The following is a 144,179-nucleotide window of genomic DNA, read 5'->3' as shown; positions in this document are numbered from 1 at the left end:
ACTCTGCTGTTTGATTTTGAGACTGGGCTCTGTCTATTATTATAGAATAAGGGTCTTACAAGTCCTTATGAATGGACAGAGTGTTTAATTTTAATTGGATATTAAAACATAGAGTTATTTAATTTCTTTAACAAATTGGTCCTTCAAGCCGGATATAAATCATCCGTCCCTGCCATCTGGAGGTCATACACCGAATAAATCGTGCACGAACGGGTCTGGTCCCGTTAAGTTAAAGACCTGGCCTCTGAATTGAGTTTTTTTTTAAAACAGGCCGGTATTCACCCCAGAATACAGGGACGGTGACTAGATCAAACGAACAGTGCTTTTCCCAGTCGGCAGCAGGTCAGTAGCCTTTATTCTCGAATTTGGGAGGGATTATTTAGGATATTTTTTTATTAAATGTTATTAAGGAGTTTTTATTTGATCAATAATAGGTGCTTGAACATTCTGAACAAATACAATGGGTTTCTACCTTGGGTTTTAACCAAAATCGATGGGAAGGAAACAGGTCTAAATAAACTAGAGCTTAATAAATCCTGTTTTTTGCAAGCCAGAAGGTTATTAAGGAGAGATATAGTACGCATTGGAGAATTAGGACGCTTGTTCCGTACAAATAGGATAGCCATTAATTCAAAAAACATACCTAAATAAAGTTTGAACCTGAGTAGTCTATCTGTATATGGGAAGTAGTCTGACTATCAAGAAGTAGCAGATAGATATATATAAAACGGGTGAGGATAAATTAGGCTTGGTGAGAAGGCAGGGTTATTCTAGGCGAAAAGAATAATTGAACCTGTACAATGCTGAAAGAAATTAATATCTAAAGGAGAGGTTAACTTAGTCTAGAGTAGTGAGATATGAGATATTAACGTTGAAAGTCCCAAGGAGAATATCCTACGGGTGAAATGTAATGTACGATCAAAAGTCATCTATAGATGTGGTTTACAGGAAGGAAAATACATACTGATTACCTTTAAAGAAACACACACATAGTTGTCACGCCCTGGTCTTAGTATTTTGTGTTTTCTATATTTATTTGGTCAGGCCAAGGTGTGACATGGGTTTATTTTGTGTTTTGTTTATGTATGGGGGTTTTTCGTAGGTTTTGGGATTGTGGCTTAGTGGGGTGTTCTAGCAAAGTCTAGGGTTGCCTGAGGCGGTTCTCAATCAGAGGCAGGTGATTCTCGTTGTCTCTGATTGGGAACCATATTTAGGCAGCCATATTCTTTGAGTATTTCGTGGGTGATTGTTCCTGTCTCTGTGTTTTATTGTCACCAGAAATGCTGTATAGGTTTTCACGTTCCGTTTGTTGTTTTTGTATATTCGTGTTTATTCGTTTATTAAACATGTATCTAACTTCCCACGCTGCATTTTGGTCCGACTCTCTTTCGACGGAGGAAAACCGTAACAATAGTCAGACAGAAAAGGAACTAAAGTAACTAAGTAACGGTAAATTGCAAATTTGAAGAAATACACGCACATAGAATTTAAAATTAAATATAGAAAGGCATAGATAAGTGATTAAATACCATAGCTACTAGTAACGGTAAGGATTAAGAATGGGTGGAAATGCCTCAAAAGAAGCCCCGGAACTAACGGGAGACGAGCGTTATATGGAACAGAGAGACAAGAGAAACATTGATTTCGGTCTAAGATGGAGAAAGAAATACGATTTTGATGGCCGTCTCTAAATGTAGAAAAGCTGGAATCACTTATAAAACAGATACATAAGGAACGTGGAAATAATGTGAAAAAGCAGAATAAACAGGGGTTATACACAGCCGGAGTTTGGCTTTCAGAAGCAAAAAAGAGAGTTGGGGGCGCCACCAATGTTAAATCTAACAAGAGTCAAGAGGCGCTGTCCGCTCTCGTAGATGAAAAAGTTAACCAATTGGGTGGAGGTGAGGGTACCAAACTATATCCTTCTCAATTATACCAAGAATACAGAGGTAATCCAGTCAACGAAATAGTGGTTGTAAGAATACGGCTGCAGGAACTACCTGCGAAATTACCACCCATATATGTGGATCCTGCTGAAGCCGAGGGAGGTATAATAGAGTTAGAAAAGGGAATAAAGTTGAGAAAAGTGGATAAGGTGAGGCAAAAGAAAAATATAAAATGTTTGAATTGTAACGAAATTGGACATTTCGCCCGGGAGTGTAACACTCCCTGCAAACGTCGTCAACAATGTTGTTATTTAACTGAAGGGAAGATCAAGAGGCGACAATCGGGTAAAAAAAAAGAAGGGTCAGATACAAAGAGAGCGAGATTAAGGAGAATCCTAACTGAGGGAAAACTTTGGGCCATTAAATTAGGGCTATTTTCTGTTGTCCAGAGGCCGGAGTTACAAATTTAAACGGAGAAAATGGGTCTATTTGCAGAGAATCTCAGTCAGTTCCAGTGTTGGTGGTATAGTGGTGAGCGTAGCAGTCTTACAAACGGCAATCCACGGTTTGGTTCCTAGCCGAGGCGGTTAACTAAAATTGATTTTAGATTGTAATTCATCTATTTGTATGTTTTGCCTGAAAAAATATGGTCGCTAGTGTTTGTAAAAGATATGAATTGAACGTTTAATATGTGTTTTAGATTGAATTGAAAAAAGTATATAAAAAAGTAAATATATATTTTACAGAGGCAGGCAGATTTGCGCCGCCGTTTTACGTTGAACAACATCGTTCCTCAAATTTAAACAGAGAAAATGGGTTGTGGCATTTAGAGGGAAAATGGCTGCATTATAGCTTAGAGTTACTTTTCAAAATTGGCTAAAAGTTCCAAATACATTTTTTTTTTAAAGGAGAAATATCGTGAAGATAGTCTGAAAAGATGCTACAGCTAGCAACGGAATTGCTAGGCATTCAATGGGGCTATATAGTGCAACGCTTTGGACTATAAAATAGGTAAGAATAGTTTAATCGTAAAAAGTTGTGATTGTTTTCCAGAGTATTGATTTTTGGTTAGGTAACGCCAGTGAATTCGAACAAGATGTTAACATATTCTAAAAACACAATCTGTATTTCATTACGGGGAACCAGTAAATGTCTTATCTTAAAGGGACAGTGCACATTTATCACAGTGGTTTGAGTGTATGGCAGTGTATAAAATATTTTGGGACGACATTTTGAAGATAGACTGAATGAGTTACAAGAAACATTGAGAGATTTAAAACAAATGATGTGAAGGGATTATCATAATTATTAGGTTTCGTTGTTGTAGTAAAAGTTTGGGTTAAGGGGATTTCCCTGTTCCCAGAGACAAGGTATTTTAAAGAGGCACGCTCACATATGGAACTTTATGAGTTTTTATTTTATGAGTTTTAATTACACAAGTGATTTTTTTTATTTTAAGGATAAAGGGTTCTTTAATATGTCTAAGGTAGTATGAAACATGACTATAAAAGGGTGGTATGACCTATTGACCTTATCATAGCTATCTTTTGGGGTATGATCAGCCCCGGGGGAGAGCCATTTGTATAATGAATTGTGGTCAGTTGGGTTACTAATTCTAAGGTAAATTAATTATAATGGAGTTTTAGTTAGGGGTTTAGAATTATTGTTTGAATCACTGAAGAGAAAGTGTTTCAGGATTCTGTTTTACAATATTAGCTGTGAAGTTTTTGAATTGGCTATTATGGATTTGATATTACAACAGAAAATAATTATATTTATCATTGAGAATAAATAGGGGTGATCAATTACTGTAGATAAGGTATTCCACACTATGCAACATATATTAAATTCATGTTATTGTCAGATAGAATACTGAGGAACCCTGAAGGAAAGAGCTTGTAAGTGTAGGAAGGATTTTGATATGGTTAGCATTTGTTTAGGCTCTGTTGAACTATTAGGAGGTTTTTTAAATATTATTAAATTTAACAGGAATATACAGTGGGGCAGAAAAGTATTTAGTCAGCCACCAATTGTGCATGTTCTCCCACTTAAAAAGATGAGAGAGGCCTGTAATTTTCATCATAGGTACACTTCAACTATGACAGACAAAATGAGAGAAAAAAATCCAGAAAATCACATTGTAGGATTTTTTATGAATTTATATGCAAATTATGGTGGAAAATAAGTATTTGGTCAATAACAAAAGTTTATCTCAAAACTTTATTATATACCCTTTGTTGGCAAGGACAGAGGTCAAACGTTTTCTGTAAGTCTTCACAAGATTGAACGTTAGCTCGCAGAATGGAAGGCAAGGGCAGATTAGCCACTCATTGCCTGATCCACCCTGATCTTTTGCCTCAAAATCTCTGTTTCCTTTTCCAGCGAATCACAGGGATTGGGGCCTGGTCTGCAGTATATTCCTCGCGTCCGACTCATTGAAGAAGAACTCCTCGTCCAATTTTAGGTGAGTTATCCCAAGTTCTGATGTCCAGAAACTTGTTTCGGTCATAAGAGATAGTAGTAGCAACATTATGTACAAAACAAGTTACGAACAATGCGAAAAAACAAACAAAATAGCATAATTGGTTGAGAGCTGATAAGACGGCAGCCCTAGCCTATGGTGCCATTACTGTTCACTATTCACTACTCACAGAGAGTCTGTGAGATGGAGAATTAGAGAAAGAGAGTCAGAAAAACAGAGGACCACAGAGTCATTGACAGACATGAATCAGGTTTATTAGGTTCATGATAAATGAACAACCGCAGCAGCAATGATCACTGGTACTGACTAACAAAAGCAATACACAGCTTTATTTTAAACCAAGCATTTCCCCTGAGACACATGAACATTGCACGAAGGCACACACACGTGGTCACTCTAACAAGATGACTCTTGTTATCTTTATGTATGTTGAGTCACTCTTTCTTTCCCTCTCTCCTTCTTATTCACCACAAACTTACTAGAAAACGATTACGCGCACACACACACACACACACACACACACACACACACACACACACACAATCACCACTTAACGGATTTGACTTATTTTTGCATCATGCTTGAGGCAATCCCCACTTTCATTCAGTCGTGGAGGAAGTGATAATGACACAGTGGCTTGAATGAGTGTGAATGCACATAGACACAAACTAATTGGTCATTGGTCTCAGACTCCCCTGTGATGTCATATCCTGGTGGTTGCATACTGTAGTAAAATCCCAGCTTTCCCCTCTGATGTCACTGGCAAACTTGTCATGCAGTGAGACGTAGCCGAGACCACCACAGATTCACCTGTGATATCACATCCTGGTGGATGAATAGTCAAATCCCAGCTCTCCTCTCTGATGTCAGTGGTGTCATCGAAAAGAAATATACTTTGTCTCACTGGATGAAAATATTTGTCTCACTGAAAACTAGCTGGTATTGGCAGAGAGGTCTGGAACTCTGTTATTGGTCTATTAACCAATTCACTACATGGTGATATCACCATGGAAAGCCGAAAACTCCCTCCCATGCAAACCTGCTGATTAGAAGGTGCTGTGTAGAGTAGATTGTATTTTCGACTAGCAACTATCAGGAAATAACACAGATAGTTTCATCAGCTGTTGTAAAATATGATATAAAACACAGGAAAAACTGAATTTTGACAGCATTGGCCATTCATCTTTCACTCAAGCCACTCTCATTGTTTTCTCGGATGTCCCTTGTCAGTTCATCTGTCTCTCAGCAGACAGACAGACACACGCGCACACACACACTCTCTCTCCCTCTCCCCAACTCTATGTACCTCTATCTCTCTCTCTCTCCCTCTCCTCTGCTTTCTATTCTCCAGCTTCTCATCCTTAATCTTTTAGTTAGTCTCTTATTCCAGGGTTGATTGGAGCGCAAGTGAAGTGGATCACAGCCAACAGGTCACATTCAACACACATCCTTCTTTACCTCTCACTCTATTAATCACCTATTGCCTCTCTCCTCCACTTCTTCCAACATTTCAACCACAATTTCATTATATCAACCTGTGCCTTTTCCTCTCTCTCTGTCTGTGGCATTGGGAGGGGTTTCTACAATAAAATAATCAAAGCATGAGACTAAAAACAATGAGAACTGTCCGCAGATTTCCAGCTATTTATCCCACCATTTAAAAAAAACAATAATTTTTGTTTTGTGTATGAAGTCATTTGGCAAGCACCTTCGCCCACTTCTCCAGTTGTTCAAACTGCAGAGAAAGGAGAAGGAGAAAAGAGCCACCAGTTCCTGAAGAATGTCTCTGAGGGCATATTAAGGCATGTTTCTGGGGCTTCCTCGCAAGGAGGGCCCCTCTTTTAACCAAAGTCCTCCCACCCTGAGACGATTTGTGTGTGTGTGTGTGTGTGTGTGTGTGTGTGTGTGTGTGTGTGTGTGTGTGTGTGTGTGTGTGTGTGTGTGTGTGTGTGTGTGTTTGAGCCCCTCACGTACTCTTTCTCCCCAGTATGGCACCATGCAGAGAGTGTCACAATGGGGAACAAATCAAAACTCAATTTGATACTAATCCATCTAATTGAGGAGCAAGATCCTAAGGTAGATGTTTTCTTTGATCTAGGAGGAGAAACAGGGTGGGGGGGGTAAAGATTAGGACTGCTTAAGCTATTTACGTGCCATAGAGAGAAAAAGGGATCTTCCCTAAATTCATATGTTCTTTCTATGCTTCCTCATTCTTTTCTCTCTTTTTTTCTCCAAAACTTGAGGACAAGGAGGAGGGAGGAGGTGCAAGAGGTGATGTGGCAGGCAATGGCGAAATTTGTGACAGCGACCTCACGCAGACACACATGCACATGTACACGGACATGCGCACACACACACACACACACACACACAAACACACATACAATGCCTTCAAAGTATTCATATCCCTCAACTTATTCCCAGTGGTGGAAAAAGTACTAAATTGTTGTAATTTAATAAAAGTAAAGATACCTTAATTGAAAATGACTCAAATAAAAATACTACTTGAGTAAACGTCTAAAAGTATTTGGTTTTAAATATACTTGAGTATCAAAAGTAAATTGAATTGCTCAAATGTACTTAAGTATCAAAAGTGAAAGTATGAATAATTTCAAATTCTTATATTAATGAAGCAAACCAGACGGCACCATTTTCTTGTTTTTTAATTTACGGATAGCCAGGGGAAAACTCCAAAACTCAGACATAATTTACAAACAAAACATTTATGTTTGGTGAGTCCGCCAAGTTACAGGCAGTAGGGATGACCAGGGATGTTCTCTTGATAAGTATGTGAATTGGACCATTTTCCTGTCAAAATGTAACGATTACTATTGGATGTCAAGGAATATGTATGGAGTAAAAGTGCATTACTTTCTTTAGGAATGTAGTAAAGTAAAAGTTGGCAAAAATAGAAATAATAAAGTATAGTACAGATACCCCCCCCCCAAAAAAAATACTTAAGTAGTACTTTAAAGTATTTTTACTTAAGTACATTATTCCACATTTGTTGTGTTACAGCTGGAATTCAAAATGGATGAATAGATTTTTCCTCACCCATCTACACACAATACCTCATAACGACAAAGTGAAAACATGTTTTTAGACATTTTTGCAAATTTATTGAAAATGAAACAGCAAAAAAATATTTACTGTACATGAGTATTCACACTCAATACATGTTAAAATCCCCTTTGACTGCGATTACAGCTGTGAGTCTTTCTGGGTAGGTCTCTAAGCGCTTTGCACACCTAGATTGCACAATATTTGCAATATTTGCGTATTAATATTAAAAAAATTATTCAACCTCTGTTGAGATGGTTGTTCATCATTGCCAGAGAGCCATTTTCAATTCCTGCAATTGATTTTCAAGCAGATTTAAATCAAAACTGTAACTAGGCCACTCAGGAAACTTCAATGTCATCTTGGTAAGCAACTCCAGTGTATATTTGGCCATGTGTTTTAGTTTATTTTCCTTCTGAAATGTGAATCTGTCTCCCAGTGTCTGTTGGAATCAGACTGGAACCAGTTTTCCTCTAGGATTTTATTTATTTTTATCCTAAAAAACTCCTTAGTCCTTGCCAATGACACGCATAACCATGACATGATGCAGCCACCACCATGCTTGAACATGTGAAGAGTAGTACTCAGCAATGTGTTGTGTTTGATTTGCCCCAAACATAACGCTTAATTTCTTTGTCACATTTTTGCAGTTTTACTTCAGTCCCTTGCAAACAGGATGCATGTTATGGAATATTTTTCTCTTTACAGGCTTCCTTCTTTTCACTGTCATTTAGATGAGCATTGTGGAGTAAACTCCAATGTTGTTTATCCATCCTCAGTTTTCTCCTATCACAGCCATTAAACTCTGTAACTGTTTTAAAGTCACAATTGGCGGTGAAATCCCTGAGCCGTTTCCTTCATCTCTGGCAACTGAGTTAGGAAGGACTCCTGTATCTTTTTAATGACTGGATTTATTGATACACCATCCACAATGTATTGCATTACTTTACCATGCTCAATGGAATATCTGCTTTCTAAATGTTTTACCCATCTACCAATGGGTGCCCTTCTTTGCGAGGCATTGGAAAACCTGTCAGGTTTTCGTGGTTGAATCTGGGCTTGAAGTTCATTGCTCAACTGAGGGACCTTATAGATAATTGTATGTGTGGGGTACAATGAGGTAGACACTCAAAAATGATGTTAAAACACTATTCTTGCACACAAAAGTTAGTCCATGCAACTTATTATATGACTTGTTAATCACATTTGTACTCCTGAATTCATGTAGGCTTGCCCTAACAAAGGGGTTGAATACTTACTTTACTCAAGGCATTTCAGCTTTTCATTGTTTTATACATTTTCAAGAATTTCAACAATAAAAAAATTCCAGTTCAGTATTATGGGGTATTGTGTGTAGGTGTAAGGTACTGGGTGTCGTGAGTGTGAAGTCAGGTGCAGGAAAACAGAGAGTTCAATATAGTGCTCTTTTAATGCACACACGGTGAACCACTGCCACCCCACTAAACACTGGGTGCTCAAAACAAAATGCCCTAGACACGGGGAACGAAAACAGTCCAGCACTATACACGACCATAAACCAACACGTTCGTCTGTATCAAACACCAGGGTTACAATAATCTATCCCGCACAAAGAAACGGGCGGGCCGGCTGACTAATAAAGCCCAACTAATTACAACAAACTTAAAACAGGTGATACCAATAAACACATAAGAAGGGGGAGGAAAGAAATCAGTGGCAGCTAGTAGGCCGGAGACGACGACAGCCGAGCGCCACCCGAACGGGAAGGGGAGCCACCTTCGGTCGGACTCGTGACAGTAGGCCAGTAACACAAAATCTAAATTTAATCTATTTTAAATTTCGACTGTAACACAACAGAATGTCGAAAAAGTGAACTGGTATGAATCTTTCTGAAACTTTTAATAATACTGTCAAGCTAAATCGTTTATTCCAGAATGACCATTAAGCCAGTAAGACCACACGTCACAAGTGTGCGTCCTCTGTGTGCCGAACATAACAGAGGTTGTGATTGGTTTAAAGCTCAGTTTATTCCTGATACCCTAATAGAAAAAGTCAGTTTTCAATTTCTCACAGCGTGATACTGCCTAAAAATAGATTTGAGTAAATGGGAGTATCAGGCCGATGGGAGCATGCGAGACAGAAAGGTGAAAATGTCCAAACCGTCCTTCCCATTCTCTCTCTCAATCACTGGTCAGTTCTGAGCTTGACAGGCTGTTTAAAACTTCACTGGATAGAAAACACTCTAAAGTTTCCAAAACGGTTAAAATAATGTCTGTGAGTATAACAGAACTGAATATGGCAGGAGAAAACCTGAGGAAAATCCAACCAGGAAGTACAATTATTTTGAAAGGCTTCCTCAACATGTGACCAGTCTTTAGGCATTGTTGCAGGCTTTTACTCTGAAAAATGAGGGAGATACAGCACTTTCAATCAGTGGCCAGTGGAAATTTCCATTCATCAGCCATGCACCTGATAGAGAACGTGCCTTTCTTGTTTCTCCTTTCCTATTGACGAAGCTTTGGTCCAGTTGAAATATTATTGATTATTTATGACAAAAAACTGAGGATTTAAAACTTTTAGTCTGGAATTAGTGCACGCGCCTTCTGCATTCGGATTACTGGACAAAACAAGCAAACAAAAAGGAGGTTTTTGCTCATAAAGAGGGACATTATCGAACAAAACAAACATTTATTGTCTAACATGGAGACCTGGGAGTGCCACCAGATGAAGATCATCAAAGGTAAGTGATTCATTTTAATGCTATTTCTGACACCTCTCCTTGTTTGGAAAATGGCTGTATGGGTTTCTGTGGCTAGGAGCTGACCTAACATAATCGCAAAGTGTGCTCTCGCCGTAAAGCATTTTTGAAATCTGACTTAGCGGTTGCATTAAGGAGAACTTTATCTATAATTCCATGCTTAATTAACACTTGTATTGTTTATCAATGTTTATGATGAGAATTTCTGTTATTTGATGTGGCTCTCTGCACTTTCACCGGATTTTTGTTTGAGACAATGCATTTCTGACCATAACGCGCCATTTTTGGATATAAATATGAACTTTATCGAACAAAACATTAATGTATTGTGTTACATGAAGTCCTATGAGTGCCATCTTATGTAGATCATCAAAGGTTAGTGATTCATTTTATCTCTATCTCTACTTTTTGCGACTCCTCTCTTTGGCTGGAAAAATGGCTGTTTTTCTGTGACTAGGTACTGACCTAACAATCGTTTGGTGTGCTTTCGCAGTAAAGCCTTTTTGAAATCGGACACTGTGGTTGGATTTACAAGAAGTTTATCTTTAAAATGATGGATAATACTTGTATGTTTGAGGAATTTTAATTATGGGATTTATGTTGTTTTGAATTTGGAGCACAGCAATTTCACTGGCTGTTGTCGAGGTGGGACGCTATACTGTTGGCCAAGCAGTACTGTCCAGCCCTGGTGGTTTATGGGATGGGGAGGCTGGGATTGTGTTGGTGTCATGCAGCCAAACAGATGTACAGGTTTGTGACTCAGGGAGGTCCTAGTGAATGTGATTTACTCGGTTCAATTCTGAGTCTGTTTGATAGGTCAGCAGTCCCGTCAAGTTGGTCCCTGACCTTGCTCCAGGGATGACTGGGTACGTGTGGATGGGGCACTGCCAGCAAATATAGGCATGGGGCCACCATGATCTGCTGCTGAACTCCCCACAGCACCATGGGGCCTGAGCTGAGCACGAGTCACACTGCCCCTATGCTAAGAAGCTTATCGCTCTGAGACAATGGAGGCCTGCTCTACCGAGACAAATCAAAATCAATCAAATCAAATCAAATTTTATTTGTCACATACACATGGTTAGCAGATGTTAATGCGAGTGTAGCGAAATGCTTGTGCTTCTAGTCCCGACAATGCAGTAATAACCAACAAGTAATCTAACTAACAATTCCAAAACTACTGTCTTATACACAGTGTAAGGGGATAAAGAATATGTACATAAGGATATATGAATGAGTGATGGTACAGAGCAGCATAGGCAAGATACAGTAGATGGTATCGAGTACAGTATATACATATGAGATGAGTATGTAAACCAAGTGGCATAGTTAAAGTGGCTAGTGATACATGTATTACATGAGGATGCAGTCGATGATATAGAGTACAGTATATACGTATGCATATGAGATGAATAATGTAGGGTAAGTAACATTATATAAGGTAGCATTGTTTAAAGTGGCTAGTGATATATTTACATAATTTCCCATCAATTCCCATTATTAAAGTGGCTGGAGTTGAGTCAGTGTCAGTGTCAGTGTGTTGGCAGCAGCCACTCAATGTTAGTGGTGGCTGTTTAACAGTCTGATGGCCTTGAGATAGAAGCTGTTTTTCAGTCTCTCGGTCCCAGCTTTGATGCACCTGTACTGACCTCGCCTTCTGGATGATAGCGGGGTGAACAGGCAGTGGCTTGGGTGGTTGATGTCCTTGTTGATCTTTATGGCCTTCCTGTAACATCGGGTGGTGTAGGTGTCCTGGAGGGCAGGTAGTTTGCCCCCGGTGATGCGTTGTGCAGACCTCACTACCCTCTGGAGAGCCTTACGGTTGTGGGCGGAGCAGTTGCCGTACCAGGCGGTGATACAGCCCGCCAGGATGCTCTCGATTGTGCATCTGTAGAAGTTTGTGAGTGCTTTTGGTGACAAGCCGAATTTCTTCAGCCTCCTGAGGTTGAAGAGGCGCTGCTGCGCCTTCTTCACGATGCTGTCTGTGTGAGTGGACCAATTCAGTTTGTCTGTGATGTGTATGCCGAGGAACTTAAAACTTGCTACCCTCTCCACTACTGTTCCATCGATGTGGATAGGGGGGTGTTCCCTCTGCTGTTTCCTGAAGTCCACAATCATCTCCTTAGTTTTGTTGAGTGTTAGTGTTATTAGTGTTATTAGTCTTAGTGTTATTTTCCTGACACCACACTCCGAGGGCCCTCACCTCCTCCCTGTAGGCCGTCTCGTCGTTGTTGGTAATCAAGCCTACCACTGTTGTGTCGTCCGCAAACTTGATGATTGAGTTGGAGGCGTGCGTGGCCACGCAGTCGTGGGTGAACAGGGAGTACAGGAGAGGGCTCAGAACGCACCCTTGTGGGGCCCCAGTGTTGAGGATCAGCGGGGTGGAGATGTTGTTGCCTACCCTCACCACCTGGGGGCGGCCCGTCAGGAAGTCCAGTACCCAGTTGCACAGGGCGGGGTCGAGACCCAGGGTCTCGAGCTTGATGACGAGCTTGGAAGGTACTATGGTGTTGAATGCCGAGCTGTAGTCGATGAACAGCATTCTCACATAGGTATTCCTCTTGTCCAAATGGGTTAGGGCAGTGTGCAGTGTGGTTGAGATTGCATCGTCTGTGGACCTATTTGGGCGGTAAGCAAATTGGAGTGGGTCTAGGGTGTCAGGTAGGGTGGAGGTGATATGGTCCTTGACTAGTCTCTCAAAGCACTTCATGATGACGGAAGTGAGTGCTACGGGGCGGTAGTCGTTAAGCTCAGTTACCTTAGCTTTCTTGGGAACAGGAACAATGGTGGCCCTCTTGAAGCATGTGGGAACAGCAGACTGGTATAGGGATTGATTGAATATGTCCGTAAACACACCGGCCAGCTGGTCTGCGCATGCTCTGAGGGCGCGGCTGGGGATGCCGTCTGGGCCTGCAGCCTTGCGAGGGTTAACACGTTTAAATGTCTTACTCACCTCGGCTGCAGTGAAGGAGAGACAGTGAAACCATATATGCTAATGGTCAAACATGACCACATGGGCAGAGAATGTTTAGGTCCAGGTGTCTTCGTCAAGTCAGTGATACACACACACACACAAATGCATGCACGAACACACACATACACTTACACACACATACATATGCATTTACACACACATACACTTACACACATACACTTACACACAAACGCATGCACATACTCACACATACACGTGCACAAACAATATGTCCAACACAAAAGGCTGATAATTGGCTGAAAGAAATTGACAATAAGGAGATTATTCAAGCTGTTTTGTTAGACTTCAGTGCGGCTTTTGACATTATCGATCATAATCTGCTGCTGGAAAAACTCCTGGGTTATAGCTTTGCATCCCCTGCTGTATCATGGATCGACAGTTATATGTCTGACAGAACACAGACGGTACTTTTTAATGGAAGCCTCTCCAACATAATCCAGGTAGAGTCAGGCATTCCCTAGTGCAGCTGTCTAGGCCCCTTGCTTTTTTCAATCTTTACTAATGACCTGCCACTGGCCTGTGTGGAAATTGAGCAACTTGAAGAGACTAAACCGCTTGGTGTAACCCTGGATTGTAAACTGTCATGGTGGTCAAACATAATGATTCAACAGTGCCTAAGATGGAGAGAGGTATGTCTGTAATAAAGTGCTGCTCTGCTTTCTTGACATTTCTATCAACAAAAGTCCTACAGGCCCTAGTTTTGTCAGACCTGGACTACTGCCCAGTCATGTGGTCAAGTGCCACAAAGAGGGTCATAGGCAAATTACAATTAGAACAGATCAGCACGGCTGGCACTTAAATGTACATGGAGAGCTACATCAATAACATGTATGTCAATCTCTCCTGGCTCAAAGTAGAGGTTATTTTGACTGTATCAATACTTGTCTCTGTGAGAGGTTTTGACATGTTGAAAGTACCGAGCTGTCTGTTCAAATGACTAGCACACAGCTCACACACCCATGTATACCCTACACGACATGCCACCCGGGTCACTTCACAGTCCAGAACAGACTCAGTACTACACAAACCCCTGCACTGTACTACACAGAGCCATGACTACAGGTAACCCAATTACACATCAAGTAAATCATGCAAGCAGTAAACTCTGATTAATTGATTAAATTACACCTTATCGAACAATGCGGAATGTAAAGAGACACACACATGCAGGCACACGCATGCATACGCACACACACGCTAGCACACACACTCTACAAACATGTATGTATGGTGGTATTATAAGTGTTGTGTTGTAGATATGTAGTGATGTAATTAAGTACTGTTTTATTTTATTGTTTTTACCTTAATTGGTTTGGACCCCAGGAAGAGTAGCTGCCACCTTGGGGCGACAGGTAGCCTAGTGGTTAGAGTGTTGGTCTAATAACCAAAAGGTTGCTGGATCAAATCCCCGATGTAAAAATCTGTTGTTCTCCCACTGAACAAGGCAGTTCTCCCATTGTTCCCCAGTAGGCTGTCACTGTAAATAAGAATTTGTTCTTAACTGACTTGCCTAGTAAAATAAAAATAAAAAACTGGATCCTTCTTAAGTACAAACACATTGCAGCAAATAGGGGCTTCTGTTTCAATGTGGCAGCAGGTAACGTGATAGTATTCCTCCTGTTCAGATGGCATCCTGACAATAAGGATAATGTTTGCATCAGAAAGAGATTAGCTGTGCTGCTCACCTTAATGCCAGACACCATACATGCACTCTTTCCCTTTGTTACTGCCACTGTCAGGAGTGCGACACTGCCCTCCGTCTGTCATGGTATGGAACTACACAATATTCACCCCTTCTCTCTCTGCACACAATAATGAAAGAAACTATGTTCATTTCAACCACAATTGGACCTGAAACATACAGCACAGTATATGGATTCCAACAACTGTCTGCTGCAGGTGTCCATGTATCTGCCCCAGGTGTATCTGTGTTTGGCTGTGCAGGAGGCGGATGCCCCCAGGGATCCAGGGCTTTCCCATGGTGAGAGTCCCCCTCCTGGGTATATATTTAGCCATGGGATCACCTCTCTCATGGCTCTATTTATCTACCCCCTAATCCGTGCTGTGTGTTCTCTCTGTTGGTTTACTCTGGGGGCATCCATGATAACTGTTACGGAAGGCAGGCCTATGTGTGGCTGCTTGGTCGATCACTACTCTTCTCCCTTATCTGATGTTCTCAAATCTCCCTCTCCTCTCTACTTGGAGCCTTCCTAAAACATGATTGTCCTGAGTGTGGCGGTAGGTAGGGAGAGGAGAGGAGAGGTGAGGGAGTTTGATTACGCTGGAATGCCAAGGGAGATCCGGCTGCTCTGTTTCTGGTCAGTCCACTCTACCCTGAACGGAAAAACGAGCAAAAAGAACATACACACACTCACACACACACACTCACACACACACATGCATGCATGCACAAACACACACCACACACACACTCCACTCTCTCTCTCTCTCTCTCTCTCTCTCTCTCTCTCTCTCTCTGGGGCTGGCAAGACACTCCAGTACTTTTCCATCCACTGACAAAGCCCTGGATGGAGAGAGAGTACGAGAGGGTGGGGGAGAGAGGAAGAAAGAGGGGGGAGGGAAGTCTTAGAGAGCTTGTCACATTTTTTTTATGACTCTGCCCAGCACCAGCAGACTTCTTTATCCGAGTTTGCTTCACATAATGCTGTTAGTCTGCAGTCTGTGCGCCGGATTGTCCATTGTCTTGTCTCATTGCCCAGATTCACAACACTTAACTAGTGCACTACATCCCTATGACAGAACAGAGACTAAAACTAGACACAAACTTAGCGAGTATACAATAACCAAGCAATGTAAGTGAAGTCACCCGTCTGAGTGGATGTACAATAAGCGACAACTACACAGCAATATACTAAGTTAGCCAGTCATTCACCTCTCTTTACTCTCTGACTGAGGTTCTCCACACCCCAGTGTCCAGGTTCATGTGAGGTTGAAGAGGATAGAGTATTGGGAAATGACACAACTCTGTCTTTGTCTGGGTAATCCAACGACAACTGGAGAACATAAATCAATGGTTGTGACTTGTGCTGTGTGCTAATGGTGGGAATGTATCTCAATACGGCTAAAAGGTTTAATGGCAAATATCTGATATCAGATATCTGGAAAAACTGAAAATGCCATAATGTGATTTTTGGTGGATGATCAAGTTGTCAATCTAACCAAACAGTCCTGATCACTTAACATTAGAACAAGGGTTCTACATGGAACCTAAAAATGTTCTACCTGGGGCCAAAAGGGTTCTACCTCAAACCAAAAAAAAATTCTTCAAAGGGTTACCCTATGTTCACACCCTTTTAGATTCTAGATGTACATTCTTTTTGAAAAAAAAAAAAAGCTGTTATCACCTGAAGCCGTCACGTCCACTTCACATAGTCTCTTGACATTTTCTGGTGTTGAGTAAAGTTTTTACTATCAAATAAAACAGCCCTTGATACACAGGATTCCATCTAACGGTGTGAGGTAAACGAAAAATGAAAAATAGCCAAGCATGCCAGGTGGACTGTTTCCGGGCTCTGGTTTCACACAGAGAGGGAATGAATATGTCGGTGTTGAAAGAAACACACAATTTATATGTTGAGAGGTTGTCAAACCCTGCCTGATGCTCTTAACCTCTCCCAGATGTCAGAGAAGAGGGGGAGAGGGAGATGACTGGAGGCGGAAGGGGAGGAAGAGGAGTGGAGAGAGGGAGTGGGGAACGGAGGGAAGAGGAGTGGAGAGAAGGAGTGGGGAACGGGAGTGGAGGGGAGAGTGGGGAGAGGGAGATGGGTGAGAGATATCTGGGTAACTCCTAAGCCCCTGGGAGAGGAAAGCAGGGTAGGTGGGCTTTCCATGGAAGAGGGGTCATAGGGGGACATGCTCCAGGTGTGTATGCGTGTTTGGTTCCTAAGGGTTAACTACACCCCAGGGAGATATCAGAGGTACCCATGAGTCCAGAGCCTCCAGAGAGCCTCACAGGATCAACATTGGTAGAGAAAAAGTCCTACAGCTTCATTGGAGTCGGTCCTTGTCACCCACAACTTAAAGAGGACATGACACAACGAAAGTGATTCCAATGTGACAGGAAGAAGTCGCCAGAGGTAACAGATATGTTATTGCCATAAAATAAAATAAAACTAACTATGCACAGCTGCTCAGAGCCTAAAGATGGAGGGATGGAGAGAGAGGTTCAGTGTGGGAAAAGGAACAAGAAAGAGAGAAACACTGAGGCAAGGGGATAAGGGATACTACTGACTGTAGCAGATGTCACCAAACGAACACAGGAAGAACCAAGTGACCCATAATCATGTAGGACACACACACACACATCTGGAAGAGGAAGAGTTTGAGTACCCCTGGGGAGTGTTGAGGTCCACCAACGCTGAAGTCCCAGGAACCGCAGAGAGATAGCAATGTCGCTCTGTCACAATCTGGTCTGCTAAGTTCAATTAGCTCTTTTTTCCTTACAAGCCTCTGCTGGAATGTAATTTGGGGATTAGTAGAACGCATTGTGTCTTTCATAGAGCACATAATGAACAGATGGTATGGGACAGAGGTACAATCGTTACGGTATGAGGAGCCCTAAATCTAAGACTATGGATATTAGATATATCATCCTAAACAATATAATAATTCCATAATTCTATTGTAGTGACCCTTAGGTAAAATGGTTACAATCTCCCCCAAGTGGGTAATCCTCTTGGTGCAGTAGTTAGTGACTTTGCCTATGGGCTGCGAGACCCACATGGGGTGTTGCACTGTCACTGTTCGCTACAATCTGTATAACATATTCTAATTCATGTAGGATGTTCACTTAGATCACTCTGTTGCTTTAGACCATCTCCAGACTAGTGGATATTAAATCCATCAACAAGCCAAACCCCTGTGATGCGTGTCTATCATCATGTAACCTCCCTGCACTCTGTCCTATTTCCTTTGTGAGTCCCTGTACTAACAGTAGGTACAAAATACAGTCAGAGAAGCTAAGCATGCAGGATAAATCAGCATTACAACATTTATATAAAAAAAAAATATATATATATAAAATAATAATTTCTATGCTCTGCTGAGATTGTTGTCAATCAAAATCGTTAATTCTGGGTTCAAAATCGTTAAAAAAATCGTTAATTCTGTCCTTTTTTTGTTTGGTACAGTTTGAGAAAGCAAAAACAATATAAAGTGAAGCACCAGGAAATCAATATTTCAGTCAAGGGGGGTTTTCTGTCAATGCAGCTGCCAAACCAAACATTGTTTGACAGAACTGAACACCAAGGAAAATAACTGTTTCCTTTCCATGGTAAAACAGAGAGCATGAAAGAGAGCTGTGCCATTCATTAAACGTGTGCTATTGAAAATATGCATCATACTGAATCAAGCTGAACTAATGAAATACTGCTCTGTATCTATAACATATCATAATTGCAATGGTCCCATGACAGTAATTGTAAAAAAAAAAATGATATATTGAGTTGAATGAAGTTCAAACTCTCGTGCTGTGGTCTGAGCTTAACCAGAAAGAGATTCCCTGTCTGGGAAGATCAATTCCAGGCGGAATTTTAGGTGTAAATTTACTCACAACAAATATCTCTCTCGCTCGTCTACAAACTTAACTGTCTCCCTATTGACAGAAAAACGCATGTTCTCACATACAACCTTTCCGCAACATTTACCAAAGGGCTTTAAAACTCATCTCGAACTGATATTGTTATTTGTAGCAATAGTAATATTATTCTACCATTTTTGCTCAGAATGAGACGAGGCACCCAGAAAACTGAATTTCCAGCGGAGACAGCAGCAGCTTTGAGTTGTTAGCGCGGTTGGCCGGTTGCCATGCGTGCATGCCAGGAGGCAGATATTACAGACCGACCAACTTTTTGCTGCGGAGATGTCTGGTGGTTGGGAAGAACGGACGGGACTTATAGGCAGCTCAGCTGGGTGGGCAAGGGGCCAGCTGCAGCTGGAGCTCATACTGAATACACACAATGCATGCATACCCAGAGATGTGAATACACACACACGTGCACACACACACACAATACACATATTTTACAGAAATGCACACACACACACATACGTGCACTCACCTACACAAGCTCACACACACACACATATGAATGCACTCATTCACGTGCACACACATACAGATGCATGCACTCACTCGCTCACGGGCACACACATGCGCACAAAAACAGACAGGCACATCATTCCATATTTTGCTAAAGAAGGGCAACAGTGCGATGCAGACCATACAATACATGACATGACCTTCTGTACTTGACAAATATCAACATACCAAACGCCCCACAGCTCCTGGATGACTTTAGCCTTGGTGGAATGAATCATGGACATGCTGTCCTGTCTGAGAAGAAACTATGTGAATGTAAAATAATGTGATTAGCCAAAAGAAGAGTAGAGGAGGAAACCGATAAGGCTCCAAACAGCATGGCATCACATCACAATAGGCAGACTTGTTTTGGTAATATCACAATATTATTCCGATTTTTCTTCCAGGCTTGTGCCTAAACACACATGCATTTGGCATTCTGTTACCCATGTAAAAACATACAGAATATATTGAGCTGAATAAATGGAAGGTGAAGGGTGGAATTCACTGAGTGTTTCTTTTAATGGAGCAAGCACATGGAGAGCTGCTAGAGGTCCCATGTATCTCATGTAACGTTCTCCTAAGGAGCTCCTTCAAGTTAACCTCGATATGGAACCAAAGTATACAGAGATGGAATTTCGTACCATTTAGAGAATGGTTTAGAAGAGTCATCTGGATTTATAATGGTGAAAGGGGTACAGATACAACAAGGACCTTCTGGACTCTCTCTTGAAAATGTTCATAGAATGTTTTCAGTGAAAGTATCTTAGCAATGGTTTTATGGATACATAAATGACTAAGCAAAACAGATTGAGAGGTCATTTCCCAGCAACATTGGACAGACCGCAGCTCTTCTGTTGTTGTTACATAATGCATTGTCTCACAGTTTCAATGTGGTTTTTAGTAATTTTAAAGTATATTGAGTTTGTTTTCCCCCTCAAAGAAAATATTTATAAAATATATTGGACATATGTTTGACACTCCTGAAGTTGAGTGTCTCTCTCTGGTTTTGTGGTACATTGTCCTCATGTGTCTCTCTATCTGGCAAGCCGCTTGTTGTACAGATGTTCTCAGACTAAATATTTGGAAGTTTCTAGAGAAAACTATCCAAATGCAGCGAAACAGGGGCTAGGCTGCAGCCCTGGTCTGTGTAGGGCAGCTTTGAGAGGGGAGACTTCAACCCTCTATCCCAATGGAAAAAAACAGGCGCTAACTGCAGAATGGACCTGTGGCTCCATGACTGCAGAGCTGAGCTAAGTTGTGATCAGAACTACATTATATCTTCTTCACATTAGCATGCTGACCCGAACCATAATGTGCTGGCTCAGATATTCTCTTTTCACATTGTCCTTTCCAGCGCAGTTCCAGCAACCAGTACAGCACTGTACAGCTTGGTTCGCTTTGGCTCATCTCAGTAGTGGGAAAAAGGTACGACTCTGACCACTGTGTAAGTTCTCCTGAGGTGGGCCTCTGCAGGCCTGGGGTCTTTAAGTTCTGGGGTCTTTAAGACCTGGATGGAAGCAGACCTTTTGTTTCTGTATGTGTATCCTGCTGCTGCGCCCCTCTGTGAGATCTACTGATGAGATCCAGATGCTTGGGCGTCCCCCCACCAACCAGCCCCTCGCCCCTCACTCCACTCCTCACTGTACTCTCCTCTCCCCCCAAGGTCAGCCGGGAGGGCCACAACAGAACACACTCCCATGGAATACAAGTGTGTGTGTGTGTGTGTGTGTGTATGTGTGTGTGTGCGCACGCCCGCTCTCGTGCATATGAATCTGTGTCTGTGTCTTTGTGTTATTGTTGTTTGTCTTCTAAGGATGGTCCGTCTGGATGACTCAGTGCCATTCCATGCTTGACCAAAGGACACAGGGAAGCTTTTTAGGGTGGATTTCCAACACTTGCCTCACCCTGGTCCTGTTTTGCAGCTGGAAACCCACAGACATTAAAAGGATGGGTTGCAATGATCTCATGTAAACGTGGATTGTGGAGTGAGTGCAGAGGGTGTGTGATGGGCCCTTTGATGTTTCACTGTGTTGTTGTTCTGTTTGAGTCAGGGATGCAGGGAAGCACACATGGCAGGCTCATGATGAGGCCTGATAGAGCTCTCTTCAGGGCCAGGGCCCCTCTCTCGTCTCATCTCTTCTTGCCTCTCCCCTATTCTCATTTGCCCTCTTCTCCTCTTCTCTCCTCTCCACTCTTTTCCTCTCCTACTCTACCTCTCTGGTGCCTCCATGTGGGCTTCCCCCCAAAACAAGCATCATCGGGGGCCACCTCCCTTTCCACAATGCCCTGCTGCAAATCAAGCCCAAGCAGCTGAACATATCCTCCATGTGGAGCTGGCAAGGGGAGGGAAGGAAGGAGAGAGGGAGGAAGAGAGGGAGAAAAAGAGAGGGGAGGGAGAAAGAGGGGTAAGCCTCACTCCACATCAGCCGGAAAAGCCTTAGTGAGGAGATTCCAAGTCTTTGAAGTGCTTCACACACATGTTCACAAACACACACACACACACACACACAGACACACACACACACACACACACTGTGCAGATGTGTCATTGTGATTTACTTTCAGTTCCTATTGGCTCCCTGAGCCTCTCAGTGCAGTCATATGGCCAAACGCAAAGCAGAGTGTACTTTTGATAAGGATCCGTGTCTTGGATATCACACAAAAGTAACAAAATGCTAATTAGCGTTTTAAGGGATTTGTACTAGGTCTCCTAAAAAAACGAGCTGACAGGTATAGACATTTTGCAGCCTGGGCCCAGAACCAGACAAGCCAGATGCTTCCAGATGACAGGATATTTTAAATGTAGGGCCTCTGAAAGCCATCCAAGGTTGGTTATGATTTCCTTTTACATAGATCATGTGATGTCTCGCAGCACAGTGAGCCAGACAGCAGAGGAAATGTGCTGCTCAACATCTGATCCTGGTGCTGCTGCGTCATCGGCCGGATGGTAAAGACACCCTGACAATAAACACATAAATACAATAGCATGAAATATACACCGTCTGTCAGGCCCTTCAAAGATTAGTGTCACACACACACAGGCTGTGGTAGACTGACCTTTCAGAGGGTGTGTATGCGTTCCTAAGTGTGTGTGTGCATTTGCAAGACAGAGATAGAGAGTGGAGGTAAAGGGTGAGAGAGAGAATAAACTGTATAAAGCATCTGTGTGAACATAAACAGGTAAAAAATTAAGTTGGGTCTTTTCCAAAGTCAAGCATCTCAAACAGGGAACCTTGACAAAATTCGACAGAAAACAAACACATAGAATCAGGGGAAATATCCGGATAAATCTATGGGGGCACATGAACAGAGAGAGAATATAATGTAATCATAACATGTTTCATATTGATCTGAATTTTGCATTACCCCAGGAGGTGTAGAGAGTAAATTTGATTTCTGGTGTGAACCTCTGCAGCACGTGTCGGTCTAACATGAGTGTCACGTGTGATCCTGGAACAGTGGGTCCTTAGTAATGCAACCACCAAATTGAATTAGTAACATACACAGCCATGGGCTGCAGGCTAGAGATGGTGGGGGGGGGTTAACTCAAATATCCACTATTGTATTTTGATTCTAGGAAGCAACCTGCCCTCATTCTAAGGTTGTGTTGTATTTGAACATATTCAACAAACACAAAAAAAGAGAATGATATAGAGGCTTCATGTCAGGTCTACGCCGTTCCCCTCTACAGTGCTCAACGTCGCCAGTCTGCTAACCACCTGTCCTGGCAACCAGTCATTACGCACACCTGGCAACCCTCATTACGCACACCTGCGCCCCATCATGAGGCAAACCTGGACTCCATCACTACCCTGATTACTCCCCCTTTATCTAGCACTCTCTAGCATCACTCTTCAGGCAGTTTTGTTTCAGTTTCCATGTCCAGATGCTGCTTTTGGTTTGTACTTGCCATTGCTATTAAGCTCACTATCTGCACCTGCTTCCTGCGTCTACGTTACAGAATACTGCCTCAGAAATTCTGGAAGCAGCAGATGATTACACCATCTTCCAGACAGTCGAGGAACAGGGTCATCTACTCGACCAACACCACGACCAGCTGGCTCTACCATGTTCTCCACCACCTCAACACCACCTGCGAGGTTCTCCAATCCTCTGACAGAGGGCCTCCTACCATGGGTCGTCACAGTAAGCCAGTCCCCGAGCCTAGCCAGCCGTCCACCCAGGTCAGCGTTGCCCGCCTTTCCCTTCCGGAGAAGTATGGCAGTACTCCATTGAAATGCCGTGGCTTCTTACTCCAGTGCCCCCTCTATTTCGCCTATCAGTCTGGGAGAGAAGAGAACATGAATTGGGTTCCTATGAGAGGTTCATGGCTCTGTTCTGGGTGGTCTTCAACCATCCTCCAGAGGGCAGAGAGGGAGGTGAACGACTTTCAACTCCAGCAGGGTGTACAGACCGCTGCGGAGTATGGTACCCTCCAGTGGATGGAGTGAGCCGGTGCTCTGCACTCTATTCTGCAGTGGACTGCGCGAGGAGGTCCAGATAACCTTCTTCAGGAGTGTCGGTGTCCTCTTCACCACTCGCCTCCGTCCTTTGGCTGTCCGTTGACATCTGCCAGGCTCTGGAGAGGGAACCTGCTCCTGCCACCTGCCCTCCGGAGCACATCTACATCCACACAGGGGTCAGAGATGAGTTGCTGACCTGGACACACACATTCCTTGCTGTTGGCCACCCAGGTATCACCCTCACCACTCAATCCTTTTCTGAGAATTACTGGTGGCCCACTTTGGTGCAAGACGTTGCACACTATGTCAACTCATGTTCAGTAATGTACTCAATCTAAATCTCCCTGGCACACTCCAGCAGGTAAACCTTTCCCTTTCCCATGCCTCAGCGTCCGTGGTCTCATCTGTCCCTTGATTTCGTCACTGATCGCCCCTCTGATGTTTTCACCACCATTTTTGTTGAGGTCATTCTCAAAATAATGCTGTTTCATCCTTCTCTTTGGTCTCCCCACCGCTCTCCAGGTCGCTGAAGCAATGTTCCAGCAGGTCTTCTGGCACTATGGCCTTCCGGAGGATGTCGGCTCTGATCGTGGACCCTAATTCACATCACATGTATGGAAGGCTTTCATGGAGAAGCTCGGTGTGACGGTCAGCCTCACATCTGGGTACCGGCCTCAATCTAACGGGCAGGTGGAGAGGATGAACCAGGGGAGGGGAGGTTCCTGAGGAGTTACTGTCAGGACCAGCAGGGGGAGTGGGCTCGATTCCTTCCTTGGGCTGAATACGCCCAGAATGCATTGTGACACTCCTCCACCGGGCTGACTCCCTTTCAGTGTGTTCTGGGTTATCAGCCAACCCTGGCTCCATGGACTCCCAGCCAGACTGAAGCTCCTGTGATGGATGAGTGGTTCAGGCGTGCAGAAGAGGTATGGAACAATACCCACGTGAGACTCCAGCGTGCCTTCTGCCGTCAAAGGAGCAGGCTGATCGCCACCACAGTGAGCCTCCCGTGTTCCATCCTGGAGATCGCGTCTGGCTCTCTACAAGGAACCTCCTGCTCTGGAAGAAGCTGAGTCCCTGGTTTGTGGGGCCGTTCAAGGTCCGCCGAAGGGTCAACCTGGTAAGTTACAGATTATAACTCCCCACTAACTACCGGATCTCATCTTTTCATGTTTCCCCCCTCAGGCCGGTGGTTCCCCGGCTAATGCCGTCCACCACGACACCCCTCTGCCTCCCTTGGATATTGAGGGGAGCCCCGCCTATGCCCTCAACCTTCGCTGTCCGGACCGGCCTGCTCCTTGCCCTCAGGACGTCCTCCTGGCCAGTGTCACACTGCAGCGTTGGAGGGGGGAGGTACTGTCACATTTACGTACTCTCAACGCTTGACGTCGCTGGTCTACTAACCACTGGTCCTGGCAACCCATCCTTATTCGCACCTGGCAACACTCATTATGCACACCTGGGCCCCATCATGAGGCACACCTGGACTCCATCACTACCCTGATTACTCCCGCTTTATCTATCAGTTTCCATGTCCAGACACTTCTCTTGTTTTGTACTCACCATGTTCATTATTATTAAATTCACCATCTGCACCTGCTTCCTGATGCCCTGCATCTACATTACACTACATTTGACCCAACAAAGCCCCACTCCCAATGTAAAACACAGACTGTGCTCTTTGGCATCATGAAAATGTCACCCATCATGGCTAATACATATTGTCCAACGAATTACATTTCTTTCACCCTGAAGGCAGAGCACCCTCAGAACAAGATTTAGTGATATCAGGAACACTCTAATGAGCTGTCCATGGTGTCCACCATATCTGTCAATGTAAAACAACATCAAGCACTCATTTTCATTGCCACCATATAGAGAATGGTTGAGTAAAGATCTGGGGAGACTTTGCTGTGTGAGCGATTGCCTTCAGTCGACGGTAAGTCATCCCCAAACACTCATGACGGGGCAGCTGCTTCCTGTCTGGTTGAAAACCTTCCTCCACCCTCAGCCTTGGGTTCCCACAGACAGTAAATCTCAGTTCTTATCCCACAATCTAGCTTATACAGTTAACCCATTCTACTACCACATGCACAGGGACTCATTTCCACTGAACTTATAGGACAGGATTCTTTTCAGAGAAGCACTGGGCAGTTATACATAAAAAGTTGGGTTAGGGATTAGGGACATGGTCAGGAATGAAGTACCCTTTCAACTCCCAAAGAGTTACAGGATTTGAGACAGTTTAGTGTACATTAACTCTTCCATAGGCAATAGGTTTAGGGTTATGATTAGCGCTAGTATTCATTCAAGCCTTCATTTTCACCAAGGTTGAAGAATATTGCCCTAAGCATACAGTCAACTCCTTAGAAATGGAACGGCTTGGGACTGCCGTGACAGTGCACTAAACCAGATTTATTTTTACTGCAGTTATGCAGTATCCATAGACAGTAAGGTTACAGCAGTTGGTAGGACACCAGGATGTGCCCTGGCCAGTGAGACCGTGGCTGGACAGGACAAGTGACCTATTTCTCCACCCAAGAGACAGCTGTTGTTGCTGCAGCAAGAGTGCCCCCTACCGAGCGTGTGGCCCACTGCAAGTGCACAACCTTTTCATCACTCCTAGAGAACACCAAATTATCTGTAGGATTGCTGCATGCATGCACACACACATGCACACCAACACAAAACCTCTTGTGTCACAATAGATACACATGCATTCTATGCTCAATCCCTCACCATCCATATAGTTACACCATTCCTTTCTGCCCAAACATTGAATACATGTGAAGTTTTCCACTCAACCAATACTTCCCAACCCCGCACAGTCAGTATAGCATTGTCACAGTAGAAACACAAATTGTCTCTTCCCTGCACTATCAGAGGCACGTAGTGAGTGCCCAATCAATAGTAGCAGTTCACATCTGACAGCTTTGACATTAGGAAGGATACGTAGTCTACCAGCCCATGACGTCAACAGAGATACAGAGCATGTGTTGGGGTGGTCTGCTGGGGCACCCCAGAGAGATCCAGGCACCTGCTTTCCTTTTGGGTCAGTAGGGTTGCAATCACCCATGTCCCCATGCCAGTTCCCCGAAGCAGTGAGTCGTGAAGTGATGATGTCACACAAAGAACTTTCTCCTCTCACCCTCCAGCTGAGGGGTGTCCCCCGTTGCCCCCTGGCAATGCCCCCCGCCCCTCCAACGTCCCCCTGTAATCTTGGCATGAGCACCACACGGATGGCTCATGGCTGGCGAACTATGAAGAGCCTCTGCAGAGACTTCCACTATGAGAGAAAGAGCCTTCTCAAAACCCAAACTACTGTATAAAAGTGGCAATGTAATAATAATAAATATTAATACATGGAACTTATATAGCGCTTTCAAGGACCCAAAGTCATTTAAATGTAATAAAATCTCTGAAGTTAACGAGGTGTGTAAGAGACTGAGGTTTTCTGATCATCAACCTCTCCGTGTGTGATGACTGTGAGTAAGGACTACTAGAGAAGTGGGGCAAGATTTAATGGACAAATGGACAGAAGGAGAGATGCATGACAGAGGATGGATGCAGTGCCACAGAGGGTTATTAGCGTATATCTCTGTGGATGTCTTGTGAAATAAAAAGCTAACGTGAAGCAGCTGTTTTCACTCATGTTCATTTACACATGGGAGAACTAACGGCTGCTATAAACTCCCAGAGGAAATTCAGTTAACTCCATCCTGCTGCTCTCCTTTCTTAATCAAACAGCCCTTGCAAGCAAGGCCTGGTGAGATGCTGTGCTACCAGCTGTGTGTGTGTGTGTGTGTGTGTGTGTGTGTGTGTGTGTGTGTGTGTGTGTGTGTGTGTGTGTGTGTGTGTGTGTGTGTGTGTGTTTGTCCTTGCATTTGTGTGCATGTCTGAGTACAAGTGCATGTGTGTATCTATGTGTGGGTGTGGGTTGGTGGATAAGGTACAATCTCTGGTCATAATTCCGAGCAGACCTTGTTCACTAAAGCACACATTTCCCCAAGGTTCAGTAAGAGAAAAATTGCACTGTGTAGTCACAATCAACCCTGACTTTCAGAACCACTTCTCTTCACTCTGCTTTAAGTGTTGGTTACTGTAATCTGCTATTGGTATTTGACACTCAGTATTTAATATGGTGCTTGATAAATATTCATGATCAGGAAGGAATTGTGAGGTCATGTTTTGTTTTGTATAAGCACATTGTGTGTGTTCCTGTCCTGGTGATCCGAGGAGGTAGAAGAAGGGCCAAGAGAGGACTCTTTGGGTGCCATGGTAACACACAGGAAGTGAGCCGCAACACAACAGAGGCCAACAAGCCTGACAACACTGACAGAATGAAAACAGTGACGTCACACACTTCCTTATCGAATCCCCTGGGATTTATAAACGTATTAACCTTAATCAAAACTATTGTTTGTCTGTACAGTATGTCCCATATATTTGCATATTACAGTAAGTATGGTTCTAAGAGTAACTTCGTTACACCTAATTTGCATGAGCAAAAGGAAAACGTATTATTTAAAACAGTTGGCGACCTAAGCCTAAGATTTCTGTTAGACATTTATTTTGAAAACGGTTTATTCAGTTTAACACACATAATAAGACAACACAATAAACATTATAAATAATATTCTCAACTAGAAAAAAATTATAATAACTAAATATACTGTACTTTGGACAATTTAAACACACTGGGCAGAAGGGTAGAAAGGTTAAAAGGCAAGCTGTAGTTAATACAGGAACAGAGCGGTCATCTCACCATTGTTCCTGTAAACAGACGAGGGATAGGGGTGGAGAAATTTAACCACTCACACTCACAGACAGTCATGGCCACAGACTGACTGTCCATAGGACCAACAATATAGTTTACAATGCTTTTTTATTTTTAAAAAAATACAACGTAAGAGTAAAGAAAATAAAAAACTGGGCAAAACAAGCTCACATTTTAGGCTCTGACAGGGCAAGAGGAATAAGACATCTACACGTCACATTCACTAAGACTCGATATACACACCACCAACCTCAATGTCCTCAGAAAAAAAAGCCACGAAGCAATGCTCCTCCAACCAGTAAATCACTGGGGTGTCAAATACAGACTTATTTTTGTTTTAATAAGAATGCCATCAGAGGGCGGACTGTTCAAAGTAAGACCGGAATGGAGCCCAAGCATCATAAAACAGTTTGGAGAATAATTTCAAAGAGCACAGCACATCTCCCACCCAATATTTATAAGATGGAGGAACTGCCATCTTCCAGTTCTGGAGTATTAGCCGTTGTATAAGCAACAGTGTCCGACTGAATTCTTGACAGCGGGATACCTTTGGGCAGCGGGGTACCTAAAGATTTTCTACCAATCCATGGTACCGTCCCAAATAAAACACAAGAACGTTTGATCCAGTGAATTAAAAAAAGATTTTGGATTAAATATGGGTAAACATTGAAATAAATATAAATATTTTGGGCAACACATTCAATTTAATGATATTAACCCTTCCAAATAAGTGAAAGAGGTAGAAAAAGTGTCCTCCAGAGAAACAATGTTTTCCTTAATCAAATCTGAATATTTCCTTTAACTTTAACTCCCAAGTAGGTGAATTGATCCCGAACAATCCTAAACTGAAAGCTTGTAAAAGAGCACATTAAAGCAGCCTGATTTACAGGAAAAATCTAATTCTTGCCTAGATTCAGCTTGTACCCTGAGATTGATAAGGCATGTGGTCAGGGTCTCAGGGTTGGAGATAAACAAAATGAAGTCATCCGCATATATTGAGACATTCTGTTCTAAGTCCGTCATGAGTATACCTGGAATAGCATCATTAAATCTTATTGGTCACATACACATGGTTAGCAGATGTTATTGCGAGTGTAGCGAAATGCTTGTGCTTCTAGTTTCGACAGTGCAGCAATATCTAACAAGTAATATAACAATTCCACAACAACTACATAATACACACAAATCTAAGTAAAGGAATGGAATAAGAATATATAAATATAAATATATGGATGAGCAATGACAGAGCGGCAAAGGCAAGATGCAGTAGATGGTATAAAATACAGAATATGAGATGAGAAATGTACATATTATTAAAGTGCCATTATTAAAGTGACTAGGATTCCATTTATTAAAGTGGCCAATGATTTCAAGTCTGTATGTAGGCAGCAGCCTGTCAGTGTTAGTGATGGCTGTTTAACAGTCTGATGGCCTTGAGATAGAAGCTGTGTTGATGCACCTGTATAGACCACACCTTCTGGATGGTAAGTGGGGTGAACAGGCAGTGGCTTGCATGGTTGTTGCCCTTGATGATCTTTTTGACCTTCCTGTGACATCAGGTGCTGTAGGTGTCCTTGAGAGTAGGTAGTTTGCTCCCAGTGAAGTGTTGTGCAGACCGCACCACCCTCTGGAGAGCCCTGTGGTTGTGGGCGGTGCAGTTTCTGTACCAGGCGGTGATACAGCACGACAGGATGCACTCAATTGAGCATCTGTAAATGTTTGTGAGGGTTTTAGGTGACAAGCAACATTTATTCAGCCTCCGGAGGTTGAAGAGATGCAATTGCGCCTTCTTTACCACACTTTCTGTGTGGGTGGACCATTTCAGTTTGTCCGTGATGTGTACGCCCGAGGAACTTAAAACTTTACACCTTCTCCACTGCTGTCCCATCGATGTGGATAGGGGGTTGCTACCTCTGCTGTTTCCTGAAGTCCACGATCATCTCCTTTGTTTTGTTGACATTGAGTGAGGTTTTCCTGACACCACACTCCGAGTGCCCTTACCTCCTCCCTATAGGCTGTCTCGTCGTTGTTGGTAATCAAGCCTACTACTGTTGTGTCGTCTGCAAACTTGATGATTGAGTTAGAGGCGTGCATGGCCACACAGTTATGCACAGGAGTACAGGATGGGGTTGAGCATGCACCCTTGTGGTGCCCCAGTGTTGAGGATCAGCAAAGTGGAGATGTTGTTTCTTACCTTCACCACCTGGGGGCAGCCCATCAAGAAGTCCAGGACCCAATTGCACAGGGTGGGGTTGAGACCCATGGCCTTTAGCTTAATGATGAGCTTGGAGGATACTTTGGTGTTGAATGCTGAGCTATAGTCAATGAACAGCATTCTTATATAGGTATTCCTCTTCTCCAGATGGGATAAGGCAGTGTGCAGCGTTATGGTGATTGCATCATCTATGGACCTATTGGGGCGGTAAGCAAATTGAAGTGAGTCTAGGGTGACAGGTAAGGTGATATGATCCTTGACTAGCCTCTCAAAGCACTTCATAATGACAGAAGTGAGTGCTGCGGGGTGATAGTTATTTAGTTCAGTTACCTTTGCCTTTTAGGGTACAGGAACAATGGTGGCCATCTTGAAGCATATGGGTACAGCAGTCTGGGATAGGGAGAGATTTAATATTTCCATAAACACACCAGCCAGATGGTCTGTGCATGCTCTGAGGACGTGGCTATGGATGCTGTCTGGGCCAGCAACCTTGAGAGGGTTAACACGTTTAAATGTCTTACTCATGTCGGCCATGAAGAAGCAGAGCCCACAGTCCTTGGTAGCGGGCCGCGTCGGTGGCACTGTATTATCCTCAAAGTGGGCAAGGAAGGTGTTTAGTTTGTCTGGAACCAAGGTGTCCGTAGGTATCTTTTTGGAGTCTGTAATTTTCTGTAGACCCTGCCACATGCGTCTCATGTCTGAGCCGTTGAATTGCGACTCCACTTTGTCTCTATACTGACATTTCTCTTCTTTGATTGCCTTGCAGAGGGAATAACTACACTGTTTGCAATCCCAAACTACACTGGCCATAATCCCAGTCACCTTTCCATTGTTAAATGCAGTGGTTCAGTGGTTCAAGAATGCCGCCATCTTACGACAGTTTCTGGTTAGGGTAGGTTTTAATAGTCACAGTGAGAATAACATCTCCTATGCACTTCCTTATAAACTCACTCATCGAATCAGCGTACACATCAATATTATTGTCTGAGGCTACCCAGAACATGTCCCAGTCCGCGTGATCAAAACAATCTTGAAGCGTGGATTCTGATTGGTCAGACCAGTGTTGAATAGCTCTTAACACGGGTGCATCCTGTTTGAGTTTCTGCCTATATGAAGGGAGGAGCAAAATGTAGTCATGGTCAGATTTGCCAAAAAGGAAAGTGGGGGAGGGTCTTGTATGCATTGAGTAACAGTGTCCAGAGTTTTACCATCACGAGTACTAGAGTCAATATGCTGATAGAATTTAGGTAGGTATGTTCTCAAATTTGATTTGTTAAAATGGATAAAGATTCTATATTTCCTTCCCATGGCTTTGGTGTGGACTAACAACTTGTCCTCTGACTATTTTCCTTTGCACTGCGGATGCAGACAGGGTTGTCCACTCTCAACCTTGTTGTTTGCTTTGGCAATCGAGCCCATTAGAGCGCAGTGCGACGGCGAAGGGCTCTTTTGTCAAAGCAAACAACAAGGGTAAGAGTGGAAAACCCCGTATGGATCCCCGGTGCAAAGGAAAATAGTTGTTAGTCCATACCGAAGCATGGGAGAGAAATAAAGAATCTTTATCCACGCAATGAATTTGGGACCAAAGCCAAATTTATAAAGGGTGGCTGTTAGGTAGTCCCATTGTTAGGTAGTCCCAGCAAGACCACCAACTCTGGGTCCCCCGATGCTGGGGAGTACAGTATATTCATAAGGCATCTAATATTGAAAAACAAATGCATATTTCTCATAAAGCCGGTCTGGTCAGAGTGTATTACTTGGTGCAGCGAGCCTTCCATATGGATGTCTAAGAGCTTGGCTCGGATTTTGTAATCACAGTTTAAAAGCGAGATTTGGCAATAAGAACCACATTCCAGGGGTCCTTGTTTTTCTGTAGTCGTAGCCTGATAAAGACTAGGCGGTAGCTTTGATGTATTCAGGCACTCTACGCAAATAATAGAGACAGGAATGGGCAAAGCAGACTGTAAAATTTGTTTGGAAAAACATTCGGACCTGGTGATTTACAACTTTTCATTGCAGACACTGCAGTTGCAATCTCCTCAGGTGTAAATTTGTCTTCTAAACCGTCATGGAGTCTGTATCAATTGAAGGTATATTCAGACCATCGAAGAATTAATCAATCAACAAAGGGTCTTGAGGAGATTCGGATGTGTACAGTGCAGAGTAAAATGGTTTGAATTGATAATTGATCTCTTTATGTAAAACTATGGTAGCACCAGACAGGGACCTTATTTGTGGGATTAAACGCGAGGCCTCTGATTTACGGATCTGATGTGCAAGGAGTTTACTGGCCTTGTCGCCTTACTCATACACTCTGTATCGAGCTCGTAAGAGTAATTGTTCAGCTTGTCTGGAAGAGAGGTCGTCATATTCAGATTGGAGTAGCTGGCGTTCTTTATATAGATCAGAGGAAGGATATGTAGCATACTTCTCATCCAATGTAGCTATGGCTTTGTTCAGGTCTCGAAGATGCTGAGAGCGAGCTTTGTTTTTGTTGGCTGTATAATAAATAATTTGTACATGTAAGTTTGCTTTGAGGGACTCCCATATGGAAGAGCAGGACATACCTGGGGTTGAATTAATTTCTAGGAATAACATGATTTCAGAATTAATTTAATTGACAAACTACTATCTGAGAGTAAAATGGAGATAAGATGCCATTGATAACACATAGGAAGGTGCTGGTGAAACTCTAGCTCAATCACTAATGGTGAATGGTCAGAAATAACAATACTCTCATAAGTACACCTCCAAAGGTTAGGCAGAAATTTTTGGTCCAAAAATAAGTAATCAGTGCGGGAGTATGTTTGATGAACATGAGAAAAAAGGAATACTGTCTTTCTGTAGGGTGTAGGAAACACCAGGCCTCGCACATAGCATATTTCTGAAGAAAATATTGAAAAAGAAGGGCACATTTAGATGAACCTGTAGTTCTTTGTGCGGACTTGTCAAGAACTGGGGATATTGTGCAGTTGAAATCCCCCCTAAATTCAACGAATGGGAATCTAAATTGGGTATAGCAGATAAAAAGGTAGAAATGAAACTTGTGTCATCCCAATTGGGAGCATAAACACTAGCCAAAACAAGAGGGGTAGAGAACAGTTTACCAGTTACTATGACGCATCGTCCCTTAGGATCAGCAATAACCTCAGAAGCTACAAGGGAGTAGATTTATCAACCAAAATGGCAGCACCTCTTGATTTACTACGAAAGTTAGAGTGAAACAGTTGACCAACCCAGTCCTTGCAAATCCTAAAGTACTCATCAGTCCTCAAGTGAGTCTCTTGTGGAAATTTGCGTTCAAAGCATTTAAATGTGTCAGCACCCTCTTACGTTTCACAGGGTTGTTAGCCCCTTTGATGTTCCATGAAATGTACTTGATGGAATTATTTTGGCCACCCTAAGCACTCCCATTGTACAACCCTGCCATTAGAGCACAAAGTGGAAAAGCAATGAATACCCAAAAACCCCAGGATTACTGAGTAATAATGTGTGGTGTAAAATACTTGGGAAAAGTAGGGGGAAATAAATGACTGTCCACAGTTAGCAAGCAACAGTTCGACAACATTTCTTTGGTAATGTGGCTTGATTGTATCAGAGATTCACGTGGTCTCTCAGTCCGTAAGAATAAAACAATAACCCACAAAAGTAAAACAATAAAAGCTAAATTGGGGGAAACCGGGAATGTTGTCAAACACATTTGAATGGGAACTATAAGGGTCCTTATGGACTATTATGCTGCCAGTGATGCACCCTGCATACGATTACCATTAATGTGGTAATCGTATGCAGGATGCACTGAGTTTGTGTGCGTGCGTGTGTGTGCGCGTGTGCGCGTGTGTGTGTGTGTGTGTGTGTGTGAGTGCCTTTTCAGCTTGTGTGTGTTTTAACTAGCATGCCATTGTGCCTGTGTTTGCCACTGTTACATGGGGACAATGGTGTGAAGGGGGTAATATGGGGTGATGTTGACACACACTGGGAGGGGAGAGGGAGAGAGAGGGAGTGATGCGGATTCTAATAGAGAGAGGACGGGCTGAGAAGAGATGCTGCCAGTCTGCACGTAGGCCCCTGTCTCTCTGCCTGTCAACCATTCCAGAGGAGGGGGGCGAGGGGTAGTGGGTGCAGGGGAAGCAGGGTTCTGTTTGGCACAGCTCTCTGCTCTCTGGGCTGATCTCATAGTTCCACTTCAAAATTTTCCGTAATAGGATTTAGTGTGGTTACAGGGTTAATTCTGTGTGGTTACAGGGTTAAAACAGAAACAACTCAATGGGTTAAGTTGAGATATTATTTCAGAGTGGTTAAGGCTATGGTTTGGGGAAGGCAAAAAACAAAAAAACAATGCACTGTTTTCATTAAGAATCATCAAGTCCTCTCCCTGCTTGCTAGAGAATTGTGAAATGCCATGGCGCAGTGGTCCTCAGGACCTTTCCAAATGTCTGAAATCGACGGCTCTTTCTTGTGACCAGCCTACAGCTCTCATGGGGTGAAGTCTTACGTCGCTGGCACACAGCAGCCTGTCCAGATCACGTCACAGGAGGGGCATGAAAGCTGATTGTTGATATTTTCATCTTCAATTTGAGTCGAGCTGAATTTGAGTTGATGAGAAAGGGACTCAAAAGGGATTTTCTGGTCTAGGAAGTGGATCTTTCACTTGGCCTAAAGGTTCTACCTCATTTTACAAGAAGGGAGGCTTTCAGGAGTGATCCAAGCAGTCGCATCTACTTAATTTCCATGCACACAGTCAATTTAACCAAAGCACATCATTGAGTGTTCAGTGCAGTGAGATACAAATAAAAAATAAAATAAAAGTTCCTAGATCCGAAGCACCTGTCTTAGTCTACAGGGTTTGTTTGAGTTGACCATCAGACATCATCCTAGTAGCAGATCAGGTTGGAGTTATGATCAGACCAAATAGCTACTTACATGTCCCAAACATGTTCCTACACGTCCCAAACATATCCTAACATGCCCCAAACATGTTGTTACATGTCCTAACACTGTTAGTCCACGCAAGGCAGGGTGAGACAGGGCGAGGCAAGACAGGGCGAGGCAAGACCCTAACCTCATGCATTCCCCATCCCTTCTCACTGTGATATTAGAACCAATATACTCACATTGTTCCTCTCACTCACATTGAAATATCAGGGCCCCTCTTTTCATGAGACAGAAATGTCATCCAATTTCTCCTCCACCCCCAGTCGTGGGCCCTGTTTGTCTAGCTCCATGTTTCAGTTGAATATCAGAGCGTGAGAATAGCGTGAGAGGATGGCCAGACACTTTAAACCACGTTTTGGGGGATTCTTTCAGGAAATGTGACTGCTAATGTGCGTAAAAAGAGGGAGCGGGCATGGGAACAATGCATGCTTTGTCACAGGGGCTACAGTAATCTACTTTTTTCATTGATGCAAAGATTGGAAAAGCAGCCTATTTGCATTTCATTGAACAGTGGCCTCACTCTATTGTCATAGTCTATTAATAAAACATGTAAATGTTTTACTGCCCCTTTACTATCCCCCATTCAGGTCAACGTTGACAAGTCCCACTTGTTCATTCTTTAGCTGTCTTGTTCTTTCTGAAACTTCCCGCACTCTAAGTGAAACAGACCGTATTTTGTAAATTGTATTTGATTTTGATCAATTGGATTTGATTCTCAAATTCCAAAGAGGGGGAGACATAAAACAATCAAAATATCAATACACCATATAAACATTTCTGATTGCATGTGAGAGAGAAATCAACCCATGATGTTTTCACAGAGAGCTGATGTCTCCTTCAAGGTTTTTTCTGACACCTGATCTTGTTTGAAAGCATTGTGTTGTTCTGCAGAAGGTGATCCTTCTCTTCAACAAGTCTGGGTTTCACTACGAGTCAGAAATCAAAGGGGTGTTGTGGACCGGGGGCCAGGGGGCCACAGTAATGTACAGGACAGATTTACAAGCAGAGAGGTGACCTCATTGGCTGCTTTCTATGTAAATGTGTTCATGTGAACTCAAAAAGAGTGAAAGAGTGCTCAAATGAATCCTGAACTATAAAAGTTTTTGGGTCGATTGAGTTGTGACCAACTCGTTTGTTTTGTTACATTTTAAGATGGGGACTTCACAACTCTGGAGGTTAGACGTGTTCACTGTAGCCTTTGGTCAGAGGTCAATGTATTGGTGAACTGTTATACAATTATTATAATTACCCTTGTGCTGTAGAGGGACTCATTTGGAGAACATATTGGAGAATAATATATATTGTATAACCAGTGCTTAATTTGAGCCGGGTCCTGCCGTAACAGGAACCCGGTACTTCTCAGATTTTACTTGTTCCGGCACCTATTTTCCCGGATCCGGTACCACTCGCGGCATGATTTATTAATTATTTCTCTGTTTGCACTGTAGACATTCTAATTAAAGCGATCAGCATTAAATTGAGTTGCCTCCTTGTTATTTCTCCCGCCCCCCAGAAAGACCATCATGTAAAAGCTCGGTGATCCTTCTGTGTAATCATCCTATCCTGCCACACTGATTCCAGAGTGTTACGGTTTTCTTCCGTCGAAAGAGAGTCGGACCAAAATGCAGCGTGGTTAATACGATACATGTTTAATGACGAATAAACACGACAATACAAAAACAACAAACGGAACGTGAAAACCTATACAGCCTATCTGGTGACAACTAACACAAAGACAGGAACAATCACCCACGAAACACTCAAAGAATATGGCTGCCTAAATATGGTTCCCAATCAGAGACAACGAGAATCACCTGCCTCTGATTGAGAACCGCCTCAGGCAACCATAGACTTTGCTAGAACACCCCACTAAGCCACAATCCCAAAACCTATGAAAAACCCCCATACATAAACACAACACAAAATAAACCCATGTCACACCCTGGCCTGACCAAATAAATATAGAAAACACAAAATACTAAGACCAGGGAGTGACACAGACCAGCTCTCTTATTTGTACATAGAGGTTATGGGGAGGGCCAGTGGGGTAAGTACTGATCTTGACACAGGTCTTGACAGTGGCGATCAGCTAGTGAAGAGGTCCCTAAGTAATCATGTCACATAGCCCAGTCTAGTCGTCTCCCTACTGAATTGAATCGTGAGGGAAAGCCAAATAAAAAAACAGATAAGAAAAGGCAATTGAGTTTGTCATTTTTCAAGTCCAAAAATCCAGAGACAGATGGTGAATCAAACCCAGAACGAGCCAGAGAACCGTAAGTGCCAGAGGAGAGGACTGAGGGGCAACTGTTCCTGATGGCGATACCTTAGCTAGCAGCACTGCTAATCCTGCCAGTTCAGCATCACCACCGGAAATCCTTCTATATCTAGTAGGCCTACTAGTGAGTCAGACTCAGCGGAAGAGGGAGATGGGGAGCTGGGGGAGGAGGGGGTCAGCGCATCCACTGAGGAAGTGCTCAGAGCAGGTGTAATTTGCAGTTCAAGAACAAGCAAACATATAACCCCTGGCTTGTCATTCAGAATTCAAAGTTGGGCTGTAAAACATGCAAAAAAGGTAAGGAGCTTGGGTCGAGAAATTACTGGAGGGATTTAACTAGAGTGGGTGAATGCATCAGATGTAAAAGAAATAATAATAATTTTTTTAAAAGATGTAATGTATAGAATGTATAGTAAATCATTAACATCTTATGCATCAGATGTAAAAAAAAATAATAATAAAAAAAATGTAAAACTACAAATGGCCTCAGGTTTTTGAACATGCCTGAACCAAGGTGCATTTGGTGGCAGATAGCCTTGTAGACAAGGCTAAAGAGGACATCCAGGTTAACACTTAAAATGGAACAGAACAGCCTTAGAAGGAGGCTAAACATCACAACCACTGTAAGGGGTGCGTAATCGGTGGCAGGGAAGTCAGACGCAGGAGAGCAGAACTTGGTAATAGCCGGAGCAGTTTAATAGCAAAACCCACGGCATAAAAATAACAAGAATAATTGGGTATAATTTTTAATTTTACCTTTATTTAACCAGGCAAGTCAGTTAAGAACACATTCTTATTTTCAATGACGGCCTGGGAACAGTGGGTTAACTGCCTCTTCAGGGGCAGAACAACAGATTTGTACCTTGTCAGCTCGGGGGTTTGAACTCACAAACTTCCAGTTACTAGTCCAACGCTCTAACCACTAGGCTATGCTGCCGCCCCATTGAGCACCAAACAACACGTGCACAAGCACTTACAATAAACAACTCCTGTGGCGGGCTGGGCGCAGTGTGCGCTAACCAAGGTGGCCAGGTACACAGTGTTTCCTCTGACACATTGGTGCGGCTGGCTTCCGGGTTGGATGCGCTGTGTTAAAGAAGCAGTGGGGCTTGGTTGGGTTGTGTTTCGGAGGACGCATGGCTTTCGACTTTTGTCTCTCCTGAGCTCGTACGGGAGTTGTAGCGATGAGACAAGATAGTAATTACTAACAATTGGATACCATGAAATTGGGGAGAAAAGGGGGTTAAAAAATGTCAAAAATGATTTAGGGAATTGAAACCAGGTGTAAGGAAAAACAAGATAAAACACATGGAAAATGGAAAGTGGATCGATGATGGCTAGAAGACCGGCAACGCCGAGCAACGCAACAAGGAGAGTACCCAACTTCGGCGGAAGTCGTGACAGCCACATGCCCAGTTATGGCTTTGAGCAAGAAGTTGACTTTCATGAGTTAAATGGACTTGCCATGGGGAGAGTCATTGTGGGAGGTTTTGAAAACCAAGTTAGGATGTTTTTTTTCCTTTACAAACTTGTTTTGTGCTGTGAAGGTAATCTGAATATGGGCTTCATATTATCACATTATATATTATCATATGTGTGCTGTAGCCTGTATTTATTTTATTTGAAGTTATATTCCGATATAGTGATATTTGTTCTACTGCTACATTGATGTCTTGACAATTGATATGACATTCAGGTCTTGTTAGCCCCACCACTGGGTATGTGTGCATATAGCGGGTGTTCTGCAGTGTCGTCTCAAAATAATGCTGTACATTGATGTCTTGAAAATTAGACTATAAGAAATTCGTACTTGTGTAAGTCCCACAGCTATACTCAAGTATGTGGGCATACTGCAGTGATGTCTAAAATGCTTTGAATTAATTAGCACCTTGGAGAGGGCTGTTAGTTTCACCAAAATATATAGTAGGCTACTTGGCTGCTATGTTGTGTTTGAAGCACCCCTGAGGGGCCCCTGTGTTGAGGATCAGCGTTGCAGATGTGTTGTTACCTACCCTTACCACCTGGGGGCAACCCGTCAGGAAGTCCAGGATCCAGTTGCAGAGGGAGGTGTTTTGTCCCAGGGTCCTTAGCTTAGTGATGAGCTTTGAGGGCACTATGGTGTTGAACGCTGAGCTGTAATCAATAGCATTCTCACATAGGTGTTCCTTTTGTCCAGGTGTTAAAGGGCAGTGTGGAGTGCAATAGAGATTGCATCATCTACGGATCTGCAGGTGCAGTGTGCAAATTGGAATGGGTCTAGGGTTTCTGGTGTTGGTGTTGATGTGAGCAATGACCAGACTTTCAAAGCATTTCATGGCTACAGACGTGAGTGCTACGGGTCGGTAGTCATTTAGGCAGGTTACCTTAGTGTTATTGGGCACAGGGACTATGGTGGTCTGCTTGAAACATGTTGGTATTACAGACTCAGAAAGGGAGAGGTCAAAAATGTCAGTGAAAACATTTGCCAGTTGGTCAGCATATGCTCGGAGTGCACGTCCTGGTAATCCGTCTGGCCCTGCGGCCTTGTGAATGTTGACCTGTTTAAAGGTCTTACTCACATGTGTCGCGGAGAGCGTGATCACGCAGTTGTCCGGAACAGCTGATGCTCTCATGCATGTTTCAGTGTTACTTGCCTCGAAGCGAGCATAGCAGTTATTTAGCTCATCTGAAAGGCTTGTGTCACTGGGCATCTCTCGGTTGTGCTTCCCTTTGTAAGTCTGCAATAGTTTGCAAGCCCTGTTACATCTGGCAAGTGTCGGAGCCGGTGTAGTACGCAAAGATTTTAGTCCAGTATTGATGCTTTGCCTGTTTGATGATTCGTTGAAGGGCATAGCGGGATTTCTTATAAGCTTCTAGGTTAGAGCCCTGTTCCTTGAAAGCGGCAGCTCTACCTTTTAGCATAGCGCGAATGTTGCCTGTAAATCCATGGCTTCTGGTTGGGGTATGTATGTACATTCACTGTGGGGATGACGTCCTCGATGCACTTTATTGATAAAGCCAGTGACTGATGTGGTGTACTCCTCAATGCCATCAGAAGAATCCCAGAACATGTTCCAGTCTGTGCTAGAAAAACAGTCCTGTAGTTTAGCATCTGCTTCATCTGACCCCATTTTTATAGACCGAGTCACTGGTGCTTCATGCTTTAATTTTTGCTTGTACGCAGGAATCAGGAGATAGAATTATGGTCAGATTTGCCAAAAGGAGGGTGATGGAGAGCTTTGTACGCATCTCTGTGTGTGGAGTAAAGGTGGTCTAGAAGTGTTTTCCCTATGGTTGCACATTTAACATGCTGATAGAAATGAGGTAAAACTGATTTAAGTTTCCCTGCATTAATGTCCCCGGCCACTAGGAGCGCCACCTCTGGATGAGCGTTTTCCTGTTTGCTAATGGCGGTATACAGCTCATTGAGTGCGGTTTTAGTGCCAGCATCGGTCTGTGGTGGTATGTAGATAGCTACAAAAAATACAGAGGAAAACTCTCCAGGTAGTTCTTCAGCTTATCATGAGATACTCTACCTCAGGTGAGCAAAACCTCAAGACTTCCTTAGATATCTTGCACCAACTGTTGTTTACATAAATGCATATAGGCCCCCGCCCAGTGTTTTACCAGAGGCTGCTGTTCTGTCCTGCCGATAGAGTGTATAACCCGCCAGCTGTATGTTCTTAATGTCGTCTTTCAGCCACGACTCTGTGAAACATAAGATATTACAGTTTTTGATGTCCCGTTCGTAGGATAAACGTGCTTTCAGTTCGTCCCATTTATTTTCCAGCAATTGAAAGTGAACTAATAGGACGGAAGGCAAGGGCAGATTAGCCACTCGTTGCCTGATCCTCATAAGGCACCCTGATCTCTTTCTGCAAAATCTCTGTTTCCTTTTCCAACGAATGAGGGGGATCTGGGCCTGGTTGGGTGTCTGTATTATATCTCTACTGTCCGACTCATTGACGAAGAACTCTTAATCCAGTTTGAGATGAGCAATCGCAGTTCTGATGTCCAGAAGCTATTTTCCATTATAAGAGACGGTAGCAGCAACATTAAGTACAAAACGAGTTACAAACAACGCAACAAAAAAAAATAGCATGGTTGGTTAAGAGCCGATAAGAGGTCAGCCTTCCCCTCTGGCGCCATCACAGCTTCCCATGGCTCTCCCTGTCTTTGTTGTCTCTGCACCCATGTCTAGACCAACTCTGACTTCTGTCATGTTTGAGCAGCCTTTTTCTAATGTAAAACTATCCCCAGAGAATTTTAAGGGAGGAATTTGTCAAGAAGCCACAAGGTCCAGAAAAAAACATAGGAAAGGAGGAATGTTCAGTATAAGACAAGATGACTCCCTCAAACTACCAAGAGCAGAAAACTCTCACAGCATGGAACCTCTCAAACATGTCCTCTGAGTAGTTTGGGTGATTTAGTGAATTAGCTAACTCATTAACCCACTGAGCTCAAAACCCCATCACCACCCTGGCCCTCCCCATCCCATCTCTCTTTCTGCAGGGCTTCATTTTTATTCCCCCGAAGTACCACAATCTCCCTTCCTTCCCTTCTGCATGGCTATCGACTTCCATCACTCCAGACATTCTTCCACAGCACCGTTTGAAAGGATTTGGTCAAAATACCCGCCCCTGCATTTAAACTAGATTGTGTTGGCTGTCTGGGGAAGGCAGGTAAATGTGTCCATTAGAGCCAACCCAGTATTCACAGCAGTGAGCACTGCATACACACAGGGGCCAGATGCCTATCTCCGGGCGATGTGGCCACTGATACAGCTGTTCTCAAAAGTAGGCAAACATTTTTCAAAGAGATTCTGTTGTTGCGCAACCATCTTCCACTTAAGGCCCAGGCCTCTAGATCCAAGCAGGATTACAGATCTATGAACTGCATGCACATCTGATGAATGAGACCCCCACTACTCATACCAACTCTACACAATGGAAAAACACACATACTGTACAGAGATATGCAACAATAAATACACGGATATGGCCATGTGTTCAATTCACTTGTGTGTTTTTAGTCTATCATCAGTACTTTCGTGACCTTTCTCCAAACACCAACAATGTTGAGAAAGCTCCCGTGTTGTACGATTACAACTGGATCAATGAAGCAATGTGCTCTTTTACAATTTTGGTAAAAGACAAATTAGCAAATGCTACATTTTGGACCCATCACTGTAGCCTATTGGTGTCTAAATCATTCCGAGCTAGCAGAATCTTCAGTTAGTCTGGAGTGAATGTGTTTGCCTGGCCAACTTTGCCTGCTTATCGCTCCCTAAGAATCCGGTAATAATCCAATCGTTTTCTGAATTAAAGATAGAGCTCTGATTACAAAACAAAAGCTTACTGTACTGTGTTTTGTAAGACTGGCTGTTGGAAGGCTGGCTGTTGAAAGACACTTGAAAGATCTCAAGTGTATATCTGGTTTATTTCAGCGGCTATTTTATTTGCATAGGATATTTCTCATCTCCCTGTCGGATTACAACAGTTAACAGCCTATAGACAGAATCCTTTTGTTTGATAGATTTGTGCACATTAGCTGTCTATGCATCTGTGAATTAGACTTTAGACTGGCCAGTGTTGGAGAGGCTTTTAATGGTAATTTGATGAAATACAATTGAAGATGCCGAGTGTATTGAATATCGAGGCAGCAGAGGGTGGAGTCGCAATTCACACTCTTCTACCATCCGGAATCAATGTCTCTCAACACTCATTAAGGAGCGTTTCTTTCTTTCTGTGGAGCTGGTGTGTACATTCCTCCACCCACCCTCAGCCACTCTCCCTCTCATCTCTGACCCTTGACCCTGAGCGTGGCAAAGGCAGACATCGTTCCATCAGCTCCATCAACACACAGATGACTGAGACAGAGGTGGCATTGCCTCTACCTGTCACAACATGGATATGTAAGTGTGTGTGTGTGTGTGTGTGTGTGTGTGTGTGTGTGTGTGTGTGTGTGTGTGTGTGTGTGTGTGTGTGTGTGTGTGTGTGTGTGTGTGTGTGTGTGTGTGTGTGTGTGTGTGTGTGTGTGTGTGTGTGTGAGATTCATTCTCCATTGCATAGATAATAGTCTGTTCACATATAGACACCTGCATACTGCTGTGCAGGCACATGTTAAGACGTCCTGCCAATCTCTCTAGTCGAATACTCTGTTGTATAGAGGCTACACAACATGTAGGGTAAAAGGTACTGATAACTACAACTGAAAATACATTACTTTTTAGTTTTTTTTAGCACAGTAAGTTAGAACAACACAAGACAGCTATTTTATGAGTTTACTAAAGCTCTTACAGTACCAGTCATAAGTTTATACACACTAACTCATTCAAGGGTTTTTCTTTATTTTACTATTTTCTACAATGTAGAATAATAGTGAAGACATCAAAACTATGAAATCACACATATGGAATCATGTATTAACCAAAAAAGTGTTAAACAAATCTAAATATATTTTATATTCATTTGGACTCATCAGACCAAAGGACAAATTTCCACTGGTGTTACGGTTTTCTTCCGTCGAAAGAGAGTCGGACCAAAATGCAGTGTGGTAAGTTAGATACATGTTTAATAGTGAAGAAAAAACGAACAAAACAAAAACGTGAAAACCTAAACAGTCTATCTTGTGCTAACACACACAGAGACATGAACAATCACCCACGAAACACTCAAAGAATATGGCTGACTAAATATGGTTCCCAATCAGAGACAACGAGAATCACCTGCCTCTGATTGAGAACCGCCTCAGGCAACCATAGACTTTGCTAGAACATCAGGCAACCATAGACTGCTAGAACACCCCACTAAGCCACAATCCCAAAACCTACGAAAAACGTACATAATACACATACATAAACACAACACAAAATAAACCCATGTCACACCCTGGCCTGGCCAAATAAATATAGAAAACACAAAATACTAAGACCAGGGCGTGACAACTGGTCTAATGTTAATTTCTCGTGTTTCTTGGCCCAAGCAAGTCTCTTCTTCTTATTGGTGTCCTTTAGTAGTGATTTTTTTGCAGCAATTCAACCATGAAGGCCTGATTCACACAGTCTCCTCTGAACAGTTGATCTTGAGATGTGTCTGTTACTTGAACTCTGTGAAGAATTTAGTTGGGCTGCAATCTGAGGCTGGTAACTCTAATGAATTTATCCTCTGCAGCAGAGGTAACTCTGGGTCTTCCTTTCCTGTCCTCATGAGAGCCAGTTTCATCAGAGCATTTGATGGTTTTTGCGACTGAAATTTTCCTGATTGACTGACTGACCTTCAGTTAAGAACAAACTCTCATTTAAAATGACGGCCTACCAAATCCAAACCCTAACTGTGAGGACGTTGGTAAAATGAAAAGTCAGAAAATTACTCCAAAATAAGGAAGATTCCAACACGGAACAAAATACAATAATTCCAAGCACGAACAACGAGAACCCACATGACAAACAATAACGCACTACCAACTGAACCACACGGGACCCGAAGACGTATTTCATTGTATATGTTGCATTGTATCAAGATTATTACAATGTAATTACATAGCACATAACACAGTTGTTACTCTGGTATAAGGCCTATGTAATACAAAATGTAACCAATAGGGGTGTCTTACACAGTTTTTGACTTTGTTTTGTTGTAACGTGTCACATGGAGGGGACAAAGAGACACAGGGACAACGAGGTCATCTCACATGAGGGTTGTGTGGAATAGGACACCAGGTGATGACAACATGTGCTCCTGTCATGCTTCTCTCATCGTCCTTCAGTTACGAACCGTGACCACACACAAGTAAACAAGCACACATGTACACACGCAAATACAAATACACACTTGCGCACACACACACTCCCAACCATGGGCAAACACTATCCAGTGGCATTTGCCAATGTTCTAATCTTGTCTGAGGCTATTTTTGTTGTAGCCTCAGACAAACATACCTGATTCAACTCATTGAGGGCCGAATGAATAGTTGACAAGTTGATTCAGGCGTGCTTGCCTGGGGCTACAATTAAAAGGGTGTACTGTTTGGGGTACTTGATGCCCGGAGTTGGGAACCAACTATTCTATTCTTCAATTGCTCTGCTACAGCTCATAACCTGGTTATTGTATGTTTGAAGATTTTATTGTGTTTTTCTGTCAGACTTTCTTCTATGTGCAGTGGCATGGCCATTGGACAGATGATGTGATAGTCAGAGAGATCAGAGTCCTCAGGCTCTATTATACTCTGATGTATCTTTCTCACACTACAGTTGTGTGACCACTTCGCTGTGTTGCAACACAGTAGAGATAGATAGAGATATAGAGATATAGAGATAGAGAGATAGAGAGATAGAGAGATAGAGAGATAGATAGATAGATAGATAGATAGATAGATAGATAGATAGATAGATAGATAGATAGATAGATAGATAGATAGATAGATAGATAGATAGATAGATAGATAGATAGATAGATAGATAGATAGATAGATAGATAGATAGATAGATAGATAGATAGATAGATAGATAGATAGATAGATAGATAGATAGATAGATAGATAGATAGATAGATAGATAGATAGATAGATAGATAGATAGATAGATAGATAGATAGATAGATGGTGATGACACTAAGCTAAAGCCTGATTCCCTCCATTGTTTATTTGTTCTCATTTAACTCTTCCATTGAGACCTCTGAAGTATTATCCAAACACAAGCACACACACACACATACATGCATCACTCTTTTGTCGCAGAGAATTTTCCTGTTGCAACCTGAAATTCAAATGAGCCTCGTGATTCCTTGAAAATGAGCATGTCTCTTTCTTTCCGTGCGGGGGCAGTCGAGTCATTGGGATCAGGCCTGCTATCAAAACAATATTCTCTCTCTCTCACGCAAACATTAGGCCTACATCCTATTACTGCAACATTCAAATGTACAAAATGTATCTGAAATGCAGCCATACACATCAACAAGTGTTGTTTTATATAGCTTGATAACACTAGATAGATATTGGTCTCCAGTAGGCTACGACATACAAGTGTGGAGTGTATCCTAAGGTTACAAATTAACTGTCAAAAATTAGTTAAATTGTGGCCTGGGTTGGTTTAGTGGTTGTTAGGGCCGCTACCTTCAGCGTGCATTTATAGGCCTGCTGTGTCGACGTGGGTTCGATTCCGGCTTATGCCCTTCTGGCACAAATATCTAGATCCCCTTGATTTAGTTACAAATTTTAAATATAAATATACATCTTGGTAATTAAATGACTATACCAGACACTTTTGGATATCATAAAATGGAAATGAATCAAATAACAGTAACACCAACATTAGTTTCCTTACATACAGTGTTGGATAAATTGCCACAGTAGATTTGCAGTGGTAAAAAGGAAATACTTTATTTCTATTGTACGGAATGCTTGTCAAATAGATAAATCACCCTTAGTCTGTTAAAAAAGGACTTGTTCTGATGACAATACCAACCAGAGGGTGAACATATCTTTAAAGACTTTGGTTGCAGGCAGGACTAAGGCAGAGAAGGAAGAGGCGAAGTGAGAGGGCTCACTCTCGCTATGCAGACCTAAGCTTGTCGCCTGCCTTCTTGCATTTAGGACAACGACTCCTATTGTTAGGACGGAGACATGAGCATTTTGTCATTATATACAGCTCTCTGACTAAGGTAACACCGGCATAATTTTTAAGGGGCGACGTAATGACGAGACCAATAATGGAGATCAACAATGCAGTTTTAAAAAATATGGATAAGAATAAGAAATAAAGTAACAAGTAATTAAAGACCAGCAGTAAAATAACAATAGCGAGACTATATACGGGGTGTACCGGTACAGAGTCAATGTGCTGTGGCACTGGTTAGTTGAAGTAATATGTACATTTAGGTAGCGTTATTAAAGTGACTATGCATAGGTGATAACAACAGAGAGTAGCACTGGTGTAAAATAGTGGGGGGGGCAATGCAAATAGTCTGGAGAACAGTCTATGACTAGGGTGGCTGGAGTCTTTGACAATTTTTAGGGCCTTCCTTTGACACCGCCTGTTATAGAGGTCCTGGATGGCAGGAAGGTTGGCCCCAGTTATGTACTGGGCCGTACGCACTACCCTCTGTAGTGCAAGGCGGTCGGAGGCTGAGCAGTTGCCATACCAGGCAGTGATGCAACGAGTCAGCTGTAGAACCTTTTGAGGATCTGAGGACCCATGCCAAATCTTTTCAGTCTCCTGAGGGGGAAATAGGTTTTGTCGTGCCCTCTTCACGACTGTCTTGGTGTGCTTGGACCATGTTAGTTTGTTGGTGATGTGGATACCAAGAAACTTGAAGCACTCAACCTCCACTGCAGCCCTGTCGATGAGAATGGGGGCGTCCTCTTTTTTCTATTGTCTACAATCATCTCCTTCTTTTACTTGATCATGCTGAGGGAGAGGTTGTTGTCCTGGCACCACACGGCCAGGTCTCTGGCCTCCTCCCTATAGGCCGTCTCGTCGTTGTCGGTGATCAGGCGATGATGGTGTTGGAGTCGTGCCTGGCCGTGCAGTCATGAGTGAACAGGGAGTACAGGAGGGGACTTAGCACGCACCCCTGAGGGACCGTGAGTGCTGCGGGTGAGTGCTACAGACGTGAGTGCTATGGGTTGGTAGTCATTTCGACAGGTTACCTTAGTGTTCTTGGGCACAGGCACTATGGTGGTCTTCTTAAAACATGTTGGTATTACAGACTTGGACAGGGAGAGGTTGAAAATGTCAGTGAAGACACTTGTAGGCTTCTCATTAGTTAGCCTATCCATTGTCACATAATGAAAGGTGTGAAAAAAATGTATAATTTGCAGAGGTGGGTAGAGTACTTAATAAAAGTACCGTTACTTAGATTGTAATTTACTCAAGTAAAAGTATCCTTCTTAAGAAACTACTCAAGTAACAGTAAAAAAACAAGTCAGAAAGTCAGAAAACTATTAAATTAATAGTTACATATTTAGTTTAGTATTTTTTTATACCTGACAGTAAACTGTGACAGCAAACAAAAATTGTACAATTTCAATAGCATTAATGAAAATGTATTTCACAATATAATTTTGAGTACATGTGATAATGATTTACAACAAGTATGATGTTTAATTTTTCACTCAGAATGAAATATCAAAGAGGATCAGGTAAGTGTTACAACAGTCAAACAACAATCGATATTGACATTTCACTATCAGTCATGCTACTAGTATGCAAATCAGACACATTTCAGCATGGAATTAAACATCAAGGTAGTTATTCAGGTAAGAATCATGTAAGTAATAAATAATCAAGCAGTGCAGATATGAATTGCCATAGTCAACACAATCATCTTTTCCCTGCCAAGCTAGGATTTACCCTCCGTCCTCCTTCTCTTCCGAACCTCTCTTTTCCACTTGGAAGGGTATTTTCTTTTTCTTGGCGAGCCCATTCTCCTCCCCCTCGGTTGTGCTGCTACAAGATGTAAATAAAAAGACACACACACACAAAGTATTTATAGTATATGGCACAAAAAGCTTACTGAGATGATGCACTGACTGTATGAGAGATATGCTTATAGGCCTTGTCATAAAAACAGAATGACCGTAACCTGTGCACTGGGAGTCGGGAAGCAAGTTCAGGGAGTGAATAATTTAATAAATGAACGAAACATAATACAAAACAAGAATCACAAACAACGCATAGACATGAAACTGGAACCGAAACAATGACACCTGGGGAAGGAACCAAAGGAAGTGACATATACCGGACAGATAATCAAGGAGGGGATGGAGTCCAGGTGAGTGTCATTATGCACAGATAAAGATGGTGACAGGTGTGCGCGATAACCCAGCCTAGTGACCTAGAGGCAGGAGAGGGAGCACATGTGACAATGACATTTACACACACCGAGTGAGAAAGAGCAATGGAGTGGGAGGATGCTGCACTAGACTGACAGGTTGATCTAGTTAAAGTTAGCTAGCTACATGGTTGACACTGTAGCTTAGTGACAACCTAATGTGATAGATAGTTAGCTATTGCCACACACATATGATTAATCTGTTTAGTCTTTATGCAGCAAGGTGGCTAGTTACCCAACAAGCAGAGATCATATGTGACAGATCGGCTCAAATCGTTCTTATGTTGCAAAATGTTTAATTGTTTTTCACGTTGGATAAAAGGAGACTCAGAGCTAAACAAAAATGGTATATCATACACTTCAGCTGAAGAACAATGGGAAAGTAATTTTGCTTTGAAAGTTGATAAACTTGTAAACTCACTATTGAGAAAATGACTCAAATTCTGGGTTAGCCAATGCTAATTAGCTACATGGCCATTTGATTTTCACTTGCCCTCCAAACACAATCCCAAAAGCAGAATTATATCTGAGAAATAATTATCTTAATCCAGAAATATATACTACACTGCTCAAAAAAAGAAAGGGAACACTTAAACAACACAATGTAACTCCAAGTCAATCACACTTCTGTGAAATCAAACTGTCCACATAGGAAGCAACACAGCATGTCACATGCTGTTGTGCAAATGGAATAGACAACAGGTGGAAATTATAGGCAATTGGTGACCACAGGCCACTTCTCAGTTCCTATGCTTCCTGGCTGATGTTTTGGTCACTTTTGAATGCTGGCGGTGCTTTCACTCTAGTGGTAGCATGAGACGGAGTCTACAACCCACACAAGTGGCTCAGGTAGTGCAGCTCATCCAGGATGGCACATCAATGCGAGCTGTGGCAAGGTTTGCTGTGTCTGTCAGCGTAGTGTCCAGAGCATGGAGGCGCTACCAGGAGACAGGCCAGTACATCAGGAGACGTGGAGGAGGCCGTAGGAGGGCAACAACCCAGCAGCAGGACTGCTACCTCCGCCTTTGTGCAAGGAGGAGCACTGCCAGAGCCCTGCAAAATGACCTCTAGCAGGCCACAAATGTGCATGTGTCTGCTCAAACGGTCAGAAACAGACTCCATGAGGGTGGTATGAGGGCCCGGTGTCCACAGGTGGGGGTTGTGCTTACAGCCAAACACCGTGCAGGACGTTTGGCATTTGCCAGAGAACACCAAGATTGGCAAATTCGCCACTGGTGCCCTGTGCTCTTCACAGATGAAAGCAGGTTCACACTGAGCACATGTGATAGACGTGACAGAGTCTGGAGACGCCGTGGAGAACGTTCTGCTGCCTGCAACATCAGGCAGCATGACCGGTTTGGCGGTGGGTCAGTCATGGTGTGGGGTGGAATTCTTTGGGGGGCCGCACAGCCCTCCATGTGCTCGCCAGAGGTAGCCTGCCTGCCATTAGGTACCGAGATGAGATCCTCAGACCCCTTGTGAGACCATATGCTGGTGCGGTTGGCCCTGGGTTCCTCCTAATGCAAGACAATGCTAGATCTCATGTGGCTGGAGTGTGTCAGCAGTTCCTGCAAGAGGAAGGCATTGATGCGATGGACTGGCCCGCCCGTTCCCCAGACCTGAATCCAATTGAGCACATCTGGGACATCATGTCTCGCTCCATCCACCAACGCCACGTTGCACCACAGACTGTCCAGGAGTTGGCGGATGCTTTAGTCCAGGTCTGGGAGGAGATCCCTCAGGAGACCATCCGCCACCTCATCAGGAGCATGCCCAGGCATTGTAGGGATGTCATACAGGCACGTGGAGGCCACACACACTACTGAGCCTCATTTGGACTTGTTTTAAGGACATTACATCAAAGTTGGATCAGCCTGTAGTGTAGTTTTCAAATCAAATCAAATGTATTTATATATCCCTTCGTACATCAGCTGATATCTCAAAGTGCTGTACAGAAACCCAGCCTAAAACCCCAAACAGCAAGCAATGCAGGTGTAGAAGCACGGTGGCTAGGAAAAACTCCCTAGAAAGGCCAAAACCTAGGAAGAAACCTAGAGAGGAACCAGGCTATGTGGGGTGGTCAGTCCTCTTCTGGCTGTGCCGGGTGGAGATTATAACAAAACATGGCCAAGATGTTCAAATGTTCATAAATGACCAGCATGGTCCAATAATAATAAGGCAGAACAGTTGAAACTGGAGCAGCAGCACGGCCAGGTGGACTGGGGACAGCAAGGAGTCATCATGTCAGGTAGTCCTGAGGCATGGTCCGAAAGAGAGAGAGAGAGTGAAAGAAAGAGAGAAAGAGAGAATTAGAGAGAGCACACTTAAATTCACACAGGACACTGAATAGGACAGGAGAAGTACTCAAGATATAACAAACTGACCCTAGCCCCCCGACACATAAACTACTGCAGCATAAATACTGGAGGCTGAGACAGGAGGGGTCAGGAGACACTGTGGCCCCATCCGAGGACACCCCCGGACAGGGCCAAACAGGAAGGATATAACCCCACCCACTTTGCCAAAGCACAGCCTCCACACTACTAGAGGGATATCTTCAACCACCAACTTACCATCCTGAGACAAGGCTGAGTATAGCCCACAAAGATCTCCGCCACGACACAACCCAAGGGGGGGGCGCCAACCCAGACAGGAACCCAGACAGTTTTCCACTTTAATTTTGAGTGTGACTCCAAATCCAGACCTCCATGGGTTGATAAATTTGATTTCCACTGGTAATTTTTGTGTGATTTTGTTGTCAGCACATTCAACTATGTAAATAAAAAAGTATTTATTAAGAATATTTCATTCATTCAGATCTAGGATGTGTTATTTTAGTGTTCCCTTTATTTTTTTATGCAGTGTATTACAGAAAGTAATTAAAGTGCAAGTTAACTCTGATCGTGTTTGGCTATGAACCAACAAACAAAACTATTTGCTTGGAGTCATTAAAACTCGTTTTTCAACTGCTCCACAAATTTCTTGTTAACATTCTATAGTTTTTGGTAAGACGGTTAGGACTATCTACTTTGTGCATGTTACAAGTAATTTTTCCAACAATTCTTTACAGACAGATTATTTAACTTGTAATTAATTCACTGTATCACAAATCCAGTAGGTCAGAAGTTTACATACACCAAGTTGACTGTGCCTTTAACCAGCTTGGAAAATTCCAGAAAATGATGTCATGGCTTTAGAAGCTTCTGATAGGCTAATTGACATAAATTGAGTCAATTGGAGGTGTACCTGTGGATTTATTTCAAGGCCTACCTTCAAACTCAGTGCATCATTGCTTGACACAATGGGAAAATCAAAAGAAAAAATTGTAGACCTCCACAAGTCTGGTTCTTCATTGGGAGCAATTTCCAAATGCCTGAAGGTACCACGTTCATCTGTGCAAACAATAGTACGCAAGTAAAAACACTATGGGACCACGCAGCCGTCATACCGATCAGGAAGGAGACGCATTCTGTCTGGTAAAGATTTACGCACTGTGGTGTGAAAAGTGCAAATCAATCCCAGAATAACAGCAAAGGACCTTGTGAAGATGCTGGAGGAAACAGGTACAAAAGTATCTACATCCACAGTAAAACGAGTCCAATATCGACATAACCTGAAAGGCCGCTCAGCAAGGAAGAAGCCACTGCTCCAAAACCGCCATAATAAGCTAGACTACGGTTTGCAACTGCACATGGGGACAAAGATTGTACTTTTAGGACAAATGTCCTCTGGTCTGATGAAACAAAAATAGACCTGTTTGGCCATAATGACCATCATTATGTTTGGAGGAAAAAGGGGGAGGTTTGCTATCCAAAGAACACCATCCCAACCTTGAAGGACAGGGGTGGCAGCATCATGTTGTGGGGCTGCTTTGCCGAAGGAGGACTGGTGCACTTCACAAAATAGATGGCATCATGAGGAAAGAAAATGATGTGGATATATTGAAGCAACATCTCAAGACATCAGTCAGGAAGTTAAAAGCTTGGTCGCAAACGGGTCTTCGAAATTGACAATGGCCCCAAGCATACTTCCAAAGTTGGGGCAAAATGACTTAAGGCCAACAAAGTCAAGGTATTGGAGTTGCCATCACAGAGCCCTGACCTCAATCCTATAGAAAATGTGTGGGCAGAACTGAAAAAGCATGTGCGAGCAAGGAGGCCTGCAACCTGATTTAGTTACACCAGCTCTGTCAAGAGGAATGGGCCAAAATTCACCCAACTTATTGTGGGAAGCTTGTGGAAGACTACCCGAAACATTTGACCCAAGTTAAACAATTTAAAGGCAATGCTACCAAATACTAATTGAGTGTATGTAAACTTCTGACACACTGGGAATGTGATGAAAGAAATGAAAGCTGAAATAAATGATTCTCTCTACTATTTCACATTCTTAAAATAAAGTGTTGATCTGAACTGACCCAAGACAGGGAATTTTTACTATGATTAAATGTCAGGAATTGTGAAAAACTGAGTTTAAATGTATATGGCTGAGGTGTATGTAAACTTCCAACTTCAACTGTATACACAGGTGTGTCCCTTTCTAAATCATGTCCAATAAATTGAATTTGCCACAGGTATACTCCAATAAAGTTGTAGAAACAGTTCAAGGATAATCAATGGAAACAGGATGCACCTGAGCTTCATTTCAAGTCATTGAAAAGGGTCTGAATACTTATGTAAATAACGTATTTATGTTTTTTTATACATTTGCAAACATTTTTTAAAAACCTTTTACTTAGTCATTATAGGGTATTGAGTGTAGACTGCTGAGGATATTGTTTTTATTTAATCTATTATAGAATAACGCTGTAACCTAACAAAATATAGAAAAAGTCAAGGGGTCTGACACCGGACATATTCAACAGGTGCTGAGCGTTCAAACATTACTCAGTTATTCTGCGCTCTGGCACACTAAGACAAGAGTCTTTTGATGAAATGCATGCCCAAATTCAACTGCCTGCTACTGACTGCTACTCATCCCCAGAAGATAAGATATGCATATTATTAGTAGTAATTTGGATAGAAAACACTCTGAAGTTTCTCAAACTGTTTGAATCATGTCTGTGAGTATAACATAACTTATTTAGCAGGCGAAACCCTGAGGACAAACCATTCAGATTTTTTTTTGGGGGGTCACTCTCTTTTCAATGGGTTTTCATTGGGAATCCAGATTTCTAAGGGACCTTATTGCAGTTCCTGTCGCTTCCAGAGGATGTCAACAGTCTTTAGAAATTGGTTGATGTTATTCCTTTGTGTAATGAAGAAGTATGGCCATCTTGAACGAGGGTCACTTGAAGTGTACTGTTTGATAGAGGAGCATGACCAGAAAGCTAGCTACAGTTTGTTTTCTTCCTGTATTGAACACAGATCACCCCGTCTTCAATTTTATAGATTATTGACGTTAAAAAATACCTAAAGTTGTATTACAAATGTAGTTTGAAATGTTCTGGCAAAGTTTACAGGTACCTTTTGAAATATGTTGTAGTCACGTTGAGCAAGTTGGAACCGGTGTTTTTCTGGATCAAACGCGCCAAATAAATGGACATTTTGGATGCATATCGATGGAATTAATTGAACAAAAGGACCATTTGTGATGTTTATGGGACATATTGGAGTGCCAACAAAAGAAGCTCGTCAAAGGTAAGGCATGAATTATATTTTTATTTCTCAAATCAATCAAATCAAATTTTATTTGTCACATACACATGGTTAGCAGATGTTAATGCGAGTGTAGCGAAATGCTTGTGCTTCTAGTTCCGACAATGCAGTAATAACCAACAAGTAATCTAACTAACAATTCCAAAAAAAAAAACTACTGTCTTATACACAGTGTAAGGGGATAAAGAATATGTACATAAGGATATATGAATGAGTGATGGTACAGAGCAGCATAGGCAAGATACAGTAGATGATATCGAGTACAGTATATACATATGAGATGAGTATGTAAACCAAGTGGCATAGTTAAAGTGGCTAGTGATACATGTATTACATAAGGATGCAGTCGATGATATAGAGTACAGTATCTACGTATGCATATGAGATGAATAATGTAGGGTAAGTAACATTATATAAGGTAGCATTGTTTAAAGTGGCTAGTGATATATTTACATCATTTCCCATCAATTCCCATGATTAAAGTGGCTGGAGTAGAGTCAGTGTCATTGACAGTGTGTTGGCAGTAGCCACTCAATGTTAGTGGTGGCTGTTTAACAGTCTGATGGCCTTGAGATAGAAGCTGTTTTTCAGTCTCTCGGTCCCGGCTTTGATGCACCTGTACTGACCTCGCCTTCTGGATGACAGCGGGGTGAACAGGCAGTGGCTCGGGTGGTTGATGTCCTTGATGATCTTTATGGCCTTCCTGTAGCATCGGGTGGTGTAGGTGTCCTGGAGGGCAGGTAGTTTGCCCCCGGTGATGCGTTGTGCAGACCTCACTACCCTCTGGAGAGCCTTACGGTTGAGGGCGGTGCAGTTGCCATACCAGGCGGTGATACAGCCCGCCAGGATGCTCTCGATTGTGCATCTGTAGAAGTTTGTGAGTGCTTTTGGTGACAAGCCGAATTTCTTCAGCCTCCTGAGGTTGAAGAGGCGCTGCTGCGCCTTCCTCACGATGCTGTCTGTGTGAGTGGACCAATTCAGTTTGTCTGTGATGTGTATGCCGAGGAACTTAAAACTTGCTACCCTCTCCACTACTGTTCCATCGATGTGGATGGGGGTGTTCCCTCTGCTGTTTCCTGAAGTCCACAATCATCTCCTTAGTTTTGTTGACGTTGAGTGTGAGGTTATTTTCCTGACACCACACTCCGAGGGCCCTCACCTCCTCCCTGTAGGCCGTCTCGTCGTTGTTGGTAATCAAGCCTACCACTGTTGTGTCGTCCGCAAACTTGATGATTGAGTTGGAGGCGTGCGTGGCCACGCAGTCGTGGGTGAACAGGGAGTACAGGAGAGGGCTCAGAACGCACCCTTGTGGGGCCCCAGTGTTGAGGATCAGCGGGGAGGAGATGTTGTTGCCTACCCTCACCACCTGGGGGCGGCCCGTCAGGAAGTCCAGTACCCAGTTGCACAGGGCGGGGTCGAGACCCAGGGTCTCGAGCTTGATGACGAGCTTGGAGGGTACTATGGTGTTGAATGCCGAGCTGTAGTCGATGAACAGCATTCTCACATAGGTATTCCTCTTGTCCAGATGGGTTAGGGCAGTGTGCAGTGTGGTTGCGATTGCATCGTCTGTGGACCTATTTGGGCGGTAAGCAAATTGGAGTGGGTCAAGGGTGTCAGGTAGGGTGGAGGTGATATGGTCCTTGACTAGTCTCTCAAAGCACTTCATGATGACGGATGTGAGTGCTACGGGGCGGTAGTCGTTTAGCTCAGTTACCTTTCTGCGCCTTGTGTCGCGCCTGCAGGGTTGAAATATGGTTTCTCTCTTTGTTTAAGGAGGTGCTATCCTCAGATAATAGCATCGTTTGCTTTCGCCGAAAAGCTTTTTGAAATCTGACATGTTGGCTGGATTCACAACAATTGTAGCTTTAATTTGCTATATTCCATGTGTGATTTAATAAAAGTTTGATTTTTATATGAATTTATTTGAATTTGGCGCTCTGCATTTTCCCTGGCTTTTGTCCAGGTGCTAGCGTCCCACATATCCCAGAGAGGTTAAGAAATGTAGCTAGATAGCTAGCTAGGTAAACAATAAATCACAACACATGACGTAATGTTATTTAGCAAGCCAGCCAGATAACGTTAGCTAGCTAACAGTACACTTTATCTTGAAATTAAAATACTTTGTCAATATTGGAAACGGGTAATATCTGAAAATGTAGCTAGCTAGACTATCTTAGCCGTGGTCTGAAATTGGAGTAGAAAACCAGAGCGAATTTACCAGCTAGTAAGTCTATCAACAGTTGCAGTGACATTCTATTGAAATGGATACTTGCATAGTGGAGTCTTTTGTTACGTAGCTAGCTAGCTAAACAATGTTCCCTAATCACAACTCATGATGTTACTGCCCTGCATGAATCTGCAGGTAAGCTACCTAACCAGTTATATGGCTATAACTAGTCAAGCAAATGTGTCTGATATATGAAGAATAAGATCATGCATATAATGTTATCTAGCAATCCAGCCAGCTAATGTTAGCTAGCTACCAGTACACTTAAAATGAAACCACTTTCTGTCAAAATTAGAAATGTGTAATATCTGAAAATGTAGCTAGCTAGAATATCTTACCCGTATACATCATGGTTGGATGCGTCTCCTGTCTGATGCCATGCATGGTTGCCCTTAGTTTGAAGATGTTATCCAGAGTGGTGTTTTCTCCATCTCCTTAGCTATCATACTCAAATTCTACTGATTTCAAAACTCGGTCCTCCAGAAAGTGGAGAGCATACACATAACGTTAGGTAGCTAACAGTACACTTTAACGTGACATTAGGTTTATGCAGTTTTACTACGCAATATATTTTTTTTAAAGCCGCGTTCGCCACGATTACCGAGACATACTGACCAGCTCCAACAGACAGACGAGTGCTATATGGCAGACCAATACAAACTAATCTCTCGGCATATCAAGCCCACTCATTGTCTCAGCCAATCATGGCTAGCAGGAAGGTTGCTACCTTTTTCTGTGGCTAAACCAACTAGGCCCGTAATTTAGCAATTTTATTTGTATTTACAGATGGCATACATGTTTGATATTAAGGCATATGAAAGTTCACATGTTCGAGAAGGCAATTCTGCCCATTTTTTAAAACATTTTTACATTCAAACGGCTCTCCTGTGAAGTCGTGACTTACAACATATGCCTAGTTTCCTGAATCGGGTCACGTATAGTAAACCTAGGTGTAAAATTGTAAAAAATCTCAGAAAGTTTAACTGTCAAGAGGAGTAAAACAAGGTTGTCCACTATCAGCATATCTATTTATTATTGCCATCGAAATGTTATCTGTTAAAATCAGATCAGATTAGAAATCCAGGGCTTAAAAACAAAGGTGTCATTGTACACTGATGTTTTCATATTTTAAATCCACAATTAAAATCCCTCCACAGCCTCAGCCTCATAGAGGCTCTAGATACTTTTTCTAAACTCTCTGGATTAAAACCAAATTCTGATATTCCGTATTGGATCACAAAAAATGTATTTAGTAAAATTTTACATTACTGTGTAGTTTACCAATAAAATGGTCTGACGAGGATGTGGACATACTTGGTATACATATCCTGAAAGAAAAAAAATTCTCACTCCCAATTTTTTTTTATAGAAAGTTAGCAAATATAGATAAGATCTTGCTACCGTGGAAAGGAAAATACCTGTCTATTTGTGGAAAAATCACCCTGATTAACTCTGTAGTCATATCCCAGTTGACCTATTTGCTTATGATTTTGCCAACACCTAGCGACCTGTTTTTTGAATTATATAAGCAAAAAATATTCAATTTTATTTGGAATAGCAAGCCAGCCAAAATTAAAAGGGCCTATTTCTATAATGAATATGAATTTGGAGGGCAGAAATTATAAAAAAATTAAATCATTAGACCTTTCCCTAAAGGTATTAGGCATACAAAGGTTATACTTAAATCCAAACTGGTTCTCTAACAAATTATTAAGAATGTCTCACCTCATGTTAAATAATGACCTTTTTCCCTTTATTCAGATTACAACTGCTCACTTTCGGTTATTTGAAAACAAAATAATCTCCAAAATATTGTTATTTTTTAAACAAGCCATAGAAAGTTGGTTGCAATGTCTGCTCTACCCAAAATTACAGTATTACCGCAAAAATGGAAGAGGCAAGTTGGAAGGGGTATAAAGTAAAGAGCTTGTCTGTCGGCCCTTCATTAAAGACCAAAATTGGTTAAAGGAAATTGTGGTGAATAAAAATATATACCAGTTTCATTTAAGTACCAAAAAAGTACAGCTGTAGCATATAGATTGCAAAATAGTTGGGAAGAGATTTTTTGATGTACCGATTCCATGACACAAGGTTTATGAATTGACACGCAAAACTACGCCGGATTCAAAACTTCAATTTTTTTTATTTAAATTATTATGCAAAATTCTTGCAACCAATAGAATGTTATATATATACAACCTTCCCAGCTCTGCAGATTTTGCTGCGAGGAGGCAGAGTCGTTAGATCATTTATTTTGGTACTGTTAATATGTAGCTCATTTTTGGTTACAAGTCCAGGAATGGCTGAAGAATTGCAACATTTTCCTGGAGCTAACGCTGCAGATAGCAATACTGTGTGATTTGAAATATCATAGTCAATTGATCAAAAATATATCTTTAATTTACAATCTGTAGAAACTTTGAGAATAGAAAGGTTCCGAACTTTTTTGAAGCATCACAGCACAGTCAAAGAATATATGGCAAATAGAAACTGGATGGATGGACTGGATGGACATCAGAAATAGAGGAAGGCCAGGAATAAATGCTTCGTAAGTGGCCTAGCCAGGCTCCAGATCTCAACCCCATAGAACATCTTTGGAGGGAGTTGAACGTCCGTGTTGCCCAGCAACAGCCCCAAAACATCACTGCTCTAGAGGAGATCTGCATGGAATGGACCAAAATACCAGCAACAGTGTGTGAAAACCTTGTGAAGACTTACAGAAAACGTTTGACCTCTGTCATTGCCAACAAAGTATTGAGATAAACTTTTGTTATTGACCAAATACTTATTTTCCACCATAATTTGCAAATAAATTCATTCAAAATCCTACAATGTGATTTTCTGGATTTTTTTTCTCATTTTGTCTGTCATAGTTGAAGTGTACCTATGATGAAAATTACAGGCCTCTCTCATCTTTTTAGGTGGGAGAACTTGCACAATTGGTGGCTGACTAAATACTTTTTTGCCCCACTGTATATATATATGTATGTGTATATGTATGCATGTTTATATATGTGTGTACAGTATGTATGTGTATATATATATATATATATATATATACATTTACCCCCCCCAAAATATGGGGGATTGGAAATGTTGCAGACAATTACATTGATGGAAGCTACAATCTATCCGCAATATTAAAGCTGATCCACCCCTTAAAATAAAAAAAATAAAAAGGTTACCTCACCTGAGACTTGGAGTGTTACAGAAAACAGCTGTCCATGTACGTGTGTGTGTGTGTGCGTTTGTACTTGTGTGTGAGGGAGAGAGAGAGAGACAGAGAGAGATTAAATTGAATTGCAAGAAAGAAAGAATGAAAGAAATGGGGAAACATCTGTGAAACAGGTGAGAGTTGAGGATGATTTGAGCAGTTTATGTGCTGCTGACCTTCTCCGCTTGGGGGCACTGTTAAAATAATTGAACAGCATCAAAGAGCATGACCTTTTTTATTTAATTGCACAAAAACTAAAGAGCACAATGTTCCTTTTTGGCATGACTGTGTGTGTGAGTGTGTGTGTAAGTGTGCGTGTGTGTGTGTGTGTGCATGGACGCATCCATCTGTCTGTTTGCGATACAGTCATGGCCAACCAGACTATATTTACTGCGCCAAACCCTTTCTCCCATTTCTGATATTTCAGGGCTTGGCTTCCAGACTATTTCCTGTGCAGGTGTTGTGAGAATTACACACATGCACATGCAGGCGCGCGCATACACATACACACATGTCAACCTCTGTCTTGGACAGTCACACATATCAGGCTTTACTTTTAACAACCCAAACGCAATGGTAAATCTAATTGCTGGCAGTAGCGCTAAAGGTCCAGGGGTGTGTCAGAAATATTTTGGCTATTTTCACAGCCGTTATTATGAACGCAATAGGTGGCAATGGCACAAAAGGGCTCCTGTTTTGATGAATAAACAAGTTGTAGGTGTGATGAGAGCTTGTCCACACTGGCCAATCAAGGTGTTCCATTTCTTAATACTGCATGCGTTTGTTTCAAGTTCTGAAGGTTGTTGAGGGTCTTTGCGTTGTCATTAACTCCAATTCGAATGGGGGCACGTAACATTCTCCTCCTAGTTGATTGTGGATTGATACTACAGTTTTTTAAATAGCATAGTAGGCTACAGTAACAAACAAACAAATCTCAATATGTTTGGAGTGTTGACAGTCAGCATAGTTGTAATTGGCTTCAACGAGTATAGGCTTTTACACATCGCACTTCTCAAATATAAAAATATTAGACTCCAGTAAATTGTATTGTATGCGTGAGGCACGTTCTCAAAAAGCAAGATTTAGCCTAGGCCTACTGTTGATACTGCATTATAGGACGGAAATACTGAAATACATTTGGAGGAGTGTGTCTTAGGTAAACGGACAAGAGGCGTTCTTTGGAAACGGGGATGGATACAAGCCAAATGGAGTATGCACTGCAGGTAGGCATATGTGAATTAAGAATAATGCAAAAGCATGTCGGCAAAAGCCTCACAAGTAGACCATTTAGAAATATTTTATGGATAGGCTACTTGGCCAATGCATAGTCAGGATAAGAAAGACACTAGAGTCATTGCTGTTGAACCAGCTTTCATTATAGTAGGGTAAGGGGGTAAGGGTAACCTACTTAGGGCTGTTTTTTTAAATCATATACAATGGAAAACAAGCAATTGTTACAGAAAAATAACAAAATGTTTCTAAAATCAAATGTCACGGTATTTACTCACCTCTCATTCCATGATGGGCATATAGCCTACATGGAGTTTTTTTTATATGCATATCCAAAATAACAACAGGAGTTGGCTAAAATAATGTAACAGCCTACATACTGTAGGTGGTTTGATGGTTACGATTTATTTTAAAGCGGTCTCACATGCCAAACCTTTTATCGATAGTCGATTTGGCGAATGCATTGGGCAGGACAAAAAAACGGCCTTCATTAAGATGAGGTGAGGCTCTGTTTGGTTTTTTATCAAATTAAACCGAATCGTATATCTGTTTTTTAATTATTATGTTTCTAAATACAACGTTTTTATGGGCACTATGTGTCAAGGCTTGATAGGCTGAGTTTCCATATGTCAAAATCCATGCTATAACCCAGAGTTTCCCAAATTCGGTCCTGGGGCCCCCTGTTGGGTGCACATTTTGGTTTTTCACCATAGCAATACACAGCTGATTAAAGTAATCAAAGCTTGATGATGAGTTGGTTGTTTGAATCAGTTGTGTAGTGCTAGAGCAAAAACCAAAGCATGCACCCAGGACCGAGTTTGGGAAACCCTGCCAAGACCACCCACTGGGCACAGATGTCAATTCAAAGTCTATTCCACGTTGGTTCAACGTTATTTCAATGAAATGCCTTGGAATCAATGTTGATTCAACCTGTGCGTGCCCAGTGGGCAGCTTTCGGTTGGTCTTAAATATCCCCACCAGCGCATACTGAAATTGGCATTTTGGCGTACGATTTTAAGGACACACCTCAGATATTGCCACACCTCTCACCTCAGCGCAAGTGAGCTCATATAAAATAGGTAAATGACCAATCCTGGTGCTAGGGTTTGAAAATAGAAGAGCGCCGGCTTTAACAGGTCAAAATTGCAAATGAGCAAGCTAAATTGCCAAATTTGACAATTGCTCTGGCTTGCGCCAGACGGAAATAAGAGTCCATCATCTTCTCACCATGAAAGTACAGTGAGTGTCAGACCAGCCTCTGTCTGAGTACCTTAGCCTTGACCTAAAATCTCTGTGGTATCTGCATTTCCCTCCATCCTGCTCCTCATAGCTCCAGGCTACACGTCACCTGGCTGATTAGGACAGAGCTGGAGAGTAACCCCTTCCATCTGTCTTGTACCTTCTCATACAGTCAGCCCCTGCTCCTTTCAGACCGCTTGGTCAAGATGCAGATATAGATGAGGCTAATCAAATCAAATCAAATGGTATTGGTCACACACATATTTTGCAGATGTTATTGCGGGTGTAGCGAAATGCTTGTGTTCCTAGCTCCAACAGTGCAGTAGTATCTAACGATGATCAACAATACACACAAATAATGGAATTAAGAAATATATAAATATTAAGACGAGCAATGTTGGAGTGGCATTGACTAAAATACAGTAGAATACAGTATATATATATGAAATGAGTAAAGCAGTATGTAAACATTATTAAAGTGACTCGTGTTCCATTATTAAAGTGACCAGTGATTCTATGACTATGTACACAGGGCAGCAGACTCTAAGGAGCAGGGTTGAGTAACTGGGTGGTAGCCAGCTAGTGATGGCTATTTAACAGTCTGATGGCCTTGAGTTAGAAGCTGTTTTTCAGTCTCTCAGTCACAGCTTTGATGCACCTGTACTGGTATTTTAGGTATTTGGTATTTTATTAGGATCCCCATTAGCTGTTGCAACAGCAGCAGCTTCTCTTCCTGGGGTCCACACAAAACATGAAACATAATACAGAATGACATAATACAGACCATCAATAGACGAGAACAGCTCAAGGACAGCACTACATACATTTTTTAAAGGCACACGCAGTCTACATATCAATGCATACACACAAACTATCTAGGTTAAATAGGGGAGAGGATTTGTGCCGCGAGGTGTTGCTTTATCTGTTTTTTGAAACCAGGTTTGCTGTTTATTTGAGGAATATGAGACCACTAACGAGCCAGCCAGCTAACGTTAGCTAGTTAAACAATGTCAGCTAGGGAGCCAGCCAGCTAACATTAGTTAACTAACAGTACACTTTAGCTTAAGGCATGTAGCTAGCTAGGTAAACAATGAACCTAGCTGGGTAAACAATGTATAAGATCACACACGTCACGTAACGTTAGCTAATGAGCAGCCAGCTAACTAGCTAGTTAAATAACAATGAACATAGTGCCAAATCATGTTGTTACTACCCTGCATGAATCTGCTGGGACCTAACCAACCAGTTTCAATGTTATCTAACATTAGGCTCTAACTAGCAAAGCAAACAGCTCTGGGATAAGAATGTGTGAAATCGTGACTTGTGGCATATACCTAGTTTCCTGAAACGGGTCACATATCTCTTTGTGTATATGCTTGCAGGCTTATTTATGTGCTCATACTGTAGCCTCCAGCTGCAGGGAGAAGTTCATTCTCTGACAGAAACAGTTGTGAGACAGAGACACCCAGGTAACACCCTTCTGCAAGGCTGGACCTGCTGTAAAAAAGGGTCACCTAGCCATTGTGACTAGTCAAAATGGTCAAACAAAATACTGTTGAATTATTGAATTGATTAAACAGTAACTACAAGAGTTACTTAATTTTACACCATGATTCACATTTTGATATGCAACAGGGGTAGTAGTAGTGTCCATGACAACATGCAATGTTCCAACTTTTATGCCTGTGCAAAGTGACTCTCAGAGCTTGACGTACTGTGGCTTATTGTGACAATATGATGATAATGATGATGATGATGATGATGATGATGATGACGACAACAACTGCCAATATTCTGCCTCAGAGACAGACAGGGCTGTGGAGGCCATTACTGAGCTGTGGTAACTGGCAGCTCATATCTACTTAGGACCTGTCAGGCAGCCAGGTTTACAGAGAATGGCTGCTAGAGCATGTACAACACAAACTGTCTCACAGCAACATCCCATTTTTCCACTCCTCTCTCCTACAGTGTTTCTCAACATATTTTAAAAAAGATCCAGAAGTGAGATGTAGAGTCGCTATCATCATGTGGAACACACTTAAACAACACTCAAAATCCCTCTGTAAAACAAGAAAGAGAGAGTGAGAAGGAGACAGAAGCTAAACATGCAGTATCTTCCATGTCCATGTGGGTGAAAGTGAAGTATTGCCAAATCTAGACACAAGAAAAGGCCATGGGGGAACCATAGTTCCATGAGGTATAGCATTTCACTACATATGAGGTCTGAAGTTATACATCTATTGCATTGTCTATTTGCATAGTGCTGTGGTATGTACATGTAGTAAGTGTAATTGTAAGCACTAATGTGTACTGGGCTGGTAAAAAAATTATAGTAAGGAGAGAGAGCATAGACGTGCTGTAATGTATTGTAGGACAGTGATAGTATAGCTGATACACTTTGGCCCAATCCTTAGTGCACCTGCATGCTACTGACAGTCTTTGATAGCAGTGGAAGCTCTCTGCTCCTATCTCCAGCTCTCATCTCTCCCCTTCAATGGAGCTTAATTTTGTTTTTGCTGCCTTTGTTCATTGGGCTTGATGGCTATACAGTTTGATGGCTATACTAGAAGACACATACACAATCCACACATAAAACTCTCACATAGCTAGCATACGGGTTATTATTCTCTCATATACTTGCACACAACCTCAGTTTAAAATAATGACCTTCTCCTATCCGTTTGTTCTTACTGTGTGTGTGTGCTTTCAGAGTGTCTGTGGGCTGTTTTCTCTACCTCTCCTGTGATAGCATTTCTTTTAACCTTATCTCCCTTTGTGAATGCTATGGGCCGAGTCTCCCACAGACAATTCCCTCTCTCTCTCCTCACGCTCCAACACAACACATTAATTCATCCACCTCTCTCCTTCCTCTTTACCACAAGACACACTCATTCCCCCCTCACCTCACTTTTATTTTAGTTTCATGACGGTCTTCATCCATAATTATCGGTTACACAATTATACAGTAATTGTGGCAGCACTACCTCACACTCATCCCCCCTCTCTACAACTCAATGCACTCATCTACACATCCCTCTCACTCTCTACAACATACCACATACATCCAGCCCTATCCTCACTATTTCCTTAAGATGTTGTCATCCACTCATCATCCTGTTTCCTTTCCAGCAGAGCCAACCTCCCACAGCAACATGCCTCTCTCCAGTTGTAAACAGCAATCACTGCCTGAGCTCCACAGCAATCACTGCCTGAGCTCCACAGTGGATCTTAGTGACATAACCGTTACAGCAAAAACAAGAGTCAGAGCATATACTGTAACTCTCATCCAGGGCGTTTCAGGAATGGCCACAGGAATTGGCCAACCCCTGAGGATTCTACCCTGATGAGGGCCAACACACGTGCCGTGGCCTCTCCCCAAAACAGAACAGATCATTGTATTACAGGAACACAGTGACTCCATCCGTCTTCAGCCCCACTGAGAGTTGAGGCAGGTGGGGATGATGACAAAACATGAACAATCGATTATTTACACTCAAGATTTTTGAACAGTTGTGAGTCAAGGGTAGATTGAGTTAATTTAATGAAAACATGCAATGGGGTATGTACAGTCATACATCGACTGTTAGATGTACAGCATAATAAATACTCAAATCAAATGTTGTTTGTCACATGCGCCAAATACAGTGAAATGCTTACTTACAAGCCCTTAACCAACAATGTTCAAGAGTTAAGAAAATATTTACAAAATAAACAAAAGTTTTTAAAAAATGCAATAAAAAGTAACACAATAAAGTAACAATAACGAGGCTTTATACAGGGGGTAACAGTACCGAGTCAATGCGAAGGGGTACAGATTAGTCGAGGTCATTTGTACATGTAGGTAAAGTAAAGTGACTATGTAATAGTCCGGGTGGCTGTTTGATTACTGTATGTGTTGCAGAGTTATATATCGCTTATGGAATTGGCTGCCAGGGTGATGAAGCTGAAGATAAAGCTCCAAGAGCCAGCGAAGAGGAGAGACTTTATACAAAACACTTGTCTTCAGGGGGTGCGTCACAAGAGAGGTTTGGTTCGCGATTTAGTTACACATTTCAGCCTAAACACATAAACAGTCAGGGGTGAGCAGCTGTCAATGTTTGTCTCATAGTACTTTGAGGATTCATGTTTACAAAGATTTCACTCTCCATTTACATAACTCAGACAGCAAAGAGGAAATTAGAGTGGAGGACTAGGGGTGTATAAGGGGAGAAGATGGCGAAAGATTGAGAGGTGTGTATGTGCGTGCGTCTGTATGAATGAATGCGTGGGTCTGCATATGTATACTTGTGCATTTGTTTGTAAGGTGTGTGTTCCAACTGAAAACAGGGATTGATCATGAGTGAATGACTCTCCAAGTGCACTTGGGGAGTAGGCTAAGCGGACTAATGCTTGCACAATAGGGCTTTGGCCCAAAACTGAAACAATAAACACAGAATCGCGTGAAATGGTGGGGATTGTGAAACTGAGCATTGAGGACTTAGCTCCCTTGAGGTGCTGCCGATCACGAAGCCATCTAACTTATCATAGAGATGTCCCACTTAATCGATCAACTTAACATTTATGTGGAAAATGCAATGTCATTACCAACAGGGAACAAATACTTATGCAATCATGCTACAAGTAAAATTAGTCTGCCTTTGAAGCCCCCATACCCATCAAGTTCTGAAGGTTGAGAGCACCTCTTTACAAAAGGACAACAGTGGCACCAAGTGGCAGTAGTGGTAAGTGCATCTTCTTTGGGGGTTATTGGCAGACAACAACCCAAAAAAGTGTATTGTCATCACCCACTGTGCAGGATGAAAACATAAAAGCCCCCAAAAACTGGAGCATTGTGGGTAAAATTGTATCCTCATACAAACTACCAAAATAGACTAAACAAATAAAAACATTTTTCTTCTGTTAAAATCAAAAAGCAAACTCCGATCCCTACTGGAGGGTGGGATATCTTCCGATGCCAGTACACTTTGTAGATCTTTGGCTGAAGGCTCTTGCAGGCCCAGAAACTTTTCTCACCAGTTTATTTATTTATTTGTCACTTGTGCCATATAGTTTAGAACTGTGGCAATGAACGCCACAAAATCCGCACAAAAAATCCATCCGGTTCTCTTAACTGTCAACTTAACTGTTAACTGACATTCTCAATGGGCTAATGGGCCTCCACTACCTTATCTTCTAATACAGCATCACTTGTTCTCGCAACTCTTTTAAATTGCCTCCACATAGGAGATGGAGATCCTGACCTTCCACCACAATCTCCTTCACCCTTACAAGACACTCCATGAACTCAGGATCACAGTAGCAACACTGCCCCTCTGTGTGTTGATCTTCAAACATGTGCAACATGGCCCTTCGCCGTTTTTACATTCTACTAGTTTGGGGACTAATGGTCTTACCTTGTTACTCGGAGGAGATGGGGGAGGGTAATGCTTTTTCAATTTCAGTCAGGGGGAAGGTTTAGTATTTTTTTTATTTAGTCCAAGGGAGGGTCATGTAATTGGTAATCGATTAAATGTCATATTGCTCAGTGTTTGAGAATGAGTTATATCTTGATGTGTGCCCGATGCTGCCCCCCCCTGATTCTCTGCTAGGTGCACAATATCAAGTGCGCCTAGTGTAGTCTCAATCAAATGATTCATAGACTACACTATAGGCTAAAGGCAAAGGCTATGTGAATAGCGTGCTCGGAAAAAGTACAGGCCAAAGTAATATTTCTAAGAAAATGTACTTCCTTCATGAGTTTTTGCGCTGCTGGGATGGTGTATATAAAATTGGGCCACAATGTATTAAGAGGCGATTTTACCATGTTTCCACCAAACTGCAGATACAAATCAGTGCGTGATTATGTAGTGCACACAAAATGTACTTTTTCACTTAAGTTTTCATGTACCGAATAAAACATTTAATGTTCAATGTCTTTCCATCGCATAGTTTTGTCACAAAAATGTTGTGTTAAATAGCACTCGGGTCTTGGCACAAGCCAACAGTTTGCAGATACAGTATGGGTAGGCTAGTCTACATGATGAGATTAGTGCGAGAATGTTTTGATTTGTTAAAATGACAGTCAAGCATCGATCATCACTGGAATAAGACCCTCAACATTTATTGGAGCGGCGCATCAAGCTCATACCATGCACTTTCACCAGCCTGTGAAGTTCATCATCATTTATTTAATCTGTATCCTAATTTAAACTTCATGGTTTTGAACCGTAGTGGGAGAACCACACACCATGTCCTCGCATGACTCCAAGTTTAATTCAAGATCAATATTTGCGCATAAAGGCGTTTCCACCGCCATTTCTCGCATAATTAATTTTACCAACACAAAAAGATCCCACCAAGTCGAACGAACAAATTATCTTTTGGCATTTTATGAAATTGAACCGAAACTTCCTGTTTCCATCACAGCTGACTTTCCTGGCAAAACTGGATGGAAACGTGGTTGACTGATTTGAAATCGGGGTTTGATGGAACATTTTTAACCTTTATTTAACTATGCAAGTCCAATGTAAGAACAAATTCTTATGTACAATGACAGCCTACCAAGAGGTAAAAGGCCTTCTGCAGGGACGTGGTTGGGATTCACACACATGACAACATATGACAACACAGCATGGTTGCAACACAACACGGCAGCGGCACAAACATGGTACAGACGTTGTTAGGCACAGACAACAGCACAAAGTGCAAGAAGGTAGTAATGGTGTACATAGAGAATTCATCTCGTGGGGGCCACTCTCTCCACACAGATGGGGTGGCATGGACTCCCGTGACTACATCCGCATGCGGTATGAGAAGAGGCTGGAGGACAGGTCTGGAGGACAAGATCAGCCAATCGGCAACTTTGAGAAGTTCTAAGGTTGGGAAGTCCTTACGCCAATCCACTTAATAAAGCATTTATAATGGATTAGTAAATAGTTTATTTATTAATGATTACTCCATTTATAAGATGTTTAATGTAGGTTTACTAACCATTAGTTAAGTCTTTTTGCGTGGCCTTATCTAAAGTGTGGGCAATTTATACTTTATAAATATTTTGACTGACCAGTAATTTCTCACAAAAAAAATGGAAATGCCATTGGGAGACATTCCAGCAGCACCTGATGCTCCTTAAGGTCTCAAAATAGCCTGGAGCATATCAATGGTAAAACACACAACACAGGATGTTAAAGGAACTACACTACATAACCTAAAGTATGTGGACACCCCTAGATGTTGGAACGTTGCTGTGGGGACTTGCTTCCATTCAGCCACGAGCATTAGTGGGACCGGGCACTGAAGTTGGGCGATTAGACCTGGCTCACAGTCGGCATTCCAATTCATCCCAAAGGTGTTCGATGAAGTTGAGGTCAGGGCTCTGTGCAGGCCAGTCAAGTTCTTCCACACCAATCTCGACAAACCATTTCTGTATAGACTTTGCTTTGTGCACGGGGGCATTTTAATGATGAAACAGGAAAGGGCCTTCCCCAAACTGTTGCCACAAAGTTGGAAGCACAAAAATGTCTAGAATGTCATAGTATGCTATAGCGTTAATATTTCCTTTCACTGGAAGTAAGTGGCCTGAACCATGAAAAACAGCCCCAGACTATTATTCCTCTTCCACCAAACTTTACAGTTGGCACTATGCATTGGGGCAGATGGTGAAGTGTGATTCATCACTCCAGAGAACGAGTTTCCACTGCTCCAGAGTCCAATGTCGGCGAGCTTTACACCACTCCAGCCGGCGCTTGGAATTGAGCATGGTGATCTTAGGCTTGTGTGAGGCTGCTCTGCCATGGAAACCCATTTCATGAATCTTCCGACGAACAGTTTTTGTGCTGACGTTGCTTCCAGAGGCAGTTTGGATCTCAGTAGTGAGTGTTGCAACTGACAGATGATTTGTACGCACTTCAGCAATTGCCGGTCCCGTTCTGTGAGCTTCTGTGGCCTACCACTTCGCGACTGAGACGTTGTTGCTCCTAGATGTTTTGACTTCTAAATAACAGCACTTACAGTAAAAAGGGCAGCTCTAGCAGAGCAGAAATTTGACAAACTGACTTTCTGGGCAAACCAAGATTAGACTGCTCTAAGGAGAGACTGCAATCCACACTTTGGTTTTGGTAGAAAAGTCACTGCCGAGAAAAGCTTACGTTTGCATTTTCGGCCTGAAAACATTTTTACTCAGCACTTAGTGTGTCTGAAGCATAGGTGACATTGCCAAGGGGAAATATGTCCAATATTCAGGGGGGAGGGGGCTATCCACTTATACTGTGTTTTGAAAATACCCCTCCATATACTCATCGAGAAATAAGTCATGTCAAACTGTGTAGAATTGCAGGAGATGCGTTTTAAATGTTAAAAAAATACAAATCTGCTCATTGTTGTTCCATGGGCCATTTTGAGACCTTAAGGCGCATCAGGTACTGCTGGAATGTCTACCAATGGCATTTGCTGGAATGTCTACCCATTTACCTATTACTCTGTTCTCATTCAGTGGGCAGAATGTAACTGGCGTGGTCTGAATTCCTTATAAATGCAGCAATGGCTTTTTCCACAGTCTGGTACCAGGACTAGTACTGATCTTTGTATGTTGTTGTCGTTGTCTAGGGCGTTGGTCGCCAGGTGATGGAGAAGCAGGGCTGGAAGGAGGGAAAGGGCCTGGGTAACAGTCGGGCAGGGATTCCAGAAGCCCTGGAGAATGAAGGACAGCATCCCAAATGCAAGAGAGGCTTTGGGTGAGTGCAACATTTACTATCACAATAATTACAATAACAATTAAATCTATGGCCTTTGTCACTTGGATATGTAGGAAAGTAACGAAAAGTTAAAGGGATATTACAAGATTTTCTTGTTGACAACCAGGCAAATAAAAACCCTGATTACAATATGCTGTTTTGTGCAGGTACCATGGAGAGAAGCTGAGCTCCTACTTTGTGAAAAGGCCAAACCAGACTTGTGCATATCCACGGTGTATGATAAACCCAAAGACATAGACCAAGGAGATCCCTTATTGAGACGCCATCACAAAACGAGCATGAAGTACAGAGGCCGGCAGCCAGGTAGCAGCATTGGGCCAAAAAGATGACAACACTATTTACATGTTGATACAATTTTTCTTATTGCTATTGATACCTTTTTTCCCATTAGAATTCATGCTTTGTTTATATTAAAGCATTTATCATACAAGGAATTTGTTTAAATTATTTGATCTTGTCTCCTAAATTAATTGCACATTTATAAATTTGACCATAGCATGATTGAACCAGAAGTAATTATTTTAGCCAGTAGTAGTTGGCTAGACCTGCATTCCGCCTGCAAGAATAAGGCCGTGACCTCAGCGATTTTCCTTCAATAAAGTCCCGCAATGATGGTAAAATGTTTTATACCAATGGTCGAAATTTGTAACATTTTATGAGGAAATGTTGGCAGACTTAGAATTTTGTTTAACAATATGAAAGAAGGAATAAGGGTAGCACATATTATAGCAATGACATTAACAGTATTAAAAGTAAATTACTAGATATCATGGTAACAGTAACACAAATAAGACAATGCTATTAATAATATTATAATCAACTTTAGAAAATACTTAAATCCCATTGTTAATGAACTTATTAAATTTGCATGATGTTCAGTACATTTTTCATATTGGACATACTGCACCATAGTACATAGTCCTGAACATTGTGTCACAGTAAAATGGTGGTCAATTCTAATCAGGAGCACTTCTAGTTTCCAAATTCATAGTGTACAACCCAAGGAGTGTCACTGCTCTTCCTGCGGCACTTAAAAAGTGGCCTGTCACCTTCAATGCAATACGTTTTTCATATTGGACTAACAGTACCAGTCAAAAGTTTGGACACACCTACTCATTCCAGGGTTTTTATTTTTGTACCATTTTCTACATTGTAGAATAATAGTGAAGACATAAAATCTATGAAATAACACATATGGAATCATGTAGTGCCCAAAAGTGTTTTAAAAAATCAACAAGTTTTAGATTTCACAGCTTTGCACACTCTTGGCATTCTCTCAACCAGCTTCATGAGCTAGTCACCTGGAATGCATTTAAATTAACAGGTGTGTTTCTTTCCTTAATGCATTTGAGCCAATCAGTTATTTTGAGAAGGTATACAGAAAGCCCTATTTGGTAAAAGACCAAGTCCATATTATGGCAAGAACAGCTCAAATAAGCAAAGATAAATGACAGTCCATCATCAGACATGAAGGTTGTTCAATATGGAGAATTTTAAGAACTTTGGAAGTTTCTTCAAGCGCAGTCGCAAAAACCATCAAGCTCTATGATGAATCTGGCTCTCATGAGGACCGTCACAGGAATGGAAGATCCAGAGTTACCTCTGCTGCAGAGGATAAGTTCATTAAAGTTACCAGCCTCATAAATTGCAGGCCAAATATATGCTTCATAGTGTTCAAGTAACAAACACATCTCAACATCAACAGTTCAAGGGAGACTGCGTGAATCAGGACTTCATGTTAGAATTGCTGCAAAGAAACCACTAATAAAGGACACCAATAAGAAGAGACTCGCTTGGGCCAAGAAACACGAGCAATGGACATTAGACCAGTGAAAATCTGTCCTTTGGTCTGATGAGTCCAAATGTAAGATTTTTGGTTCCAACCGCCATGTCTTTGTGAGATGCAGAGATCATCGATTCACCTACTCTGCATGTGTGGTTTCCACCGTGAAGCATGGGGGAGGAGGTGGTAGTGCTTTTGTAATGGATGTGAAATGGCTAGCTTAGTTAGCGGTGCGCGCTAAATAGCGTTTCAATCGGTGACGTCACTTGCTCTGAGACCTTGAAGTAGTAGTTCCCCTTGCCCTGCAAGGGCCGCGGCATTTGTGGAGTGATGGGTAACGATGCTTCGTGGGTGGCTGTTGTTGATGTGTGCAGAGGGTCCCTGGTTCGCGCCCGCACATGGGTGAGGGGACGGACACTGTCAGTGATTAATTTAGAATTCAAGGCACAGTTAATCATTGTGGCTACCACAGAATTCTGCAGCGATACGCCACCCCATCTGCTTTGCGCTTAGTGGGACTATCATTTGTTTTTCAACAGGACAATGACCCAAAACACACCTCCAGGCTGTATAAGGACTATTTGACCAAGGAGAGTGATGGAGTGCTGCATCAGATGACCTGGCCTCCACAATCACCCGACCTCAACCCAATTGAGATGGTTTGGAATGAGTTGGACCGCAGAGTGAAGAAAAAGCACCCAACAAGTGCTCATATGTGGGAACTCCATCAAGATTGTTGGAAAAGCATTCCTCGTGAAGCTGGTTGAGAGAATGTCGAGAGTGTGCACACATGTCATCAAGGCAAAGGGTGGCTACTTTGAAGAATCTGAAATATAAAATACATTTTGATTTGTTTAACACTTTTTTGGTTACTACATGAATCCATATGTGTTATTTCATAGAGTTGATGTCTTCACTATTATTCTACAATGTAGAAAATAGTAAAAAAAGAAAAACCCTTGAAAGAGTAGGTGTGTCCAAACTTTTGACTGGTGCTGTATATATGCTTTCTTTCTCTCACAAAAGTAGTGCACTGGGCTTTTACTAGTCCTGTATTAGCGGACCGATATAGCCGTCTATAGCACGGGCCAAAAAATGTGCAGCACCCCTATCCCCAAACATCTTCCCACGGCACTTGATATTGTGTGCCCAGCAGAGAATCAGAGATGAAGGGCGGTATCGGGCACACATTGATATATAGCCTAATAAGCAACTAATTCCATAACACTGAAGTACTGACATTTCATCAATTACAAATTACAGTGCATTTGGAAAGTATTCAGACCCCTTGACTTTTCCACTTTGTTACTTTCAGTTTTATTCTAAAATGGATTCAAATCATTTTCTTCCTCAATCTAAACACAATACCCATAATGACAAATTGAAAAACAAGTTTAGAATTTTGGGCTAATTTATAAAAAATAATACTCATGAATTTAAACAATATATTTATATTTACAAAAAGATCAACAACTTCCACTTGGTTCTCTTTCTGATTTCAGCAAATGCCCTTGGCGAGTCACATAACGTCTCAAATGTCCCAGGCTTTCAGTTCCTGAAAGACAAAATGAAAATTTAGAGAATCATGCAACATAATATTTAATAGATGATCATCATTTCAAATCCAGAATATGTGCATAAAGATTATTTCAATAAACCCTCCAATACAATTGATAGGATGACTTAATTAATTTTATGCATCATTCATTACACAAAAGGCATTCCATAAAATGTGATTGTCCTCAAACTCATGACTTCCTTTTAATAACTTGTGTAAAAACAATTCATACGGTGACTTATTTCAAGTCGTTCAAAATGAATAAGTTATCTTAAATTCATATGAAAGTATAGAGCTTTCATTCATTATTCAGCTCCAACTTTCTAAGTACTTTGTTTTCTGTCAACTCATACAACATACACTCTCTCATACCCTTAAGTCAAAATCGATTAATACTTCCTCCAAAAGGAATGGTTTGGAAAACAAACACTCTGTTTTTATGTCAATTGCTATGGCTACCCAATGTGAGGATTTCACATTCACAGGTATTATCACTACCTCAAAACACCACCAATTGAACACATTAATACATTATTTTACTTAGGTGGACTGGGCATTTCACCAGGTGAATGTTTGCGTCGATGGAAATTCTGTATGTTTGTGCTCTGTGTTCTTCTATATGCTACCACAACAAATGAAGTGTCAGAAAATAAATGTTTGACTAGATTTGGATCATTTGGTGTACATCTTGTATATGTATCTGAAAATGTGATTACACTTGGCAAATTATGTGTGCTTGCTATGTATGCTGGACAGAGTATAATGTGTAGGTAAATTGCTTTCGGTTGTCTATGTTCGTAAGTCAACAAAGAGCTATTTGAAAGTTTAATGCTTAAAACCAGCAAATCAAACTGTTTGGAGACAGAGATGGTTGAGACAACCGAGCACTGAAGGTGTTCAATGGTAAAGATTGCCACTGTCTTGCCGAAAAAGATTATAACCAGAAAAGGTTAACATCAGTGTTCAAAACACTTTCTTAAACCACGTCTCAGTAATGACCAACACATCTGGACTGGAGCTGTGAACACACACTTTCAATTGATACATTTTAAGCTTCTAGTGTTAGTGTGCAGAAATCAGTGAGGCAGATATCAGAGCACAGGTTATAATTGGGGCTAGCAACAGTAGATAGGCCAGGGTGTAGATGCACATTTCCAGATATGATCAGCAGTAATACAATCAGGGCACTGCAGAGGACAGGGAGAGCTCTGCAGTGTTGATTTATGACATTTGAATGTGTATTAGATGGCAACAAGATCATATTGTACAGCAATTTCATCAGGTAACATGTAGACAAAGCCAGCGAGAGGTGGTTAGAATAGAGAGTCAGGGTCTCGAGTGTGGGAACAAACAGTCTGACCCACGGTTGGGTAAATGCATTTATTTAACCTTTATTTAACCAGGTAAGCTAGTTGAGAACAGGTTGTCATTTACAACTGCGACCTGGCCAAGATAAAGCAAAGCAGTACGATATAAACAACAACACAGAGTTACACATTTTATCAGGCAAGTAAGTTAAGAACAAATTCTTATTTTTAAGTGACAACCTAGTGGGTTAACTGCCTTGTTCAGGGGCAGAACAACAGATTTGTACCTTGTCAGCTTAGGGATTTGATCTTGCAATCTTTTAGTTACTAGTCCAATGCACTAACCACTAGGCCACCCCAATAAACTTTTTTTTAAAAAGAAAGTCTATATACAGTGTGTGCAAATGGCGTGAGGAGGTAAGGCAATAAATAGGCCATAGTAGTGAAGGAATTACAATTTAGCAGATTAACACTGGAGTGATAGATGAGCAGATGATGATGTGCAAGTAGAGATACTGGTGTGCGAAAGAGCAGAAAAGTAAATAAAAACAATATGGGGATGAGGTAGGTAGATTGGGTGGGCAATTTACAGATGGGCTATGTACAGCTGCAGCGATCGGTTAGCTTCTCAGATAGCTGATGTTTAAATTTAGTGAGAGAAATATAAGTCTCTAGCTTCAGCGATTTTTGCAATTCGTTCCAGTCACTGCCAGCAGAGAACTGAAAGGAAAGGTGGGCAAAGCAGGTGTTGGCTTTGGGGATGACCAGTGAGATATACCTGCTGTAGCGCGTACCAGTGAGCTGAGATAAGGCGGAGCTTTACCTAGCATAGACTTATAGATGACCTGGAGCCAGTTGGTCTGGCAACGAATATGTAGCAAGGGCCAGCCGACTAGAGCATACAGGTTGCAGTGGTGGGTGGTATAAGGGGCATTGGTAACAAAACGGATGGCCCTGTGATAGACTGCATCCAATTTGCTGAGTAGATTATTGTAAGCTATTTTGTAGATGACATCGCCAAAGTCGAGGATCGGTAGGATAGTCAGTTTTACTAGGGTAAGTTTGGCGGCGTGAGTGAAGGAGGCTTTGTGGCGAAATAGATTCTAGATTTGATTTTGGGTTGGAGATGTTTAATATAAGTCTGGAAGGAGAGTTTACAGTCTAGCCAGACACCTAAGTATTTGTAGTTGTCCACATATTCTAGGTCAGAACCATCCAGAGTAGTGATGTTCTCATGAGGCAAATAGCATAAAGCACAAGAAAAAAATATTATGATTTCGGACTAGCCATTGTAAGTTGAGAGTTAATGCGACAACATACATATTGTAGCGACCCGTACAGACAGCTGTGTGTTAGGCTATTAGTTGGTTGTGTTGTACTTGCCAGTACCCAGTGTTCGCGGGGTCTGACATGCCAATCAACTTGCTATCTGCCAATCAAGGGAATGTTCTGATGCCGGGCATCCTGTTCGTTGGCGGAGTGGCGTGGAGGGGGGTTGGGCAGGGGGGTGGAGCATTGGAAGTTAAGACCAGGTTTAGCCATTGTTCTCTCTTATGTCTGGGTTTCACAAGAGAAGGTCACGGTTGGTTTGTAGGGTATCTTTCATTTATTTGGCGTGGGCTACGGCCAAACAGTAGCCTGTGTAAAGTTGGGTTAATAAACCGTCAATTCGGGCCACCCAGGTGGCGCAGTGGGTTCGCGCCCAGGCTCTATCGCAGCCGGCCACGACCGGGAGGTCCGTGGGGCGACGCACAATTGGCCTAGCGTCGTCTGGGTTAGGGAGGGTTTGGCCGGATATCCTTGTCTATAGGGATATCCTTGTCTCATCGTGCACCAGCGAATCCTGTGGCGGGCCGGGCGCAGTGTGCGCCAACCAAGGTAGCACGGTGTTTCCTCCGACACATTGGTGCAGCTGGCTTCCGGGTTGGAGGCGCACTGTGTTAAGAAGCACTGCGGCTTGGTTTGGTTTTGTTTCGGAGGACGCATGGCTTTTACGATCTTCGTCTCTCCCGAGCCCGTTGTAGCGATGAGACAAGATAGTAATTACTAACAATTGGATACCACGAAATTGTGGAGAAAGGGGGGTAAAATTAAAAATAAATAAATAAACCGTCAATTCGTAAACGCAATCCTCTCTCTGGACAATTGTTCATTCATTACAAGGAACAATTGTCATTACAATACACTTTTAAGTTGCAATTAATGATACACGTACACACACAAAACGTTGACCATTTAGGCTTGAACATTTTTTTTCTTATATAATCTAATAGAAATAAGTAGTTCTTTGTATGATAAGAAGTCAAAGATATCGATAATTGTGCTCATTTTGGCCCTAACTATTCCTTTACTTAGTATACAGGGTGGGACTTTCATTCTGAAAGATTCCGGAAACCGTGACCCGAAAGTAGTTACTCTTACTTGTTTCACAGCAGTGTTGTCTAAGTTTTCCAATAACCAAATTTAATGGCGGCAGGTGGCGAAGTTGGTGCTGGTTAGTACATTTCACTCGTGCAGTAACATTTACAACACGTATTTGTTCTTATGTCTTTTGAGTAGCACTTTGCTTGTTCTTTTAGCTTATTGTCTTGATACTTTTACTACGCTGCTAATTAGCAAGCTGGCTGCAATATGAATAGCTAGCTGGCGCATCATCACTACGCATGACATTGGTTAGAATAGCATTCAATGCGCAGTGTTGTAGAGTACTTAAGTAACATTACTTTAAAGTACTACTTATAGTGTGGGCTGGTATCGGTACTTCTTAGATTTTACACGTTTTACTTCACTACATTCCTAAAGAAAAAAAACAAACAATGTGCTATCTGGTTTGTTTACTAAAAGGAACTTGAAATTATTACTTTTGATAAAGTAGTTTAGCAATTACATTCACTTTTGAAGTATATTTAAATAAAATATTTAAAGACTTTTACTCAAGTAGTAACGTTGTTACTTTTCATTTTCTATTAAGGTGTCTTTACTTTTATTAAAAGTTTTACAATTGTGTTCTTTTTCCACCACTGGTGTTAACTAGCAAAATTATAAAAATGTGCATATTAATTTAAAGATGTTAGTCCGTAAAAGATGTTTACACGTATCTGCGCTAACCTGGCTAGTTTCCCATGGTAGGTATAATTTGTGGAACGTTTCATCAGGAATCTGTTAAAACACTTCGTATATAACAAAGATGCCAACGAACACATACAAAAGTAGCATGATCAATTCACCTAGCTAACTAGCTGCCGAATAGGCATCAACTCACCACGTAGCTTATTATTGTTTGTCCATGGACATCTTTCAGAAAAAACGTGGTGTGGAAAAACTCAACAAAGTTGCCCGCTCCCTACCTGGTATTCTATGCTGCCGCTATACGACTTTGTGTTGTTTGTTGGCAACCTTGTTATTTACGAAGTTGTTGGAACATTTAAAAAAAAAATTTTTTTTATGAACAACAAATCAATACATAAAGCACATGAGGGAACACAAGCATACATAGATTACAAACAATGGACAATCGCGCTAGGGGGTACAATATCACATTACAATTACACAAGGACCTTAAGGGACATACATATACTTACAATTCTAACAGCTTTTTTGTTAGTAGAGCATTTAACCGTCTTAAAATACAGTTCAATTTCTTTTTGTAGGGTACGAAAATGTGGTTTTCTGTTTGTAAATTTACATTTGTGTATATGAAATTTGGCCAAAAGAATAATGAAATTAATTACATAAAAATGATTCTGCTTATTTCTATTGTATGTCAAGAATCCAAACAGTACATCTCTCCACAATAGTGTAAAATCTTCATAAATGTGTTCAATTATAAACCTACTGATGTCTTGCCACAGTTTTCTTACATGCATACAATGCCAAAAACGATGCACAACTGTTTCTGGGTGGTCATTACAAAAGGAGCAATTGGAGTTGATGTTTTCCTTGAACTTCTTCATATAGTGGTTGGCAGGATAATATTTATGAATAATTTTAAAGGAAACTTCCTTAATTTTGTTAACAAGTAGGTATGTGTGTGGCAACATCCAAACTTTTTTCCAACAGATATTATCAATAAATCCATTCCAATAAGGCATGACATAAGGTATAGATACAACATCCTGCTGAAACAAGGATCGTATCGCTCTGTTGTTGAATGGACCAAAAGAGAAACAAATCTTTCCTACTGATGAGTCAACAGGGTCAATAGAAGGTAGGCTCTGAGGGTCAGGTCTTGACATGTTCCTGAATAACATAGCAACACCTGAGGGAATGGCATCTAAAACAATTGCAAAATCTTTAGGTGTTACAGGGACCTTGTAAAGTGATAAGAATTCTTTATAACTGAGTAAAAGACCCTCTGCCAGTTGGCTCACCAATAGGATATTATTTCTGAACCAATATTCTAAAAACAGAGAGGTATTTTTATACAATATATCCCGATTATTCCATATATAATATCTGTGTGGAGAAAAATTGTGTTTATAAATTAAGGACCATGACAAGAAAACCTGCCGATGAAAAGCAGAAAGTTTCACTGGAACTTTGTCAATATTATAATTGCAAAACAACATGAAGTTAAGGCCACCAAAAGTAGAGAAGACATGATGAGGAATAAAATTCCAGATAGAAGTGGGTCTTCTTAGGAATTGTTTTATCCAATTGATCTTGAAAGTATTATTTAAAGTAGTAAAATCCAGAAAATTCAGTCCACCATTCTCATAAGTGTTCATTACAACAGTTTTCCTAATGTAATGGGTACGGTTTCTCCAAAGAAAGTTGAAAAGCATCTGGTCTATCTCCTTGCTTATTTTACGGTCAAGATATAAAGATAGAGCACCATATGTTAGTCTAGAGATACCTTCAGCCTTGGTTATTAGGACTCTACCTTTTAAAGATAAGTCCCTCTGTAGCCATTGATTTAGATTCTTCAGTTTTTTTTTAATAAGAGTGTTAAAATTTAGTAAGCCTCTAGACTTCTGATCCTTTGTAATGGTTATGCCTAAATATGTAAGTTCTTCTTTTACTGGAATACCATAATATGAAGGTGTCACACAATCTTTGACAGCCATGAGTTCACATATCTTAATGTTAAGATATAGACCAGACGCTTTGGAAAAGGATTGTATCACATTGATCGATATGGGAATTTGGTTAGCGTCTTTCAGAAAAAGTGTAGTATCGTCAGCCAGCTGGCTTATAATAATTTCTTTACCAGCTATGGAAATACCTTGTACAGGACTATTATTTAAAGAATTTGCAAGAAGTTGGGTGATTAATAAAAACAGGTACAGAGAGATAGGACAACCTTGCCTAATTCCTCTCTTTAACTCAAATCTAGGTGAGGTGCCATATTTCAATTTGATAGAGCTGTTACCATTTGCATAGAGAGTCTTAATAGCCTTACAGAAAAAATCCCCAAAGCCAAGTCTCTCAAGGGAGTGGAAGAGAAACTGATGCTCTACTGTGTCAAATGCTTTATAAAAATCTAAAAAATAATATGAAGCTATCCTCAGTTATTAGGTCTGAGTAGTCAAGTACGTCTAATACTAGTCTGACATTGTTAGAAATATGTCTGTTCCTCATGAAGCCAGACTGTGTTTCATCAATGATTGCGTCCAGGACTTCTTTAATTCTTTTTGCAAGTAGTGAGGCTAATATCTTATAGTCATTATTAAGAAGACAAATTGGACGCCAGTTATCGATGAGCAGCACTTCTTTTTTTAGGCGTAGGTATCAGTGTTATTAACCCCTGACTCATTGTAGGAGGGAGAACATTGTTTTTAATACTCTCTAAAAAGACTTCAAATAGGAAGGAGCTACTTGTTGTAATTCCATCAACACCTGGTGATTTATTGTTCTTTAGATGTTTGATGTTTGACCCCTTTGGGTCACAAAATACCAAAGGTATTTTTCATTGTAGTGACACCAGCAGAGCGTTCAGATCCATGGGAAAGCCAAATATCGTTGCCCCACTGTGACCTCCAGAAGTTGGCATCAGCAGAAATTGAGTGAGACTCTTGAAAAAAGCTAAAATCTGTTCGAAATTGTTTAGCAAATAAAAATAAGGCCTTGCGCTTCACACTGTTTCGTAACCCCCTAGCATTAAGAGATAATATAGACAAAGACAAAACAACAAAGATTATATAAAAGTATAAACTGTAGTAGGCTGAGTCAAAGAAGTAGGAGCAGTGAACGTAAACGACAAGGAACCGAGATCTGCACCATTTAAGTCAATTTAAAGTGAAAATAGCTTATTCCATAACCTTTGAAATTCAACTCAACTGGAAATTATGTTCAAGACCAAACCAAGGGTTCTTGTAGTAAGAGAGACTAAAAACCCTCTTTAGTGTAATCAGGAACTATTCTGAGAAATAAAACAACAAATAATAATTTAAATAAAAGGGTACCTACTATATTAAGTACATATGAAAACTGATCATAAAATAATTGAATAACAAAATGTTTTACATATAAACGTTCCTAAGACCTTTTTGGAAATAAGTATTAATAACTAAATAGAACAATAACCGTGTAAAGTCAGAGCAGACCTGTATGCCATTTAAAACAGCATCTTAGTTACTGTATACATAAAACATAAATTCAGCTTTCAATCTTCTTCGTAAGTTTGTAAACAAAATAGGACTTCTGGTCATACAAGAACAAACTAATGAATTGAAATACCTGAGTATTCCTGTAAAATAGTCACCTGATGCTTGTTAGGTAAACCACATAAGGAAAATGAGAATACCATGGCTGAAACCATCAACCTGTTCCTTCTGGTGAGATTTTAGGGAGGAATATGGATTTCTGAACCGTTGATGAAACCTCGTCCTCCTACGAAGTAAGCAGCCTTCCCCTCACTTCGTGCTATCTTGATCGTTGGCCACAACTTGTTCCTTCTTTCTATGTCTTCCGGGCTGAGATGCTCGGCGAAACGCATACCATGGCTCTGAAGGAAGGCGTTCTTCCTAGCAGCTTTCCAGACAGCATCCCTGTAGAATCTGGTAGTGAATAGGATGATGATACCCCTGGGTCTTGAATCGCTTTGCTGTTGCTTCTTGCCGAGGCGATGTACAACGTCGATGGTATCACCAACTTTGTTCTTCTCTGCAGGCAAAACGTCTTGGCAGATACGGATAGCCTCTCCTCGCACATCTTCCTTCTCCACCTCTGGCAAGCCGTAGAGTCTCAGGTTCCATTTTCTTGTGTATTGTTCCAGATCATTGAGACGTCTATGGTAGACATTGTTATTCTTTTCCACCCTTTCCACATTTTTTAAAACTTTTGCCACTCTCGTTTTCACATCATTAATTTCACCACATGCAAACTCCACAGTCTTTTCAAGCCTTCGATAACCATGGTGTTCGCACCTACCATTTTCTCAATGGTGTCACACCTGGAGTTGATGAGTAAGGAGAGGGTAGCCACGATGTCAGAGTTCATGTTGGGTTTTTGGAGGGTGGAGGTTTGCACGGAGTAACCGGTAAAGAGGGGAATTCGTCATCTTCAGCATTCGAAAGCATGATATTATCCATAGGCCAAGTGTAGTTATGGCAGTTGTCTATAAGCACGTTTCTCTCTTGTTGATTAGCAATAGAACGGCTAACTTTTTCCTTTCTTTTTTTGTCACGACTTTGCATGGACATGCTGAAATAAATGATCCAATTATCATTCCAGTCACAGGAAAGGTCTTATATCTTGAACAAATAAAGATAATAATGACTAAACTTTTTTTTTTTTTTTAATTTTTCACAATCTTTCTGAAGTTTGGTACGGAGCTCGGTAAAAAAGCGTCTGTTCAAGCAGCCATCTTGGCACCGTCCCGTTGTTGGAACATTCCACATATTATACCCGCTCGGTCCACGTCGGGATCCCAAGGAGTGCACGTTTTGGTTGTTGCCTTAACACTACACAGCCGATACAAATCCTGATGATTCGTTGATGTTTTTTTCAACGCCTGCTGATTATTAGAATCAGTTGTGTAGTGTTATGGCAAAACCCAAAACGTGCACTCCTTGGGGTCCTGAGGACCGAGTTTGGGAAACCCTGCGCTTGGCCCATAATAGCTGATGATACGCTCATCTCCGTTCTCTTTAATTGAGGCGGATGTTGTTGTTGCTAGCGAAAGTTATCAAAACTCAACTCCGCTAATAATTTAGCCTAATTTAAGAAATGTATTGTTTGCTGTATTGATGGAGAATTTGGGACGTTGACAAGTAGCTATTTGTATTGGTGTTTATGGGCTTGTGCTTTATTTGTGTTGAGTCATAGGGCCTAGAGGTTGTGCTCATATCACTGAAAAGTTCTAATAACCTGAGCAGCAGTGCACCAGTCAATGGGCTGTGACATTAACGGGCAAAATCAGTGAGGGAGGAGCGCCCTTCTCAAATCGAACAGCATGGTTCATTGTTCAGAAACGCATCCCTTTCCACAAAATATGTTTGAATTTTCAAACTAGTTTTCATTGGGAAGGCAGATAACGCGTTTTTATTAAAAGCAATCACTTTTGCTTTTAATAAAAGTATAAGCCAACTCATTACTCCACATGCTTTATAATCTAGCCTAGGCTTTGAACAGGGCACCCGGCTCACCTCCGAGGGGGCAGCCAGTTTCAAGAATGAATGTCATCACATTTCACCCGAGATAACCTGAGCCATATAATTGAATCCCTGCACTCTCACTAACACTCCCTCTTTAAACACTCAGCTGACTATAGTGCACCTTGTGGACTCTCATTACTGCGCTGACCCAGCTACGTTCATCTCGGTCTTGTGCACCTCCCTGTCCACCATGCTACACGTGGAGCTACCCCACGTCAACATCCTCTCCAAGATGGACCTCATCGAGCAGTACAGCAAACTAGGTGAGATGCTAACCATGTGTATGTGACCAATAACATTTGATTTGATGAGACGTCCTGAGTGATGATGAATATGGGCGTTGTATGGCTATATTCCCACAGTTTGACTCAGAAGTGTTTGATTTGACAGTTTGTCTTTTAGCTGGGGGATTTAGTTCATTTTTGCACTTTGTCTCTGGGATAGCTTTCAACCTGGACTTCTACACAGATGTTATGGACCTGACATATCTGCTGGATCACTTGGCTGCTGACCCTTTCTTTAGGAAGTTCCTCAAACTAAATGAGAAATTCGCAGGGGTCATACAAGACTACAGTCTTGTCTCTTTTGTGCCTTTCAATGTGCAGGTGAGACTTTGCTGCTACCTTTTTGAAGTTCACTGGTTCTTGGGCATCTGCTGGTTCTGGGTCATATTTATTATGGGACATAAAGTTCAGTACCTCTCTGTTTCAGATATTTTTATTCCACTTCGTGCCTACTAGTGAACACAACCTTGACAACACTTTGTCTAAACTCATAATAAATACTGGTCCATTTTAGAAGGTGAGGTAAGGGTAAAACACTGTAGTCTCAAACTGGAGGATGAAGCTTGCGTTTATATTTTTTGCTACTTATCCACTGACATCCTGCACTTTGCTCTATCTCCAGGACAGGGAGAGTATGACGCAGGTCCTGCGGACAGTGGACAAAGCCAACGGCTGCTGCTTCTGAGACCTGGAGGAGAGGAACCTGGCATGCAATCATGTCAGCCACTGTGGGAGCAGACTTTCAGTTCACCTTGTATCCTTTACTCACAGCTGCTATTTTGATTTATGTGTTTGTTATTAACCAGTCTACTTCACATGCGCAACCTATGAAACAAATCAATTTGAAATGTAAAAGGTTTTAAAGGCCCAGCTCAGTCCAAAACAAAATATACCTGCGTGTTATTTACATATATATATATACACTGCTCAAAAAAATAAAGGGAACACTAAAATAACACATCCTAGATCTGAATGAATGAAATATTCTTATTAAATTAATTATTAAACTTATTAAACTTTTTTCTTTACATAGTTGAATGTGCTGACAACAAAATCACACAAAAATTATCAATGGAAATCAAATTTATCAACCCATGGAGGTCTGGATTTGGAGTCACACTCAAAATTAAAGTGGAAAACCACACTACAGGCTGATCCAACTTTGATGTAATGTCCTTAAAACAAGTCAAAATGAGGCTCCGTAGTGTGTGTGGCCTCCACGTTCATGTATGACCTCCCTACAACGCCTGGGCATGCTCCTGATGAGGTGATGGATGGTCTCCTGAGGGATCTCCTCCCAGACCTGGACTAAAGCATCCGCCAACTCCTGGACAGTCTGTGGTGCAACGTGGCGTTGGTGGATGGAGCGAGACATGATGTCCCAGATGTGCTCAGTTGGATTCAGGTCTGGGGAACGGGCGGGCCAGTCCATCGCATCAATGCCTTCCTCTTGCAGGAACTGCTGACACACTCCAGCCACATGAGGTCTAGCATTGTCTTGCATTAGGAGGAACCCAGGGCCAACCGCACCAGCATATGGTCTCACAAGGGGTCTGAGGATCTCATCTCGGTACCTAATGGCAGTCAGGCTACCTCTGGCGAGCACATGGAGGGCTGTGCGCCCCCCCCAAAGAAATGCCACCCCACACCATGACTGACCCACCGCCAAACCGGTCATGCTGGATGTTGCAGGCAGCAGAACGTTCTCCACGGCGTCTCCAGACTCTGTCACGTCTGTCACATGTGCTCAGTGTGAACCTGCTTTCATCTGCGAAGAGCACAGGGCACCAGTGGTGAATTTGCCAATCTTGGTGTTCTCTGGCAAATGCCAAACGTCCTGCACCTGTGGACGTCGGGCCCTCATCCCACCCTCATGGAGTCTGTTTCTGACCGTTTGAGCAGACACATGCACGTTTGTGGTCTGCTGGAGGTCATTTTGCAGGGCTCTGGCAGTGCTCCTCCTTGCACAAAGGCGGAGGTAGCGGTCCTGCTGCTGGGTTGTTGCCCTCCTACGGCCTCCTCCACGTCTCCTGATGTACTGGCCTGTCTCCTGGTAGCGCCTCCATGCTCTGGACACTACGCTGACAGACACAGCAAACCTTCTTGCCACAGCTCGCATTGATGTGTCATCCTGGATGAGCTGCACTACCTGAGCCACTTGTGTGGGTTGTAGACTCCGTCTCATGCTACCACTAGACTGAATGCACCACCAGCATTCAAAAGTGACCAAAACATCAGCCAGGAAGCATAGGAACTGGGAAGTGGTCTGTGGTCACCACCTGCAGAACCACTCCTTTATTGGGGGTGTCTTGCTAATTGCCTATAATTTCCACCTGTTGTCTATTCCATTTGCACAACAGCATGTGAAATGTATTGTCAATCAGTGTTGCTTCCTAAGTGGACAGTTTAATTTCACAGAAGTGTGATTGACTTGGATTTACATTGTGTTGTTTAAGTGTTCCCTTTATTTTTTTGAGCAGTGTATATACATACATACATACATACATACATACATACATACATACATACATACATACATACATACATACATACATACATACATACATACATACATACGGTACCAGTGAAAAGTTTGGACACCTACTCATTCAAGGGTTTTCCTTTATTTTTACTATTTTATGCATTGTAGAATGTTAGTGATGACAAACAATGAAATAACACACATGGAATCATGTAGTAACTAAAAAAGTGTTAAACAAATCAAAATATATTTGAGATTCTTCAAAGTAGCCACCCTTTGCCTTGATGACAGCTTTGCACACTCTTGGCATTCCCTCAGCCAGCTTTACCTGGAATTATTTTCCAACAGTTTTGAAGCACTTTGGCTGCTTTTCCTTAACTCTGCGGTCCAACCAGCTTCATGAGGTAGTCACCTGTAATGCACTTCAATTAACAGGTGTACCTTGTTAAAAGGAAATGTGTGGAATTTCTTCCCTTCTTAATGCATTTGAGCCAATCAGTTGTGTTGTGACAAGGTAGGGGTGGTATACAGAAGATAGCCCTATTTGGTAAAAGGCCAAGTCCATAGTATGGCAAGAACTGCTCAAATAAGAAAAGAGAAATGACAGTCCACCATTACTTTAAGACATAAAGGTCATTAAATCCTGAAAAATTAAGAAACTTTGAAAGTATATTTAAGTGCAGTCGTGAAAACCAAAAAACACCACTGTTCCTAGGCCGTCATTGAAAATAAGAATTTGTTCTTAACTGACTTGCCTAGTTAAATAAAGGTAAAAGAAAAAAAGCGATATGATGAAACTGGCTCTCATGAGGACCGCCACAGGAAACGAAGACCCAGAGTTACCTTTGCTGCTGAGGATAAGTTCATTAGAGTTACCAGCCTCAGATTGCAGCCCAAATAAATGCTTCATAGTGTTCAAGTAACAGACACATCTCAATATCAACTGTTCTGGGGAGACTGTGTGAATCAGGCCTTCATGTTTGAATTGCTGCAAAGAAACCACTAATAAAGGACACCAATAAGAAGAGTCTTGCTTGGGCCAAGAAACACGAGCAATGGACATTAGACTGGTGTAAATCTATCCTTTGGTCTGATTTGAGAGGTTTGGTTCCACCTGCCATGTCTTTGTGAGACGCAGAGTAGGTGAACGGATGGTTCCCACCATGAAGCATGGAAGAGGAGGTATGATGGTGTAATGGGTGCATTGCTGGTGACACTGTGGTTTATTTAGAATTCAAGGCACACTTAACCAGCATGGCTACCACAGCATTCTGCAGTGATACACCATCCCATCTGCTTTGCGCTTAGTGGGACTATCGTTTTTCAACAGGACAATGACCCAAAACACGCCTCCAGGCTGTGTAAGGACTATTTGACCAAGGAGAGTGATGGAGTGCTGCATCAGATGACCTAGCCTCCACAATCACCTGACCTCAACCCAATTGAGATGGTTTGGGATGAGTTGGACCGCAGAGTGAAGGAAAAGCACCCAACAAGTGCTCATATGTAGGAACTCCTTCAAGACTGTTGGAAAAACATTCCTCATGAAGCTGGTTGAGAGAATGCCAAGAGTGTGCAAAGCTGTCGTCAAGGCGGAGGGTGGCTACTTTAAAGATTCTCAAATATAACATTTTGTTTAACACTTTTTTTGTGTACATGATTCCATATGTGTTATTTCATAGTTTTGATGTCTTCACTATTATACTACAATGTAAAAATAAAGAAAAACCCTTGAATGAGTAGATGTGTCCACATTTTTGACTGGTACTGTATGTCAATAAAATATTTCTGGTCCATTTTAAAGGTGGAAGATACTCCACATATTTCCACACTGAGGTTGGAATAGTACTGTAAAATTTTGATAATACCCTTTTAATGTACGAGCTGTTTGAATAGACCACCTGAAATTTCAGCTTGTTTTGATGGGATGGAAGGTCTGCCTGGTGACATCACATGGTGGTTAATTAGTTATTATATAACAGGTGGGTCTAATACTGGATGCTGATTGGTTAAAACTGCATTCCAGTCAGTGTCTATTCAACAAGTTACCACTGGCTAAAGCTATGATGTTGAAATGCCTATTTACTCTGTTCCATCTCACTGCTCAATCCAGTGTCTCATCAGCCCAGCCAGACAATTTATAAACTTGATCTCCACTGTAAAAGCATAAAAACAATATTGCCTATTTCTTTTAGGATAGCATTTGGTTTTCAATAATGGAAATTTGCTGTCCATCTCTCTGATATTTGCAACATTGTTTCAATATTGACATTTAATCTCCAGCAGTCCCATAGTAATGAACTTTCAGGGGTGGGGACGAGACGGGCAGCCAACTTTTCTCAGCCAGTCTATCATGAGTCGGCATCATTTATATGGATATATACAAAGTAATGTCAACAGAAAACAGGTGAAATGAAATGCAGCTAGTTTGCGGTCTTTTCAGCTTCAGTTTGAAGTGATTGTTTCTTTTTTAGTATAACGTTTGTTTAACTAGGCAAGTCAGTTAAGAACAAATAATATTTTACAATGAAGGCCTACCCCGGCCAAACCCTAACCCGGACAACGCGTTAGGCTAACTCCTGAACAACAGTGTTCTGACGAGAGCACATTTTCTATGCCATGTTAAATTGATCATCATTAGCTTAGTGTTATGAATGTATCCAGATAAATGTCACAAAAAAACAGCTTAAGCAAATGCAGCTACTTTGCTGTTATTATGGCTGCGCTGTTTGACGTGACTAAGTTAGCTGTAGTTGGCTATCAAGCAAGGGATAAGAACGTTGCCAGCCAGTATGGCAATAGAACGACTGGGTCGCATCCATTGATACAGAACAAAAAGATTTAATGACTTGGGGAGCAAAGCCTAGATTTGTGTCCGGACTATATCTCGTGGAAGGATAAATGGTATGAATAAATTAATCCCCCAATTTAAAAACAAATATCATTTTAATAAGTTGGTAAACCGTTGTATAAAAGTGATAATGCCCTTGAAGGTGGTGTTTGGAGGATATATTGGCATGGTTTGCCGACTTCGTCTCGGGCCTAACAACACCTTGCCAATCTACTCTCCAAATCAAATGTTATTTGTCACATGCGCCAAATACAACAGGTTACAACCTGTACAAACTTCCAGTGCAATGCTTACTTACAAGCCCTTAACCAACAATGCAGTTTTAAGAAAAGAAAAGTGTTAAGTAAACAATAGAAAAAGTAAAAGTAACAAATAATTAGAGGGCAGCAGTAAAATAACAATAGCGAGGCTATATACAGGGGGTACCGGTACAGAGTCAATGTACGGGGGCACCGGTTAGTCGAGGTAATATGTACATGTAAGTGGAGTTAAAATGAGGATGTACGGATGATAAACAGTAAGAGCCGTGTAAAAGAGGGGGGTGGTAATGCAAATAGTCTGGGTAGCCATTTGATTAGCTGTTCAGGGATCTTATGGCTTAGGAGTAGAACCTGAAGTATTTTGGACCTAGACTTAGTGCTCCGGTACCGCTTGCCGTGCGGTAGCAGAGAGAACAGCCTGTGACTAGGGTGGCTGGAGTCTCTGACAATTTTTAGGGCCATCCTCTGACACTGCCTGCTATAGAGGTCCTTGGATGGCAGTATGCTTGGCCCCAGTGATGTACTTGGCCGTATGCACTACCCTCTGTAGTGCCTTGCGGTCAGAGGCAGAGCAGTTGCCATACCAGGCAGTGATTCTCTCACTGGGGCAGTTGTATAACTTTTTGAGGATCTGAGGACCCATGCCAATTCTTTTCAGTCTCCTGAAGGGGAATAGGCTTTGTCGTGCCCTCTTTATGACTGTCTTGGTGTGTTTGGACCATGATAGTTTTTTGGTGATGTGGACACCAAGGAACTTGAAGCTCTCAACCTGCTCCACTATAGCCCTGTCGATGAGAATCGGGGCGTGCTCGGTCCTCCTTTTCTTGTAGTCCAAAATCATCTCCTTTTGTCTTGATCACGTTGAGGAGAGGTTGTTGTCCTGGCACCACACGGCCAGGTCTTAGCCTATAGGGAGGAGGTCAGTCTCGTCATTGATCAGGCCTCCCACTGTTGTGTCATCAGCAAACTTAATGATGTTGTTGGAGTCGTGCCTGGCCATGCAGTCATGAGCGAACAGGGAGTACAGGAGGGGACTGCACACGCACCACTGAGTTGTCCCCATGTTGAGGATCAGCGTGGCGGATGTGTTGTTACCTACCTACCCTTACCATCTTGGTGTGACCCGTTGGGAAGTCCAGGATTCAGTTGCAGAGGGAGGTGTTTAGTCCCAGGGTCCTTAGCTTAGTGATGAGCTTTGGTGTTGAATGCTGAGCTGTACTCAATGAAGAGCATTCTCACATAGGTGTTCCTTTTGTCCAGGTGGGAAAGGGCAGTGCGGAGTGCATTATAGATTGCATCATCTGTGGATCTGTTGGGACAGTATGCAAATTGGAGTGAGTCTAGGGTTTCTGGGATAATGGTTTTGATGTGAGCCATGACCAGCCTTTCAAAGCACTTCATCGCTACAGATGTGAGTGTTACGGGTCGGTAGTCATTTAGGCAGGTTACCTTAGTGTTCTTGGGCACAGGGACTATGGTGGTCTGCTTGAAATATGTTGGTATTACAGACTCAATCAGGCACAGGTTGAAAAGCGCATGCTCAGATTACCGTCCTGGTAATCCGTCTGGCCCAGCGGCTTTGTGAATGTTGACCTGTTTAAAGGTCTTACTCACATTGGCTGCGAGAGCGTGATCACACAGTCGTCCGGAACAGCTGATTCTCTCATACGTTTCAGTGTTACTTGCCTCGAAGCGAGCATAAAGTAATTTAGCTCGTCTGATATGGTAGTGTCACTGGGCAGCTCGCGGCTGTGCTTCCCTTTGTAGTCTGTAATAGTTTGCAAGCCCTGTACGATTCAATCTTAGTACTGTATTGATACTTTGCCTGTTTGATGGTTCGTCGGAGGGCATAGCGGGATTTCTTATAAGCTTCCGGGTTAGTCTCCCGCTCCTTGAAAGCGGCAGCTGTACTCATTAGCTCAGTGTGGATGTTGCCTGTAAATCCATGGCTTCTGGTTGGGATATGTACGTACAGTCACTGTGGTGACAATGTCATTGATGCACTTATTGATGAAGCCAGTGACTGATGTGGTGTACTCAATGCCATTGGAAGAATCCCGGAACATATTCCAGTCTGTGCTAGCAATACAGTCCTGTAGGTAATTATCTGCTTCATCTGACCACTTTTCTATTGACCGAGTCACTGGTGCATCCTGCTTTAATTTTTGCTTGTAAGCATGAATCAGGAGGATAGAATTATGGTCAGATTTGACAAATGGCGTGCGAGGGAGAGCTTTGTATGCGTCTCTGTGTGGAGTAAAGGTTGTCTAGAGTCCCCCCTCCCCCTCTGGTTGCACATTAACATGCTGGTAGAAATGAGGTAAAACGGATTTAAAGTCCCAGACTCCGCCTCTGGATGAGCGTTTTCCTGTTTGCTGAAGGCAATATACAGCTCATTGAGTGCGGTCTTAGTGCCAGCATTGGTTTGTGGTGGTATATAGACAGCTATGAAAAATATAGATGTAAACTCTCTTGGTAAATAGTGTGGTCTACGGCTTATCTTGTGACAAGGCTCTACTTCAGGTGAGCAAAACCTCCAGATTTCCTTAAATTTCATGCACCAGCTGTTGTTTACAAATGTACATAGACCGCCACCCCTTGTCTAACCAGAGGCGGCTGTTCTATCCTGCGTGCTCGTAGTTCGTCTATTTTATTGTCCAGTGATTGTATGTTGGCTAATAGGACTGATGGTAAAGGCAGATTACCCACTCGCAAGTCTGATCCTTCCAAGGCACCCAGACCTACGTCCCTGATATCTGTGTCTCTTTCTCCTGCGAATGACGGGGATAAGGGCCTTGTCGGGTGTCTGGAGTAAATGCGTTGCGTCCGACTCGTTAAATAAAAAAATCTTGAAGTACGGGTGGGTAATCGCTGTCCTGAAATCTAGAAGCCCTTTTCGGTGATAAGAGAGGGTGGCAGAAACATGATGTACAAAATAAGTGACAAATAATGGGAAAAAACACACACAATAGCACGATTGGTTAGGGGACCGTAAAAAGGTAGCCATCTCCTCCGGCACCATTATCATTAATCCAAACACCGGCTTCTCGGGCATTATCACTTAAACAGCTAGTTTTACGGTTTCCCCTCCCCATTTAGACAACTCCCAGATAGTCCTCGCAAAATTCTTGCTTGAGAAATTGATATTTGCTAAGAATCTATTTTTGTTTTTATTTAAAAATTGTTTAAAAAAATAAACAATCTCAGTAAGGTACTTAATAGTTACCCAGAAAGGATTTTATATTGTGATACTAACTGTTGCATTTGGACCTTTTTTTTTAAGCAGTCTCTCAGCAAGTGATGACAATTATTTGGGTTTGAATAGTGTGTTCTGTTCTTAACAGATCTGCCTGTAGAGTGCTGCCTACCATAGATGACTGGTCTACACTCCTAAGGATTTCACTGTTAGTCTACACTTGTTGTTTACGGTGCATGTGACAAATATAATTTTGATTCGATTTTCTTAAATTTTACCCCTAGAACTCTAGGCGTGCAAGAGGGGTATGTTGGAGATGGTGAAAAGACTGGAGGAGGTGGTGATGGATCTGTAAATCACCAGACACCAATCAATGGATGCTGCTGACCTCCATGTTGCTTGCACTGTGCCAGCAAAGGACTGACAGTACATTTCTCCAGTGGAAGTGGTGTGTCAAACGCAGCAAATGCTATTCTTCTTTCGCTCTTTTCCTGAACACGTAAATGTTCACTCTTTTAGCTTGATATGGCTGGTTCTGGTTATATAGAGGAGAGAAAGGGTTAGAAGCATCAGACTGCAAACAGAATTCACACCAACTGCTTCTTACCCCACAATCCAAGAATTAGATCAGTCTGGGTTAAGAATTTGAATTGATATATCCTTGGCTTTGTGGCTGGGTTATAATTCCAGTGTTAGTACGGACTACAGTGTGTTGTTTAGTTGGATGCAAATGCTCATCTCTTATTCTGCCAGTGAAAAAGATGGACAAATCCAGGAGCTCTGGACTACAGAAAATTATTTACATTTTGTAATGAGAAATACCCTGGTGTGTGAGGGCAGTTTGGTCAGCCCTTCAGTCTGTACATTGGGTATGAATCCCTTTGCAGATCAGAAAAATCAACTGTTAATAAGTGTTTTTTAAATGAATAAAGTTTGAAGAGTTGGTCTTACATGCATGTACAACAGACATTTACAGATGTGCCCTCTTGTGTGTTTGTGTGGACCTATAGCTCTGTGTAATAGGTGCAGACCAGGAGAGGGTGAGGTGGACTATCTCAAACTGAGCCACATCTCCCTATCTACCCCAGACCTGTGACACATTTAGATGAGGCAGAGGGAGAATTCAGATTGGAGCTTGAGTCAGATCAGCAGCATAGGTACTGGTCCCTGGATGCAGCTGTTCCCTTCATTTCACTCCTGAATCTATTCAGGTACCTTTTGTTCTCCAACGGTGGCAGCTGATAGCCAACAGAAAGAAGCTCACAGGCGGATTAAAACAATAGACGTGTGCAACGTAGTAGGCAAGATTCTTAACCAGTCCTGATTTGGATGCTCGCTTTAAGGTTGTAAAATGATAGAGGTTTCAAATATACACTTATAACCACCTTGGTAAATCACCTAGCTCATAGAGTAGAGCTGTTTTCAAAACATGGAATGGAGTTCTATCTCCAAATTATTAGTCACACTGTCCTGATTTGTTGTCTGCCAACCTTTCAAAGATGTAGCTTAAATGGAACGAATGCTGCTGTACATCTAGAAAGGTAGAAGTAATCTTGACCTTCATATGCTCAGAAAACAGTTCATACCAGCAGTGTCCAGAGGCTTGTTGGGAAACCAATAAATAGATTAATGTTGATATGTTTTATCCATTGAGAATTGCTTTCTTGTTAACCTTTATTCCATGTAAAAACAATACACTGTCAGGATATTGGCAGTCAAAACTAACCCTACTTAGAGTCATCAATAAGTGCATCGATGACGTTGTCACCACAGTGACTGTACATACATACCCCAACCAGAAGCCATGGATTACAGGCAACATCCGCACTGAGCTAAAGGGTAGAGCTGCCACTTTCAAGGAGTGGGACTCCAACCCGGAAGCTTATAAGAAATCCCATTATGCCCTCCGACGAACCATCAAACAGGCAAAGAATCAATACAGGACTAAGATTGAATCGTACTACACCGGCTCTGATGCTTGTTGGATGTGGCAGGGCTTGCAAACTATTACGGACTACAAAGAGAAGCACAGTCCTGAGCTTCCCAGTGACAAAAGCCTACCAGACGAGCTAAATAACTTCTATGTGTGCTTCGAGGCAAGCAACACTGAAGCATGTATGAGAGCATCAGCTGTTCTTAAACAGGTCAACATTCACAAGGCCGCAGGGCCAGATAGATTACCAGAACGTGTACTCTGAGCATGCGCTGACCAACTGGCAGTCTTCACTGACATTTTCAACTTGTCCCTGACCTAGTCTGTAATACCAACATGTTTAAAGCAGACCATCATGGTCTCTGTGCCCAAGAACACTAAGGTAACCTGCCTAAATGATTACCGACCCGTAACACTCACGTCTGTAGCAATGAAGTGCTTTGAAAGGCTGGTCATGGCTCACATCAACACCATTATCCCAGAAACCCTAGACCCACTCCAATTTGCATACTACCCCAATCTCAATTGCACTCCACATTGCCCTTTTCCACCTGGACAAAAGGAACACCTATGTGAGAATGCTATTCATTGACTACAGTTCAGCGTTCAACACCATAGTGCCCCCAAAGCTCATCACTAAGGACGGACCCTGAGACTAAACACCTCCCTCTGCAACTGTCTCTGCTACCGCACGGCAAGCGGTACTGGAGCACCAAGTCGAGGTCCAAAAGGCACCGGCTTCTACCCCCAGCCATAAGACTCCCGAAAAGGTAATCAAATGGCTTCCCGAAATTTGATTTGATTAAAATACATGGCTGGTGAAGGAGACTGGACCAAGCATAACTCTGGCCTAATGTGACAATATACCTTTATTTAAAGTTATGTGTACTGAACAAAAATATAAAGGCAGCATGCAACAATTTCAAAGATATTACTGAGTTACAGTTCATATAAGGAAATCAGTCAATTGAAATAAATTAATTAGGCCCTAATCTATGGATTTCACATGACTGGGGAGGGCCGCAGTCATGGGTGGGCCTGCCCACACACTTGGGAGCCAGGCCCACCCATTGGGAAGCCAGGCCAAGCCAATTGGAATAATTTTTTCCCCCACAAACAGGCTTTATTACGGACATAAATACTCCTCAGTTGCATCAGCTGTCCGGGTGGCTGGTCTCAGATGATCCCTGTAGGTGAAGAAGCCGGATGTGGAGGTCCTGGGTTGGCGTGGTTACACGTGGTCTGTGCTTGTGAGGCCGGTTGGACGTACTGCCAAATTCTCTAAAACAACGTTGGAGGCGGCTTATGGTTGAGAACTGAACATTAAATTCTCTGGCAACAGCTCTGGTGGATATTCCTGTAGTCAGCATGCCAATTGCATGCTCCTTCAACATCTGTGGCATTGTGTTGTGACAAATGCACATTTTAGGGTGACCATTTATTGTCCCCAGCACAAAGTGCACCCATGTAATGAGCATGCTGTTTAATCGGCTTAGGCCACACCTGTTGAGGTGGTGGATTATCTTGGCAAAGGAGAAATGTTATTTTACAGGGATGTAAACAAATTTGTGCACAAGATTTGAAAGAAATAAGCATTTTTGTGCATATGGAAAGATTCTGGGATCTTTTATTTCAGCTCATGAAACCAACACTTTAAATGTTGCACTTTATATTTTTGTTAAGTATAAATAGGAGATCTTGGGTACTGTATTTGTACAAACTTATTTGTTTGAAGTTTCTTTCTGACCAGGAGATGGCACCAGTGTATCCAAATCCCCTTCCCAAGATCCCTTAAAAAATTATACTCCAGCTTTTACAGGTGGCCAAAGCAACAAAAAAAACTAAGTCAGGAGGGGAGAGGAAGCCACAGTAAATCTGTGTTTCTGCACAACTGGCCCTGTGTCTGTTCTCTGGGATGGGAAGGCCCTGCATGTCTTATGTATTAACAGTATAGTGGCTTTGAGAGAACGTGGACAATTCTTTCCATCTCTCCTCTGAGACCTTTTGTCCTTAGTGAAAGGTCAAAATCCTTCCAGGTTTTTCTGCTATTATTCCCTGGTATTAAAAATGGCCGTTTAAGATTGATATTTAGTATGGACCTCTATATAGATGCCTCTTCTCATATCAGTTGGGGATGTAGGCGCAGACACAGATGGTGCTAACGTTGGTAAAATAATGGCAGACTGTAGTACCTTGAAAGGTCATATCCCGACTGCCATTATTATCAAATCAAATGTTATTTGTTACATGCGCCGAATACAATAGTGAAATGCTTACTTATAAGCCCTTAACCAACAATGCAGTTTTAAGAAAAATACCTCAAAATATAAGAAATAGAAGTAACAAATAATTAAAGAGCAGCAGTAAAATAACAATAGCGAGACTATATAGAGGGGGTACCGGTACGGAGTCAATGTGCGGGGGCACCGGTTAGTCTTAAGTAATATGTACATGTAGGTAGAGTTATTAAAGTGACTATGCATAGATAATAACAGAGAGTAGCAGCGGCGTAAGGGGGGTTAGATTAGATCTTATGGCTTGGGGGTAGAAGCTGTTTAGAAGCCTCTTGGACCTATACTTTGAGCTCTGGTACCCCCTGCCGTGCGGTAGCAGAGAGAACAGTCTATGACTAGGGTGGCTGGAGTCTTTGACCCTTGCCAAGTCTTTTCAGTCTCCTGAGGGGGAATAGGTTTTGTCGTGCCCTCTTTATGACTGTCTTGGTGTGCTTGGACCATGTTAGTTTGTTGATGTGGACACCAAGGAACTTGAAGCTCTCAACCTGTTCCACTACAGCCCTGTCAATGAGAATGGGGGCGTGCTCCTTTTCCTGTAGTCCATAATCATCTCCTTTGTCTTGATCACGTTGAGGAAGAGGTTGTTGTCCTGGCACCACACGGTCAGGTTTCTGACCTCTTCCCTATAGGCTGTATCGTCGTTGTCGGTGATCAGGCCTACCACTGTTGTGTCATCAGCAAACTTAATGATGATGTTGGAGTCATGCCTGGCCGTGCAGTCATGAGTGAACAGGGAGTACAGGAGGGGACTGAGCACGCACCCCTGAGGGGGCCCACATGTTGAGGATCAGTGTGGCGGATGTGTTGTTACCTACCCTTACCACCTGGGGGCGGCCCATCAGGAATTCCAGGATCAAGTTGCAGAGGGAGGTGTTCAGTCCCAGGGTCCTTAGCTTAGTGATGAACTTTGAGGGCACTATGATGTTGATCGCTGAGTTGTTGTCAATTAATAGCATTCTCACATAGGTGTTCCTTTTGTCCAGGTGGGAAAGGGCAGTGTGGAGTGCAATAGAGATTGCATCATCTGTGGATCTGTTGAAGCGGTATGCAAATTGGAGTGGGTCTAGGGTTTCTGGGATAATGGTGTTGGTGTGAGCCATGACCAGCCTTTCAAAGCACTTCATTGCTACAGATGTGAGTACTATGGGTCAGTAGTCATTTAGGCAGGTTACCTTAGTGTTCTTGGGCACAGGGACTATGGTGGTCTGCTTGAAACATGTAGGTATTACAGACTCAGAAAGGAAGAGGTTAAAAATGTCAGTGAAGACACTCGCCAGTTGGTCAGCGCATGCACGGAGTACACATCCTGTAATCTGTCTGGCCCTGCGGCCTTGTGAATATTGACCTATTTGAATGGTCTTACTCACATTGGCTGCGGGGAGCGTGATCACCGAAAATAACTTCTAGACATCAGAACAGCAATTACTCACTGCGGGCTACAAGAAACTTTTTTCCTTTAATGAGTCCGACGAGTAGGATTTACTGATTTACTGGAATAGACCCATATCCCCGTAATTTGTTTGAATAAAAGGGTCCGCGGAAGGTCACTTCCTTCTGAGAATCCATAAGCGAGCGAGTAAACTCCCACTGCCATCCGTTCTTCTTGCTAACGTGCAATCATAAAATGTATGACCTACGATTTATGATTATCCTACCAACGGGACATTAAAAACTGTAATATCTTATGTTTCACCGAGACGTGGCTGAACGATGATACAGATAAAATAGACCTGTCGAGATTTTCCATTCACCGCAGAACAGAGAATCTGGTAAGACAAGGGGTGGGTGGGTGTGTTTACTTGTCAATAACAGCTGGTGTGTGATGTCTAATATTAAAGAAGTCTCAAGGTATTGCTCGCCTGAGGTAGAGTACCTTATGATATGCTGTAGACCACACTATCTACCAAGACAGTTCTTATCTATATTATTCGTAGCTGTCTATTTACCACCACAGAATGAAGCTGGCACTAAGACCGCACTGAACCAACTCCATAAGGCCATAAGCAATGAAGAAAATGTACACCCAGAAGCGGCACTCCTAGTGGCCGGGGACTTTAATGCAGGCCAACTTAAATCGGTTTTACCAAATATTTACCAGCATGTCACATGTGCAAACAGAGGGAAAAAAATCTTAGACCACCTTTACTCCACACACAAAGATGCATACAAAGCTCTCCCCCGCCCTCTATTTGGCAAATATGACCATAATTATATCCTCCTGATTCCTGCTTACAAACAAAAACTAAAGCAGGAAGTACCAATGACTCGCTCAATACGGAAGTGGTCAGATAACACGGATGCTTACACTACAGGACTGTTTTGCTAGCACAGACTGGAATATGTTTCCCGGGATTCATCCAATGGCATTGAAGAGTACACCACCTCAGTCATCTGCTTCATCAATAAGTACATCGACGAAGTCGTCCCCACAGTGACTTTACATACATATCCCAACCAGAAGCCATGGATTACAGGCAACATCCGCATTGATCTAAAGGCTAGAGCTGCCGCTTTCAAGAAGCGGGAGACTAATCCGGATGCTTATAAGAAGTCCAGCTATACCCTCAGACAAACCATCAAACAAGCTAGGCATCAATACAGGATTGAGATTGTATCTACTACACCGGCTCTGACTCTCGTCGGATGTGGCAGGGCTTGAAAACTATTACAGACTACAAAGGGAAACCCAGACGCGAGCTGCCCAGTGACAGCGAGCCTACCAGCCATAAATGCCTTTTATGCTCACTTCAAGGCAAGCAACACTGAAGTATGCATGAGAGCACCAGCTGTTCTGGATGACTGTGATAACGCTCTCAGTAGCCAATGTGAACAAGACCTTTACCTTTAAACAGGTCAACATTCACAAAGCCGCTGGGCCAGATGGATTACCAGGACGTGTACCCAAAGCATGTGCGGACCAACTGACAAGTGTCTTCACTGACATTTTAATCCTCTCCCTGACAGAGTCTGTAATACCTACATGTTTCAAGCAGACCACCATAGTCCCTGTGCCAAGGAAGTGAAGGTAACCTGCCTAAATGATTACCGCCCGTAGCACTCACATCTGTAGCCATGAAATGCTTTGAAAGGCTGGTCTTGGCTCACATCAACAGCATCCTCCCGGACACCCTAGACCCACTCCAATTTGCATACCTCCCCAACAGATCCACAGATGACGCAATCGCACTCCACAATACCCTTTTCCACCTGGACAAAAGGAACACCTATGTGAGAATGCTGTTCATTGACTACAGCTCAGTGTAGTGGAGCAGGTTGAGAGTTTCAAGTTCCTTGGTGTCCACATCACCATCAAACTATCATGGTCCAAACATACCAAGACAGTCGTGAAGAGGGCATGACAAAACCTTTTCCCCCTCAGGAGACTGAAAAGATTTGGCATGGGTCCCCAGATCCTCAAAAGGTTCTACAGCTGCACCATTGAGAGCATACTGAACAGTTGCATCACCGCCTGCTATGGCAACTGCTCTGCATCTGACCGTAAGGCGCTACAGAGGGTACTGCGTATGGCCCAGTACACCACTGGAGCCAAACTTCCTGCCATCCAGGACCTATATAATAGGCGGTGTCAGAGAAAAGCCCATAAAATTGTCAGAGACCCAAGTCACCCAAGAGTTATAGACTCTTTTCTCTGCTACCACACGACAAGCGGTACCGGAGCGCCAAGTCTCGGACCAAAAGGCTCCTCAACAGCTTTTACCCCCAAGCCATAAGACTGCTGAACAAGTAATAAAATCGCCATCGGACTATTTACACCCCGAATAGGTGCAGCGACATGTGTTGTTTTACAGGATCAGCCATAGTAGTACGCCAACCCTGGAGCAAATTAGGGTTAAGTGCCTTGCTCAAGGGATTTTGTTAATTTTAGAATACTGGGCAAAGTACCATCATTCATGAAGTGTGTTGTTGTTGTCAATGTTTATACATGTGATTGTGCCTCCTGACTGCCACTTACTGCCTTTTTCATTAGCTCTCCCTTTACAACTGTGTGTGTGTGTGTGTGTGTGTGTGTGTGTGTGTGTGTGTGTGTGTACATGGGGGGACTGTAGATTAACCTCACATTGATCAGAATATGGCTTAAATGCAACAACCCGATTCACCCCCCACCCCTCAAGGAATTTTGATACACTTAAAGAACAAGATGCAAAATGCTAATTTAAAAAATGAATAACTCTTGTTGTGAGTGGGATTCCCCACCTCAGGGCAAGGTCAGGGTTGGCCAGCGTAGTTCAATGTTGGCGGCTGAGAAAGCTGTGTTCACTGCCCATCCCCCACACTCACAAGAGGAGTGTTTCTGCTTGCGCGGCTGCCGTTAGGCGAGAGAGAGACGGACAGACAGAGAGAGAGAGAGGGGGTGGGTAGGGAGAGGGCGTGGAATTAGTAAGAGGGTGCATTAGTCTCGTTCAGGCAAGGTTTTCCCTCTAAAATTCCGAGCTAATATTAATTTTAGGCTCAACTGAATTTTGATATTTAGAACATGCTAACATGACCAGATTGTAGCTGATTTGTTTGACTATCTTATTCATTGTTTTCACATCCTCATTCATTCTTGCAACCTCATCCCAAAGTATGCGCTCCGTAGTTCGCACACGATGACACATCGACACTGGTGAAATGCTACCCCCTCAGTCCTTGCCCAGAGCAGGAGTCTTTCAACCAAACGATATTCCTTGAACGTGGATACATCATAATGAAACAATGTATTTAATAGTAATTATTATTCAGACTTCCAAATCATGAAACATAATCACTCAATCATCAGGTGCCTGCTTGGCCTGTCGCATGTTGAATTGTTCAAAAACTGTCGATAGAATTGAACAAAGAAATTATGCATGTTTTGAGAATAGTTACATTTAAAACCCAAACATTACTTTACAAATGCAACCACTCTTGTGCCCGTATGCAATGTAAAAATGAACGAATCCACTCCGTGTTCCCACTGAGCGCCAATCCGTACTTTACTTCTGCCTGTACGGCTCAGTAAAATGGCTGTATCTCGCGGAGCCTCGTGCTGGTTCGCTCCGTTCCTTGCGTCTACTCTCGCTCAGTAATAGAACCCCCAGAATATATGTCTGTTTATGCATCCTTGAGGTTTATTATTACGTGTCCAATTATTTCACATCGGAATCAGGAGACAACCGGATTCAGTCCGGTGAAAGGGGTGGGAATGAATCGGGACAAGGATAAATGGTTATAAACAATTATTTATATTCAATGCTAGCGTTTGATTGTGACTGACTCGCCGAGAGAGGGGGGTATTATGGCCGCTCAGGTCGCCAGCGCCGCCACTCTCAACACAAGCCCGCCTTCCGAACTAAAGAAGCCGGATCGAGACCCAAATGAGGATTCTATACTGGGGGAAAAGCAGCAGGAAAACAAGCAGTCGGGATTAGAGCGCGGATCTCCGGGCCGGGGGGATCTGCAGGACGGGGCCGATGTTGGAAATGCAGGGGGAGGAGGGGAACCTGAGATGAAGAACGGGAACGGGAACCCGTCCAGGACTATTAATAATCAGAATGATTCCATCGGATCCGAGGGGAATAACCATCCCGGGATGGTACACCACCATGGGTCCGGTTTTCCTCCACCTTCTTATGGATACAGTCAACACTACGGCCGGGCCCCTTTTCATCAACATGGCGGACAACAAAGCCCTGGCATGGCAGCTGCTGCAGGTCCAGCCGTGCAGTCGAGCAATATGATGGACCCATATCAACCCAATTCGCACGACCATGGCTTTTCTAACCACCAGTTTAACAATTACAATCCATTCCCGAACAGAACTCCCTATTCTGGCCAAGGATACGGCATGAACCCCTCGCGTAATACCCAGGCTCCGGCTGCTGGGGGACAGCCAGCTAACGTTAAGCAGCAACCAGCAGGAGGACCCACAGCAATGGCTGCATCTTACAACAATCAGAGATATAATATGGGGAATCCACAGCCAACATCTACCCCAACCCTCAACCAGCTCCTAACCTCTCCGAGCTCCACGCGGGTATATCCAAATTACCCATCTAGTGAATATAGTAATCAGGAAGGAGCTAGTAAGGGACCAACAGACACGGGCAGTAGCGGTCAGTATGGAGGGGGGAATCCGGGTTGGCAACAAAGGACCCATCATCCGCCGCCTATGAGCCCTGGAAGTACAGGGCAACCCCTAGGTAGAAGCCAGGTAAAGGCCCATGTTCTAACGAATCTTTTTTACTGTACATTTGGTGTAATCTTATGTATGTAATTCACAACGTAACAGGCCAGCCATTGTTGCAAGCCAGTTCGCTTGCAAAGACACTCTAAAATGGCTGCCTCTCGTTTTTCCAACACCATCTCATTAAACAGTATTTATTTAGTTGGTATGAATTCTATCACTTTCAGGCAACTCTTCTTCGGCAATCCTCCTTATGAGATTGAACTTCGAACGTTGAGAGAATGGAGGCCCGAATCTTGAAAGAGGTGAAAAAGCTCTAAAGGCCTATATTCATTACTCAGACTTGTTTCTCGGCAGGACGGTATATAACGTAATTAAACAGTTATTCCTTAATAGTGTATTTCTTATCGTTTGCACTGCTAACGTCAGTCGTTTTGGAATACAGTTTAATGTTTATGAATAGACTACATTTTTATGTCCACAAGTCTGTTTTGATCATTATGGAAATTGTGAAGTCAATGCACAGCATTAGCAAGCCCAGAACACAGATTTAGCCTAGACTCAAGTGTACACGTGTGTTTGAAAGTGATTTTAAGTGGACCGTACGAGTAACTAAATTATGTAAAATGTTACATTTTAATCAACACACACTGGCCTATTTATGAGTGTCATTTGGCGCCTCTGTTGTCAGGAACTGCTTCCACCACTGCATTCTGCTTGTAAACATTGGCCTAGTGATTTGAGTGACTGACTGCAGGTTACTTTGCTCTGGGTTTTGAATTGTGGAGGTAAAAATCCTGCTGTCAAACCCAGTAGACAGTTGGTCTTGGTTTGACATGCTAGCTGAGATCTGATTGGCTCCTCATCCTGTGCTCTTGGCCATTTATAATTGCATATGCTGTAAAGCAACAAAAAAAATCCTGATAAGTGCACTCCTCCACACTGCACAAATCCATGAGTGCTCATACTTAATGCATTTTTGACAATTTCTCTAAATTACTACTTTGCAATCATCTGTTTCCCACACGTATGACACGCCTGTTTGCACTATTCCACCTGCATTCTATAATGAGAGATGATCAGAGTTTGGCCCATTGATCAAGTTAATTACATTTAACTTTTGTCAATCCAGTTTGATATTGTGTGCCATTTTCTGTGCCACTGTTTTAATTTTAATTTTACATGCTATAGCCTAACCCATACCTGTTGAATTTCTAGATTCATAAACAAAACTGCAACCGTGACCAACATGGCAAATAGAAGAGTTTATGGAACTTTGTAGCCTTCACGTATAAGTTCCTAACCGTATTTGCACCATCCTATAAAGAAAGGCAGATGAAAATGGCTATAGTATCTTGACCCTCATTGTTAAGCATCCACTATCTCCTCTCATTTTGGATCAAAGTAAAGTGACAAGGTAAATCACTCAAGTTAATAATGTATTATTACAGTCCTTTTAAATAGTTTTTGTATCTGCACCATGCATTTATGAGCTACAAATTTGAAACAAAGGAATTTTTCTTAGTGGTTCAGATGTGTACACTAGATGCCAGATGATGAGCAATACATCATAAACATTTAAACATTTAACACAACAATTTGAAGGATCAAAGACTGTGTGGGTGTGATATGAATGAAATAAAGACATTGCTAAAATAACATTATTTGACAAGGTCAGGTTCGCAGACCATTTTGACAGGATTTTTCACATTTGGTAGCAACTGAATTTGATCCACTGTAGTCCTCAACTCGGTCCTGGGGCATCCCTCGGTGCACGTTTTGTTTTTTGCTCTTTTACTATACAGCAGATATCAAATACTAAGCTTGATGGTGAGTTGGTTATTTGGATCAGCTGTGTAGTGCTAGGGCAAAAACCAAAACGTGCACCGGGGGGGGGGGCTAGGACCAATTTTTGGGAACCCTTATGTAGGCTACAACAAGAACCCAATCTGGCACAATCATATTTGGGCGTGACCACTTTATATATCATAGAAAGCTGAGGTCGTCAGAGCAGATTTATCTATGCATGAATATCGCCCAGACCTAACCAACTGTCATGAAATGTGTGTATATATATGTATATATATGTATATGTATACATGCTTCGAAACTATAGTGTGGCCAATCTGATGGATGCCCAGTTGTCTTTGGTTACATGCCATAACTCACTAGCATATTAAAGCAGTAATACTCATTCACCTTTACTTCTACCTGACAATGTTTTGGTCATCAATAGGATCTTTGTTAGGTTGGTAATGGTAATGCATGCCAATGTTAACATGTTAGGGAGACATCATCCACTATGTCCCATTTGATGGGTTTATCTATCAATGACATTCCTGTGTTGACACTGCATAGTGAGGTGAACATGAGCCGTGTGTGTGGCATGAGTAGCTGCTGTATCTCATGTGCCACTCTGTCTCTGTGTGACTAAGAATTCCTTCTAACCCCCTTGGCCAATCACAGAGACCGTCCAGCCGCCTCTCCCCCGCCTAGGGAGTCTCCACTCTGTCTTATGCAGATTAGCCATGTGCTGCTTTTATTTATTTCAATTAATTATCTGGAAGCTGGGAAATGTCAAGAAACGCTTTTTGCCCTCCATTTCTAAAGGCCTTTGTTTAGCAGTGACGTGCCAGAGCTGTCTCAGAGCAGTGTGCATTGACAAGGATACAGATAAAGAATCCAAGCCCATAAGAATCGACTGTGGTAAATTAATGCTTATATTTTAATTAGCTTGTGCATTTGTTGTTATTAATGTTGTTATCGACATGGAATCTTTTGATGACCCTTGATTAGGTTGTTTTGAGTTGAACAAGTTAAACGGATAGGCCTAAGGTTAGCGATTTACAGAGTGAAATTATAATGTTGAGGAGATGGAGGCCTAGAGATTTAAGAACTTTCTCCATTGAGACGATACATGACTCATAGTTGTGTTCGCATCATAACAGAGAACAGTGAGTAGGCTACTTCTCCCTCCATTTATGATGTCATTCATTCAGAGCCAGAATTGCCCCCCCCCCCAAAATGGGAAACCGGCTTGGCCTCGAGCCAAACAGAAGCACAGCTAAGGATGTTTTTATTTAAGATTGGGCAGACTGCCCTCCATTTGAGATTATTTTATATATATATATATATATATATAAAATAAAGTATTTAGTCAGTCACCAATTGTGCAAGTTCTCCCACTTAAAAAGATGAGGCCTGTAATTTTCATCATAGGTACACTTCAACTATGACAGAGAAAATGAGGGGGGAAAAATCCAGAAAATCGCATTGTAGGATTTTTAATTAATTAATTTGCAAATTATGGTGGAAAATAAGTATTTGGTCACCTACAAACAAGCAAGATTTCTGGCTCTCATAGACCTGTAACTTCGTCTTTAAGAGGCTCCTCTGTCCTCCACTCGTTACCAGTATTAATGGCACCTGTTTGAACTTGTTATCAGTATAAAAGACACCTGTCCACAACCTCAAACAGTCACACTCCAAACTCCACTATGGCCAAGACCAAAGAGCTGTCAAAGGACACCAGAAACAAAATTGTAGACCTGCATCAGGCTGGGAAGACTGAATCTGCAATAGGTAAGCAGCTTGGTTTGAAGAAATCAACTGTGGGAGCAATTATTAGGAAATGGAAGACATACAAGACCACTGATAATCTCCCTCGATCTGGGGCTCCACGCAAGATCTCACCCCGTGGGGTCAAAATGATCACAAGAACGGTGAGCAAAAATCCCAGAACCACACGGGGGGACCTAGTGAATGACCTGCAGAGAGCTGGGACCAAAGTAACAAAGCCTACCATCAGGAACGCACTACGCCGCCAGGGACTCAAATCCTGCAGTGCCAGACGTGTCCCCTGCTTAAGCCAGTACATGTCCAGGCCCGTCTGAAGTTTGCTAGAGAGCATTTGGATGATCCAGAAGAAGATTGGGAGAATGTCATATGGTCAGATGAAACCAAAATATAACTTTTTGGTGAAAACTCATCTCGGTGTGTTTGGAGGACAAAGAATGCTGAGTTGCATCCAAAGAACATCATACCTACTGTGAAGCATGGGGGTGGAAACATCATGCTTTGGGGCTGTTTTTCTGCAAAGGGACCAGGATGACTGATCCGTGTAAAGGAAAGAATGAATGGGGCCATGTATCATGAGATTTTGAGTGAAAACCTCCTTCCATCAGCAAGGGCATTGAAGATGAAACGTGGCTGGGTCTTTCAGCATGACAAGGATCCCAAACACACCGCCCGGGCAACGAAGGAGTGGCTTCATAAGAAGCATTTCAAGGGAGGGAGTTGAAAGTCTGTGTTGCCCAGCAACAGCCCCAAAACATCACTGCTCTAGAGGAGATCTGCATGGAGGAATGGGCCAAAATACCAGCAACAGTGTGTGAAAACCTTGTGAAGACTTACAGAAAACGTTTGACCTCTGTCATTGCCAACAAAGGGTATATAACAAAGTATTGAGAAACTTTTGTTATTGACTAAATACTTATTTTCCACCATAATTTTTCAAATAAATTCATTAAAATTCCTACAATGTGATTTTCAGGATTTTTTTTCTCATTTTGTCTGTCATAGTTGAAGTGTACCTATGATGAAAATTTCAGGCCTCGTCTTTTTAAGTGGGGGAACTTGCACAATTGGTGGCTGACTAAATACTTTTTTGCACCACTGTGTGTGTGTATATATATATATATATATATATATGCATACATACATACAGTTGAAGTCGGAAGTTTACATACACCATAGCCAAATACATTTATACTCAGTTTTTCACAATTTGTGACATTTAATTCTAGTAAATTTTATGTCTTAGGTCAGTTAGGATCACCACTTTATTTTAAGAATGTGAAATGTCAGAATAACAGTAGACAGAATTATTTATTTCAGCTTTTATTTCTTTCATCACATTCTCAGTGGGTCAGAGGTTTACATACACTCAATTAGTATTTGGTAGTATTGCCTTTAAATTGTTTAACTTGGGTCAAATGTTTCGGGTAGCCTTCCACAAGCTTCCCACAATAGGTTGGGTGAATTTTGGCCCATTCCTCCTGACAAAGCTGGTGTAACTTAGTCAGGTTTGTAGGCTTCCTTGCTCGCACACGCTTTTTCATTTCTGCCCACAAATTTTCTATGGGATTGAGGTCAGGGCTTTGTGATGGCCACTCCAATACCTTGACTTTGTTGTCCTTAAGCCATTTTTCCACAACTTTGGAAGTATGCTTGGGGTCATTGTCCATTTGGAAGACACATTTGCGACCAAGCTTTAACTTTAGCTTTAACTTTAAGACTGTCTTGAGATGTTGCTTCAATATATCCCTCGTGATGCCATCTAGTGCACCAGTCCCTCCTGCAGCAAAGCACCCCCACAACAGGATGCTGCCACCCCTGTGCTTTACATTTGGGATGGTGTTCTTCAGATTGCAAGCCTCCCCGTTTTTCCTCCAAACATAACAATGGTAGTTATGGCCAAACAGTTCCATTTTTGTTTCATCAGACCGGAGGACATTTCTCCAAAAAGTATGATCTTTGTCCCCATGTGCAGTTGCAAACCCGTAGTCTGGCTTTTTTTATGGCGGTTTTGGAGCAGTGGCTTCTTCCATGCTGAGCGGCCTTTCAAGGTTATGTCGATATAGGACTCCTTTTACTGTGGATATAGATACTCTTGTACCGTTTTTTTCCAGCATCTTCACGAGGTCCTTTGCTATTGTTCTGGGATTGATTTGGACTTTTCGCACAAGTACGTTCATCTCTAGGAGACAGAACGTGTCTCCTTCCTGAGCGGTATGACGGCTGCGTGATCCCATAGTGTTTATACTTGCATACTATTGTTTGTACAGATGAACGTAGAACCTTCAGGTGTTTGGAAATTGCTCCCAAGGATGCACCAGACTTGTGGAGGTCAACAATTTTTTTTCCTGAGGTCTTGGCTGATTTCTTTTGGTTTTCCGATGTCAAGCAAAGAGGCACTGAGTTTGAAGGTAGGCCTTGAAATACATCCAAAGGTACACCTCCAATTGATACAAATTATGTCAATTAGCCTATCAGAAGCTTCTAAGGCCATGACATCATTTCTGGAATTTTCCACACAGTTTAAAGGCATAGTCAACTTAGTATATGTAAACTTCTGACCCACTGGAATTTTGATACAGTGAGTTATAAGTTAAATAATCTGTCTGTAAACAATTGTTGAAAAATGACTTGTCATGCACAAAGTAGATGTCCTAACTGACTTGCCAAAACTATAGTTTAACACAAAATTTGTGGAGTGGTTGATAAACAAGTTTTAATGACTCCAAGCTAAGTGCATGTAAACTTCTGACTTCAACTATATATATATATATATATATATATATATATCTATATCTATATAGCTCTGAATTGGCCATATATATATATTGCTCCGTAACTATGGCACAAAAAAGGTTAATGATCGTGGGAAAAATGTAACAAATAAAACTCCCCTCGTTCCCTTGGCTCTTGTAATGCTTTCACGTGTTCTGTTGACTTGCCTTCTGTCATATTTTCTGTTTTTGTACCTATCAGGATGGGAAAATGCATCCCTATAGCTCTTGCTGTGTTGGGAAACTTGAAATGTGTGAGTTGGCTTGCATGAGAGACCCCTGCTAGATAATTAAAGTGCCTATAAACTATACTGTAGTCATCTGCCCGTATCCAAGTCTTTTGTGATCTATGGTACATCCTGTCACCCGCACCTGTCATAATTTTTTATAGTGTTCATGTTATGAAGTGTTGTTCATGTATTTGATCTTCTGCTCCACAGCCCCCAGGTGCAATGGATCCGATGGCTAAAATGAGAGGCCAGCCGTATGTTGGGGGCAGTCCATACTCCCAACAGCCTGGGCAGGGGCCTCCCCCAGGAGCCCAGCAGGGTCATGCATACCCGGGCCAAGGCTACGGTCCACTTAGCTCCCAGAGATACCCGGTGGCCATTCAGGGCCGCACCCCTGGGGCTATGGGAGGCATGCATTATGGGCAGCAGGTCAGTGGTGTCATCAAGCTGACTTAATCCTACATTCTCTCACACTGAAATCAGCCCTCCTTCTCTTCACACACAACTATATGGCTTGCTTATCATATGCCTACCCATTTGTTTGATTTCTAACTTTGGTATGTATTTGTGTGTAGATGCAATCTTATGGACAGCAGGGACCAGGAGGCTATGGGCCTCCGGGCCAAGGGCCCTACTACAGCCAACAGGGCCAGGCTTCACACCCAGGCCAGCAGCAAGGGCCCTACCCCCAGGCACCTCCAGGACAGCAGGGTGGTCAAACACCCTACCCTCAGCAGCCCCACCCTTCCCAGACGTCATCCTCCCATGCCCAGGGTGGGCCACCCTATCCGCAGCCCCATATGCCCCCCCAGTCCCAGGGCCCGCAGCCAGGTCCATCCCAAGGGCCCCCACAGTCTCAACCTCCCTACTCCCAGGGCCCTGTCCAGGCTCAGACCCAGTCTGGTCAGCCTCCTTACCCCCAGCAGCAGGGGCCTCCCAGCCAGCCACCACAGCAGGCCAGCTCCCAGGTCCCAGCAGGGTCGCAGCCCCAGCTTAGCTATCCACCCACGCAGGGCCCACAGCAGATCTCCACACAGCAGCAGCAACCCCAGACACCCGCTCAACCCCCTCAGCAACCACCAGGTCACAGCCAGCAACCACAGGTCCAGCCTGCATCCTACTCCCAGAATCCTCCACAGCAACAACAGCAACAGTCACAGCAGTCACCTTACCAACGCTTCCCTCCTCCACCACAGCAGGTACAACTGAATTTGGTGTGTGTGTGCACGCACACAATTGATGTTTTATGATTGAGGTACCTTTGATATCGTCATTGAACGTGCAGTACCGGTTGCCATACTTGCTCAGCAGATGGAAGGCATTGGTATGGTCACTGTGTATTCTCATGTACGCATATGTGTATGTGAATGCTCTTCAATTCCGATTGTCTCGTTCTCTCCCTCAGGAGATATCCCAGGACTCATTTAGTTCCCAGTCTAGCGCCCCTCCCTCCAACCAGCCCAAAAGTGGCTCGGAGGACGTCAGCGTACAAGGCCGGCCGTCCAGCCTACCGGTGAGTCCTCACCCAACCGGTGCAAAGGTATACTATACGCCTATAAATCAAATTATTACATTGTTCTGAAATCATAATGCATTGAAACATGTTTGCGTGATTCCATTACCCATTTTAGTCTTAACATAGTCAAACTGGTGTGTGTGGTGTTGTGGTTAATTAATGCTACCCGTGTTTATTTTGTATGGCATTTGAGTGTGTGTCTGTAGATGTCATTGGGCATGCGTAGCGAACTTGCAGAAATGTTGTGTGGCAGTCTGGGAGATGAATATTAGTACATTTGAGCAGAGCTCGGGCCTGGATAAAGTGAGAGCGAAAGCGACGGTATAGATTGTATCAAATTTACATGGCAGGACTGCTCCGTGCTGAGTCGGCACACATCCATCGTAACCATGACAACCCCCTGCTCTAATATGCTCTCTCTTTTCCTCGACAAGATCAATAACCATAACTATGTGTGTCACATGTCTCCAAACCTAGTAGAAAGTGTGCTGCCATGCTTTCCAAGACTGAGGAGATTAAATTGTGCTTGCATCCTGTATGTGCTTCTGTTGTGCTAGTAGACAGAGCTACAGGAAGTGCATGGAGTCGTTATCAAGACGTCTCACTGCTAACTGTACAGTCAGCTAATGGCTGTCATGTCGATTCCATCAGGCCAGCGTTTTTCCACAGCGTCTCCTCACCATAGGCCCCGTTCTCTCCTGTCTTGTGTGTCTGCAGGATCTCTCAGGCTCCATCGATGACCTGCCCACGGGCACGGATGGCGCTCTGAGTCCTGGCGTGAGCACTTCAGGTGTGTCAAGCAGCCAGGGTGAGCAGAGCAACCTGGCCCAGTCGCCCTTCTCGCCCCACACCTCTCCCCATCTGCCAGGCATCCGAGGGCCCTCGCCGTCGCCCGCCGGCTCCCCTGCCAGTGCCACCACCTCCCGCACGGGACCCCTCTCACCCGCCACAATGCCAGGTGAAAACACGAGTGCGCACACATACATGGGTTTTTCTGACATGTAATAGGACACATGCAATTTGTTATACATATACACGATAACAACAAAATGACCATAGATTGAAACAGTGGAGCTACTGCAGTCAATAATCTTTTAAAACGATACAGTGCTTGGCTGCAGTAGGATACAAATCATTAAAATCCAGACAGAAAATATTTACACAAGAAGCAATCTATGGTCATTTTGTTGGATTAATTTAAGTGTCCCTTAACAATATTTAACTAAGTAGTGACATTTGTGGCCTTGTTCGTACTCAGACTTCTTATTTACATACTGAGACGACCCTTCTGTTGTTTAGGGACCCAGATGCCCCCTAGACCATCGAGTGTTCAGTCTGACGGGAGTCTGCACCCCGCCATGAGCCAGTCTCCCATGGCCCAGGACAGAGGTGAGTTCACCCTAACTGAGAATCCCCTCACACAGTACTACCCCGCTCTGCAGGGATCACTTACAGTGTTCTGTTTTAATGCAACTTTGGCTGCACTTTCTTTTATGGTACCTGGTACTTACCAGAAAATTGTGTGGTAACAATAGGTACTTTCTGGTACTTCAAATAATATTACATGTAATTGCCATTTTTACCATGTACGTTTTAAGTAAATACTGGCACATTTCTGTACCGAAGCCTTCTGATGTGTCTTATGAGAGATTTCCAGTGTTTTGTTGGAGGATTAACATCTTTCACCCTCTCTTCTCTGACCCTGCCAGGGTTCATGCAGAGAAACCCCCAGATGCCCCCCTACGGCTCACCACAGTCTGCCTCTCCCCTGTCACCCCGACAGTCCTCTGGAGGCCAGATGCACCCTGGGATGGGATCTTATCAGCAGCAGAACAACTCCATGGGGGGCTACGGACCTCAGGGTGGGCAGTATGGCCCACAAGGTGAGTTCTGTGGGTTACACTGTGCAACAAAGGAAAGGGGCTGGTGGCAAAATATCAACATTTGGTGCACTTGAAAAATAACAACTCAGTTGATATACCAAATAGACTTTTAATCATTTTGACTGCCAATGTATAAATGCTTCCCACTTAATTATCTCACCATCCTGTCAAGTTGCTTCTTGTTTGTTCCCCCAGCCAAATCCATGGAATATGTATTTTTGCCTCATAGGAATTCCCTCCTATCAGCTCATCCCTCCCTCTCCTAGCCTAGCACAGCTATTTTTAGCCATGGAGAACAGTCAGCTGACATAGCAGAGCCCCCCTGTCAGTAGAGCTGCCACTATGATGGCAGGCTCATAGCTCAGTGTGCACAAATCCACTGTCAGCTCGGTATAGTGCTTCAACAGACATTAGCATTAGCTTCAACAGACATTAGCAGTCATGTACACCTTTCACAATAGAACCCCAAGTTGATTAAAGATTTAGTTTGTTGTTTTGCGCATATAACTAGTCTTCCCACTGTCACCAGAGCAGTGTTTATTTTGTATATTTTAACATACATTTTTTACACACATTGTTTTTGTCCATTCTATTACAGGTTATCCCCGGCAACCTGGATACAACAACATGCCCAATGCCAACTACCCTGGCATGGGCAACCCCATGAACCCTGGCAACCCCATGTCTGGGCAAGGGGGGCTGCCATTTGCAGGCATCCCCCCTGGTAGAATGCCTCCGGGCCAGGTGGGAGTGCGTCCCTATGGCCCCAACATGGGGCCCAACATGCCACCCAACATGGGTAACATGCCACCTCAGGTGGGCTCAGGGATGTGCCCTCCCCCCGGCCTCAACCGGAAGGCCCAGGAGGCTGCAGCTGTAGTCATGCAACACGCTGCTACCAACTCCATACACAGCAGGTACACTATACTTTTTACTAAACCATATTACACATGTACAGTGCATTCGGAAAGTATTCAGAGCCCTTGACTTTTTCCACATTTTGTTACGTTACAGCCTTACAGGCTGACCAGACAGCTTGCTCGCGCGCATGTTGATTTTTTCCACCCACACTAGACGCGATCAGGACACGCAGGTTAAAATATCAAAATGATCCAACAATATTCATTTGGGGACAGGTCGAAAAGGATAAAAATTTGTCCTGGGATATAAACATTGGGTTGTTATTTTACCTGAAATGCACAAGGTCCTCTACTCCAACAATTAATCCACAGATAAAAGGGTAAAAACAAGTTTTTTTTTCTAGTAATCTCTCCTCCTTCAGGCTTCTTCTTTGGACTTTATATGGTGGTTGGCAACCAACTTTAAGGTGCATTACCATTACCAACTGGACTGGAGTGTGGACCTCAGTTCATCTTTCAATCACCCATGTGGTTATATGCTCCTATAAACCAATGAGGAGATGGGAGAGGCAGGACTTGCAGTGCGTCATAAATAGAACCAAGTTCTATTTTAGTGTCTGGCTATGCAGACATGTGCGAGCAGTCTGGATTCAATGATTGAATAACATGTATATGTATATTAATTTTGCAATGCTGGCGTGGTCAGCATGTTATTCTAAAATTGATTAAATTGTTGTTTTTTCCTAATCAAGCTACACAACCGAATAATGACAAAGCAAAAACAGTTTTTTTTTTAGAAATGTTTGATTATTTATTATAAATAAGAACTGAAATATCACATTTACATAAGTATTCAGACCCTCTACTCAGTACTTTGTTGAAGCACCTTCGGCAGCGATTACAGCCTCGAGCCTTCTTAGGTATGACGCTACAAGCTTGGCACACCTGTATTTGGGAAGTTTCTCCCATTCTTCTCTGCAGATCCTCTCAAGCTCTGTTGGTTGGATGGGGTGCATCGCTGCATAGCTATTTTTAGGTTTTGCCAGAGATATTCAATCGGGTTCAAGTCCGGGCTCTGGCTGAGCCACTCAAGGACATTCCGAGACTTGTGCCGAAGCCACTCCCGCATTGTCTTGGCTGTGTGCTTAGTCGTTGTCCTGTTGGAAGATAAAACCTTCGTCCCCAGTCTGAGGTCCTGAGCACTCTGGAGCAGGTTTTCATCAAGGATCTATCTGTACTTTGCTCTGTTCATCTTTCCCTCGATCCTGACTAGCCTCCCAGTCCCCGCCACTGAAAAACGTCCCCATAGCATGCTGCTGCCACCACCAGGTTTCCTCCCGACGTGGCGCTTGGCATTCAGGCCAAAGAGTTCAATCTTTGTTTCATATGGTCTGAGAATCATTTAGGTGCCTTCTGGCAAACTCCAAGCAGACTGTTTTGACTTTTACTAAGGAGTGTCTTCTGTCTGGCCACTGTACCAAAAATGCCTGATTGGTGGAGTTCTGCAGAGATGGTTGTCCTTCTGGAAGGTTCTCCCATCTTCAGAGGAACTCTGGAGCTCTATCAGAGTGACCATCGGGTTCTTGGTCACCTCCCTGACCAAGGCCGTTCTCCCTCGATTGTTCAGTTTGGCCGGGCTGCAAGCTTTAGGAATAGTCTTTGTGGTTCCAAACTTCTTTCATTTAAGAATGATGGAGGCCACTGTGTTCTTGGAGACCTTCAATGCTGCAGACTTTTTTTGGTACCCTTCACCAGATCTGTGCCTCGACACAATCCTGTCTCTGGGCTCTACGGACAATTCCTTCGATCTCATGGCTTGGTTTTTGCTTTGACATGCACTGTCAACTGTAGGACCTTATATAGACAGGTGTGTGCCTCCACCCAATATGTTATTTTTTTAATCATTGTTAATGTGTTGAGTATGTGATATCTGGCCCTAACTAGTAGATTTTCCTATACTTTGAAGGTCCTGTGAAGGCAGTGAGAGGAGGAGTGATTAGAGCAGCAGGAAATAAAGAACAGAGGAGAGAGCAGATGAGATGAAGACAGACTTACTGAGAGGTAGACAGGCAGAAGAGATGTTCTCCAGCCCGTCACTACGAGGAATACCTGACTCTCACATTACATCCAAACACATTAAAAACATTGGAAAGTTCAGATGCAGATTCAGCATATTTTCTCTCTTTAGGCTTTACGGTCTTCACAGGTGTAGTACAAAGTCACTAGACATTTTTGTATCAAGAACAAGGAATTCCCCCTTGCAATGGCACTCATAACAGTCTTTCTTATTTAGTGATATTGTTGCATAACTGATTGTTTTTCAGCAGGAGAGGAATGTTTTTCACTCTGAAATCATGCTACATGTTAAAAGTGTGGTTGTCCCTCATCGTTCAGGATGCCTGGCTACCCCAACATGCCCCCTGGCATGATGGGCCCTGGCGCCCCCTATGGCCCTCCCATGAACAACATGCCTGGCATGATGAACGCGCAGGGCGGCTCGCCTTTCCCTATGGGGCCCAACATGGCCAATAACTCCAGTGGTGAGTACTGTTGTCCAATACTGTTGCTCCATGGTGCCCCAAGTATTTCTGATATGTCAGGATGACTTTGGGACAGTGGTCAGTGGCATAGGTTTGCTTTGGGGTGGCCAGTAAGTAAGGCCTGATGCAATTTGTCTGCAGTGTTTTCACACTAGACCTTTTTCTCATCTGAAAGTTCTAGCATAGACGGATGAGTTTTCCAAAACAAATATTGTTTTTAGTGCAGTCGTTGTTAATTCACACTTGAGGAAAGTTTTTGCATTGGTTTCACCAGAGCACTTCCTATCCTGTTTGAAGATAACGTTGGTCAATGAACAATGGCCGCGGTATGAATAAGTTCTATAGGGGAATCTTTGTTAGTCTGTAATGTCTGAAATTAGAATACAAAAAAATGTCAGCTGCCTCTGGTCGTTCAGCAGTTGTTTGTTATATGTCCTGATCCCGAGAATTGTTGTTCAAAAGCTGTTGAACAGTGCTCAACCCCACAATGTACCCTTGGACCTAGGTTTGGCCCCAAGTCCAGAGTTTGGTATGGATGGAAAAATGAACCAGGGCCAGAAGATGAACAACAAAGTGGACGGAACACCGAAAGCGGAACCGACTAAATCCAAGGTGATAAGATAATGGCTTTGTCTGTCCAATTTTGTTTAAGGGCTTGTGTGTACGTTAAAAGAAACTACGTTATAAACCATATTGTTTCTAAACTGTTAACACACGTGTTACCATCATACTTTTGACTTTATTCCGTGGTTATTACAGTTGCCAATGAGCTAGCTACTAAAGGGAAATAAGACCAATGGGTTTATAACCCAACCCTTTCCCTCATGACGGCTCTCTCTTGCCGCCTTCCAGAAGTCGAGCTCTTCCACGACAACCAACGAGAAGATCACCCGTCTGTACGAGTTGGGCCCCGAGCTCGAGAGGAAGATGTGGGTGGACCGCTACCTGGGCTTTATCGAGGAAAAAGCCATGGGCATGACCAACCTGCCTGCTGTGGGCCGCAAACCCCTAGACCTCTTCAGACTCTACGTCTCGGTCAAGGAGATTGGAGGCTTCGCACAGGTCAGTGTAGGTTTGTGCTGTACTATGCATGCATGCACTGTAGTGTGTTTCATCTATTTATTTCCCTATTGAGGTGCCCTCTTGGCCAGGTTTCCCTTTATAAAAGAGGTCTTCTGACCTCAATGGGAATTCCTGGATAAATATACACAACCGTTAGAAATGTCTTTGTTTTTGAAAGAAAAGCTCATTTTTGGGGTATTAAAATAACATCAACTTGATCATTAATAAATTGATCATTAACAATGTCTACAGTGTAGACATTGTTAATGACTATTGTAGCTGGAAACGGCAGATCATTTTTTAAAATTTAAATCAAATATCTACATAGGTGTACAGAGGCCCATTATCAGCAACTGTCAATCCTGTGTTCCAATGGCACGTTGTTAGCTAATCCAAGTTTAGAATTTTAAAAGGCTAATTGGTCATTAGAAAACCCTTTTGCAATTATGTTGGCAAAGCTGAAAACTGTTGTATTGATTAAAGAAGCAATAAAACTGTCGTCCTTTAGACTAGTTGAGTATCTGGAGCATCAGATTTTGTGGGTTCGATTAGAGGCTCAAAATGGCTAGAAACAAATAACTTTCTTCTGAAACTTGTCAGTCTATTCTTGTTCTGCGAAATGAAGGCTATTCCATGTGAGAAATTGCCAAGAAACTGAAGTTCTTGTACAATGCTGTGTACTACTCCCTTCACAGAACAGCGCAAACTGGCTCTAACCAGAATAGAAAGAGGAGTGGGAGGCCCTGGTGCATAACTGAGCAAGAGGAAAAGTACATTAGTGTCTAGTGCTTTACAAGTCCTCAACTGGCAGATTCATTAAATAGTACCCTGCAAAACACCAGTCTCAACGTCAGTGAAGAGGCGACTCCGGGATGCAAAGAAAAAGCCATATCTCAGACTGGCCAATAAAAATAAAAGATTAAGCGCAAAATAACAGACACTGGACAGAGGAACTCTGCCTAGAATGCCAGCATCCCGAAGTCGCCTCTTCACTGTTGACGTTGAGAATGGGTTTTGCAGGTACTATTTAATGAAGCTACCAGTTGAGGACTTGTTTGAGAAACAGCCGCCTCACTAGACACTAATGTACTTGTCCTCTTGCTCAGTTGTGCACCAGGGCCTCCCACTCCTCTTTGTATTCTGGTTAGGACCAGTTTGCGCTGTTCTGTGAAGGGAGTAGTACACAGCGCTGTAAGAGATGTTCAGTTTCTTGGCAATTTCTCGCATGGAATAGCGTTCATTTCTCAGAACAATAAGACTGACGAGATTCAAAAGAAAGTTATTTGTTTCTAGCCATTTTGAGCCTGTAATCAAATCCACAAATGCTGATGCTCCATATACTCAACTAGTCTAAAGAAGGCCAGTTCTTTAATCAGAACAACAGTTTTCAGATGTGTTAACATACTTACAAAAGGGTTTTCTAATGCTCAATTAGCCTTTTAAAATTATAAAGTTGGATTAGCTAACACAACGTGCCATTGGAACTCATGAGTGATGGTTGCTAATAATAGGCTTCTGTACGCCTATGTAGATACTCCATAAAAAAATCTGCCATTTCCAGCTACAATAGTCATTTACAAAATTAACAATGTCTACAATGTATTTCTGATCAATTTGATGTTATTTTAATGGACAAAAAATTAGCTTTTCTTTCAAAAACAAGGACATTTCTAAGTGACCCCAAACTTTTGAACGGTAGTGTAGGTTCAATAAATAAGTATAACACATGCACAAACACACCTTAGAACACGTATAAACACACCATGCACAATCTCTTGGTTATTATTTGCTCATCCCCTTCTCTCTGGTCCCTGTTTTAATGTCCCGGTCTTCATGCTCTATGTCCAGGTGAACAAGAACAAGAAGTGGCGTGAGCTGTCCACCAACCTGAACGTTGGCACGTCAAGCAGCGCCGCCAGCTCCCTGAAGAAGCAGTACATCCAGTGTCTGTACGCCTTTGAGTGCAAGATTGAACGCGGGGAGGACCCCCCTCCTGAGATCATCACTGACAACAAGAAGGCCAACCAGGCCAAGGTCCAGCCACCCTCCCCAGGTCAGTGCAGATGGTTATCCACACTATGCCGGGTCGTAATTATTAGGCATCAAACGTTAGAAACCGGACTGAAACTGGTTGGGACTACCTGGTCTTGTCCAATATGAGAGAACCTTTTTGCAATGAAAATTGGTGTAATTTTTTTGTTTGTTGGGAAGTTAATGTATTTTATTTGAACAGGGAGTCCCATTGGGACCAAGATCTCTTTCACAAGGGAGCCCTGCATACGCATAATTTACAAAATACAATATAATCACATTCATCAGCAAAGAGGTCCCCAGTCAACATTTTGAACTGCCTGAGAGGCACCAGAACATCCAGTTGTAGGGAACTCTGTAGATTTACCTAACTCTGAGGAGACTGAAGAGATTTCCAGAGTTAGCCATCCTTGAGACAGGGTATTTTTGTAAGAGAACTTTATAAATCAAAATAAAGCAATGACTCGACCTACTTCAATTCAGAGGACCAGCTTACTATCTGGTAAAGAATGCAGTGACGTGTACTGAACCTGACGCCATAATGAAAACTAAGTGCACTATGTTAAATGTATCTAACGGCTTTAATGAAGTGGCAGCTGCATTCATATAGATAATGTCGCCAGTCTAGTATTGGTAGAAATGTCGATTGAATGACCTGTATAATTAAGCAATAAGGTGTGGCCAATATACCACGGTTAAGGGCTGTTCTTAGGCACGACGCAACGCGTAGCCTTAGTATTTTGGCCATATAGCACAAACCCCCTAGGTGCCTTATTGATATTATAAACTGGTTACCAATGTAATTAGACCAGTAAATAGTAATTATTGTCATACCTGTGGTACAATCAGCATCCAAGGGCTCGAACCACCCGATGAAAGTCAACTCTAACTGAAATGTCCCTCTTTTTTTCCGGTAGCTGGATCAGGTTCTCTCCAGGGCCCTCAAACCCCCCAGTCCACCAGCAGCTCTATGGCCGAGGGCAGCGACCTCAAGCCCCCCACACCTGCCTCCACCCCACACCCCACCCAGATGCCACCCGGGGCCAGGTGGGTCGCAGCGCTTCAATCTCATTTCTCTTTGAGTTATCAATTGCATTCAGGAGATTCAATTCTTCAATTGGATGTTTAATTTACTTATTGAATTTAAATGGAATTCACCCCAACTCTGATATACGCTTTGATAAATCCCTATTTACTCACTAAATGTCCCTCTATCTTTTAGGAGCAATGTGGCCCTGCAGGACCCATTTGCTGACGGTAGTGACCCTACTTTCCCCAGAAGGAACTCCATGACCTCTAACTCTGGCTACCAGTCTGGCATGAGCACCCCAGAGATGCCAGGTCGCATGGGTCCAGGGCCCTATGAGGGTCCAGGGCCTAACAAAGACCCCTTTGGTGCCATGCGGAAAGGTGGGTAGAAGAGGCTACAAGAAAGATCCCTAGAAACTGATGGTGCTGGGAAGCTGGGTCCCTTGCTGACGTAGTGTGTATTTCTTTCCAGTTGGGGAGCAGTTCTTGCCTGCCAGTCAGGGTCCTAACAGTGGGATGGCTGAGCAGCAACAATTTAACCGTGGGCCTCCACCAGGTGCTATGGGGAACATGTCGATGGCTCAGAGACAGCAGTATGGACCAGGCCCTTACGGACAAGGCTACGAGAGGAGGTAAGACCCTACACACGCTTATAGGCCATAGAAATATAATTACTAGAAAGGACATCCACATGCAAGTCAATGTGTCTACGATGGGTGGACTGGTGGCCATATTGAGTATAATTCTATTTCTATAGACACCATCATGACTGTAGCAGTCTGCTCATTTCCTTTTTTTCATGGAAATAATTGTACTAAGTGTGCTCAACCAACGTTGTCCTATGTGGTGGTGTTTACCAGGCCAGAGCAGGGGATGGGCCCAGAGGGCAGCATGGGATCTGGTGCACCGCAGCCAAACCTGATGCCCGCTAACGCCGACACAGGGATGTACTCGCCAAACCGCTACCCATCACAGCAGCAGCCACGGTCAGTTCACCACCCAGTACCCCTCTATCTCAGGTGCGGTCTGTTGCAGACAGACACCATGCACCTACTGTCCCAGCATTTATAGTCCTGCAATATTGTAAAGGTTGTTTTTACAATGAGGGTTTATTTCACAATGAGGGTTTATTGGTACACTAGCAGTATACTGTAGCAATATTAGACACTCGGCTTATGTGGAATGTCTTGCTGATGTGTTGTGGTTGTTTACAGGAATGATTCCTATGGTAATCAATATCCTGGCCATGGTACTCCCCCTGGTGGTTCCTATCCCAATCAACAGCCAGGAATGTACCCACAGCAACAACAGGTGATGGCTCCAACTCACTGTGTATGCACTGGAAGTGTGACGTCACTGTAAAGTGGTAACCACTAGCCATGTGTTATTACCCCAAAAAGTAGTACTTACTGTATAGATGAGTAATAGCCATAGGGGGGAAAGTAATAGTCATCAACATTAATCTGATGCAATGTAATGGCACAGCCTACCTAAACGTCTTTGCTCTGTACAGAACTACAAGCGTCCTGTGGAAGGGGGCTACCCACCAGCGAAGCGACACGAGGGGGAGATGTACAGCGGGCCCTTCAGTGCAGGGCTGCAGCAGCAACAACCGCAGCAGCAGCCAGGGGCGGCCTCTGCACCCCCTGCTGGCCAGCCAGAGATGTACCAACCACAGTACAGCAGCGGCTCCTTCCCCGGCACTGACCGCCGCCTGCCTGGTCCCCAGGGCCAGTTCCCCTTCCCCTTCAACAGAGAGCGCATGCAGGCCACCACTGGGCCCAACGCCCAGCCCTCCATGCCTCCTCAGATGATGCAGCCAAGCCCTGACGGCCCCCAGGGTGGCGCGTGGCAGGGCCGCGGGGAGATGAACTATCCTGGCAATTACCCCAACCGGCAGGGTGGCCCCCCAGGGGGCTCAGCCCAGGGACCCGGACACCCCGGCATGAACCGCGGTTCGGAGGACATTATGTCATCGGAGCAACGCATGAACCACGAGGGCCAATGGGGGCCAGGTCAGATGGGTCCTCGGCAGCCCCCCTACGTTCCTGGAGGGACGGCCCCGCCCATGACCCGCACCCTGCAGTCCAACTACCAATCCGCTCAGGCCATGCAGAACCACATTCCACAGGTGTCCAGTCCTTCCCCCATGCCCCGTGGGGGCCCCATGGAGAGCCGGACATCGCCCAGTAAATCTCCCTACATGCACAGTGGCGTCAAGATGCAAAAGGCAGGGCCCCCGGTCCCTGCCTCTCACATAGTGCCCCAGTCTGTACAGTCCCCTCTGATCCGTAGAGATATGCCCTTTCCCCCAGGCTCAGTGGAGGCCACCCACCCTATCCTAAAACCACGCCGACGCCTCACCACGAAAGATATCGGTATGGCTATCACAACCCAGAACTCCACCCATAATCACAATATTATTATACATGCAGTATACAGTATTAACTATTTAGTGATCCCATTTGGACACTACAATTGTTGCTTCAGCCCTATATGAAAGTGTTTGTATTGTGTGGTCCATCAGTACTGTGAAGGGTATCCGCATGAGTTAAAATACTGTATTTGTTTATCTCCATAGGGACCCCAGAGGCTTGGAGGGTGATGATGTCCCTCAAGTCTGGACTGTTGGCTGAGAGCACGTGGGCCCTCGACACCATCAACATCCTCCTGTATGACGACAACAGCATCTCCACCTTCAACCTCAATTTGGTGAGCTAACAAGACAGGTAGCCTAGCAGTTAGAGATTTGGGCCAGTAACCAAAAGGTCGCTAGTTCGAATCCCTGAGCAAGGTGCTTAAACCTAATTTTGCCAGACCCTAGCTGTGACCCCACTCTCTTTGGGAGAGTCGGATATGCAAAACGCTTAACAATTGACACACTTATACATGTGTGAAATAGGACAAATAAGCACCCACCAAATTATTATTACACTGGCCACAATGTGGAATAGAGGTTTTATTTTTTTTAAAGCTGCATGGTAAAACCTATACAATCAGAAGTGTAATATTTTCTTTATTTGGGGCTTCTTTTGTTTTTACATTTATCCTTTCACAAATTATAAAATTTCACCTATTCCCAAAACATTTTCCATATTTTCTGTCATGTCATACAATGCAAACTTTTGATCTTCTCCTAAATTTCCTCCTCCTCAGCTGCCTGGCCTGCTGGAGCTGGTGGTGGAGTACTTCCGGCGCTGCCTCATCGAGATCTTCGGCATCCTGCGCGAGTACGAGGTGGGCGACCCCGGCCAGAGGACTCTACTGGACCCTGACGCCCTGGACAGAGACTGGAGCTGCACGGAAGATGAGGAATCAGGGGTGGAGGACATAGAGGGAGAGGAGGATGACGACGATGAGGAAGAAGAGGTGGTGGTGCAACGTTCAAAACAGCCGGCCGGGACGACAATCGAGGGACAGGCTCCGGTGAAGCAAGAGGATGAGCAGGAGTCGTGCTCAGAACAGGACACTCTGAAAGAGAAGGACGCTGAAGATGAGGAGAAGAGCTTCTCTAACTTTGAGCAGCCCAGCTCTTCATCGGACCCCCCTGCCCTGGGCCCGGCTACCCCCCAGGAGAGACCCAAACAGGCTAGCAAGTTCGACAAGCTCCCCTTGAAGATGGTACGGAAGAAGGACCCGTTTCCGGCAGGCAGGGCAAGCCAGAGAGGAAAAGTGCAGGAGTTTGACAGTGGGCTGCTCCACTGGAGCGCCGGCGGGGGAGACAGCACAGAACACATCCAGACCCACTTTGAGAGGAGGGAGGAATTTCTGGTCCCACGAGAACGAGTGCTGGTCATCCCAACAGCCAAGAGGAAAAGGCTAGAAACAGAGATGGTGGGGGACAAGGACAATGCTACCCCCACAGAGAAAGATAAGCAGAAAGGTGGGGGAGATCAGAGGCCCTCCCAGCCATCATCCACAGAGAAGGCCTCAACAACAAACGACACCTCAGCCGACGGTAAGGAGGGGAAGTCCGAGCACTCGGACGCTGAGACAGAGGAAACGTCACAGACGGAAGAGCCCCAGAGCCAGCAGGAGAACGACAAACCGAGCGGCCCTCCTTATCAACAAGTCCCCCAGCGTGTGGTGGAGGACGAGCCTCACAGCAAGGACGAGGGCCCACTACTTACACTGGCCAACTGGCAGGACGCTCTAGCCCGCCGCTGCGTCTGCGTCTCCAACATCGTGCGCAGCCTCTCCTTCGTGCCTGGCAATGACCAGGAGATGTCCAAACACCCTGGCCTCATGCTGCTGCTGGGTCGCCTAGTGCTGCTGCACCACCGCCACCCTGAGAGGAAGCAGGCCCCGCTCACCTACGAGAAGGAGGAGGAGTCTGATGACTGCCTTGGCCAGAGGGACGAATGGTGGTGGGACTGCCTGTCGCTGTTGAGGGAGAACTGCCTGGTCACTCTTGCCAACATCTCTGGCCAGCTGGACCTCTCCATCTACCCCGAGAGCATCTGCCTTCCGCTGCTGGACGGCCTCCTCCACTGGGCCGTGTGCCCTTCGGCTGAGGCCCAGGACCCCTTCCCCACGTTGGGGCCCCACAGCGCAATGTCACCCCAGAGACTGGTCCTGGAGACTCTCAGCAAGCTGAGCATCCAAGACAACAATGTGGACCTGGTACTAGCCACGCCGCCGTTGGGTCGGTTAGAGAAGCTGTATGGGACCTTGGTGCGGCTGGTTGGGGAGAGAAAGGTGGCCGTCTGCAGGGAGATGTCGGTGGTGTTGTTGGCCAACCTGGCCCAGGGAGACAGCATGGCAGCGCGCGCCATTGCCGTGCAGAAGGGAAGCGTGGGTAACCTCCTGGGCTTCTTGGAGGACAGCCTGGCGGCCACCCAGCTACAGCAGAGCCAGAGCTCTCTGCTGCACCTGCAGGGGATGCACTTTGAGCCCACCAGTAATGACATGATGCGGCGGGCAGCCCGGGCCCTGCACGCCTTGGCCAAGGTGGAGGAGAACCACTCAGAGTTCACACTCTACGAGTCACGCCTCCTTGACCTCTCAGTGTCACCTCTCATGAACTCGGTGGTGTCTCACGTCATCTGCGATGTACTCTTTCTGATTGGCCAGTCATGACAGCTGTAGGGAGCTTTGGCTCCACCTCCTCTTGGTTTCGTCCCCCCCTCACCCCCTGGGTACAACCTGGCTTGTATGTGTGTAGGGGACAGGGAAAGTTCAAGTGACTGTTTTTAATTTATGCAAACCCTTCAGATTCCATTCTCTGAGCCTTCTCTCGCTGTTCTCACTCAAGGAGAAGGGACGTCACAAAGCTGCAGTGGTGGATTTACAAACCAGAGACTCCACAAACTGACACAACTTGTAACATTAATGCCAACTAGATGACATAGTGCGGGAACCCGGGTTTAGGAGTGTTCCACACGTTGGGGGGGTTGTATTTTTAATAAAGATGAATAAATAGCTGAAAAACAAACTGTAACCAAAGTTGCTGTCTTGTTTACAGTAAGTTTGGGCATAATGTGTGCCCTTGCTCTCTCATCGAGAGCACAGTGAGTGAGTCAGACTCTGGTTCATGTTTGGAGGTAAAGCAGACTGAGGAACAGCTTGATCTGATGGTATAGTGTCTGTAATTGGATGCTTACCAGTCAGCCTACAACTCAGTTGGCTGTTGAGACACCTTCACTGGGAGGCCTGTGCAGTAGATTGTAGGGCATTTTCTGTACCGTACTGCTCTTGAGTGTCAGGCATTCTGTAAACAAGTTTCATACAGAAAAACGTTGACAATGCAGCTCTACTAGAGTTTTAAAAGGTAATTTTAGTTTTGACGTTAAAAGCTAAAAGGCTTTCCCCAAAGTACCGAGAACCTACTACAACACCCTTACCTCCTCTCTTTAGCCCTTGATTGTATGAATTGACCCTTGTAAAATAAATCACCTCTTAGGACTGGTTTTCAACTAAAGATGCAGCTTTGCTGTGGTGTATATATATGATGTTGTACATTACACTTCCTTTCTCTGTCTCTGTCTGTGTCACTATTCCCACACTTTTTGTTGATGAGGAAAGGAAGGTGACCCATGAGTTTGGTTCCTGTCATCCAGTCCCTGCTGATAGACCCTCTCCCCTCCGGCCTCTCACTCCACGGCTCCTTAGTACGGCAGACTCGGATCAAATCTGTTCTCCTGGTACAAAAAAAAACTCTAGATGAAGAAACACACATTTGACAATTCTTTTCTCCAGCGATATGGATATTTGTATTTCAGACTGTAGCTAAAAACATGTAAATTCCTCCTAATCCCCTTTTTTTTGGTTCAATGAATATCATTTATTCAGTATGAAATCTTTATACTATATGTTCCACGTGGTAAGAATAAATGTACATTAAATCTTCGTAAGATGTTTGGTTTTGTTCCACTGCACTTGCAGTGTCTTTCTCAGATGTACCATTTTTCTACAATCCCTGGCTCTGTGAACGTACTGGGTATACATGTATTTTTTTATTCCAGCCCAGTACTATAACACTTGGTTCAACTAATTGATAAACTGAATCAGGTTATTATGTTAGTACTGGGCTGGGATAAAATCCTGCACACTTGTGTGCAATCCCCCTTTGTCTCAGCTTCCTTGGTTATGACTAGTTTCTAGGATTTGAATCAAGACAAACTAGTCCATTGTTGATAAATCTATACTTTATATGGTATCATAATTAGTTGATTTATGAAAGGTCATAAGTTATTGTAAAATTTCATTATGCAATAATGATAACTGAACATCATTCAAAGCTAATATTATTCCCCTCTGTTTAACAGCTTGAGACAATCGCTTTTTCACTCCCAACTTTTATTTTGAAATCGAGAATTCCCCCGGAAGTAACATTTTGCGGACCAACTGGTTCCGACAATAGATTGGGAAGGTATCTGACCTTATGGCCTATGGTTCTGACCTGGCTTCTCTAATCAAAAAGGTAAATATGTGTAACGTTAAAAAAAAAAATTGGCGAAAAATTGGCTGTGTAAATGAATGTCGACGTTTTGTCATTTGCCACCGTCTATTTTGAGTATTTGTAGAGATTAAATTGTGTTGCCTTCATTCCATCCACACCAAGCTAGCTCGCGCTAGATAGTTATAGGTAAGGCTGTTCATAGTAATGACAGATGGACGTGAAAGACGGTTCTGCAATTCCCCGCAACCACAAGAGGCTTGTCACTGCTAATACAGGTCAGTAATAATTATTTATTTACAATAGTTGCTGGTTATCTACAGCATGGCATCCACAGACTGAAAGACTTGGATGTTAGTCAATTAGAAAAGTATCATTGGTGTGTGCTTATCTCATGTTTGCTATGCCTCCCTTTCAGGCTCTCCTAAATGCTGCAATCCCAGATCACGAAGCTGATGCATTCACTCCACGCGCAGAGGAGGAGCCTCTGCTTCTGGACCCTGCAGTGCAATGGTTTCTAGGGGGCCTTTCCCACTGGGATGCAGAGCATTTCCTCTTCATTGCTGAGAGGGGCTACCTGTGTGAGCACAACTATGCCTCCTTCCCCCTGTTCCCTGTAATACTGTGGGGGCTGCCCCTCAGTGGATGCCTGCTACTGGCTGTTGCCTTGGGTAACAGCACCCTCTTCCTGCTGAGTGTGATAGCACTCTATGGACTCGGCCGTGTGGTACTGCAGGACCGGCGTCTTGCTCTAGTCTCCAGTTTGCGCTACTATCTCACCCCTGCCAATGTCTTCATGATGGCTGGTTACTAAGAGAGCCTGTTTGCTGCACTGACCTGGGATGCAGAGCATTTCCTCTTCATTGCTGAGAGGGGCTACCTGTGTGAGCACAACTATGCCTCCTTCCCCCTGTTCCCTGTAATACTGTGGGGGCTGCCCCTCAGTGGATGCTTGCTACTGGCTGTTGCCTTGGGTAACAGCACCCTCTTCCTGCTGAGTGTGATAGCACTCTATGGACTCGGCCGTGTGGTACTGCAGGACCGGCGTCTTGCTCTAGTCTCCAGTTTGCGCTACTATCTCACCCCTGCCAATGTCTTCATGATGGCTGGTTACTAAGAGAGCCTGTTTGCTGCACTGACCTTCGGGGGGCCTCTTTCTCCTGGAGAGAGGATACACCCTCCGAGCCTCTGAGTATAGCCACTGCTGCACGAGCCAATGGACTTGTGAACGTAGGATTCTTGCTGTATCTGCCCCTGCAACAGGCGCTCTACAAGTACTGGGGACTGCGTAAGGACAATAATAGATACAACAAATGCCTACACTACACCTGGATCATCGCTCGTCTCCTGTTCACGGTTGCATTGGGCACAGCAGTTATTGCCCTCCCCTTCTTGGTCTTCCAGTACTATGGGTACAGGGCGTTCTGTACACCCTCCCTCTCCTTGGAGCAGATTTCCCCTGCCCTCATCCAGCTTGCTGAGGATCAAGGCTACAGGGTCCCTGACGAAAACGCACCCCCACCCCTCTGGTGCCTGCGACCCCTCCCCCTGCTCTACTCTCATATCCAGGATGTGTATTGGGATGTGGGCTTCCTGCTCTACTTCCAACTTAAGCAGATACCAAACTTCCTGCTGGCACTGCCCATGGCAACTCTGGACATGGTGGCGGCAACTCTGGACATGTACTATAGGGATAACCCTGCCAGGTGTCTAAGACTGGGGCTGTGGGACAGAGGGGCAAACAAACGGCCAGACGAACCCACACCTGGATTTTACAGCCCCAGGGTGTTTTTATATGTGGTGCATGCTACAATGCTCCTGGGATTTGGAACATTCCGCATGCATGTGCAGGTAAGGAACGAATCAGTGGAAAATATTTATGTAAGGGGATTTTAACAGGTTACACAGGACTGTCTTCTTGTACTTATCCCAAAACCCCATTGTTCATTTACTGTCCTGCTGGAAGACATGCTCTATCCCCATGTGTTGGATTCTAGGGTACTTCATCTCCTATTGGCTTATGGACCTGTAACTTCTTACAGTGGACCTGACACTTTCTACTGAAGACCTGTGATGTGTGCACAAAATATTATTTGAGGGCAATAATAATAGCTCTGAAGCGTGTCCATATTTTCTGCCTGCTTCATAAATAGACTGTGCCATTTTAGATAGCAATTGGCTACTCACCTCTGTCAGTGTTAGGCAATAAGGTTCAAGCGTTTTATTTGCACTCCATCTCACTTTCAGAAAATTGCATATTTTAATATTACCCCCAAAAAAAAAAAAAAATTTGGATTGATTTGCAATCCAGCATTGATGCACTAATTATTCCATTCACTTGAAAGTTCCATTATATCAAATTGTATCTGGAAAAAGTACAGGGTGCAGTTTGTGCTTTTGAGTGCATGTGTTAATGAAATATTTTGTTTACTAAAGAGATATTGTGTAATAAAGCATCACAAATAATTAGTGTTTTTTTGTTGATAGATTCTGCTTGCAGCATTTCAGCCATTGAATTCAGCACCAGAGACAGCAAGCCTTTCTAGTTGAAATGCCTAGAAAGTGAAGATCAAAAGTAAATGAAGCTAGCTAGCGAGCTTACTGAATTTAATACAGACCACGCATGGCTAGCTACTATAGTTGACCTTCTGATAAAACTTGCATCATTGCTCTAGATCATTACTAGCAAATGACATTGAAACTTGAAAAGGGGAGCAGTGCACATAACTATGGATAGTCTAAAAACAAACGGTCTAAACTCAAAGGAGAGTGTGCAAGGTTTATTTTAGAATGTATTGTTTTGAATTATAATGACCCAACTGAAGCCGGGCGGGTGGGTTGTCCACTTTGACACCTCGCTCAATTAGAACGTGTCTCTTATCACACAAAATAAAAATGTAATTCACTTTTTTCGAGCTCATTTGAATTGGAAGTGGTAGCTGTCTGGTGAGTACGCAGGCCATGGAAGAACTGGGACATGGGGCCGTGCATTATCTTTCTGAAACATGAGGTGATGGCAGATGAATGGCACAATAATGGGCCTCTGCATTCAAATTGCCATCAATAAAATGCAGTTGTGTTCATTGTCCGACGCTTATGCCTTCCCAAACCATAACCCCACCGCCACCATGTGGCACTCTGTTCAAAGCGTTGACATCAGCAAACTGTTTAACCAGACAACGCCATACACACTGTCAGCCATCTGCCTGGTACAGTTGAAACTGGGATTCATCCGCGAAGAGCGCACTTCTCCAGCGTTCCAGTGGCCATTGAAGGTGAGCATTTGTCCACTGAAGTCTGTTACGACGCCAAACTGCAGCCAGGTCAAGGCCCTGCTGAGGATGGCGAGCATGCAGATGAGCTTCCCTGAGATGGTTTCTGACAGTTTGTGCAGAATTTGTTTGGTTTTGTGCAAACCCACACTTTCATCGGCTGTCTGGGTGGCTGGTCTCAGACGATCCGCAGGTGCAGAAGCTGGATGTGGAGGTCCTGGTCTGGCATGGTTACACGTAGTCTGCGATTGTGAGGCCGGTTAAGCATGCGGCCAAATTCTCAAACTACGTTATGGTACAGGAATTAATATTAAAATAGCTTTGGTGAATATTTCTGCAGTCATGACAATTGCACGCTCCCTCAACCTGAGATATCTGTGGCGTTGTCAAAACTGCCCATCCCCAGCACAAGGTGCACCTGTGCAATGATCGTGCTGTTTTTTCCAGATTGGCGGCTACCACCTTCCGAGGCTACGGTGAACATTTCATCCCATGTAGGAGCTGCACCTATTTTGCACAGTCCTGGGATAAAATTGACTGGCCAAATTTCCAATGTGGAAACTCAGCTTATTGAGGAATATGTCTGAGCTGCTGACCAACCATTTGTCCCACCTGCTTCCAGAGATTCCTGCTCCATCATCTACCCTGTCTCCTGAGGGTCTAGCTCAGGGGGTTTCTACCACAGGCCTCTACCCCTGGGCTCCCTCTCACATCAGGCCTCGAGGGTGTCTGAGGCTCCAGCATCCCATTGGTCCCCAAGGAGGTACAGAAAAGGCCGGACATCCACGGCCATTCCCCAATAAAACACATTTAGAGTTGAGGCAAGTAAAATTGCAATAGTGGGATGGCACTAAATACATTTCAGATTGGGACTAGGACTATGAGAAAGAGTCTGTAGAATTTGGCTTTAAGGCCTGTTTTAAAAGTTCAGATGGACAGGGAGAGTATTCCGAAGGCGAGGGTAAAGGGAGCAGAAGGCTCTGTTCTCCATAGTTCGGAGACGTGTCTTGGGGACTTGAAGCAGTAGGGATTGGCTGGAGCGGAGAGTGCAAGGTGGCTCGATGAGGTGAGTCGGTGATGTAGGTGGGGCTCAATCCGTTCAAGGCTTTAAATACAAGCAGGAGGATTTTGAAGTCGATCCTGTAGTTGATCCTGTAGTTGACCGGTAGCCAGTGGAGTTGGACCAAGATCGGGGTGATATGGTCTGACTTCTTGGTCCTAGTCAGGACCCTGGCAGCACTGTTCTTGATTAGTTGGAGCCTCTGTAGTGTGCCCCCCCCCAAAAAAACAGCATGTTGCCTTAGTCGTTCTGAGAGATGATAAAGGCGGATGACCAAAGTACAGAGAGATCCTTGATGAAAACCTTCTCCAGAGCGCTCAGGACCTCAGACTGGGGGCAGAGGTTCACCTTCCAACAGGACAATGACCTTAAGCACACAGCCAAGACAATGCAGGAGTGGCTTCGGGACAAGTCTCAATGTCCTTAAGTGGCCCAGCCAGAGCCTGGACTTAAACACGATCAAACATTTCTGGAGGGACCTGAAAATAGCTGTGCAGCGACGCTAACCATCCAATCTGACAGAGCTTGAGAGGATCTGCAGAGAAGAATGGGAGCAACTCCCCAAATACAGGTGTGCCATGCTTGTAGCATCATACCTCTGGTATTGACTTCTTGGGTGACCAACCTCGCGCCACTGATCCCTGGTGAGCAGACTTCCATTCCAGCCCAGGAATAGCACACTTGATTATTAAGTTTGATATATTTAACCAGGCGTGTTAGTGCTGGGCTGAAACAGAAGTGTGCACACCCAGCAGGGTTGGCCGGCTCCAGTTGTAATAGGTTTATACATTGGGTGTGACTTTGAAACTTTTTTTTTGTAAACAAAATTTGCCAACATAGGTACACACATAATCCATGGTATACAAGGATGTACCCTTATTCTCTTGGGACATTCATTGGGACCTCTTCATCTGCAGACAGCTCTCTGAGGACAGAAAACATCACAAAGAATCAGGCAGCATTATACTAAAATTAGACAGCCCTGAATAGTATGTTGCTATCTCACTCTGTCCTCAGTTTTTCTCTCTAGGAAGTGGAGAATATTTTTACAATGTCCTCTCACATAAGGTACCTGCCCTATCCAGAGTAGCCTACTCTCCCTTCTCTGACAGCTGGAACTGCTAGCTAATCCCTTCATCCTCTTCCATGGTTGTTAGCTAGCTAGCTACCTACCAAGCTACAAATGCATTTAGTTACAACGATAAATACATTAAGATAGCTAGCTAACTAGCTAATATAAAGTTAACAAGCTGGTGATATTTAATTCACTTAGCTAACTTTACATACTGTATGACTAGCTAACTACGGTAGCCAAAGCTAGCTAATAATACATTTTTGATAATTTTCTAAATATATTTACTTACTTGAATAGGTTCTCCCACTGCCTCAGTTTTCTGGGTCCTTAGAAAAAATGTGCAATCTTCCCGAAGTTTACAGTGGTAGCAGAACGCAGCTAGTCAAGTGGACCATTGGAGGCATCGAACACACTGACTCTGGTCTTCCAACATGGCGCCTGGCGCAGTTGCTAGGTGATGTGTGACATAACTGCAAGCCCCTATAGCCTATTTAGTGAGTTCAGACCCCTTCAGCTATTTTTTTGGGGGGGTGGTTAAAAGATTCTAGTGACAAATTCAGCTACGTTTCAAGCTACCCTTAGGGAGTGTTGACACCAATGGTTTCATTTGTGGCAGAATTGAGGGGGGAAAGTAGCCAAATGAGAGCGGGAGAATCTCATTCTATCTGTCTGCAACATAAATCACATAAATGGTGCACAAGGGGAGTGGGGTGCGGCGGGAGAGGGGCCAAAACCACTATGTCGGGTACCAAAGCAAGGTAAATTGGTGCTGTGATGTCATCTAGTGTTAGAGTTGCGTAAATTCGAATCTGGTATCAGGATAAATATAATATGTATTTTTTATTAGCTAAGTAATAAATGGCAAATGCAACTTTCGTATATAAGGGCTCACTGTAATACCACGCAGGGCAGAACAGAGAACTGACAGGATGTATGTAAACAGTGTTCTTATACTGTGATGGACATAGGCCAACAGACGGGTTGGCACTATCACAGTAGAGGCTGGGCGTGGATTAAACTTGCTCAGCCTATCGCAGGCACTCAGGCGGGTCCCCGCCTCTTGGCGCTTCTTGGAGTCCTCCCTCCGTCGATGTATAGATTCTTACTGTTCTGGTATCGCAGCCTAGTTATAACAGTTGCTCAGTTCCTGCTATTGTGTTGTTCAGTATTTTTACATATCAGTTAAACCTCGTGATAACCACCCCTCCCTATCACAACTTTGTAAGATACAGCAAGTCACACCATGTGCTCAATATTGTTACATACAAACACAAGGACAAAGCATCTGCTGGGCTGTTATCTACAGTTTTGCAACATGCAGGTCACACCATGTTACTCAGTTCTTGTCACACGCACAAACAGGCAAGTAGCAAGCAGTTGTTTAATCTCATAATGATGCTCCTGTGCACAAATGCAGATACCTCACACAACCAACATAAGATAATATTTAATCATATATATGGTAATGGCTATAATGTAAAACACAGAATCCCACAATCCCCCTTTTTCACACCCCTAAGGGTGTGAATAAAAATTTAGCAAAGAATCATATAACAGTAACAAAGTTTAAAATACCTTAATGTCCTCCATTCGATCCCACTATGTACTAGATTGGCTACCAGCCACCTAGGAACTTAAAACCCTCATGTCAAAAGAGAACAACAGCTCATTTAAAAACAGAATAAAAGAAAATGGTGTTAAATTTAAGTTCCCCTTTTGACACCCGCCAGGGTGTCACTCATTATCCTTTTTTTTCAGCGGTCCCAACATAGTAATATGTTAATAGCATTTCATGAAAATAATAAAAAGTTTAACTTAAAAAAAAATTTTTTTTTACAGAAAAACAGAAAATAAAAATCAACCAAGAAAAATAGAAAAAAAATCAACAAATGATATGCTTTTGTCTCCCCCTTTTGACAAAAACAGGATACAACTTTATTGACATGTAAAATGTAGGATAAAACTTTGGTCATGGAAAACAGAGTAAAGCAGAGCAAAGCATTGTTATAAACCATCTGGTCCTCTCAGCTACTCATATCCTGCACCAGGTGGGCACCATGCCACCCAGGGACTCCAAACCTTCACAACAGAGAGAACAAACATACTGGAAAGAAAACAATGTAAAACAAGGAACTGTGGTGGTGTAATATTTATTCTACTACCTCACCCACAGCATACAGTCATCCTCAGTCAGTCTCATCCTCCCCTGAAAGCATGATTCAGTATCAGCATCTCCAACTGGAACATCAAGCAAAGGCATCATGCCTGAAGCCTTCACCACATCTGTAACAGACTTCTTAAAACACGGTATGATGCAAGCAGCACAACACATCAATAATAAAAAATACAAGAATTAGGGTCAGAAATCCAGTAACCACCATACCAGTGTACTTACCAAACCAGGCTCCCAACCAAGAGAACAGTCTAGACTCCTCCACCCCCGCCATGGTCCTCATCTCAGCAGATAGTACATCAAGCCCACTAAGGGCCTTAGATATACTACCATCTGGACTGGTGTTATTAGGAATATACGTGCAGCATTGTTCACCAAACATCTTGCAGACACCCCCCTGACTGGCAAGAAGCATATCTAAAGCAAGTCTATTCTGTCTGGCAACCCTACAGTGCCTTGCGAAAGTATTCGGCCCCCTTGAACTTTGCGACCTTTTGCCACATTTCAGGCTTCAAACATAAAGATATAAAACTGTATTTTTTTGTGAAGAATCAACAACAAGTGGGACACAATCATGAAGTGGAACGACATTTATTGGATATTTCAAACTTTTTTAACAAATCAAAAAACTGAAAAATTGGGCGTGCAAAATTATTCAGCCCCCTTAAGTTAATACTTTGTAGCGCCACCTTTTGCTGCGATTACAGCTGTAAGTCGCTTGGGGTATGTCTCTATCAGTTTTGCACATCGAGAGACTGACATTTTTTCCCATTCCTCCTTGCAAAACAGCTCGAGCTCAGTGAGGTTGGATGGAGAGCATTTGTGAACAGCAGTTTTCAGTTCTTTCCACAGATTCTCGATTGGATTCAGGTCTGGACTTTGACTTGGCCATTCTAACACCTGGATATGTTTATTTTTGAACCATTCCATTGTAGATTTTGCTTTATGTTTTGGATCATTGTCTTGTTGGAAGACAAATCTCCGTCCCAGTCTCAGGTCTTTTGCAGACTCCATCAGGTTTTCTTCCAGAATGGTCCTGTATTTGGCTCCATCCATCTTCCCATCAATTTTAACCATCTTCCCTGTCTCTGCTGAAAAAAAGCAGGCCCAAACCATGATGCTGCCACCCCATGTTTGACAGTGGGGATGGTGTGTTCAGGGTGATGAGCTGTGTTGCTTTTACGCCAAACATAACGTTTTGCATTGTTGTCAAAGTTCAATTTTGGTTTCATCTGACCAGAGCACCTTCTTCCACATGTTTGGTGTGTCTCCCAGGTGGCTTGTGGCAAACTTTAAATTACACTTTTTATGGATATCTTTAAGAAATGGCTTTCTTCTTGCCACTCTTCCATAAAGGCCAGATTTGTGCAATATACGACTGATTGTTGTCCTATGGACAGAGTCTCCCACCTCAGCTGTAGATCTCTGCAGTTCATCCAGAGTGATCATGGGCCTCTTGGCTGCATCTCTGATCAGTCTTCTCCTTGTATGAGCTGAAAGTTTAGAGGGACGGCCAGGTCTTGGTAGATTTGCAGTGGTCTGATACTCCTTCCATTTCAATATTATCGCTTGCACAGTGCCCCTTGGGATGTTTAAAGCTTGGGAAATCTTTTTGTATCCAAATCCGGCTTTAAACTTCTTCACAACAGTATCTCGGACCTGCCTGGTGTGTTCCTTGTTCTTCATGATGCTCTCTGCGCTTTTAACGGACCTCTGAGACTATCACAGTGCAGGTGCATTTATACGGAGACTTGATTACACACAGGTGGATTGTATTTATCATCATTAGTCATTTAGGTCAACATTGGATCATTCAGAGATCCTCACTGAACTTCTGGAGAGAGTTTGCTGCACTGAAAGTAAAGGGGCTGAATAATTTTGCACGCCCAATTTTTCAGTTTTTGATTTGTTAAAAAAGTTTGAAATATCCAATAAATGTCGTTCCACTTCATGATTGTGTCCCACTTGTTGTTGATTCTTCACAAAAAAATACAGTTTTATATCTTTATGTTTGAAGCCTGAAATGGGCAAAAGGTCGCAAAGTTCAAGGGGGCCGAATACTTTCGCAAGGCACTGTAGATGTGGCCTCAAGCTGTTCAGACATACCAGTGAGTGCATCACGGGAGTAATTCACAAAATGCTGTTGATTATAGGAGATATAATTAATCCATGCTGTCTGTCTAGCATCCACTATGGCTGGACCCATAATAGGTAGTAAGTGCCAGAGTCCATCGTTCCTACCCAATGCCTGACATTCATGAGGAACCCCAACAGGCACCCCCAACAGATTAGTGTGTATGTCAACTACATCCTCCGTCCATGGAGCACTACGTCTATGTCTTTCATGGGATGGAATGTTTTCAGGTCCCCTGGATACAGAACCCAACAACTGCTCAGCAGTAACATCAACAATGGTCAGTGGAATTATCAAACTGGACAGAGCACACGTATCTTGACAGTCTCCTCTAAGAATGGGTCTCAGTACTATTTTGGGGTCCACAGATCCACCACACATCAGCCAGACCACTAGTTTGGTTTAGGCCTGCAACTGGCCAAGTGGCATTAATGGTTATGTTACTACTGCGATCAGCTTCAGGCAATCTCCCATAATCAATGCCATTACCTGTACCCGTGATGCAACTGTAGTTGCCCCCATATGCCTTAACACCCCAAGGGGCCCGATGAGGAGGTACTGTAGGAAACAAGGCTCAAAGAGGAACAGAGAGTTGAATTGGGCTGAACCTGGTAAAAACCTCTCAGAATACACAACCACCCCTCTCCTTCTAGCAAATGGGTGTGTAGCCAGAATAGGTCTAGCATGGCCACATATAATGCAGTCCTTTCTTTTCAGGTTCTTATACGTATACCTCATATAGGACAGCCACAAATTGTCACTACCATCAAAACCAGTCTCAGTGCCTAATTGATCAATAGCTGAATAGTCTCTAACGTTAATTACCTGAATGGGATTTGACACAGTGGTGGCAGGTTCGGTCCAGGGGTGGTAGAGGAGTGTGTCTGGCTCTGGTTCGTCTGGGACCTCTGTGGTTTTGGCAGCACCTTAATAGAAAACACACCCATCGTGTCTGTCTCGGTCCTTTGTAGTCCAAGGGTGTAAGTGCCTGCATCAGAGAGCTTAATAGTTTTGATGGTTAGTAGGATTTCATCACCTTTACAAAGTTCTACAGTGCTCCCAGGTTTCCCCCATATCATGGAAAACCTATCCACCTTTGTGGGATCCCCTATGCTATAAGGATACCCTCTTCTCCAATCCCAGAACAGTCCCAAGTTGGTTATCATGTAATCCCCATACGGACACCCTCCCCCATTACACAGGTACACTGGCACTCCTGTACACAGGTGTCAAAACCAAACACAAATATCTCAATTTCTTCCCTGCCCTTTTGGCTCAAAATATGTCCCAAATACTTAACATGAGTCTACCATCATTAAAACTTATCCTAGCTAATTTTCACACCACATTCATCAGAGAAAATATAATGACACTATAATGTAAATTTCACTGCCTATTTGTATTAAATTACCTTAATATCAGTATTACAAATGACCCTAGATTCTCCATCCAATGAGGCTGATCAGACCACAAAGGAAAGTTACAATGGAGGTCATAAGTCATACCACCCCTCCAAAGAAGTGTTTCTTACTATATTAAACAACATTCCTTTATCAAAAGATTTCACCTATTTAATTAAGACTCAGAAAATAAAAACTTCTAATATTTCATATGAGTGTACCCCTTTAAGATATCATGTCTCTGGGAACATGGAAATCCCCTTAACCCAAACATTTACTACAAAAACAAAACCTAATAATTATGATAATCCCCTCAAACTCAAATCATTCGTTTTAAATTTCCTCTATGTTTCATGTCTTACATTCGTGTTTCTCCAAATTGTCTCCCCAAAATACTTCTTAAACACCCTGCCATTAGACACACACAACTGTGATAAACATACACTGTCCCTTTAACATAAAATAAACTCAGCCTGCAATCCACTTTGTGGGCCTTTCATTGTTCCCCATAATGAAAACAGTTAATTCATCTACAGTCCCTATAGCATCTATAGTCCCTCAGCATCTTTACTTGTATTTTTATACAAATTTATTTAAATTGTCTTACTGAAATTCAGTCGCCGTGTTCCTCAATTGTTTGCAGATGATGTGTCTCCTCCTGGGCAGCTCACATTAAGGGTCTGGGCGGGTCCTCGTCGTCTTATGGTCAGACGAGAATTTCCCTCACCCTTCATAAAATGTGCCACTGGTTTTTCCTCGCAGACCCTCACTGGAAAGCTCCGCAGACAGAATCAATAATCTAGTTTGTGAGGGCAAATTGTCGTGACATGCATTTTTCTGGATTCTTTTGTTATTCTGTCTCTCACTGTTCAAATAAACCTACCATTAAAATTATAGACTGGTAATTTCTTTGTCAGTGGGCAAACGTACAAAATCAGCAGGAGATCAAATACTTTTTCCCCCTCACTGTATAGCCAGCCCAATTCTGATTTTTATTTTCACTAGTTGGTCTTTTGACCAATCAGATCAACTCTGAAAAATATCTGATGTGATTGGTCCAAATACCAATTAGTGAAGAAAATATCAGAATTGGGATGCTTGTGTTAAATGCGGCCATAATGATGTAGCTTATGTTTCTGATTCATTTTTCAGCAGAAATAAAAATGGTGGCGATTTTAAGTAACATTCCAAAATTGTATTATGAAAGCTGTCTGTTGTAACTGATATTGCAATAGCGCAAGAATGGGGGCAAAACTATCCACGTTTTGTGTGAGGTAATCTTTATAGTTATGCTGTCATATAGCCAGAGTTGCTGAAAAAAATAACTGCCTCCCAATAGCCAATGTTTGCACATTAGATCGCTATTGACTGTGTGTCTGTGTTTAGCTTTTTTGATATGCTGCGTACATACAGTACCAGTCAAAATTTGATACGTACTCATTCAAGGGTTTTTCTTTATTTTTACTATATTCTACATTGTAGAAAAATAGTGAAGACAACACTATGAAATATACATATGGAATCATGTATTAACCAAAAAGTGTTAAACAAAAATATATATTTTTATTTTAGATTCTTCAAATCAAATCAAATTTATTTATATAGCCCTTTGTACATCAGCTGATATCTCAAAGTGCTGTACAGAAACCTAGCCTAAAACCCCAAACAGCAAGCAATGCAGGTGTAGAAGCACGGTGGCTAGGAAAAACTCCCTAGAAAGGCCAAAACCTAGGAAGAAACCTAGAGAGGAACCAGGCTATGTGGGGTGGCCAGTCCTCTTCTGGCTGTGCCGGGTGGAGATTATAACAGAACATGGCCAAGATGTTCAAATGTTCATAAATGACCAGCATGGTCGTATAATAATAAGGCAGAACAGTTGAAACTGGAGCAGCAGCACGGTCAGATGGACTGGGGACAGCAAGGAGTCATCATGTCAGGTAGTCCTGGGGCATGGTCCTAGGGCTCAGGTCCTCCGAGAGAGAGAAAAAAAGAGAGAATTAGAGAGAGCATATGTGGGGTGGCCAGTCCTCTTCTGGCTGTGCCGGGTGGAGATTATAACAGAACATGGCCAAGATGTTCAAATGTTCATAAATGACCAGCATGTTCAAATAATAAGAAGGCAGAACAGTTGAAACTGGAGCAGCAGCACGGCCAGGTGGACTGGGGACAGCAAGGAGTCATCATGTCAGGTAATCCTGGGGCATGGTCCTAGGGCTCATGTCCTCCGAGAGAGAGAAAGAAAGAGAGAAGGAGAGAATTAGAGAACGCACACTTAGATTCACACAGGACACCGAATAGGACAGGAGAAGTACTCCAGATATAACAAACTGACCCTAGCCCCCCGACACAAACTACTGCAGCATAAAAGTAGCCACCCTTTGCCTTGATGACAGCTTTGCACATTCTTGGCATTCTCTCAACCAGCTTCATGAGGAATGCTTTTCTAACAGTCTTGAAGGAGTTCCCACATATGCTGAGCACTTGTTGGGATCTTTTCAAATCAAATCAAATTTTATTTGTCACATACACATGGTTAGCAGATGTTAATGCGAGTGTAGCGAAATGCTTGTGCTTCTAGTTCCGACAATGCAGAAATAATCCAACAAGTAATCTAACTAACAATTCCCCCCAAAAAACTACTGTTTTATACACAGTGTAAGGGGATAAAGAATATGTACATAAAGATATTTGAATGAGTGATGGTACAGAGCGGCATAGGCAAGATACAGTAGATGGTATCGAGTACAGTATATACATATGAGGTGAGTATGTAAACAAAGTGGCATAGTTAAAGTGGCTAGTGATACATGTATTACATAAGGATGCAGTAGATGATATAGAGTACAGTATATACGTATACATATGAGATGAATAATGTAGGGTATGTAAACATTATATTAGGTAGCATTGTTTAAAGTGGCTAGTGATATATTTTACATCATTTCCCATCAATTCCCATTATTAAAGTGGCTGGAGTTGAGTCAGTGTGTTGGCAGCAGCCACTCAATGTTAGTGGTGGCTGTTTAACAGTCTGATGGCCTTGAGATAGAAGCTGTTTTTCAGTCTCTCGGTCCCAGCTTTGATGCACCTGTACTGACCTCGCCTTCTGGATGATAGCGGGGTGAACAGGCAGTGGCTCGGGTGGTTGTTGTCCTTGATGATCTTTATGGCCTTCCTATAACATCGGGTGGTGTAGGTGTCCTGGAGGGCAGGTAGTTTGCCCCCGGTGATGCGTTGTGCAGACCTCACTACCCTCTGGAGAGCCTTACGGTTATGGGCGGAGCAGTTGCCGTACCAGGCGGTGATACAGCCCGCCAGGATGCTCTCGATTGTGCATCTGTAGAAGTTTGTGAGTGCTTTTGGTGACAAGCCGAATTTCTTCAGCCTCCTGAGGTTGAAGAGGTGCTGCTGCGCCTTCTTCACGATGCTGTCTGTGTGAGTGGACCAATTCAGTTTGTCTGTGATGTGTATGCCGAGGAACTTAAAACTTACTACCCTCTCCACTACTGTTCCATCGATGTGGATAGGGGGGTGTTCCCTCTGCTGTTTCCTGAAGTCCACAATCATCTCCTTAGTTTTGTTGACGTTGAGTGTGAGGTTATTTTCCTGACACCACACTCCGAGGGCCCTCACCTCCTCCCTGTAGGCCGTCTCGTCGTTGTTGGTAATCAAGCCTACCACTGTTGTGTCGTCCGCAAACTTGATGATTGAGTTGGAGGCGTGCGTGGCCACGCAGTCGTGGGTGAACAGGGAGTACAGGAGAGGGCTCAGAACGCACCCTTGTGGGGCCCCAGTGTTGAGGATCAGCGGGGTGGAGATGTTGCCTACCCTCACCACCTGGGGGCGGCCCGTCAGGAAGTCCAGTACCCAGTTGCACAGGGCGGGGTCGAGACCCAGGGTCTCGAGCTTGATGACGAG

At 43.1% G+C, this 144,179-nt stretch overlaps 3 protein-coding genes and 1 pseudogene across 10 annotated transcripts; all 4 read left to right on the top strand.

Moving 5' to 3' along the window:
* The first annotated feature begins 67,142 nt into the window (after window positions 1-67,142).
* Window positions 67,143-72,429, top strand: LOC112222646 (G patch domain-containing protein 3). Its single transcript, XM_024385373.1, has 4 exons — window positions 67,143-67,330; window positions 70,052-70,161; window positions 71,889-72,016; window positions 72,184-72,429. Exons 1-4 carry the CDS (start codon window positions 67,222-67,224, stop codon window positions 72,272-72,274), a joined length of 438 nt encoding a protein of 145 aa, XP_024241141.1. The 5' UTR covers window positions 67,143-67,221; the 3' UTR covers window positions 72,275-72,429.
* An 11,002-nt stretch (window positions 72,430-83,431) lies between these two features.
* On the top strand, window positions 83,432-95,305 carry LOC112223184 (GPN-loop GTPase 2). The gene is given in 7 exon segments (XM_042304384.1): window positions 83,432-83,461; window positions 85,389-85,545; window positions 85,727-85,887; window positions 86,189-86,272; window positions 86,274-86,320; window positions 94,640-94,684; window positions 94,686-95,305. Coding segments are annotated over 7 exon segments (549 nt in total). The 3' UTR covers window positions 94,711-95,305.
* Window positions 95,306-95,383: 78 nt separating this feature from the next.
* LOC112223182 (AT-rich interactive domain-containing protein 1A) lies at window positions 95,384-128,597 on the top strand. Of its 8 annotated transcripts, XM_024386217.1 has the most exons (21): window positions 106,650-107,454; window positions 111,301-111,352; window positions 111,539-111,757; window positions 111,904-112,527; window positions 112,734-112,868; window positions 113,562-113,802; window positions 114,144-114,233; window positions 114,554-114,727; window positions 115,326-115,644; window positions 117,982-118,127; window positions 118,633-118,739; window positions 118,980-119,195; window positions 121,038-121,242; window positions 122,138-122,267; window positions 122,443-122,630; window positions 122,722-122,881; window positions 123,110-123,235; window positions 123,464-123,560; window positions 123,763-124,627; window positions 124,831-124,961; window positions 125,406-128,597. In XM_024386217.1, exons 2-21 carry the CDS (start codon window positions 111,302-111,304, stop codon window positions 127,326-127,328), a joined length of 6,147 nt encoding a protein of 2,048 aa, XP_024241985.1. In that variant the 5' UTR covers window positions 106,650-107,454; window position 111,301; the 3' UTR covers window positions 127,329-128,597. The 8 variants fall into 8 exon arrangements, with proteins under 8 accessions (XP_042160360.1, XP_024241983.1, XP_024241984.1 ...); XM_042304426.1 differs by lacking the exons at window positions 106,650-107,454; window positions 111,301-111,352 and adding an exon at window positions 95,384-95,512; XM_024386215.2 differs by lacking the exons at window positions 106,650-107,454; window positions 111,301-111,352 and adding an exon at window positions 102,995-104,775 and having other exon boundaries at window positions 112,734-112,841.
* A 764-nt stretch (window positions 128,598-129,361) lies between these two features.
* LOC112222586 lies at window positions 129,362-131,413 on the top strand (annotated as a pseudogene).
* Window positions 131,414-144,179: the final 12,766 nt, after the last annotated feature.

This window comes from Oncorhynchus tshawytscha, linkage group LG23 (genome assembly GCF_018296145.1).
Source record: "Oncorhynchus tshawytscha isolate Ot180627B linkage group LG23, Otsh_v2.0, whole genome shotgun sequence".
In the NCBI taxonomy this organism is placed as follows: Eukaryota; Metazoa; Chordata; class Actinopteri; order Salmoniformes; family Salmonidae; genus Oncorhynchus; species Oncorhynchus tshawytscha.
The sequence above is the reverse complement of the archived record's forward strand: the minus strand, read 5'-3'. Positions and strand labels throughout refer to the sequence as shown.

Coding starts and splice junctions, on each gene's coding strand:
- LOC112222646 (XM_024385373.1), top strand. CDS start 67,222: ATGGAATTGGCTGCCAGGGTGATGAAGCTGAAGATAAAGCTCCAAGAG. Junction 67,331..70,051: donor GGGGGTGCGTCACAAGAGAG/GTTTGGTTCGCG, acceptor CTCTCCACACAG/ATGGGGTGGCATGGACTCCC. Junction 72,017..72,183: donor AAATGCAAGAGAGGCTTTGG/GTGAGTGCAACA, acceptor TGTTTTGTGCAG/GTACCATGGAGAGAAGCTGA.
- LOC112223182 (XM_024386213.2), top strand. CDS start 103,861: ATGGCCGCTCAGGTCGCCAGCGCCGCCACTCTCAACACAAGCCCGCCT. Junction 112,869..113,561: donor CTCACCCAACCGGTGCAAAG/GTATACTATACG, acceptor GTGTGTCTGCAG/GATCTCTCAGGCTCCATCGA. Junction 123,236..123,463: donor CCATCACAGCAGCAGCCACG/GTCAGTTCACCA, acceptor GGTTGTTTACAG/GAATGATTCCTATGGTAATC.